We start from the raw sequence: 144,179 nt of genomic DNA, 5'->3' as shown, positions 1-144,179 counted from the left end.
GATATTCTAGCAGTCAAGTAAGGAACAACATGGAAAGAGCTGTTATGCTTTTCGACACTGACCGACACTGATTGGCTACCGGACTCGGCGAACCACGACATGTTATCTCCGGTCCATTCACGACCATCTGGTGCTGTAGAATTGCCTGAAGTTGAAGAACCACAATCTAGAGCAATATTATCAGCAGGGATATAAATTTGTGCACAAGTGAGAATTTGCTGAAGCAAAAACAAGAGCACCGCCAGAAACAGCATCAGTACTCAATTAGGCTCAAAGACTAAAAATACATCCTTTACAGTAATATAAATCTGGGGTTTTATAAATTAGTATGAAAGAAGAAGTAGGAACAAATTGTAAGTATATATTCTGTTATTACATTAATATTGATAATGATTGAGGTCAGGCAACTCTGTCCCACCATTTAAAGTTTTCTACTTTACTAACTTTCCATTATGCTAAATCTGTAATTCAACCCTTCAATTATTTTAAATAAATGTTTGTTTTTTTCCAGGCAACTTCATGTGCTAAAGAATATTAGGAAAACGTTTTTCTCATTGGTTCTCCCATAAAAATTCTCTCTTTTTTTTCAGATTTAAATGATTCCTTTATGTTTATATTTAAAGTTTGTTTTATTATTTGATAAAATATAAAGTATTTTAAACAACAAATGCACGCGATCATTTTTTTTATTAAGACGACCAGCCCCTCTTTGTTGAGCCAAAAATACAAAGCGAAAATAATTTTTAAAGACCAGCCCCTCTTTTGTGTGTATATATATATATGGGGTTTAATATAGGTTTTGATTAACTATTTACAAATATGGATAGACTTGGGCAGACATAAAGTGTGTTAATATCTTACCTAGATCCGAACCCAGCCCAGCATATGAACGCCTCTACTCTTCACTAACTCTAGAGAAATATTCAAGGGAGATAAGTGTAGACGAACTTACCTCGACAAATACAATTGTAAAAACGAAATCGAGAATTAATCTAATATCTTAGCTTATCCTCGATCTAACTCTAATTGTCTCGTTTCTCGATCTATATATAATAAGTTTATTCAATTAAGTAAATTTCAACACTTATATAATCAGATTTACACAATTTAACGTTTTCATAAAATTTATAAAATTACCCCTAATATTTTACCTTTTTTTTAATTTAGCCCCTAAACCCGAAATTCCAAAATTAACAAAATTTTACAATTTTCCATTCTAGCCGAATTTATTCACAAATTTATTCACAAACTAGGACAGTCCATATTCATTGAAATTTCACAAAAAGTTCATGTATATTTTTAACATTTTATCAAATTAGTCCTTTAACTAAAAACTATAAAAAATCACTTTACAAAACAGTCCTAATCAACACTTCAAATTCATCACTTAACATCAAGAATAACAAAAATTCATTAACGGAAAAATCTAAAATCTTTAACAGTTTTGAATACAGAAGTACAAGTTAACTGGACCTAGTTGTAACGATCTCAAAAACGTAAAAATTACAAGAAATAATTGAGAAAGCCACTTACATGCAATGGTTTATTAAGGCCGAATGTTTAGCTTGAGAATGGTGTTTTTACTCTTCCATTTTCGGTGGTTCTAGCATTTTGGGAAGATGATAGTATTTTGTTTTATTTTATTTTATTTTACTTAAGTTTTATTTTACTTTTAACATATATTTTAATATTATAATTAAAATATTTTACTTAAAAATTCTTACACCAACCGCCACTATCTTTTAAAAGTGGAAATTTTCCATATTAACACTTGCAATAATAACATTTAATCCATTTAGCACAAATAATCTAATAATAGCTTACTTTTGCAACCTTTACAATTTAGTCGTTTTTACTCAATTAATTATCAAATCACGAAAATTTCCGGAACAAACTTCGATACACCTAAATAATTACTTCGTAAATATTTATATTAAATATTTACGGGTTTGATTTACAAAAACGATATCCCAACACCTCATTTTCAAAAATCACTCGACTTTTGAAACAAACCACTTGTCTTTATCTATTTGTTCATAAACTAGAATTTGTCAAATTCAAATTTTAATATAAAACTATAATTGACTCATATAAGTTAATTAATAATTATTACGGACTTACTTGTAGGATTTGTGATCCTGAAACCACTATTTCTGATACTACTGAAAAGCGGGTTGTTACATTATATATTTATTTTATTTTACATGTTCGTGGACAAATAGGAGATTAATCTTTTTTATAATTTCTTAAGGTTAAATCATGCTATTAGTTCCTTACTTTATGAAAGTTGTGGATTTAGTCTCTGTACTTTAATTTGGTCATTTTTAGTCCCTATAATTTTTGAATTTTAAAATTTTGATCCTCATTAAATGATAATTGTTAAATTCATTAAGTTATGTTATTTTTAAAATTTGATACAACAAACAAATTATCATATGTGTATGCTACGTCAGCTTGTTATTTCCACATATTACTCACTAAAAATTCAGTTAATAGATTAGCGACTATTATTTGGGTCAAGATTGAAGTTTCAAAATATGAAAAGCATAAGGACTTAGAATGATCTAGTCGGAGAATATGGACTAGTCTACAGTTGTATACATAGTACAAGATTAATAATTGAAATCAAACAAACGACTTTAACTGCTATTGTTTGGATCAAGACTAAAATTTCAAAATTCAAAAAGTACAAGGACTACAATTGATCAAATTAAAATACATAGACTAAATCTACAACTTTCATAAAGTACAGTGACTAACAAATAAATTTAGCCAATTCTTAATTTGATTTGATTATGATAATTTCATGTATTTCTTTTATAAAGTAAATCTCTCTAAATTATTTCAATACGATATATCGTTAATTATCTTAGTAATTTATAAAAATTGAATTAAATTATAAAAATTTAATACAAAATTGTACAAAATCAAATTTCAAATATAATACTACATATTGAACCAAAATTCATGTACAATTTTAAAATTTATCCCATTTATTTAAGTTCACTTTGAAATAAATGATTAATAATTTATTTTATGTTATATGGATATGAGCAAATAAGAGACTTTTTGGTAAATACTTGATTTGATTTTATTAAAACCAATTAATTCTATTTATTTTTAATTGAGTTAATATCTATATGAAATTAATTTAGAAACCTCAAATTTTAATTTTTTATATAATTTTAAATTCAAAAATAATTCTAAAAAGTATATATAATATTAACATATTTTATCTCTAAATTATATTGTTCTAACTTTGGAGGGAAACACTTACAATAACATTTTGCTAGATAAGTCGAATGAGTTTTAGTTCAATTGCCAACGACATTATTGTCAGTTTAAGAAGACGTGAGTTCAAATGCGCTCAAGTACGTTTATTCTCCTATTTAAGGGGTTAGGAAGAATTATGAGTAGTTTTAAATATTGTAAAAAAAAAAAACTTCTTGCAAAAAAAATTAAATGAAAACTTGAAAGTTATAGGTAAGAAATAAGATTGTTAAAATTTGCTCCCAAGTCTTTGTACTCGTTATATATTTGAAATTTAATTCTTCTATTTTTATTTTAGGAATTTAGTCTCTCTACTTTTCAAATTTAAAATTGCAAGTTCACTTGTTAATACTGTCAATTTCTTTTCTGTTAAATTCATGTCTACTATAATATCATTCTTTTTAGGGTAAACTACTAAAATAGTCACTTTTATTTGTCTCGGGTTACATTTTAGTTACTTAAGTTTGAAATGTTATGTTTTAGTCACTTACTTTATCGTGTTGTAACATTTTAGTCACTAAGCCGTTAATTGTTGTTAACCATGTAATGGTAAGCTGACGTAGCATGTTAAATCATCATTTTAAACGAATATTTTAGGTTAAATTCTACAATTTATCACTATATTTATCCATTTTGAGAAATATATTTTTGTTCTTTTATGTTCTTTAAACTTTCTTTTTTTTTCCATTCTCTTTTGCTTCTCCCTCTGTTTTCTTCCCTTCTTCATTTCTTTTAACATAGTTTTTCTATGTTTTGCACTTTTTAAAACTAGTTCACAAGCTCACCTCACTCAAAAAAATTAAATTGTTCAAAAAAATAAAAGTATAGGGACTAGTTTTAATAAATGAAAATCATAGAAAAACTACGTTAAAAGAAAGGAAGAAAGGAAGAAAACTGAGTAAGAAGAAGAAGAGAATGGAAAATAAAATAAAAAAAGAAAGTTAAAAGGACATAAAAGGAAATTTTTAATTTTCTCAATACGAAAAACTATGGGGATCGGTTGTATAAATTAACCTAAATTTTTTGTTTGAAATGATGATTTAACGTGCCATATCAGCTTACCATTGCACCGTTAACGACAATTAACTGCTCAGTGCCTAAAATGTTACAACGCGATAACGTAAGTGACTAAAATGTAATATTTCAAATATAAGTGACTAAAATAAAACCTGAGGTAAATAAAAGTGATTATTTTGATAGTTTACCCTTTTTTTATTACATGGCTATTAAGTAAATTTTAGGGTAAACTACACCCATGGTCACTTTTGTTTACCTCAGGTTACATTTTAGTCACTTATGTTTGAAATATTATGCTTTAGTCACTTACGTTATCGTGTTGTAACATTTTAGTCACGGAGTCGTTAATTGTCGTTAACGGTATAACAGTAAGCTGACGTGGCACATTAAATCATCATTTCAAACAAAAATTTTACAATTGGTCCCCATATTTTTTTGCTTTGAACAATTTAAATTTTTTTCTTTTATGTTCTTTTAACTTTTCCTTTTTCTTTTTAATTCTCTTATGTTTCTCCCTCTATTTTCCTACATTCTCCATTTCTTTTAACATATCAAGAAGTCGAATTGGCAGTGAAGAAAGAAGCATGGTATGGGTTTATGAGTTTTGGTTTTAGGCAATGATGACTTGTGACTTTTTACTTCATTTTTCACTGCCAATTCGACTTCCTGATATGTTGAAAAAAATGGAGAAGGTAGGAAAATAGAGGGAGAAACAAAAGAGAATGGAAAATAAATAAATAAATAAAGAGAGGAAAGTTTAAAGAACATAAAAATAAATAAATTGCTCAAAACGAAAAAAATATGGGGATCGATTATATAATTTAACTTATATTTTTTGTTTGAAATGATTATTTAACGTGCCACGTCAGCTTACTGTTACACCGTTTAACGGCAATTAACTACTCAGTGACTAAAATGTTACAACACGATAACGTAAGTGGCTAAAACGTAACATTTCAAACATGAATGACTAAAACGTAACCTAAGGTAAACAAAAGTGACCATGGGTGTAGTTTACCCTTAAATTTAAATTAACTATTTTTTATTTTATATCTAATTATTGTCATAATTATATAATAAATAACATTTTTTTGTATTATTACATGTGTAACCAAACGAGTTATTAATTGCAAAAATGTAATTCAAATATACCCAAAAAAAAAAGTGCAGTTCAAACTATAGTTAGATGTAAAACATATGATTATGAATGGAGAAGTTTTGACTAAGTTCGCCCATACTTTAAAGGTGCGCCCAGCTCGGCCTAACGGTTCGCCCGAAATATGAGAGAATTCGGGTAAAAATATAGGTTCGAAATATGGTTTTGGGCAAAAAAATGAGGTCGGTTTAGAAAACGGGCCGGGCCTCGGGCACCACTTTTTTTGCCTGGGCCCAGCCCAGCCCTAATATATAATAAATATATATTTTTTAAATTTTAAAATACTTTTTTTATTTTTTATTTTTAAAATAAATTTTTAGTGTTTATTAAAAAAAGGGCCGGGCCGGGCTGGGCTCGGGCTTAGGGTTTTTTCTCGGGCAAGGCCTGGACAAAATTTCAGGCCCATATTTCAGGCTGGGCCCGGGCCTAGGATGCGGGCCGAAATTTTTTCTAGGCCTGGCCCAGCCCGACCCATGAGCACCTCTAAATATAACTCAAGTTCGTTTAAGGTAACTTTTATTTTTATTTTTTAAATATAATTATTTTTAGGGTAAATTATCAAAATAGTCACTTTTGTTTATTTCATGTTACACATTTTAGTCACCTATGTTTGAAATGTTACATTTTAGTCACTTACGTTATCATGTTGTAACATTTTAGTCATTGAGCCTTTAATTATTATTAACGGTGCAATGGTAAGTTGACGTGACACATTAAATCATCATTTTAAGTGAAAATTTTAGGTTAAATTCTACAATTGATCTCTATATTTTTTCTTTTTGAGCAATTTAATTTTTTTTCTTTTATGTTCTTTTAGCTTTCCTTTTTTTTTTCATTCTCTTCTACTTCCCTTCTCCCTCTATTTTCTCCCTTCTTCATTTCTTTTAACATAGTTTTTCTATGTTTTTCATTTGTTAAAACTAGTCCACAAGCTGGCCCCACTCGAAAAAATTAAATTGTTCAAAAAAATAAAAGTATAGAGACTAGTTTTAACAAATGGAAAATATATAAAAACTACGTTAAAAGAAAATGGAGAAGGGAGGAAAACAAAGGGAGAAGCAGAAGAGAATGGAAAATAAAGAAAAGAAAGTTAAGAAAACAGAAAAGAAAAAAAATTAAATTGCTCAAAACGAAAAAAATATAAGAATCGATTGTATAATTTAACCTAAAATTTTCATTTAAAATGATGATTTAACATGCCACGTCAGCTTATCGTTACACCGTTAATGACAATTAACAGCTCAGTGACTAAAATGTTACAACGCGATAACATAAGTGACAAAACGTAACATTTCAAACATACGTGACTAATATATAACCTGAAGTAAATAAAAATGACTATTTTGATAGTTTACCCTTATTTTTATTTAATATTTAGTAATTATATATGTAATAGCCTGTTTCTGAGTCTGATCGGAACAGTGGTTTCGGGACCACTTAACCGAGTCAAAATATTTATTTTATTATTTTAATAAGTTTTATAGCATCAAAGAATTACCGTGTGAAAATTTCGTAAAGAAATTTTACCGATTAAATGATTAATTCAGTAAAAAGGCCTAAATCGCGTAGCGCATAAAATATGAGTTCTATTAGTAAAATGACTTAAATGATTATGGAATTAATTATATGAGTCCTTGCATGGTAAATATACCATGAGTTATATGGATGGACGGTTATGGGTTATAAAATGTGAATTCCATGTTGACTTTATAAGGTTAATTTTGTAAAATGGTATTTAAGTTAAAATTAATTAAAACAAAAATGACATAATGGTTCATTCATCTTCTTCATGCCGATTTTAACAAGAGAAAGAAGTCATTTTAGGGCTTTTGCATTCAGTCAAGCATAGATTATCAATTAAGGTACAATTTTCGTCCCGTTTTTAATGATTTCTACGTTTTTTAGCTCATTGTAGCTCAATCTAGCTAGCTCGTGCCTTAATTTCTTAAATTATTGGTGATTTTGAAATATGTCATTGTTGAATACATGTGTAGTTTGAAGTTTCTTGCTAGATTATTGATGGTTGTTAATAGATATACAAGTTTTATAAAGAGAATTTTTACAAAAATGAGCATTAAGGATTAAATTGTAAAAGATAGAAAAGTGAATAAATGAAAGATATGGGTTTGTATGGAATACATGAATATTCGGCTAAGTATAAGTATAAAGAAATTTTGTATATTTTGTGATTTTGTGAATTAGGGACTAAAGTGTCAAAATGTGAAAATATGATGGCTATTTTGTAAAAAGGCCAAAATATATGTATATGGATTGAATTGAACAATTTGGTGAATAAATGGGTTAAATTTGAATTTTTATATATATCGGGATAAACAAATACCGGAACTTGATCGGGGGAAACAAAAGTTAGACGGGTAGACGAAAGTATCCGAGCAAATTCGAGGTAAGTTCATATATAATTAGTGTAGAAGCCCAATTTCACCGGGCCCATTACAAACAAATAAAATACATACACCCAAATCTCAACCCACCTAAACACTAACTCAACACCCATGACCCAAACATCAGCCCAAATAAATTAAAACCCTAATGGCCTAACAAGCCCAAAACCTAAACTATTTTCAGCCAAAAAAAGAAAGAAACAAAAAAAAACCTAGCCGCTCTCCCTAGCCTAGCGCCGCAACCACCCTTGGTCTTCTGCTCACCTGCTCTGCCATCAACCACCGCCAACTGCCCCTGTCATCTCCACCCACGTGCGCCCATGCCTGCAATGACAGAGAGGAAACATCAGCAAGCAAAAAAATAGACTAGAAATCTCATGTAAATCGGCTATAAAGCCAAGAATATGTATTGTAAAAAAAAGCTCTCTTTCATGTTTTAAAAGAAAAAAAAAAAGCAGATTCAAAACCCTTTTTCGGTATATCTATTTTCCTTTTCTGTTTTTTATTTCTTTTCTCTTTATTTTTTTTCGAAGCTATTTGTATTTGATTTTGGTTTCTTTTTTATTTTTTAAAAACTATATATATAACTTATAACATATAAAAAAAAGGCAAAAAAAAAACTTCTTTTGATTTTTCCGGGCACCGCACGGCAGCGGCTCTCCTGGCCAGATCTCTGGCCGGCGTCTGAAAATGGGGAGAGGGTTTGAGAGAATTTTAGGTTTTTTTTAAGGAAAAGGGAGAAAATGAAATTTTAAGAAAAAAATGGATTTATATAGGATATTAAAACAGCGCCGTTTTGGAGGAGTTCAGAAAGCCTCAAAACGACGTCGTTTTGACATGGATCAAACCGAATCGACCCGAACCGCCTAGGATCCGCGTGTTTCTGGATAAAAGGGGTTATTTAGGCTCCTGGTCCTTCCGCTTTTGAGGCTGTTTACGATTGGGTCCTATTTTGTTTCTATTTTTCAATTTGGCCACAAAATTTCATTTTTCTCTCGATTTGGTCCTCAATGAAGCTGCGCGTTTTAGAGGAGAAGGGAAAATTTCCCTTCCAGCCCCTCTAAGTTATTCGCGTGCTCAAAATAACCCCTCCCCCTTTGATTTTATTTACGATTCAGCCTCAAGTTTTTTTATTTATTCAATTTAGTCTAACTCTTTTTATTATCTATTACCATGTTATTTTATATTTGTAGTTTATGTACATACCTATACATATATTATTTGTTTCCTCTTGTTTTATTTTTTTTCATAAGCGTAAATATATGTTTGAATTTATGCAATTATAGATATATGTATATACATTTTTATGTTTCTTGTAACCATGCATATACATGTTCTTATATATGAATATATGCAATGTAGGTTTTACAATTTATTTTAGACACATGCACGTCTATATGCATATTACTACTTTATTTCTTTACACGTATCTATATACATATATATATATATCTAAATTTACGTACATGCATATGTATAAACGCATTTTTTTTATATATTACATTTTTTTATATACATATACATATATTTTATTTTCATGAATACATACATATACTTTTACATTTTCATATAATTTAATATTTTATATATCTTGTAATTTATATACACAAACTTATATCTATATACATATTTTTCTAAATTTTATAAGTATATATTTATATGTACATACTTATATATTTATATTTTTACATATTAATATATGTATATTTTTATATATTATTTTATTATAATTCACACACATATATCTTTTATATTTTTATAGTTATACATTTTCTTTGTCTATTTCTTTATTCATATTTTCATTATTATTTTGAATGAATGCTCCAATTTTATTTCCCTATGTGTATTGCTATTTTGTATGTTATTTGTTTACCCTCTTATCTAATTTATTTTCATTGCTATTACTCATATTATTTATGCTTCATCATTGTATTCATTTTTGTTCGCATTTTGACACCGTGTTTTATTTCGTGTTAGATTAATTTTATTTGATGTATAAATTATGATTTTATTTGAATAAGCAAAATCTCGTGTTTAGACTTGAGAAGATCGTACCTTAACTTACTGGGTTTCGATTTTCACAATATCTAAATACACGAATCTTTTCAAACTCAAGTTTTAAACGATCTCGAGAATTAAGAAAAGATCGTGTCCTAACTTACTGGGCGTGATATCTTTTTTAAATCCCGAGATAGCTAAAATATCTTTTAAATAAGCATTTTTCATTCGCGTATCGGGAATTCGAGACATTGTGTCCTAACTTACTGGATATGATTCTATTTCTCGATTAACGTGAAATATGTCTATTTTCTTGAAAATTTTCAACGTTTTAATACAAGGATCGTATTTTTAAAATTCTTCAAAGTTCTTAATTTTCGACATTAAGACATTAACTAATCAACTAGGTACCAATTTTGGGCGTTACGAGGGTGCTAATCCTTCCTCGTACGTAACCGACTCCCGAACCCATTTTTCTAAATTTCATGGACCAAATTTGTTGTTTTGATAAAATTAAATTGTTTATTAAAAACAACCACTTTTCAAGGTGATCCGATCACACCTTGTCAAAAAAGATCAGTGGCGACTCCCGTTTTTCATTTCCGTTTTCAAACCCAAGTCGATCCCGTTTTCAATCCAAAAAATGGTGTCAACAATTAGAATCGAACTTGTTATATATTTTAAATGGTTGGATTGAATTTTTGTATGAATGTGTATTGAAATATTAAATTGAATTTCCTATTGGCTAAGTACTCCGAATAAGTACCGAGTCCCGTTTGAACCGTAGAAAGTTGTAGGATACAAGTGACATATCACTAGGGTTACCATTTGGTCGAGCTCCGGCATCTGTTGCGGACTCACCACAGCTCGTATGAGCTTACCGTTTCAGCTCTTATGAGCTTACCGTTTCAGCTCTACGGAGCTTACCATTTTCCAGATTAGGAGGAGCATACTGATCATGGCTCGAAAGAGCGTAAATTATGATGAATTGATGGATTTTCGATTTATACAGTTAGTGTGTATCACCCGAGTATCCATCGATATTTCCGTAGGTTCAACGGGCATTATACCTATATGTGTTGTAAAGATTATTTAATATAAGAGCTATATGATTTACAAGGATTATAAATTACATGATTTACATGGTTTATAAACTACATGGAATACATGATTTTCATAGATTATTTGTTATATGAATATATATGAATTATATGGATGACACGATACATTTAGCTATTTGACTTGGATCGGTGCTATGATATATGATTTATATGAATTGAGGAATGAATTTGGAAGTCAAAAGAATGTTATATGTTTTATTTCATTCTTATGAATGGATGAATATATAGATGTGAAATGACTTATAGATGTGAAATGACTAATTTTTGAATGGTGATGTGAATAGGCTTTGTGGACAAATGAGTTAGTTTTAATTGCTTTAACGGTAAATGTTAATTTGGTAAGTTTAATTTTATATTATACGGGCTTATTAAGCTTAATGCTTATTCCGTGCATTTTTCTATGTCCTATAGATTTTGGAAGCTAGCTCGATTTTGGACATGGTCGGAGACTTGCTATCACACTATCCAGATGATTTTTGGTACTTTTGGAACTTGTAAATATTGTAAATATGGCATGTATAAGCTAGTTTATGGGTTGATTTATATGGTCATTTATGTTGGTGAATGCGGTATGAATTTTGGGGTTTTGATCAAGCTATGTGATATGGCTTGAGTTGGAAATGTTTGGTTTGGTATGGAAGCATTATGTGTTATGTTCATTTTGTGATGATTTTGATAAATGGTGTTTTAGTTATATGTCTTAGTTGAGTAATGATATGAATGTCTTATAAATTAGTTTAAGTTGATAAGCTTAATGCATAGCATATATGTTTGTGATGTTTGATCATATGTTTCGGCAATGAGAAATGCTTAATATGATTTTTATACCTTGATTTGGTTTGAAGTGAAATGATGAGTATGTATTGAATGCGAATTGAATTATTTAGGTATGGTTTCAATTGGTAAATGATGATATTTTACTAAGTAGGTTTTGTTTGCTAAATGGATGAAAACAAATTGGCTTTATAAGTGACGTTTTGGCATAATACAAAGCATATGAGATTGGTATGATTCTTGCGAAATTGGCATGTCTTTATTCGGTATTTGTATTTGTGAGATGATTATTTTGATCAAATGGGAAGCGATTATATTGGTTATTTATTTTTATTAATGAAATTTGGTCTTTTGGTAATACTTTGTGTTTAAATTTTTGTCTATTATGCTCTATGAAAATGGTATAAATTGAGCTAATTTCCGCAAATTGATAACATGCAAATTTGTCAATGAAGTTGGTTAGCCATTTGTTGGTAATGGTATTCATAAATGGTTTTGTTTTTACCGTGTCAAGAGCATGTATAAAGTTCATAAAATATTAGGTTCGATCATGTAGTATTATTATTAAGGTCGCGCATGTGCTTTCTTATTAATTAGTATAATATTTTCGAATGTTTTAATTAAGTATGAATGATTATATTCGGTCATGTTTTTCATATGTGCAAAAAAAATGTTGATAAATGACTGTGCAAAACTGTGTTATGTCCGGTAATGCCTTGTAACCCTAATCTGGCGACAGATACAGATTAGGTGTGTTACAATATTTATATATCTTTTACTACTATTATATATCTATATATCTTTTATTAAATTCCTGAACACAAAAAAAAAACTTTAACATATGTTAGATATTTACATCATATATAATATATTTAGTTTTCAGATAATACAAATTACATATATGTATATATATAAAAGAAAAATATTATATTATGAACTTGAAATTGGGTTGGGCTCACATCTTTAGTTTTAACAAAACTTGTTGAAATAATAGGTTTCTTGCCTTTATTAATATAACCAAGCCTTTTATGGGCTGGTTCAAATAACCGCGTAGCTTAAATTTCATCAAGCTTCTCACTTTGGCCTCCAAACTTCTTTAAGATAATTTTGGCATCGTTTAGCTCTTTCTTGGTTGCTTTGAAAGCATCATTCTTTTCTTGGACCAGGGTTTTGAGTTTTTTTTCTCTTTTGAGAACAATAATTTCTTCCTTCAAGAAAACATTAAATTGGCACAATATTTTCATTCTCTTTAATATATGGCTATAAGCATCCTCCTAAACAAAAGCATGTAAAAAGTTACAAAAGATCCACTTACATCGATGTAAAACTCAGATTGCTTCAAAATATAATCCTATAGAAAGTTACGAAGTGTATAAAATTACATTAATTTTATATTGATATAAGTGAATCTCTCCGAAACAAAAATTCCTAATTCATATTTATTCAAGAGATTACTCTACTTTCTCCCAAGCATACCAAATGCATACTCTTCCCATCATACTGAATTCTACCCATTTGGGCCAACAACATAAAATAGTAATGACTAAGCTCTTGTTGCCACTTGAGAGACCAGGGTTCAAACGTTGCTATTGTCATGCCTTCCCTCAATTTGTAATCTATAATTATTATAAAATTTTCGATTAAGTTGGTGACACAGGTTAATCGGGTATCAACTTAATTGGAAAAAGATTAATGCACTTTTTTGTTAAATGATGCTTGTATCTTCTCATACTTTTATCTAATATTTAAATAAAACAAATAAAAACTTAATATCTAAGTTTCAAATCACTTATAATTATTATTAAATAACTTTTTAATAGGAAAAATTTTCATGGGTATGACTTCATCTACTACGTACTAAAAAGAAACCTGCCCCTGGAAAATTTTGTAAATAATATAATATTTTCTTATGCACTTAAAAAGAATAAATCAATAAACAATGGCATTGGAAAGTTGACACTAACAGAACCAATGGTATGGTGAAGGGTCTACTCCTCCGAAATAAGTTTTTAAAGATGGTTCGGAAAACAGTCGATTAATTTCTCAACGAAGATATTATCCTCGATAGAATTTTATCTGTTATTTTTTGTTGAGAGCTTCGGCCAATTAACCTAGTTGATAGAGTCGAGAGTGACTCGATTGGTAAACCTACAAAACTCCAAAAAAAAAAAAAAGTGTTAATATAGAACATATAATAATATAAAACTTACTTACACGTGGAACATATAAACCCACTTACATGCAATCGTAACAATCATGATGTCACCTAAAAAGAAATTATAATTTCTTGAACACTCGATTATATAAAACATAAATTTATAATCAAAATTAAAAGTATTTAAAATAAAGTAACTTATGCTTGATAATTATGAAATCAACATATAATAGTAAATTATATAAATAGTCAATTAATTATAAAAAAAATTCATTTTAGGCACCTAAAATAAAAAGTTTATAATTTAAGCACACACGTTACATAGTTCAATCATTTTGATTACTCCTGTTAAAATCACAAATGAAAAGTTCCCTCAAATTTTATAAATATTCTCAATTTGATCCTAATTCCAAAAAGTTCAAAAAAAATATAAAAATATAATAATAAATTTAAATTTGATATTGATATTGATATTGATATTAAATAAATTTAAAAAATAAATAAATGTTTGAATCAGATTGGACTGGTTGGACTGGAAATAAACCAAGGTATCAGTCCAAAGAAAGGTATCGAACTGATTGAACCCCAACTAGTAAGAATTGGTCGAACCAATTAAAAGATTGACTGAACATAATTTTTTATTTTTTAATATGATTAACGAACCAGCAATTTGATCGGTTCAACCATCGATTCAATTAGAAAAATATTGTTTATCATAAATTAATAAACTTTCAAATTATTTGATAAAATAAATGTAATGAGCAAATTAATTACAAATGAATGCATAAATTTTTTTCAAAAATATAATTTTGTTAAAAGTAAAATTAATAAAATAACGTAAAACTTTGATTAATTTTGAGTTTTTTTTAAATTATTTTAAGGAAATTAATTTAAAAAATCAAAAAAAATTAATAAAATTAATAAAATAATATTTAATGTATTATTAAAACTTTTTAAAGATTTTTTTCTATTGAGGCTTAAAAAGTATAAAATATGTAAATTAAAAGAAATATAATTTTTTTTAATTTATTTATTTTCTAAAACTGTTTCTATTTTTAAAAATCTTTCATGAATAAAATGAAAAATGCAAAAAATGAAACAAAGACATGAAAAAAAAGCTGTAAAAAATCACACGTGGCATATTTTCCTATGCGGGGCACATATGTAGGGGTGTTTACAGTTCAGTAAAAATCGAATTAACCGATCGAATCGATCTAATTCGATTAATCAGTTGATGGTCAAATTTAGTTCAGATTAATTAATGATTTTTTGAAATTTCAATTATCAGTTAATTTAGTTTAAAATCAGTTAATTAATCGAATTAACCAATTAATTAAAATATTTGTTGTTTTCAAGACTCAGTGTTTGGTTGTTAACTTTTACGGCTTATGTAGAATTTCTAATGTCTTATTTGTTGTTTTCACTTCCCTTTAAAGTTTTTTGAACTATTAAATAAAATAAAATAAACATTAGCAATATATATTTTTATATGTTTTATACTTATTTTAACCAAAAGACAAAAATATATAAATTTCGGTTCGGTTAATGCATTTGAAAAAAACTTCGATTCTGTTAGCAGTTACAAATTTTTACATTTCGAGTAATTCTGTTAGAGTATTAACCGAATCGACCGTTTGAACACCCTTACGTATAGAAGTGGAAATCCAGAGCTGAAAATTTCCATTCAAAATAAGGGCGAATCCAAAAAAAATTTTTAGAGGAGTCAAAATTAAATTGTAATTTTTACGATAGTAAAACTATAGTTTCACCATTTAAATAATTTATATATTTATAATTTTAAAGAATTAAATCAAATTTTTATCATTTTTAGGAGGACAAAAATATAGTTTTACTTTTAATTTAAAATTTTAAAAATTTCAAAAGACTTAAATACAAAAATTTCTATTTTAAAGTAAGAATATAACACAAATGTATGCATTAATTTATACAACAATCATTATTAAATTTTATATAAAAGAATCGAGGTTACCTTGGATATGAATTTTAAAATTTTAAAATAAAAATTCTAAATGTATAAAAAAAAATATAGGGACTTGAAATATACTTTAACCAACATTATTTTATCTTAATCCATGTGCTTAAGTTGACTAATCTCTCGTAAACACATCATACTAAAGGTCTCAATTTAACATCAAAAGTAGAGTGGAATATTCAAGGAATCCAATTGCCATGGACATTTCCACCACATATATTTTAAAGCACAAAATAATAATATCCACAAATCCCACCCTACACAACCTAGGGAGGTAATATGTGGCCGGCCATTAAGTAAACCCCTTTTAAATTGGGTTAAAATATGCAATAAGTCTCTGAGTTCTTCTCAAATTTAAAATTTAGTTTATATATTTTTACTTTTAGAAGTCTAGTCCCTTTAATTTCTAGATTTTAAAATTTAAGTCCAATTGTTAACATTATTTTTTTGGTTAAATTTATTGGCGTGACATTTTGAAATAAAAAAAAATACTTACTTGGTAGTAATGTAATTAAAAGAATAGGGTTATAATGAGCATGAATTTAACAAAAATAATCTTAATAGTGTTAATAGTTAGACTTAAATTTTGAAATCTAAAAAATAGAGGGCTAAATTTCTTTAAAAAAATAAAAGGATTAAATTCCAAATTTGAGAATAATACAAGGACCTATGGCATATTTTGACCTTTTAAAAACATTAGGTCTAATTAATCGAGCCTTTGCAGTATTGCAGTATTGGGAAAAAGCATAATAATTTTTTTAGCCCTCCAACTTTACGAAAAAATTCATTTTGTCTCTTCATTTAATTTTCCGCCTCTTTTAACCTTTGAAATTGTATTTTTTTATTAAATCACCCAAAAATAGATAAAAAAAGTTAATGTTTGTTAATTTTGTTAACGTGGCATGCATGTGGATTGCCACCTATATGACACATCAACATTTGATGGAAAAGTTAATGTTTATTAATTTTGTTGGTTATGGGGAAAAGTTAATATTTTTAATAATTTTAATGATTTTTAGTTTTTAAAAATTGTTTTATATTTTTTTGAAATTTTAAATTAAAAAAATTAAATATTGACATGTCATCCATGTATTTGCAATGTCAATAAAGTTTAAAAAATGATAATTTTTCTATTAAAAAACGTAAATTTAAGATTTAAAAAAACAAAAAAAATTAAAATGAATTTTTTTATAAAATTAAAGGATCAAATAAATCATTATACCTTAGAAAAAAACAGAAGGCTTTTTTTTCATATTTGAATATCTTCTTACACAAAAGTTAAAGTTTTGGTTTTAAAAAAAGTTTGCCAAAATTTTTCCAAAATTTATTTAAGACAAAATTCCCTAAAAGTAAAGTTTTTGAAAAATAATTGAAGAAAATTAATATCAAACTTATGCCATTAATGTTTAATGTGAAGGAAAATTGATTTCAAATATTTTTTTTAGGAAATGGCTTTAGTATTTATTTTTAAGCGAAGAAAATGACTTTTTTATTTACGTAAATTTAGTATTTAATTTTTTAATTAATCAGATATTGTTGAGGTCTAATTATTTATTTTTAAATTTAATTTAATTTAATTTAATTTAATTTAATTTTTGTTTATTTAGCTTTTCACATAATCTTATATTATACATGTGAAATAGGTTATTTGGAAAAAAAATCCACATATCGAATTTTCATTAGTTGTCTTAGCATTCACTAACCGTATTAATTTTAAGTATCATAATAATAGATACTACTATAAAACAATAGAGGAAAAAGAGTAATATATCATTTTTTAATGGTAATTAATATTATTAGGATGATACTACTATATAATTTTTAAATAAAATAATTAAAATTAATATCCAAAAATTCAACATATAGTTGATTAGCTTAATGATAAAATTACTTGGGATTCAAGTTAATCGACATGAAATCTAGAATTCAATTCCCATATTTGGTAGTAAAAAAACCTGCCCTGGAAAATTTTGCAAATAATATAATATTTTTTTATGCACTGACAGGAATAAATCAATAAACAAAGACGTTGGAAAGTTGACACTAACAGAACGAATGCTGTGGACCAAATAAAAATCCCAAGTTCTTTTATAATTGCTCAAAATCTTATAAAAAGAAGTCCCATTTCCCATTTCCGGTGTTTTTGTTGTGGTGAGTGTTTTGATGGGGAAGGAACAGAGCTTAGATGAGACTTCAAACTCCATTTCTAATTCTGGAAGTGAAAGAACGCCTCTTTTGAACAAGGAGGTTGGTTTTCTTCTTTCTTTTTATAATTTAATTTGATTTAATTTTCTGGGATTCTTTTATTGGTGATTCTCCTTCACAATAAAAGAATGTTTGTTTCTGTTTTTATGGGAATCTGTAGCCTGCAACCTGCAAAGGGTAGTACTTGAATTTATATGATCGTTTTCGTGTCTTTTTGTTTTCTCCATCAAGTGGGTTTATTTGATTTTTGAGATATGTTAGCCCAATTTTTCTTTTCTTAATTATATAATATATATATTTAGATGTAGCTATGAAAATATTATGCTCCAAATATATGAAAAAAAAACTTAAAAGGAATCAAGCATATCATGTCGAGCCAGACTCTGATTAGTTTTATTTTTCTAATGGTCTATGACATCAAATTCTTTAGTTAGATTAGGCTTAAGTAAGTGATAATTTGGTTTTCTTCTTCACTCAGCTCTTTAGATTTTAGTTATCTTATGCAGATTTCAAAAGAATTTTTGATAGAATTTAGAAGACCAGCTTTTCTTATCTTAGTATTCATTTTAGTTAATGAAAGTGAAATATTGAGAGGAAAAAGAATGAATAGCATAAAAATGGAAAATGGAAATTGAGATTATTTCACTGAACCAAGAAAGATACCTAACATAAGTTACAGTCTGTTCGCTTTTTCTAATTTAATTTTTGAGGTGCTTAAAAGAAAAAGAAATGCTGAAACAACATTAGAAGAAGACTATTTAAAACATATTTTTATTTTGCAATTTAATATAAGAAATTCACACAAACACTGGTTTAGTGGAAACAATTCACTTTATTTTGTGCAGGCAAGTAAGCAAACAAATGGGCAACAAGCAGCTGAAAGTCCTCTGTCAGACCTTGAGCAAGGCAATGCAGAAGAGGTGATATTTGAAGCTATTTTCCTACATTTTTATTTCCCAATTAGCAAATTTTTTGGGGGGACTTAAGGATTTTTGGTCTTCCTTTTGAAATTTTCAGGCAGTCAATGTTGGATTTTGGAGAGTATTTGCACTGGTTAGTGATGGATTTGTTTCCCATCATTTCTAAGCATGGAGTTCTAACATCAATGTGCATTGAAATGCTTTTTTTCCCTTCAATTTTCAGGCAAAGCCAGATGCTTGGAAGATATTTGTTGCCACCTTTGCATTATTGATAGCATCCACTACAAATCTCTTGATTGTATGTTGTTTCTTATCAAACTTTAGTCTCATAATGCCCCGAATCTTCTTTGTTGTTCTTAAAATTCCTTTATTTACCTTTTATTTTGATCATGATCCACGATTATTTGAGATGAAAAATGAGTACAAACTCATTGCTGTTAACCACAAAGCACATTTTAGGAATAGGATTGGCTCATCATTGACTGTTTATGCTTAAAAAAAAGTCATTTGTCCAGTTCCCTTTGTTTCGAGTGTTGTGTTTCCATGGCCCTTCATTTGTATTTCCATCATCCAGAGTAGCTCTAATTCTACTGTAGAAATAAACCCTGATTAGAATTAAAACTACAAAATGCAAAAATTCATCATGATGTATGTATGTAAACTCTTAACAGTTTCCCCCTTAAAACAGCTCACCTTTGATGGTAACCCATTTTTTGGAGATTGTCACATCTTTATGTTCAGTGTCTTCTTTTACATGGCATAGTACACTGTGAAATATTGTTGCCTTCTAAAGAGTGAAAGAAATGTAACGTCGTGCAAGATTATGAATTGCTCCTTCAAACATACTGTATTTTTTTATTTTTCTCTGTTCGGCACAATAGTATGCAAGCAAAAATTGTAACATCAAAGGAATTCTTTCACTTCAAACTCTATTTCCCAGTAAGCTGGAAATGTTCATATGAAACCATTTAGAAATCAAGAGCAGAAGTTAACCGTGAAATAAGGTTTTATCCTGCCCTTACTCTTGTTTCCTCATATTTGCATTATGTCAAATTGCTTTTATTGCAGCCTAAATATGGTGGAATGATCATAGACATTGTTTCAAGAGATATAAGGACACCTGAACAGCAATCAGAGGCCCTGGAAGCTGTCAAGAATACTGTAACATACATTGTGCTGATCGTTGTATTAGGGTATTCCTTTTCCTTTTGTGATTTTCAGGTTCCAGTGTTCTACTAGTTATGGTTTTATTCATAGTTGTCTATTTTAACAATTGGGCATCCATTGATATATGAGATAGTTATGGTTTATCTGGTTTTCGACTTTTCTTAAGTTGGAAAGAAACAATCCTTTTTCTTGTAGCATTTCATATGCTCCTTCATTTTTGAGAGAGATAGATAATGAGTGTTCCCTTACCCTCACATCATTGTGAGATTTTGATGTTTCCATGAGACCAACTTATCCGTTGAAATGCTTCAAGAAAAAAATACAACTCAGGGTCTAGTCATAGATTATCTTAAAAACAGCATTATTGATCTTCATGTTTTTTGCTTACTATATTGTATATATTGATCTTATAGCAGAGTTTCTGCTAAAATGTCAATTAGTTTTTGCATTTCAAGAAGGTTTGAAGATTTGCAAAAACATACACTGAACCTGAAAATATTGTCTTAAGAATCAGATTCTATAATAAACTTCTATGATGATGTAATTTAGTTGAAGACTAGTTCCTTTTTAGGAATTTTTATATCTCTATTTCCTTAGTCTATTGCATCCATATTCATGCATCAACATTATAAACTACATTACTTGATCTTTTGGCTTCAAAAGTTTGACACTATAGTTATTTTTCTCTCATCCATTTAGGTCTGTGTCCGCAGCACTTCGGTCATGGCTCTTTTCTTCTGCCAGTGAAAGGGTTGTAGCTCGCCTTAGGCGAGATTTATTCAGTCATCTTATTCATCAGGTCAGGCCAATTAGATCAGCTACTAGTTATATGATATTGCCAGTTAATGATTACCCAGCTTTAAGAATTAAGATTGATGGTTCATGTAACCAATGATTTGATAGTTATTCTGCTCATAGCTTGAATCAGCCTTCTCTTGAAACTTGATTTTCAGCAAAACTGATCCTAAAATAGTTCCAACAGGAAATAGCCTTCTTTGATGTTACTCGAACAGGGGAACTCCTCAGCAGGCTATCTGAGGACACCCAGATTATAAAAAATGCAGCAACAACTAATCTTTCAGAGGCACTCCGGAATCTAGCAACCGCCTCTATTGGTGTTGCCTTCATGTTTTCTTCATCTTGGAAATTAACGTGTATGTGATTTTTTTTGTTCATTTTTTTGTATTGATTCCTCTATCAGATAAGCAGAGTGCTCATGGTAGTTTTTATTCCTGTTAGTGCTATCATTGGCTATAGTACCGGTTATTTCTGTTGCTATACGAAGACTTGGACGCTATCTCAAGGAACTTTCACACAAAACACAAGCAGCAGCTGCAGTAGCATCCTCAATTGCTGAGGTTTATATAAAATATTTCTGATTTCTACTATCACACTAACGTTATTATTGATTATTTGATAGTATATCCTTCATGAGATACTTTAATGTTTAGGAATCTTTTGGAGCCATTCGAACAGTTAGATCATTTGCTCAAGAAGGTTTTGCAATATCAAATTACACTGAAAAAGTTGACGAGACACTGCAGCTCGGACTAAAACAAGCTGTGAGTTTCAGGATGCTAAAGCTTGCTCTCTCTCTATCTTCCTGTCACGCGTATGTTTGGAAGCTAAACTTTGCATAACTTGTATTGTTTTCTTCAACAGAAACTAGTTGGTCTATTCTTTGGAGGAGTAAATGCTGCATTCACATTTTCTGTTATGGCCGTAGTTTTCTATGGTGCCTACTTGACAATAACAGGATTTATGACTGTGGGTTCTCTCACATCCTTCATCCTCTATAGCCTCACTGGTACTTCCTCAATGTTCAAGTTTTGCTTAGTTTCTGCTTATTTATGATGGTTAAATAATTTCATCTCTTGATTGCTGGTATGTGGTAAACAACATTCCAAGCTTAACCAATCCGGGAATTTACAAATCTACCGCCTTCATTGGCAGAATTTTGCCACCAAAATTTTTATATAGTATCTCTCTCCGCCTGCAGTTGGATCTGCAGTCTCCTCTTTGTCCGGGTTATATTCAACTGCCATGAAAGCTGCAGGCGCAAGTAGGAGGGTTTTCCAGCTCTTAGATCGTGTGTCAAGCATGCCGAAATCCGGGGACAAGTGTCCAGAAGGGTAAGTCATATTACAATATACTTTTAAAAGTCCAACAGTTTTAAGGCAGTAACTAGATAGTTTTCCTAACATTGAAAATCAAAAGCATAAACTTACCTCATAATACCATTTTTGTCAAGACATTGATTGCTTATAGTCCATGATGTTGTATTCTCAATGGCAGAAATCCTGATGGAGATGTAGAATTGAAAGATGTGTGGTTTGCTTATCCTTCTCGACCGAGTGATATGATACTAAAGGTAACGATTCCCTTGTTATGCCATGGTGATGGATTTGTTTTAGTCGGCCTGCCCTTTTAGGATTTGTAACATGATAAATTTGAAGAAGATCACAGTAAAACAAGGGTAAAATTGAAGTACATAGATTGGCATTGCTCTGGCCAACGAATTCTGATAGAGAAAGAACATTTGTTATTTAGGAGATCAATTTAAGTCATGGTTTTACGATTCTCGAACTGCATGATTTGAAACAGATTACTGTTTGAATTGCAGGGAATAACATTGAAACTAAAACCTGGTTCGAAAGTTGCCCTTGTCGGACCAAGTGGTGGTGGAAAAGTAACATCATCATCCCTTTCCCTATTACTGTTTTTCCATTTTTCTCTGTTGGAGTATTTTAATAGTTGATGTCCTAAATTTCTTAATCTGTTGCAGACCACGATTGCAAACTTAATTGAGAGATTCTACGATCCTTTGAAGGGAGAGATTTTGTTAAATGGAGTTCCTTTAGTGGAAATATCTCATGAATATCTTCACAAAAAGGTAGTCCTCGCTTTTCCGAAATCTCTTGATATCTGCATAGCTTTCATAAAACCTCTAGTCAAGTTCACAACAGGAAACAGATTACCATGGTTTCATTTCAATAGCAACATTATTCGAACCCACCAGTTTGCCACCTCTAATTTAGGCCACCCTTTTAATACAACAGCAGTGCATTTATTTATCTGCTTTGTTTACAGTTTCTCACTTGGCACGCAGCTTTTGTCATTTCATACTAGAATGGAATGAATATATGGTTTAAGCTTTATATCGGCCATTGAATGGAAATGTGTAAACAGTTATTTAAATTGTATAATTTCACCCTTCTGTATTCATGTTCTAGATACAATAATCGCATTAAATTATCTATGGCTTTCACAAATACTTGATCATTTTGATGCCCCGAGATTTCTTTAACACCCTTATTCTTCTTGCCTTTCTGGAATGCAGGTAAGTATAGTCAGCCAGGAACCTGTTCTTTTCAATTGTTCTATAGAGGAGAACATCGCTTACGGGTTCAGTGGAAAATCAAGCAGTTCAGAAATAGAATCTGTAGCTGTGAGTTCTGATCATGTTCTAACTTCTTCCTCTTTGACCAATATCTATAAGCCATCTTCTTGGATTTTGGTTTGTGTATGCATGTATGCTGATAAACTACAATGCTGCAGAAAATGGCTAATGCTCATGAATTCATAGACAAATTTCCGGAAAAGTATAAAACAGTCGTTGGAGAACGTGGTTTGAGGCTCTCAGGAGGTCAGAAGCAAAGAATAGCAATTGCGAGAGCACTATTGATGAATCCAAAAGTATTGCTGTTGGATGAAGCCACAAGTGCACTGGATGCCGAAAGCGAATACCTTGTCCAGGTGAGACTGAAGTTGCTCCATTTATCTGTTTATCTAATCATGCCCTCTATCCAAATAAAATCCTTACTTTTTTCTTGCACCATATAGGACGCCATGGATTCATTGATGAGGGGTAGGACTGTTCTGGTCATAGCACACAGGCTATCAACAGTCCAAAGTGCTGACACTGTAGCCGTCATATCCAACGGAGAGATAGCCGAAAGTGGCACACATGAAGATCTTCTCTGTAAGGATGGTATCTACACAGCACTCGTTAGGAGGCAACTACAAGGACCAACCACCAAAATATAGTTCCAAAATGGTAAACAAGGTCCATATACTTGTTCTGCTCACCATGTATTATATCCTTGGCATTGTCAGAAAATATAAATATATATTTACATATATTATAGTTCCCTTGCTGACATTATAAGACTACTCGTAGGATACTTCTGAAATAAAATATCCCATTTATGATATATGGTATGTTGAAAGAAAGAGTCATTGTTAGATTTAGGGGACATGAATGTCAGAATTCTGCAGAATACATGCTAAACAAAGTAGGTTCATATATCACAGTGCTGAATTCCCTGAAACAAATTATTGCAAAGTAGTGGAATCTTCTCAACCGGAAAACTTACATCACCTTAACTGAGACTTAAGTGGCTTAAACTGCACGGTGGTGAGCAGCATATTAACCATGTGGTTAAAGAGAAATTGTTGAATTGCACCCAACACTTAATAAAAAAGTAAAATTGTATTCCAATAATTGGAACTGTTTACAATTGGGACTAATCTTAATTATTGTCAAGTGAAATATTCAAATGTTTTAATTGTGAAAATTTGTCAGATTTCGTTTGGGATATTTGAATGCAAAATTGTTAACCATTATTTATTGGTTATAGTTATAAATGGGTTTATATTAAGCTATTAAACGTTTATGATATGAAATTTCTTGTAAATTCTGTGTTACTAGCTTTTGCTATTTTAGTATGTGAATAATGAAAAGGATATTTACTATTTTTTGCTTTGGATTTTTATTTCTTTGTGGACAACTTCCCTGAAATGCACCCCATTAGTTCTTGTATCTTGTGATTGAAGCAAAGCAAAGCAATTAGAGTTGTGTTTTCTATACAAATAAAGACTTGTAATATTTGAAGGTCAATCTTTAAAAATTTCCAAACCATGAGCGATGCGGCTAGCAAGGATCCATCACTCCACGTAATATCTTGACGAACCCTACATACTTGTAAACTAAGGCCAGTGTATTATTGTTACTGTAGGTCCTCTTCCATCTCCTTTAGTTGCAGCAATCACGAGGACTGTTTCCACTTTTAGTTTTAAATGAAATATCTAATGTTTCGAAACAATCGTATCCCACGTTTATATTTGAATATGGATCATGACTTTTAGAGACCCTCTATCGCATATGCACCCTAATAATAACTTGACCTGGGTACAGTCGGGGAGTGTATGTACCGAACCACATTCATGATACCAGACGTGCTGAATCCAAAAGGAGTATAATGTGAAGGAATAAGAACAAAAAAAAGGTTATATCAGAGCCGTTGACATGTTCTCCAATGGAAGCAAGATGTTGATTTTATGGTCAAAATTGGCTCGCCGTCAAGTAATTAAACAAAGCTTCAGTCCACTTCAGATCTTAAAACCATTGCTGGAACACACCATCTTACCTCTCCTCTCAACTTTTGACATGATAACACATTGGCTGCTTTTATCCACAAATTGATCGTTGTATTGCTTGAAGCTTTGCTGTAATTGTTTTATGCCTCCATATTTATATTGTATGTATATAAAAGTTGATACATGTCTTAAACTCTAAAACCATCCCGAATCAAAGCAAAAAAAAGTAGAAATCCATCTTTAGATAAAATTTTGCATAGCTAGACTTGTGAACAAGATAGAATCAAGAAATGCACCGTCAAAATTTCCAATTCATTAGGATTTCAAAACCACAGGAACACTAAAAACAGTAGAAATTTAAATCTGATCTATATTCTTGGATAAACAACGCCTTCCAAACATAAATAGTTATAAATAATAGCTCTACCGAATTGCCATCCCTTGCATAGCTTGTGAGCCTTCTTCCACAACCTTGTTAGCTTGGATGGTGCTGATGAGGCTAGCAACATTACCCTGGTAAAGTAATTACACACAATCTTAAATCAAATGAAAGACCAAACTCTTTTCTCACAGGGAATACATTAACAACGTTAAAATCATTGGGCCTCAATTGGGTTAACTCCCTTACCCTCCATGTTGCTAGTTTCAACCGAAGAGAATGCCACTGATGCTGTCCAAAAATGCGCTCAGTACAGCGGCTGCATGTTAAACAAAGGGAGTTTTTAATTTACTTCTGAAGGGAATCTTCTAGATTAATTTATTGGGAAAAAAAACAATGAAAGAGAGAGAACTAACAGCTTACCTTACAATCACAACCTGGTTCATCTGATCCATTTTACAGTCGATTAACTTAGCAGTTATAGCCTTAACAATCCACAATTCCACCTCATCATCATTGATCTGCAAAGAGAAATACATCAATGAACAACCTAAATCGTGCAGCAGATGTGGTAAACAGGCAGAGCTAAGCAAGTTCACCCTAAGAGCATCCTTGATGAGGGCATATGGAATTTGTCCAGATTCATTAGAGCCAAGATCAACCAATGACATCAACCTCATCTTTGTTATACAATCTTCGTGAACAAGACCTGAGCCATGGAGAGCAATAATATTGAAATATAATACTTTGGCTCATGTAATAGCCCACATCATAAATAAATGAAAACAAAGCATTACCATAGCTTTTCATTAAGGTAGAATTTGCAGCCTGAAATTCCAGGTAGGCATCTAATCGCTGAGTCAAAAAGATCTTCAGAAGCTGATAAACCAGTGCATATTTAGCATCCTTCTCCAATTGCCCTACAGCAGGCATATCTAATAGATCACACTGCCAAAAGCAAGGAACAAATTAACCCATGGGTAACAAGTAACAAACACTTAAAATACCTGAAATGCAGGGATGCCGAAAAAAGTTTAAAAGCTAGAATGAAGGGAAAAAGTGGCAGTGTTTGAAGGAGCAAGAAAATGGCACGAATAAAATAAGCTTAAAATGCCAAAAAGAAATGTATATATAGATCAGCTAGGATGTGCAACATTAGTAAGATTAAGATACCCAAAACGTGTCAGGTGCCTTCACAAATTCTATGACAGCACGAATAGCTTCCTCCTTGGCTTCACCAATTACACATGAGTCCTCACCAGAGAAAGTTGCCAAATACTTGGTCAAGAATTTGAAAGAATCCTTTCCCGAGCTGGATTTGAAATATGTAAGAGTGCAACCAATATAAAAAAAAAGACTTATAATCAGATATACGCAAGGGCATCTAGATTAATGCTTTGGGGTTCGTATATACCTTTTGTTTTCTTTCAGTACATTTGCAATGGTAAGAAAGAGGTTCCTTTGATCCTTGACCCCAATATTCCACTCCTTCAAGAAACTATCTATCTTCTTGAAAGATGGTACAATATGATCAATAACTTTCCCATTCAGTGCTAAATCTAAGGCTTGCATGTACACAAAGAACCGGCTATCTGGGCCTTCCAACAAATTGTAGAGATTGAACAAGCTGGAAAGAGAAAAATAAGAAACATGAGAGAGAAACATATTGAAAATTCTATAAGCTAGATGCATGGACCATCATTGAACATTACATCTTTAAACGCATTGCAGGCTTATCATTTGGTTGTTGACTGATTTTTGTAGATATGAGCTTTGCCATCTCAAGTTCATCATCTGGATTTTCGAGCTTTGAGGCTAGATTGCAGATAACAGTGAAGATACACTCGAGATCTGAAGAAATATAATAAAAGAAATTAATTATTTGTTAAACTAGAGCTTTAATGCAATTTTAGGAATTATCAATTCAGCATTGCAGAAATCATACAACTAAGTCCACAGTATCCTCACAGAATGTTAGTAGTATCAGCTCAATTCATTTTCAATTTTCCATTGCAACTCAAATGGAAAAATTCTAAAAGGTAAAACAAGGAAATCCTAAACAACATTCAATCTGTCTTTTCTAAACTAATTACACAAAATTTATTCATAGGGACTAAAAGGCACCTTGAAGAACAAAATCTCAACTAAAAGATAAAACAAGGGAATTTTAAACAACATCACAATGTAAGCTAAAATGTAAACAACCTACCCCCCCCCTTCCCCAAGGGGCAGAAAAAAAAGTAATATCCTAATTGATTAAATATGAACAAATGACTCAAACTGTACATCCCAATCACACATATGTTTCCATTGTAAACTAAAATCAAGCATTCCGCTTTCCGAAAAGTTCAATCTTTGATTGTAAATTCTTCAAAATATTGGTTGTTTCTATATCCAAACACGTTTTTAGCAAAAGCGACAACAAAGCAGTACCTACCTAAGTCCTTTGCCAATTAATTAGTTCCCACTTAAATTAAGATTCAAAAACTCCATGGCGTGGAAAGAATAAGAAAAGTAAAACTATCTCAATTCATAAATCTCCCAAAACTATACAAATAATACCTTTATCAGAGACCTTGGGAAAGACCAACTCAGCAGAAGTAAGCATTAAAGAAGCCAAATCCAACCATCTTCCCATCACCATACACTCTTGCGCTTCCATACAAAGCCTCGTCACTAGCGGTTCCGCAACCTTTTTCACCATAATTAAACAAAAAAATAATGAAAAACAGAAATTTCCGATTGCATATTAGAGTTTCAGAAAGATAAATTGAGCTCACCTCAGGACCGGCATCAGCCCAAGAGAGGTCGGCCGTGAATCGGACGACGGGGAGGACGGGATCTTCTTCGGAGGTGGGAACGACGGTCGTCATTGTCGTTTTAAAGCTCCCTGCAAAACCCTAGCTTCGATTTGGTTGAAGCAGCCGAGCAGAGAGAGGAGGAGAAAAATAGTGGAAACCCTAGCTGTTTTAATAGATTTGTAGTTTTTTAACTTTGTATTATAGATGGGTATTACCGTCTATTAGCTCCTTTTTTACGTTAACGTGAATGCAATTGAATTAAATTTGATTTTTTATCCGACAATAAATCTATAATTTCATAATTTTTATGAAACACTACTATTTATTTTAATTTTAGCTTTCTAATGTCACATCAAATATTAATTAGTTTTGTCGGGTTATTTATTGTATTTTTCGACTTTTCTTCTTCCAATTAAATTCTGTTCTTATTTTTTTAATCTTTGTTTTTAATATTATTTGATCTACAAATTTAACCTATAACTACACTCTTTTTCCACTTAAAAAGATAACTCATTACACATTTAGATATTAACTGTTACAAATTTCAGATTTTTATTTCGGATTTCGGAGTTTAGTTTTATCTCTATTTTTTTGTACCATTCATTTTTGTCTTTTTGAATTAGATGAAAATACATTAATCAATTTATAAAGTATTGGGTTAAAAGCCTAGAAAGTACTTGTAATTGGACTCGATATGGGAAAGGCTCAAAAGCCTCATGTTAAAAGGGGTGGACAGCAAACCCTAGAATACTTAACTAGAGTTGCCACCACCTATACTCCTTGTTAGACTAGGAGCTCGTTTTTTTAATTGAAATAAAATTCTACAATTCAAAAAGGGTTCAACCTTCTCTCTCTATAAATAGATGGCACAGTAAGGCTATTTACACAACTTTAATATTTTGTTACTCTATTCGAAAATAAAGATAATTTATTCTCAACTATTGAATCTATTTTCCTGGAATAAAAAATTCTATCAATTTCTATTTGAAAAGAGATTTTTCATTTTCACACTAAAGAAAAAACTATTTCTAATTATGTGTTTTGATTCAAACTATTTGAGCCCACACTCGAATCAGTTCATGGTACGAGAATAGCGGAGAAGATCATTTGGTTAAAAGCTGGGAATAACAAAGATTTGCCTATTTGAAAACACAGGTGTAAATTCGGTCTAAGGTTTATTGCTATAAATATCACAAATCGGGTTAGTTTTCAAATTTTTTTATTTTTCGTTATGCAAGAAAATCGTTTTTGAACCAATTTTTTTCCAACACTCCCTACTTAGGAATACTTGTACTTTGTGAAATTGACAAGCATACCTTGATCACATAACTAGGTAATACTGGTGAGATTAGCCTTCAAGCCATCAATAAGAAAAACACTTTTCAATTTAGGTAAATTAGAAACATTCAAAACTCATTTGCCAAGAAATCTACCTTTCTTGCCATTACCAAATGTTACACAACCAATCTAGTTTTCACCAAAATTAGACAAGTAATTGACATTACCAGTCATGTAGCAAGAGCATCCACTATCAAAGTACCAAACATGATCTACAATAATCTCCAAGGAATGGTAAGCAACAAGTAAACACTTTTGATCCTTCTTTCTCTAGGAAAGATTGTACTTCTTCCTCACTGTGTTGGAACCAGTGGGCACTAATGTTGGCACTACTTACTTCTATCTTAAGTCATAAAGCATCTGAGTTTGATGTGACCTAATGCTTTACAATAACGACTTGTAATTTTATGTTTGGTATACACCTTCTTAAAAACCTTGATCATAATTGAGTGGTTTAAGCTTTCTCCATGATGATCATTTGTTGTTTTGACAAAAATAGTAAGACCTTTAGCAACAACTTTTCCTTTCCAATCAACATAACCTAATCCACCTTTTCTAGGGCTCCATCTTCTTGCAACTAGTATTTCGTTAAGTTTTCCACAACTTGCATTATATTTCTCGAGCATTTGCTTAGTAAAATCAAGTTCATTTTGGGTTTTCCCCATATTTTCTATTTCAATAGCCAATTAAGACTCTTTTTACTTCCACTTACCTAATTAGCATCTGATTTTATTCATTTAATTCACTTTCTCAACCGCTGATCTAGAATAAGCATTACAAACCATTTCCCACTTGTTAAATGGTGTTGTAAGTATTTAAATACTCCGCATCAGATACTCTTGCAAAATCAACCATGTTCACCATGAATGTAAAAGCAACGTAGTTACTTAGGTGTTCCTCATCAGTTTTTAAACAACTAGTGGAGTCCTCATCACTCCAAGTGACACACAAGGAATTCTACTTCAGGGTGTTTGCATACGCTTCCTAAATATGCCCATAGCTATGACATTTATGACATTAAATCCATTTCTTCTTCTCAGTGGCAGCTTCCTTATTGACAACAACTTTTTTTATCTTCCTTGTCTAACGGTCTTGAACTTTTCAAACATTTGACTTATTTTAGATTGATTTTTTGAATGTTTCTATAGTAGTGTTGTGATTAGTGGGCATTGCTCCAATCGCTTATAAAGTCATGCTCTTTTGCTCTTTGCTCATATTTCTCTTTGTTTCATCCATATTGATTTTGAAGGTTTGTAGAGGCCCAATCAACTCATCAATACGCATGGTATCAAAGTCTTTATCTTCCTTGATGACTGTGACATTGATGTTAAATTGCTCAGGTAAAGATCGAAGAACCTTCTTGACCAAATTTAAATTTGAATGCTCACTTTCAAGGGCAAATAACTGATTGGATAAATCATAGAGTTTGGCATAGAACTTGCCACTTAACTCATTATTTTGCATCCTTAAGGTTTTAAATTTTGTTGTAAGCATCTGCAGCTTAGATTGCTTCTTAGTATTCGTACATTTATATATTGTTTTAAAATTGCATAGAGAGCTTTAGAGTTAGTATTGGCAAGCTTCTCATCCTCAATGGTCTAAATTAATTTTGACTTTAGGGAGTTAATCAACTTTAGTGAAGGATTGGTCCCATCTAGTAAGGACTGATCTCCAAGCTTTCTTACCATATGACATGATAAAAGTCATCATTCTTGCCTTTTAGTAGGCATAATTAACACCATCGAGCGTAGGCGCTCGTGTTACTAATGAACCTTCCATGGCAAGCAAATATCAAAACGAAAAAAAATCACTAGATGTGTTTAGTAGGAGGCTCTGATACCAATTATTTTAGGCATTGAGTATGAACAAGGCTGAAAAATAATGAACACGCAATATATTTACGTAGTTCGGTTTCCCTACATCTACAGGGCCTTACCTAGTGAGATAATCCACTATCTTAACACACCTATAACAATATATTACAACCTCTAACACTCACCATATTAAACTCCTCACGTTGTGCCTAAGATCTAAAAAACTCTTCTTTAAGTTTCCCCTTTGAAAACTTAAGATATTAACCAAGTAACACACTTGTTTTTTTTTCACTCAATGCAGTTAAAGGAAACATTCCTTAATGAACAAGAATAAGTGCTCTTAGTTCAGTATATTACCTATACTTGATAAGAAACCGAGACTTGCTAACATACTACATAAATTAAAATCAATCTTCCCATGAAACAAGCAAGATAATAAGCATAAAGAATATCTTTAATCAACTCAGGATAAGTATTGAATCTCTAGGATATACTTCCAAGTTTCACTCGTTTCGATCTACCAAACTTGGAAAGTTGATTACTTCGCTCCAAATTCAAATCAGTCTCCAATATATGTTGCTAAGCATAGTTTGGATATTAAAGATGAACTGACTGTCGTCCAAATTATTAGTTAGAAACCTAATAATTTTGTTGCAAAAATTTGTAAAATGACAAATTTTTTTGAGTAGACAATGCTAAACACATGTTGAAAGAACTATTTTTCTCCTAAAAAATTACCTCAGCATATTTTTCTCCTCTCAAATGTCTAAAAAACTTAGTTAATAAAAATAAATTGTTGAAAGAACTATTTTTCAAAAAGAAAAAGCAAATGCAAAAGTTATGTGTTAGAAATGATTTTCAGTTAAAATAAAAATAAAAATGGGCTTAGGCCCAAAGGAGAGTCCAAAACCCGATTTGAGAACTATAAAAGAAGCTAGCGTTTCTTCAACGTCCAAATAACAAAGTTGTCTGTCTCAGAAAATCAGGAGGTAAAAAGTTTCAAGAAAAATTGCTTTCCAATCTTGTTTCTTCCTTGGAAGAAATCATTAACAACATCCGACTAAAGAAATTATGCTTTATATAATGGTTTTCCTTACTGTTTTGCAGTAACTGAAGAAGATGCAGATATTCGTCAAAACCCTAACAGGGAAGACTATCACTCTCGAGGTTGAAAGCAGCGATACCATCGACAATGTCAAGGCCAAGATTCAGGTTTTTCTTTTCTTATCCATCGTGTTAAACATAACTAGTCTTAAATTTTGATTGTTTCCATGTATTTTTTTAGTTCATTTTCCTCTTGCGAAACTGCAAACTTAATTTTACAGGAGTTTAATATGAACTTCGTGAATGATTCCTTTATTGTGTGATTTTTTTTTTGTTTATTATTTTCCTCATACGGAACTGCAAACTTAGTACTAGAGAAGATTGACGTTTAATCCTGCTTCTTTTATGTGTACTTAGCAATTTCTGCGAAAGTTGCTTACAAATAATTTAGGGATGACAATGTATAGTAAAAAAACACTGGATCTGACACTATGCGATCCATTTTTTGTGGAATCAGATATTGGATCTACTATTTGCAGTGGATTTGAAGCAAAATTCGGATATGAACCATTGGATATCTGTTACCTGAATTTTCTTTGATTTTGGCTCAATTAGTGCCCTGATATCCTACTTCTTTAGCATAATCTACTATATTTATGCGGATAATGTATTCGAAAATTTTAACCTGGTATTTATTTACTTATTTAGCTATATTTAGCAACTTAGGAATTACGACCGATATTTTTTCTGAATTTAGGTGCAGATGCATATGTCAGCAAAAAAAAAAAAAAAAAAACAAACCAGAATTGGGTTTTGAATGAATTTAGTGGATATGAAATCAGATACTTAAAAATTACAAAATATTTGATCGGTTGCCATTTGTAGAAGTTATTATTTAAGAAGTATTCAATTGATGATAAAGCAAATTCCATATTGCTTTTGCTCCCGAGTTGATTAATTTTAGATTTACTTAATCGCGACTTCATTAATGGTTGGATCAAATTTGTTTATTCAACTAAAATAGTTCAAGTAGACATGCAATTTTGCAATTCCGTTAGAAGGTGTGAATGCTGAAATAAACTTAAACCATACTCAACTTTTTTGTACTCTGCTAGCACTATTGGTTATGCATACTTGTAAAGCTTCCTATTCCATTCATTAAGAAAAAAGACTACTTCCATTATCACCTTTCTTTTATTTCTGCTATTTTAATTTCAATCTATTTGTATCCAAGAGGACATTGTTTGAACATAATGCTTTCTTCATGGTTACTGTGCTGACAATGAATTATATTTTCCAGGATAAAGAAGGCATCCCTCCTGATCAGCAGAGGTTGATTTTTGCTGGTAAGCAACTGGAAGATGGCCGAACCCTCGCTGATTATAACATCCAAAAGGAGTCCACTCTTCACCTAGTTTTAAGGCTTAGGGGAGGAACCATGATCAAGGTGAAGACTCTCACCGGGAAAGAAATTGAAATTGACATTGAACCAACTGATACCATTGATCGTATCAAGGAACGGGTCGAAGAGAAAGAAGGAATTCCTCCAGTTCAGCAAAGGTACCAATTTTGTTATTCTGCATTGTATTGAATGCATCTCTCAGGTTTATTTGATCATTGACAATCTTCTGCTTAATATTGTGATTTGAAATCCTTGTTTTCATTGGCTAATGTAATTTCTTGGGGCTGCTACTTGACCATATTTCTCCAAAGGTGTAGAAAAGACTCAGTTCACCATTTTTTTTTTTTTGCATACAGGATACAAAATTTGATGATTTTACACTTCCATGTAACACTGAATCTTAAGAATGTTATGTTATCAGATGCCCTTAGGTATATTCTTTAATTATTTTGTGCTAAATCTATCAGGAAAGGTATTTCCAAGTTTGTACTCCGTAGAGGTAATATATGATCGGGTCGCAGTGAATGACTTGTTTGACTGTAACCATAGTGCTCTCGTTCTTGACTTGTCAATTTAATGCATATTTTGACTGCTTGCTACAGGCTTATATACGCCGGGAAGCAACTTGCAGATGACAAGACAGCGCGGGACTACAATATTGAGGGTGGCTCTGTGCTGCATCTTGTGCTTGCACTGCGGGGTGGCCGTCTCTAGATGGTGCAATATAAAAAAAAAGAAAAAAAGAAGAAGAAAATCCTGGACAGAAACTGTTGCAATTTTAATTATTGCATAAATCTAATGAGTTCGCATTTGATTTGTTGAGAAATGCATGGAACATTTATGAATTGATGATTTCCTCAAGGGACAGATGTTGTGTTGTATTACTTGATTGTATAAATCAGCCTTCTTTGGATGGCCTCGCAAACTCGTGAGGGTATGTCAAAAAGTCGGAAAAAAGGGTCTAATGGGCTTTAATCAGCAAGGTACCGTATGATTTCGCACAATCTGATACGATAGTATAGCGACTAATTGGCATCTTATTGAGGAGGTCTAAGTCCATTTCGCCAAATGGATAATTACTAAATTATCTCTTGTTGGGAGGGTTGTTTTGACTAAGCCGGATGCGGCTCCTAGTCCCCTTTATATTATGCGGATGGCTCAGCTTCCCTTTGATGTTTGTGATCACACTGACAAGATTTGTAGAGCTTGTATTTGGGGTTCTTACGACGAGAGGGGAATTCACTTGGTCAGCTGGGAGACATTGCATTTACCTAAATAAGCTGAGTTCAGGCCTAAGTATTATGGGTTCTACAGGCTAAACATCTTCGAAGAGATTCTTTCTTTGATGTGCCTAAAGGCCTGGATAGGTCACATGTTTGGAAAATAATTCTTGCAGGGCGCCAAGTTCTTTCTAATGGGCTTTGATAGAGTGTGGGTAAAGGAGACGAGGTATAAGTTGGCTCGATAATCGGATCTCTGAAGGTCCATTAATCAATAAGTGTATTCAACCTCGCATCATGATTCTATAAATAGCTTCGTTCAGGATTCATAAACGAGTCAGAATTTTTCAAGCTCTTGCTGGATAGTTGCTGAATGAGGTCATTGTACAAATTGGACTGAGTCCGAGTCTGCTCAGCGCCAATGTTCAAAGACACATTGATTTGGGGTGAATCTACCAACGACATCTTTTCAACTCGATCTACCTACGCTATGCTAATCAGGAATAATTGGGTTGTAAATCCCATTGTTTGTGCTATACGGAATATTCCTTGTTAATAAAAGTGCAATTGTTCTTGTGGTTAGCTTGGAAAGAGAATCTTGGGTGATGTTAACAGGCGTGCAAGAAATTTAGCCAAAAAACGAGAGTTGTTTAGTTCGTGGTCATATGTGAGAGGTACTTCATATTTTAAGAGATATCCCTGTTCGTGCCTTTTCTGCCTTTGCCGAAGAATCCAAGCTGATTGGGGAGTGGCATTGGCTATTCATTTTCGCAGTCATATGCTGGAGAATCTGCAAATGGAAAAACAAGATTTGTTTTGCCAATATTTACCCGCCTGGTAATTGTAAAACTGAGATTATTTGCAATTACTGGAAGAATATGGTCATTGTGCTGATGCATCAAGCTTTACGAGATTCAAGCAAGAACTTCTTTTTTGAGATTAGCCGGTTGATGGGTGGTGCAAATTAAAATACAGATGAAAGTTGGTTTCGAGACAAGAACTTTGTGACTGTAGGGGGTAATTAGAGATATGCATGGAAGATGCATTTCTGGTTTTTCAATCAGCATTGGTAATTGTAGTATCGACTTAGAAGAACTTTATTACCTTTTATGTCCATACCTTTTTTATATAATAACATTTATGATCAACTTTATCAAATATTTTCTAAAACTTAGCAATATACTTTTAAGTTAATACGAAAGTATTTTTGTTTATCTACATCTATATTTCAATTTTTAAACTAAAATTAAACACTAATTATTTATGATATGATTTATAGCAATGTAAAACAAAATATTTCGATTTTATAAGCATACAACTACTATTTTCAAATATTTGGTTTACCTCACCTTAATTTGTTTCTATTTTATTTAAAATAAAATTCAAATTTAACATTTTATTATAAACATATAATCCCCACCATCAACCAAATCTATGAATAATTATTTAAGATAATAAATGACGTGCATCAATATTGTTGTCAGAGGATGTGGGTTTGAATGCGCTGAAATGTATTATTCTCCTATGTAAGAGTTGAGGGAGAGGCTATGCCTAATTTTAGGCATTATTTAAAAAAGAGCATATATGATAAAAAACTATAATAAGATTAATGTTCAAATAAATAAATGACATTTTTAAAACATAATCCTAGATAGTATATTGATAAAAATTTTGAAAAATCTAATATAGTGAATAATGAAAAATTAAATAATATATAAAAATATAGTAGATGTGCCACTTGTCGCAAGTGTAATGTACGTATTTCTTTATATTAAAATATGATTTATTTTTAATTTAATACTAAAAAAAATAAAAGAATAGATGCCACATACAAAAAAAAAATTGAAAGTAAGAATATAGAATAAGATATGTTAAAAATAAAGAAATTAAAATACTATTCTTTAAAATAAATTTATATTATTGTGGACATTTATATATATTTAGAATTTTAAGAATTATATATTTATGTATCTTAAATTTAAAATTTAAAAAATATATTTTATGATAATTTTTTAAATTTAATGAAATAATTAAAAATAAAATATTGAATAAAATTAAATTTAAATTGAGTTATAATGATAATGATAATTTTTTAAAATCTAATGATACAAGATAATATTTTTTTATCTTTATAATAAATTATATGCTTTTATTTTCTTACGTAAAATTTTTTCTCAGAGTTTAATTTTTATTTATTTAAAATTTTTAAAAAATAATAATTATTCATGTGCCAATTAAGTAAACTATTTAATTAATTTTGAGTTTTAAACCTTATAATATAATATATCTAATATATATTATAAATGATAGATTATAGATAAATAATATATTCTTTCAATCATTAATTTACCTTTTCATATCAAAATCATAATATGCTTTAAATTAAAATGTGAAATAATAGTAATTTAAATTTAATATTTTTTTTTATTAATTCAGATATTGTTAAAAAATAAAATTGGGCCTAAGTCCAAAGGAGAGTCCAAAACCCAATTTGAGAAGTATAAAACAAGCTGGCGTTTCTTCAACGTCCAAATAACAGAGTTTTGTCTCTGAAAATCAAAGAGGTAAAAAATTTCAGCCGAAGAAAGATTGCTTTTCAATCATGAAAATAATCTTTAACAACATTTGCCTTACTGTTTTGCAGTAACTGAAGAAGATGCAAATATTCGTCAAAACCCTAACAGGGAAAACTATCACTCTCGAGGTTGAAAGCAGTGATACCATAGACAATGTCAAGGCCAAGATTCAGGTTTTGTTTTTCTTATCCATCATGTTAAACATAATCTAATCTTCAATATCTATTGTTTCCGTGCACTATTGTTTTTATTTTAGTTTATTTTCCTCTTGCGAAACTGCAAACTTAATTTTAGAGGAGTTTAATTTGTTCTTCGTGAATGATTCCTTTATTGTATGATTTTTCCTTTTTTTATGTTTATCGTTTTCCTCTTACGGAACTGAAAACTTAGTATTAGAGAAGATTGACTCCTAATCCTGCTTCTTTTATGCTGTACTTAGCAATTTCTGTGAAAGTTGCTTGGAAATTAATTTAGGGATGACAATGTGTAGTTTAAAAAACACTGGATCTGACACTATGTGATCCAGCTTTTCTGCGGATTCAGATATTGGGTCTACTATTTGCAGCGGATTTGAAGCAAAATTCGGATATGAACCATTGGATATATGTTACCTGAATTTGCTTTGATTTTGGCTCAATTAGTGCCCTAATATCCTACTTCTTTAGCATGATCTACTATATTTATGCGGATAATGTATTCGAATATTCTGACCTGATATTTATTTACTTATTTAGCTATATTTTAATTTTATTATTTAAATATCATATAATAAATTGAGATATTTAGCAACTTAGGAATTACGACCAATATTGTTTTTGAATTCAGGTGCAGATATAGATGGTGAGCAAAAAATAAACAAACTTGGGTTTTGAGTTTAGCCGAAATGAAATCGGATACTTGAAAATTACAAAAATTTGATCGGTTGCCATTTGTAGAAATTATTGTGGAAGTGAATTTATGATAAAGCAAGTTCCATATTGGTTGAATTGGCTATAAGTAGACTGGCCGATTTATTTTATGTGCTCCGCTTTCTCCCCTGAGTTGATTAATTTTAGATTTACTTAATCATCACTTCATTAATGATTGGATAAAATTGGTTTATTGACTACATGCAATTTTGCAATTCCTTTAGAAGATGTGAGTGCTAAAATAAACTTAAACCATACTCAACTCTTTTGTACTCTGCTAGCACTGTCGGTTATGCATACTTGTAAAGCTTCCTATTCCATTGATTAAGAAAAAAGACTACTTCCATTATTACCTTTCTTTTATATCTGCTATTTTATTTTCAATCTATTTGTATCCTCCCAAGAGGACATTGTTTGAACATAATGCTCTCTTCATGGTTACTGTGCTGACAATGAACTACATTTTCCAGGATAAAGAGGGCATCCCTCCTGATCAGCAGAGGTTGATTTTTGCTGGTAAGCAACTAGAAGATGGCCGAACCCTAGCTGATTATAACATCCAAAAGGAGTCCACTCTTCACCTAGTTTTAAGGCTTAGAGGAGGAACCATGATCAAGGTGAAGACTCTCACCGGGAAAGAAATTGAAATTGACATTGAACCTACTGATACCATTGATCGTATCAAGGAACGGGTTGAAGAGAAAGAAGGAATTCCTCCAGTTCAGCAAAGGTACCAATTTTGTTCTTCTGCATTGTACTGAATGCATCTCTCGGATTTACTTGATCATTGACATGCTTCTTCGTTAGTATTGTGATTTGATATCCTTGTTTATTTTCCATTGGCTAATATAACTTATTGGGGGTGCTTATTGACCATATTTCTCCAAAGGTGTAGAGAGACTATTCACAACTTCTTTTACATACAGGATTCAAAATTTGATGATTTTACACTTCCATGTAACACTGAATCTTAAGAATGTTATGTTATCAGATGCCCTTAGGTATATTGTTTAATTATTGCCAAATTTATCAGAAAGGTATTTCAAAGTTTATACTCCATAAAGGTAAGACATGATTGGGTCTCAGGGTTTATATCTGGTCCAAATGACCTGTTTGACTGTAACCTTAGTGCTCTGGTTCTTGACTTGTCAATTTAATGCATATCTTGACTCTTGTTACAGGCTTATATATGCCGGGAAGCAACTTGCAGATGACAAGACAGCGCGGGACTACAATATTGAGGGTGGCTCTGTGCTGCATCTTGTGCTTGCACTGAGGGGTGGCTGTCTCTAGATGGTGCCATGAAAAAAAAACCTGGACAGAAACTGTTGCAATTTTAATTATTGCATAAATCTAATGACTTTGCATTTGATTCGTTGAGAAATGCATGAATTGATGATGATTTCCTCAAGACACAGATGTTGTGTTGTATTACTTGTTTTGTATAAATCAGCCTTCTTCGGATGGCCTCGCAAACTCTTGAGGATATGTCAAAAAGGTCCAAATGGGCTTTAGTTAATAAGGTACCGTATGATTACACACTCTGATACGATAAGTATACCCACCATTGTCATCTTGTTGAGAAGGTCTAACTCCATTTCGCCTATTCCAAAATTAATAAATTATTTCTTGCTGGGATTTTTTTTTTACTCTAATTGTTGTAATTTCGAAATTTCAAATTTGATTCAAAATGCGACCATTAAATTCTATTATATTTTAAAGGCTATGCAGCAAATTTGGTTTTTTTTTTTAAACATAATACTCACAAAGGAGTCATATTATTTTAATTTATTTATAATGATTTATGATTAACTTAAAATATAAAGCTTAAATTCAAGTAAAATGATTAGCGACAAAATTTGACTTATATTCTTATATAACTTTTATTACATATAATATATTTGCTTATATGCAAATATAAAATTTAAAAATTTTAACCATAAAAATATATTTAAAATTATAGTCCATTTTTATTAATTGATTTAACTATAAGATCATCTAATTAAAACTGATGAGTACAAAAAATAAACATTAGAAATAGGTATAAAAATGATAATTAAATAATCACTCAACTGGAATTATCTTAATAGCAAGGTTAAGATTTGAAAAACTTTCAGCTTTATCTAGATTTATTTTGATTTACGTTACTATATATTATAGTTACTAGTTTTTTTTTTATTCGTGCAATACATGAGTCAATTGTATGTATTAATTTGCATATGCAATATGAATTTCTAAATTTTGAATATATATTATTAAGTGTTGGGTGCACTAGAAATGTACATTGCACTCCAAATGAAAGAATGCATATTTGAATCTTAAAAGACGATATTATTGAGTAGCCACACACCTTAAACATGAATTATAAAACAAACATAGAAAATACAAAAAAAAATCATATATTAAGTTATATATTAGATTTATTCATCAACATATTTTTAATTAAATTTTCATTTTTTTCCTTTCTAGCTTGGAATTGAAATTGGGGCAAATGACCAAAAAAAGCCCTTTTTTTTAAATTTACCGAAATGGGCCGATTTTTTGATTATTTACTGGAATGGGCCATTTTCCGTGAAATCGCGTCCATGTCAGCGCGATGTCAGGGTACGTGTCAGGACATCGCATCCACGTCAGAGCGATTTGCTTACATGGACACAAATCGCGCCTACGAGGACGCGATTTGCTGACGTGGCATGAACAGTTTGTGTTTTTAAGCTTGGAAAACTTTGAAAGGCCATAACTTTTCGTTCGGTTGTCCGATTGAGACGATTTTTTTTATTTCGAATAACTTTTCGAGATCTACGCGCTGACAAACAGCCGAAGGTGGTTTGCCACAGTTTTGTCAAAAAAGATCCTTTTTTGCCCCTAAATTTTGATTTTTTCAGTTTAAAATTGAATTTTAAACATTCAAATCATTATTTTCCTTACTTATTTGAAGTAAACACCGGATCTTTTTTTACAGAATTGTCTTATATCATCCTGTTATAGGTATAAGTCAGCTCATTCCACTTTTGAGAAGTTCCCTAAAATTTTCCATTTTATTCAATTTAGTCCCTAAAACCTAAATAGTCATATTTTCAAATCCAAGCTTCGTTTTTCAATTCAAATTCAATTTCATCCTTCCATAACATTCAAATATTCTTAAATACAAAAATTTCATGCTAATTTTGAAATAATTACACTTTAGTCCCTATACTCGTAACTAACAAATTATACTTTACAAATTAGTCCCTATTCATCTCTAAGCAGTTTGTTAGCGCGTATATCTCGAAAATTTATTCGAAATAAAAAAAATCGTCTCAATCGGACAACCGAGTGAAAAGTTATGGCCTTTCAAAGTTTTCCAAGCTAAAAAATATAAACTGTTCATGCCACGTCAGCAAATCGCGTCCTAGTGTCACGGACTGCAGTTCAAAGCCCATGACAAGCACACCAAATGCATCCAATGGAGGTCTGTTGCTCAGATGGGGATCATTTGGCCTACGAGAACTGGCCCGATTCAAAGAGCTGTTGGACAGACCTGTCACATTGAAGCCTGATGGGCCCGATAATGAAGATAGGACTAAGTAGTCTTAGAAGTTCTAATTGTACACAGCTTCTAATTTTGTAAAGTTAGAGTCCTAATTGAATACAGCTTTTAATTGTAGCCATCAGTTTTGGGGGAGCTCAACTATAAATAGAGAGCCTCCCCCTCATTTGTACTCACTCTTGAATTGTTTCATTATTCTTTGTGAATAAGAATTGAGAGCATTTACTCAAACTTTTCTCTCAAGCGTTCTTGCTTTTGTTCATCTTTCAAAGATCGTTCTTAATTCGTTCTTCCGCTGTTCTTCATGGAAACTTTAAGGGAATTCTGTTGAATCCTTTATTGTTGCGAGTTGAGCTGACTTAGGCATTTTTACGGTTGAATCCATTATTGGTGGAAGTTAGGCTGACTTAGGCGTTTTTAAGCCAAGAAACTGCCTAAGGCCGCACGGATGTGTGGGAAAACTCCAAGTCCGTGACAAGTGGTATCCGAGCCAAGGTTTGAACCAAGTAATATTCGAGTTGTTGGTTCAAAGGCACCGTTGGGATGTCGAAAGAAGAGTTTGAACAAAGGTGGGCGAGGAAGTCTTTGAGGGAGACAATATCGGCAGTAGAACGTGTGGGTAAACTCGAGGGATCCATGGCGGATGTAAAGGAGGCACTCGATGGGGTCGAGGATCGCATAACAAACTGGGAGGAGCAGTCTAGAGACTGTGTAAAGATGTCTCTTGATTCCACCATGGACAAGGTAAACGAGTTGTTTAATTCACACAGGGATAAGCTGTCGAAAAGGAATGATGCTCTCGAGGCCATAATGATGGCTTTGAAGGAGGAAACAATGGCCACGACGAAGGCTTTGAGCACAAGAATAGAGGAGCTCGAGGGAGAGCTGTCCTTGTGTCAAGCAGCCGTGGGGAAAGGAGTGGCAAATGCAGCACTCAGTAATGAGGATGTCTCAAAGCCGAAAGAGTTTGTGGGGATAAGGTCTGCATGTGATGTGGACAATTTCTTGTGGAGGATGGAAAACTACTTCCGTGCCAAAGGCATCATGGAAGATGCGGTTAAGGTAAACACTGCTTCAATGTTTCTTACTGACATTGCGCTTTTATGGTGGCGAGGTAGGACCACAGATAAAAGGCAAGGTGAGATTGGGACGTGGCAAGAGTTCCAATGCGAGTTGAAGGGACAGTTTTACCCAGAATTTGCCGAGGAAGAAGCTCGGGCAAAGTTGCAAGAGATAATGCAACGGGGCACAGTGAGGGAGTATGTTCAAGAGTTCAAGGAACTCATGCTCCAAATTTCAGATGTGACCGATGAAGAAGCATTGCTTGCTTTTCAAAAGGGATTGAAGCCGTGGGTCAGACAGGAGGTGGAACAAAGAGGTGTCCAAAAACTGTCGGAAGCCATGACGGTAGTTGAGTCCGTGGTGAAGCTTGGTCTAGGGAAAAACAAGCTTGGGTCTTCCAAGTCCGATGGAAGGGGCGTATGTGAAATGGATCACAAGGAAGATAGAGTTAATGGCAATGACAACGGCGACAATGGTGGTAATGGGAAACCACGAGTTGGGAAGAAGAAACCCAAGAGGAAAAGGGACAAGCTAAAATGCTTTCTCTGCGACGGTCCACACATGTTGAAGAAATGTTTGAAGAAATCCGCGCTTAAGGAGAAGCCGGTGGGTAAGGCCTTGGTACTTGGTTCGAGCGTAAGGGGTGTCGAAGCCAAGGAGGCCGAAAGCGAGAAGAAGCCAGTGGAGTGCTTCTTGTGTCATGGTCCGCATAGGTTGCGGAAGTGTCCGAAGAAGTCTGTCATCGAGGGGAACGATGGAGCAGACAATGAGCCCAAGAAGCTTGGTTCGAGCAAGGGAAAAGCCGAAGCCAAGAGGGCAAAGAGGAGCAAAAAGAAGCAAGTTAAGTGCTTCTTGTGCCGTGGTCCGCATGAGTTGCGGAACTGTCCAAAGCAAGCCGGAGTCGAAAGAAACGCAACGTCTGAGCTTGGTGAGTCGTCGAAGGGGCTTCCACCCAAGGAAGAGGTGAGTTTGTCATCTAACTTAGCGGATAAAGTTGCGATGAAAACAGTGAAGCTGGGACCAATGAGGCTCAAGTTGAGTGAAGTATCAGAGTTAGCCGAGTCATCGACAAGGCTTCCACCTATGGGAAAGGTAGGTGGTGCATCAGACTTTAAAGGAAAAGAAGCGATGCATGTGGGACAGTTGACCAGAGTAAATGCGACGAGCAGGACGGCTCGAGTTAAGAAGCAACAGAAGCCGAGGCAAGAATCCCAAAGAAAGGGAAAGGCTAAGGCGACGAGACGAGACGAGACCGAGGCGAGTCAAGTCAGTGCCATTCAGAAGTCGCAATGAGGGCGTTGCGAGAATGGGTGGGGAAGAATGTCACGGACCGCAGTTCAAAGCCCGTGACAAGCACACCAAATGCATCCAATGGAGGTCTGTTGCTCAGATGGGGACCATTTGGCCTACGAGAACTGGCCCGATTCAAAGAGCTGTTGGACAGGCCTGTCACATTGAAGCCTGAGAGGCCCGATAATGAAGATAGGACTAAGTAGTCTTAGAAGTTCTAATTGTACACAGCTTCTAATTCTGTAAAGTTAGAGTCCTAATTGAATACAGCTTTTAATTGTAGCCATCGGTTTTGAGGGAGCTCAACTATAAATAGAGAGCCTCCCCTCATTTGTACTCACTCCTGAATTGTTTCATTATTCTTTGTGAATAAGAATTGAGAGCATTTACTCAAACTTTTCTCTCAAGCGTTCTTGCTTTTGTTCATCTTTCAAAGATCGTTCTTAATTCGTTCTTCCGCTGTTCTTCATGGAAACTTTAAGGGAATTCTGTTGAATCCTTTATTGTTGCGAGTTGAGCTGACTTAGGCGTTTTTACGGTTGAATCCATTATTGGTGGAAGTTAGGCTAACTTAGGCGTTTTTAAGCCAAGAAACTGCCTAAGGCCGCACGGATGTGTGGGAAAACTCCAAGTCCGTGACACTAGAGGGCGCTATTTGTGTCCATGTCAGCAAATCGCGCTGACGTGGAAGCGATTTCCTGGCGCGTACCCTGACATCGCGCTGACGTGGCAGCGATTTCGCGGAAATGGCCCATTCCGATAAATAATTAAAAATGTGGCCCATTTCGGTAAATTTTGAAAAAAAAAGGCTTTTTTTAGTAAAATGGCCTTGCAGAAAGAACTTGAGAGTTACAAAAGCACGAGGAGATTCATTCTGGTGATAGAAACACATCCTATTTCTACACTTTAGCACTTGTAAAATGTAGTACAGGTAAAATACGGGCTCTCAAGAATGAGAATAGGGTATGGGTTCATGATGAGGAGGAGATTAAGATGGTAGCTGTTAATTATGTTCGCAGCTTGTATACCAAATATTAATGTTTCCTTTCCGGTGTTGACTAGGCAAGAGTTTGAATGTTTACACAATGATGAGACAAAAGATGTAGTTTTAGTATGGGTGCTTTTCAAGCACCGGGCCCAGATGGGTTTCAAGCTTGTTTCTCCCGATAGAACTGGGAGGGTGTTGGAGATGATGTGAGTTTTATGATAGAAGAAGCATTTCACATTTATTCCTCAAGTTAAAGAATAGGAAAGCATGAACCAACTTGGGCCAATTAGTGTGGTGTATAAGATAATCTCAAAGATAAGAGTGAACAAATCGAAATCTATATTGGCATCAAATTTCTCTATGAAGAAGAATAAGGGGAGATTAGGGGAAGGTCGACCTTGAGAAGGATGAATTGGGATTTTATCCAATCTACTCTTACACTTATCATGAGTTGTGTTGGCTCTACCTTGTTTCAGGTTTTATGGAATGGTGAAATTACAGAATCTTTTAGGCCCTCGAGAGGTCTTCAACCTGTTACAGCTTGCAGAGACGGTCCCTCAATTTCCCATGTTTTCTTTGCTTGCCTTTCTCCTCAAAGTTTGGATGGCCAACTACGACAAATCCAAAGGAGCCTTGATGAATGGTGAATCTCTTAAAGTCTAAGCTTTTCTTTTCCAATAACTTGGTGATAGTGTGCGATCTATTAGTCGATTGGTGAGGATTCCGGTGACAAGTGACTTGGGCAAGTACTTGGGAGTACCATTAATTCATAGTAGAGTTACAAGGAAAACTTATTGGCATCCTGTTGAGAGGGTCCAAGCTGGTTTCTCCAATTGGAAAATTAATAAATTATCTTTTGCTGGGAGGACAGGACATGCGGCTCATATTCCCTGTATACCGTGTAAATGGGTCAGCTTTCCTTGGGTGTTTGAGATCACATTGACAAGATTTTCAGAGCTTTTAATCGTGGTTCTTCAGACGAGAGGAGGAAAATTCACTTGGTCAATTGGGAGAAATTATGTTTACCTAAAAAAGCTGGGGGTTTAGACCTAAGGACTATGCCTGTTTGGAATGATTGTTGAAGGTGATAAATTTTGTGTACGGGTTCTACAAGTTAAATATCTAGGAAGAGGTTCTTTCTTTGATATGCTTACCTAGATAGCTCACATGTTTGGAAGAGTATTCTTGCAGGGCGTCAAAGTTCTTCCTAAAGGGCTTCCATGGAAAGTGGGTAAAGGAGACAAGGTACAATTTGGCTCGATAATTGGATCTCCAAAGCTCCATTAATCAATTGATTCAGCCTACGTATCATGATTCTCTGAATAGCTCAGTTCAAGATGCTCATAATGGGCCATATAGAAATTTTTAGTCTCTTGCAGGACTGTTGCCGAATGAGGTCATTGATCAATTTAGAGCGAGTCCGAGTTTGCTCAGCGCTAATATGGAACACATTGATTTGGGGGTGAATCTGCATCTTTTCGACTCAATCTACATACTCTATGCTAATCAAAGAATAATTGGGTTGTAAATCCCATTGCTTGTGCTATATGGACGATTCCTTGCCAACCAAAAGTGCAATTATTCTTGGAAAGATAGAATCTTGAGTGATGTTAATAAGCCTGCAATAAATTTAGCCGAAAGTGAGAGTTGTTCAGTTTGTAGTCATATTCCAGAAGATGTACAAATTACCCTGCTGCTAAGGACATTTGGATCTTATTGATAGTAAATCCAAGTTGACTGGGGAGTAGTTTTGGCCATTCATCTTTGCAATCATGTGCTGGAGAAACCATGTATGTTTTTCCACCAGTTAGTCGTAAAATTGAGATTATTTGCAAATCTTTGAAAGAATATGGTCATGGTGCAGATGCATTAATCTCTATGCAATTGAAGTCAGAGCTTCTTTATTGGGATAAGTTGGCTGATCGGTGGTGCAAATTAAATACCGAAGGAAGTTGGTTTCGAGACAGGCAGCGGATAATTAGAGATATGCATGGGAGATGGGTTTCTGGTTTTTCGATCAGCAATTGCAGCAACGATTTAGCAGAACTTTGGGGTCTTTTATATGATATTAATTTAGCATGGAACACAAAGTTTAACATTTAATCTGAAGCTTTACCAAATAAGTGTTGGGTGTCGATAATATTATTGAGAGGGACAACTCTTATATATATATAAGAAGGAGAATATTTAGGGTTTTTTTTTTCTTTTTGGTGAATTACAATAATAGGGTAAAACCTGAACAACCAACACAATTAGTGCAACTCGAACTCAAGCCACACCTAGGGCGGTAAACACCCTAACTATTAGGCCATCACATAGGGAAATACTAATAATTTTATTTAAATATTAATAAATAATTACTAAAACCCTATAACCTAAACTTAATGAACTTAGACCTTAAACTTAAACTCAAAATCCTAAATTCGAGAGTTACTAATATTTATTTATAATAGTTATGGTTAATGTTTAATTATGTTTAAATAAAATTATTAGTATTTACTTACAAATTCTTTACATATTTTGTTTAATGTTTTAATGATAATGTGTCATGTTATTAATCATTGATGGTGTATGAGACTTGTGTATCGACGGTGCATCAAATATTATTTTGACATGAATATGATTCTAATCGATTTAAAGTTATATCTTAAAATTTTTTGAGTTTAAGTAAATTTTGGGTAATTTAATTAAGGTAATTTTAGATAATTTGAAATAAAAAAATTCTGATAAAAATGACATGTGGCACCTTACAATTGGTCTTTAGTGATTTAACTCCGTTACTCAAATTTAGCGCATTGAGTTGTTAAAGTTTAAGTACCAAAATAAATATTTTAAAAGTTTAAATATCAAATTAAAAGTTTTGTTGAAATTCAAATATCAAATTTGATAATATGCATATCATCTATAATTTTAACCGACTACCGAAAATTAATTCGTTTTACTTAAACATGATACTACATATAATATATAATACTTTTATTACATTTAGTTGAAAAAAAATTTTAAAAAATACTCAAGTTTGACTTTCATCACACATTTTAGTTCAAATTTTAACTTCGTTAAAATTAGATAATATGGAATCAATTAGATTTAAACACCTGACACACATACTGCATCATCACCCGATATACTTGCCATGACAGCATCTGATTAATCCACTTCATCTAATTTTAAGGAAGTTACCAAAATGGATTAAAATGTGTGAAGAAAGTTAAATTCTGAGTATTAATCGGAAAAAAACATCGGTATTTATTTGAATAATAAATACAAATTTAAGTACCAAAAAGCATATTTACCCAAAAAGAAAATACACAAATAAATATAAAGGAGAAAATCCAACATAAAATTGGTAAATGGATTAAGTTGAGCTTGCGAGGTGAAAGTTGAAGTTGAGACATGTAGGTTTCAGATTTGAGGTTTGGAACTCTGGATGAACACTTGGCAATGAACTCCTTGATTTGCACAACCAAGTGGGAAGTCGGGCAAAAGTGGGAAAGTATAAAACGCATGGATCATGTTATGATACTCGATCAACCTCGCCTCTTTGCCAGATTTCAATAGCCATTCATAATACCTTCTTTGCCAATCTTTCAAAGGATCAAATCCCCCCACCACCACCATCGTCGCCGGAAAATCTAACCCTGATATGTCATCTGCGTTGGGACCGCTCACATTCGCCGCTTCATGGTCTCGGTTCGACCCCAATGGCAAATATGCGTTCCAACACCAATCCGTTAAAGGGACAGACACCAATAGGCCGGACCCTACTAGCTGCATCTCCGACTGGCTTCTCTCTTCTCCGCCAAAAAATGGTTGTATTGAAATCAGTCCAATCATCTTCATTGTATGAAGCTTGGTTCGGCATGCCTGGACTGCCTCGTGGTGAGCCAGGTTGGCACCTGCGCTATCGCCGGCGAAGAAGCAGCGGGCTGGGTCGGCGTTTTTGGGTAAGACTGTGGCCCAGTTCTCGTCAATGAAGTTGAGAGCGTCGAACCCGTCATGGCATTGTGAAGGGTAACGGTGTTCAGGAGCTAGACGATAGTTGACAGAGATGCCGATAGCGGGGAGGTTGGTGGCGAAGTTACGGCAAACCATGTCGAAGGCGAGGGAGGCGGGGCTTAGGAAGCTGAATCCGCCTCCATGGAAGAAAATAAGAACAGGGAGGAGTTGGTTGTTGGAGGGAGAGTAAAGGCGAATCCAGAGGTTACGTGTGGCGTCGATGGAGATGTCGGTGGAGGAGACGGAGGTGGTAGAAATGGGAGGGGTCTGGTAGTCGAGGAAGTGGATGAGACGACGGTTGACAGTGCCATTAGGACGGCAGGCATTGTCGACGACGGTGGAGACCATTGAGACGACCAGCCTTACTGCCCAAGGGAGTGCCGGCCTTTCATGTTTGCCGTGATGACGAGGCTTTTCAAGGATCATACTTTATTTATTTATTCTTTTGAGAGAATTTTAACTAGTTTTGATGATATAATGGGAATGCATTTTGGATTGGACAAACCTTGTGTTTATATATAATTTAAAATGATAAAAACTATATATTATATTATTAATGGTAGATTAAAATAATATCAGATAAGAGGAATGATTATGTGAAATTGTGATAAGCACATGTTATTTTTATTTCTTTTTAACGAGAGAATGATAAATCTGATTTTTTTTTTATTTTCAGCTTCTTCTTCTCAAATACATTCAAATTTAACTAAAAATGTTAAAAAATTAACACTATTTTAATCACAAACAGCAATATTTTCTATTTTCAAAACAAGAATAGAAAAAAATACAAGGCACAGGTATGGGGTTTGTGAGGCTGCTTCCTTTAGTGCTGCCTGTTAAGTAGACACTTTCGATGCTCCTTGTTAGGTAGGCACCATAAATTTTTGGGTTGTGTTGGGTTATATGGGTTATTTTGGCGCCACTTATTAGTTATCTTCCATCAATATAATATTTTTTTTGGTTAATTGATTTTTGTCATTGTCAAAAAAAAGGGTAGTGCCGCCTCTGCACTACTCTCTATCCCGTAAGCAACCCATTCCCGTAATTAACCGAGATGGGCTACCATTTTCAAATTTTTTATTTTATTTTATAATATTTAAATAGAAAAGTCATTTTTTGTCATTAAAAAAATAATAAAAATGATGTGTCTTCACTAGTGCCTTTCACCATCAACTTAAGGTGGGTTTGGATGGGCGATTGGGTGCGGTGCGTTTACCTTACTTTTTGTCTACGCTACAGTATCTAATCTCACCGCCACTACTGTTTTTACACTAATCGCAGGTAAACACATCGCCCATCCAAACTCACCCTTAAATTCACTATCCCATGGATATACAGTGGGCTGAGGATAATATTAATATATTCTAGATTTAATAAATAAAATATTAAAGAATTAAAAGAATGACACAGATTTATCGTACAAAAATGGTAAGTGACATTAAATAATGAATTATTAGATTATATCACAAATGAGAGTGAAAGATTTTATAATAATTTTATGCAAATTTGATATAAAAGTTTTACTTGATATGATAAAGTTGAAGTAAGGAAGATATTGATGTTTTAAGTTCAAATTTGTATTTTTTGAGAGTTTATATAAAAATTTAAAAGATATAGTGACTTATTTAGCTTTCCAACTCTATAAAAATTATTTAGTTTTCTGTTTATTTTTTCGTATTTTTAGCCCTCAAACTATAATATTTGTCAAACCATCTCAAAATGAATGGAAAAATTAAAAAGACTATTAACGTTGATGACGTGGATTTCCATGTCAACAATTAATTAATTTTTTAAAATTTAAAAAAATTAAAAATTATTAAAATTATTAAAAATAAAAATTTCTAAAATATATATTTTAATATTTTAATTTTTAAAAATTAATTAATTGTTAATATTACACACACATTCATTGTCATGTTCAGAGATAAAAGAAAAACAAAAAATTAAATGAAATATTAAAATAATTTTTTTTGAAAAAATTAAATAGTGAAATAAAACGTTATATCAATATAAAAAGATAAAAAATATTTTTTACTTTATAAAAAATAATAATTTCATAATTAAATTAATAAATATCACCAAACGTATATTCATTCACAAAAAGACAGAGTGATGCGTTAAAACGAAGTTGTTTTAGGATGAAATGGGCCAACTTGGAGTCGGAATCTAAAAACAACTAAATTTATTGGTTACACAAAGACGGAACTGAAATTAATGCATTCGTCCTTGATGGTTGAAATTAATTATGGGCATGTTGTTGCGGCTGCTATGCATGCACGTCTCCGGCCTCTTTTCTATTCTACAAAATACCATTTGACTCCCTTGTGTCAAATAAGGGAATTCAATTAATATCTCTTCTATCATATCAAACTTCATTTTAATTCATTTTTATTTAAATGGATTTGGTTTTAAGTACGGATTCAGCACGCCCGTTTTTGACATTTTTGAGGCCCTAAGTAAAATAATGAAAAGGGGTTTTAAATTTGTTAAAAGTTAAAAAAATAATTTTATTAAATTCCTTAAAAGTTGGTAAAAAAAATTATGGCCCTTAAAAAATGGAAAATAATATTTTGGACCATTTTCAGCCTTGGGCCCTGGCGGTTGCACCTCCAGATGACCCCCAGGGCCAGGACTGCAATTGAGTCTTAGTCTGATTGGCACGGATATTGTTGCCAATATAGGAGGACGTAAGTTCAATTGCGCTGAAGCACATTATCCTCTTATTTATGAGTTAGGGAGGGGTTATGGATGATTCTAGGTATCGTGTAAAAAAGAACATATATGATCAGAATCTATAATTAAATTATTCAAAAAAACTCCTTTAGTTAATTCTTTTTGACCTGATAGTGCAAAGATAGTAATTTTAATAACTCTTCTTTTAGTTTTATGGTATTTTAATATATTATACTACATATAAAGATTTTAATTGAGTTGGTATTATTCATAATTGACTCCTAATTTAATTATTAAATTATCAAAAAAATATTTTAACAATATAATAAATATTAATTTAAGGGTATTTTTATCCTTTTATATGAAATCTAGAAAAATTGATACGGGTTTGAACCTAAAACACAAAAAACATACACTTTCTCAACTTTATTATTTCAACTAAAGTAACATTTGATTTTTATATCAATTCTAAATAAATATATTATATAATTATTTTCAACCATATCGTGAGTTCGCCATAATCTTATTGATAATGTCGTCGATTGAGTTGGTGTCACAAGTCAACTTGATACTAAATTAAGAAAAAAAACAATACTATGATAAACAATTAGAGTGCATTTAATATTTAATATGCTGTATTTACTTATTTTTTTTAAAAACTACTCACAATTTAAACTATTATTTTAATTTCATATATATTGCATATGTATTCATTTTATTATTTATTATATATTATTTATAAATACACATGCATTTTGAATACGTAGTATCCACATGCATGTGATATAATATTTAAACTTAAAACATTAATAAAAATAGCTAAAATTATCAGTTGCCATATTTAATATAAATAGTATATTAAACAAATAAAAAAACTATCTAAATTTTTTTTATAAAAATTTGATAAAAATTGGAGTATTTAAATAATGAAATAAGGTTTGTACTTGGAGGAAAATTTATATATTAAATATAATGATTATAATAATACCATGTTAAATGTAAGTTTACTTTTCTCTAAAAAAATTAGAGTGGTATCAATATTTTCTAATTAATGTTAAAGGAACTAAACTCTATTACAACAATAATTTAATGAAGTGTGTTTTTAGATAATATTACATTTCATTTACCTAACAAGAAATTTTATCTTCGAACTAAATGAGCTAAACATGATAGTGTAATATGCCCTCATAATTTGTTAAATTATTTTACATTCTAATGATTTGTTTTGAAATTAAGGGTACCGTTCGTGTCCGTTTTACTGTTCATGGAGATTAATTCTTTTGAGGTTCATAATTGTCCATTCTAATAATAGTCTAAAAAATTCGATCATAAATTTCCCATTAAAAGTGCAAAGTACCTTATAATTACCCCTAATATTTTTTTGGTGCAAAAAGAAGGATTAAATCATAACTTAAACTATATGTGACCAAGCCACTCCGGAATAATCATAATGTAGTGATTGAATGACTTCATTCGACGGTTGCATGAAAATGTACCTACTCACCGGTTTTGAGAACGCCATTGATGGTAACCCATCAGCTACCTTGTTACCCTCTCTGAAGGTATAAGTAACTTTAACCATCCAAGGAAGTTGCAGCATGTTCTTAATAGTACGTGTTACAGCTAAGTAATGCTGATCTACTACATTTTCTTGAATCACCTGAATAACTTTAGTATTGTCCAACTCGAGAATTATTCATTTTATCCCAATGTTCTAGGCTAGTTGGAGACCTTCCAGAGCTCTCCAAAGTTCAACATCGATAACTGAGTAGCGACCAATATTCCTTGAGAAACCAGAAATCAAATACTATTTTATCTATTTTAGGTTTAGATTCACGCTATTAAGCAAAAATATTAAGTTTTATATTACGATTGGTTGATATTTCTTGTCACTTTTTTTTAACGTTTTCTTTAACTTAATTTAAATATGGAGATATTCGCAATCTCCATTATTATTTTTCACACATACAAGTGTTTTAGTTATTAAAAAATAATGGTAAAATTTAGTTTCAATCCTTATATTTTGCTTACATTCAACTTTATATTATTTGATATAATTTAGTCTTCTACTTTATGAATGACATTAGTCACTTCAATAGATAACACTTTTAATTATTCCGGTTAAGATGTTGTTATACCTTGTATCCGTAGAAAGCTAAACACATGCGAACCTAGGCTAGTTCGCAAAGTAGTTAGCGAACCCCAACTTGGCGAACCTCTAAGGCTATGTGGAGACCTGGAGTACTTGATTGCTAGTCGTCCTAACATGTCTTATTTTAGGACACCACATCACCGTTACTGCCAAGGGTATTGACTGCGCCACGGCATACAAATGTCAAGCAAAGAATCAACACAAAATATCATGAATTAAGTTTGGTCCCTTAGTTTTGTCAATTAGATAGTTAATTAAGGTGCAAAGACTAAATTGTAAAAGTGGTAAAAGTTAATCGCTATGGATTTTTAATTAACTGAATGACCAATTAAGCAATTTGACCATATTTATAAAGCCAATTGGTGGTGAGGATTAGTTTTAACCCACCAAAATTGATAATTAAGCTTAGGTTTATTAAATATAGGTTAATTAAGTTAATTATAATTAATAAACTAATTAAAATATATAAGAAAAAATAAAAAGAAATGAAAGTCATTTTCCTTGTCATCTTTATCTTCTCACGAATCAAAGAAATAAAATAAGGGTTTAAAGCTCTCAATCTTTGGTTCTTCAATTGGTAAGAAATTTGAAGTTCATTACTTGTAATTTTTATATTTTTGAGGTTTATGGAACTTGATTTAGCTATCTCGTGTACCAATTTGTAAAAATATTAAAGTTTTCAAAAGTTTCCTTTGATGAATGTTTGATGAAAGTAGTACTAAATTGTTAGATTTTAGGCTTAGAAGTGAAAAAAGGACTAGTTTGTAAAGTATAATTGCTAGTTTTTGAACATAGGGACTAATGTGTGTAAATTTTGAAATGATGTTAAAATTTTGTAACTATAGATGATAGAGGGTTTTGAAATCAAAGCTTAAATTTGAAAGATACTATGATTTCAGTTTTAGGGACTAAATTGAATAAAATGTAAAAAATTAGGGGACATTTGCAAAATGAAATTGAACTGATACATGCATATAATAGGATGATATAAGATATTTTGAATTGATAAATTTAATTGAATTATTATATAGATCAAGAATTGAACCAAATCGAAGATAATTGGGGAAAATGTAAAATTGTTGATTAGTCCTTAGAGAGTTGTTCATTTGTTGTTTTGCCAGGTAAGTTCATATGAAACTTATTATGTTAATTCATATTATGTTTGTATTGTATAATTTTTCTTATTAGTTTGAATTGATGTGAATGTAATGACTTTTGGCATCAAATGGACTAAATCATAAAGTATAAAATTATGGCAATTACGAATAGGTACGAGATATTTAGTGGATATGAAATGTTTATATGATTGAATGATATGTATATCATGATGTTAAAGAGATTGAAATGATATGTATATCCTGATTTGAAGCTTGTGTGAGTAACCCAGATTTTAAGGCTTGTGCGAACCATTTCATTATTTAAGGCTTGTGAGAGCCATTCCAAAAATGTTAGCTTTTGTGAGAAAATTTATATGGTCAACTTGTGGAAGCACTATAGTCTCCTGTATTCAACTTCAGTTTATTAAGGTTCTCTCGGGCGAGGAAATGGTAATTTAATGGAAAAATGAAATGGTTGAAATGATTGTACATGAATGGAAATATATATGCTTGCATATGGTTTATGATTTGGTTGATACACATTTAAAATGAATTGTGATATATGTATATGATTATGTTTTAAGTTCATGTCATGTAAATGAACTAACTTTTGAATGTATTTTTTGATATGCATATGAAAGTATAAGGATGCCAAAGGATTGTAATGCTTTATTCCAATATGTTTTAATGCTTAATTGTTGAATTATCAAGGTACGTTAAGTAAATTTTCATATGGACTTACTAACCATTCATTATACTTACCCCGTTGCTTCTCTTTTTTCTTGCAGATTGCTGACTTGCGGAACGTGTCGATTAGATCTACGATATACTCATACTATCCCGTGTTTGATTCTATAGTTCTTCAAACGTTTTAAAGTTTTATTATGTGACATGTACATAGGTGTTAATATATGTGTTAACTTTGGGATTGATAGTTTAGCTTGAACTTAGCTAATGTTTGAATTATGGAATGCTAATGTTCATATATATGTGTGTGTGTGTGTAAGTATGGTAATGTAATAAGCTATAAATGTGGCACTTGAATGACAAATTTGCTTGAGGAATTGGAATGGTAAATGATGGTATTGAATAGCTTAAAGGCATGGTTGATTAGGTTGAAATTTGGTTATGTTGAAATGGATGTTTGGAGTTGATTAGATGCTTAAATGTGCCACTTTCTTTGGCATTCTAGACACATGCATAAGCTTAACAACCTTAAAATTGGAAAGCATAGCTTTTATATCTGAAATAATAGCGCTAATCTATGAGTTGCTTTTCACCTTCTTAATCAATGTGACAACATCTCTTTTGAGGGTTACTGACTGGAATCCTAGATCCATACCAAATTGAGTAGCTTGGAGACGGGATGAAAATTTCATTTTATATATGAAATAACTAACTTCTTTATTTTTATAGAATAAAGGGTGAAAATTACAAAGAAAAACTTGATCTTAACCTTTTTAAGGTTTATATTTTGTAAAAAAATTTAAGTATATATTTTATAATATCAACATATTTTTAAGAGTATTGAATAAATTCTTAGAATTATATTGGGTTTTTTACCTAATTAGGATAGAAAAAAAATTACTGAAATACTATGTCAGAAAAAAATTTACCAAAATAGGTTACTTTTTCATTGGAGCCTATTAGATAGGCGCCAATGAATAAAATAATAATAAAAATTTTTTATATTAAAATATAATTTTATATTTTTTAATATTTTTTTAAAAAAAATACAGGTCAAAATACGGTCGGGTCGGGTCGGGTGGCGCCTATCAAGTAGGCGCCAATGAAGGAGCCTGGTAGCCAGGCGCCAACCCCCCCATGGTCTGCTGCTGCTGCCATGCCATTGAAATGTCCCTTCAAAACAATTTTATTTTTGCTATAAGTAATAGCAAATGAACCAAGCTCCAGACGGTAGAGAAAAAAAAAAGAGAGAAAGGAGAAGAGGAGAAGGAGAAGAAGAAGAAGAGAAGAAGAAGAAGAAGAAGAAGAAGAAGAAGAAGAAAGTTTATAAAAAAGGTAATGTATTTTTTTAATAAATAATTTTGTTTATAATTTAATAAGTTTATAGTTTGTGAATTTTTTAATATATATTTTAGAAAATATTGTGAATTTTATGTTATTAATTATTAATTATAAATTATCTATATTTAGTGTTTATAGTTTAGATTAGAATTTTGTATGAATATTTTAATTTTTTTGTATGAATATTATAATTTTTTATGAATATTGTAATGTTGTATGAATATTGTAATTATTTTATAATTAAATTTGTATTTATAGTTTTGGATTAGTAATTTTTGTATGAATATTGTAATTTTGTATGAATATTATAAATTTTTTGTATGAATATTGTAATAATATTATAGTTTTGTATGAATATTGTAATTTTTTTGTATGAATATTGTAATTTTGTAATTTTGTATGAATATTATATTTTTTGTATGAATGTTGTAATATTATAATTTTGTATGAATATTGCAATTTTTTGTATGAATATTGTAATATTGTAATTTTGCAATTTTTATGTATTTTGTTTACATTTTGAAACAGTTTTAAGAAATTTGAAATTCTTTTTTTACAGATCTAGTATTGAAAATGGAGAATCAGTTTTTTGTATGCGTTTATTTCGATGGAGAAATTTTAACAACAACTGTGGGATGTATATTTGAATGTCGCAAACAAGTAGCAATGAGATTTGATAGAAATATCTTGTTTGATGATATGAAGGAAAAAATTAGTGAAAAAATTTATAGACGTTGTGGGAGAAGGATATCAAAAGTTTTCTACAAGTTTCCAATATCAACAGATCCAATAAAATTTACCGAAATGGAACTTGTAGACGATGAAGACGTGGAAACAATGGTCGCTCTTTATTGTGGGACTTCGAGTAACAAAAATGCACCGATTCAGTTATTTGCTGAGTTAGCCAGTGTGGAGGCAACTGAAGATCCCACTCCATTAGGTGAAGAAGATGGAGTTGAAGCGCCGTGTATGGTGGTTCCGGTATCGTATGTTGATAGTCAATCACCTATACATGGGATAAATATTGATCTTAATGCTGCAGCCGAGACTGATGTGGTTGGTGATGATGTATACTATAGTAGTGATCCTGTTGATTACGAAGTGGATAGTGAGAGTGATCTCGACGCAGACGAGGTCCCGGATGATATTGACGACGAAGGGGTGAATGAGGATGGAAATGTTAATGCGTCTTCAATCGGAAACCAGATTCATCGTATTGTGATACACAATAATCCTGGGGCACACATGTCTCGGATAGACCCCGATGCGGCACGGGCAGCTGAGTTTCCGGAGTACCCTGAAATACCACATGGTTACCGAATGAGCGTATATTATGATCCAGATGAGTTACGCGTGGGCCAGAGATTTGAAAGTAAGGAAGAATGTATGTTTGCGATTAAGCGGTATAGCATGAATATATCAGTAGATTACAAAGTCATCGAGTCTAAACCAACATTATATATTGGAGAGTGTTGGAGGTCGGCAGAAGGCTGCAATTGGTGGGTACGAGCTGCATTTATGCAGAAGTCGCAGATGTGGGAAATACGAAAATTTGTGGAGCCCCACACATGCACTTCAACACGTCTAACAGAAGATCATCGAAAACTTGACTCCAAAACTATCTGTACATGCATCATGCCAATGGTGAAAGACATGCCGACCATTAAAGTTTCGGTACTGATTGCTGAAATACAAGCACGATTCCAGTATCGAGTATCATACCGGAAGGCATGGATAGCTAAACAGATGGCAATGGAGCAATTGTACGGAGATTTCGATGCATCGTACAATGAATTACAGGGATGGATAGCCGCCATGAGGGAACACGTACCGGGGACTGTAATTGAGTTGCAGACACGATCTTATGACGGTCCAAATGACCAACTACAATCGAGAAAAAGAATTTTCCATCGGATGTTCTGGACTTTTGATCAATGTGTGCACGTATTTCCCCACTGCAAACCATTTGTGCAAGTAGATGGAACCTGGCTATATGGAAAATACACATAGATCTTACTTCTTGCGGTTGCTCAAGACGGCAACAGGAACGTACTCCCGATAGCATTTGCCATCGTCGATAAGGAGAACATGGAATCGTGGGAGTTCTTTCTTACCAACCTGCGGAGGTATGTGATTAGCAATGATAATATTTGCATCATTTCCGATAGAGGAAAAGGATTAATTGCAGCCATTAGGCGTTCTGGTGTACCATGGCGATCTGTTTACTGCATCCGGCACATCGTGGCTAACTTCCAGCGAGATTATAAGAATGCAGACTAGAAGAGACAAGTTGTGAGAATGGGTAAAGAATTACCTTATCTTTTAAATATAAGTTTTAATGTTTTAGAGTAATACTGTAACTTAAAATTTTTTCAATATATATGCAGCGTACGAGTTAGAACCACACATTTTTCGCCAAAGAATGGCCCGGCTTGAGAGTGACATGGAGGGTCAAACCAATACATCTTTCCGGCAGTGGCTGGGTACCATGGAGCCGTGGTAATGGGCTCAAAGTTTTGACGAGGGCTTTCGTTATGGTTAAATGACTACAAACTTAGTGGAGGGGATCAACGCTGTGTTATTAAAAACACGGCATCTTCCAATTTCATCTGTCTTCTCGGCAACGTTCTTCAGGTTGGCTACCTTGATGCCAAGAATGGGTCAGCAACAAGTGAACCAGATGGAGGCGGGCCATGTCTTTGTCGAAGGCATTAGGGATGCAATGGTTGTAAACCGTCGAATGGCGAGGTCGATGACAGTAGAAGTATATTCACGACATAATGAAACGTTTCGAGTTACAGAGACCATCGGTCGTCGACCCAGTATACCACCTAGGTTCTACGGAGTTGATCTCTGAAATAGACGGTGCGATTGTAGAAGGTTTCAAACACTTCATTTTCCATGTGCACACGTCGTGGCAGCTTGTGCTAAAGTTGGGCTCAATGTAGAACAATTTATAGATGAAGTGTACACCATCGAACGCACGTTGCGTGTATGGGAAAACGAGTTCCCCGTGCTTCCTGACCTATCTACTTGGGAGGTACCTCCGGCGACCTTCGAGCTAGTCCCAGACATAAGGTTGCGTAGAAACCTAAAAGGTCGTCCGCAATCATCTAGAATCCATAACGAAATGGACATTAAGGAGAAATCTGACGGGAATTTGTGTGGCGTATGCAGATTACCCGGTCATAATCGAAGTAAATGCCCTCTCCGAAACTACCATGTTGGACAATCGTCTCAATCGAGTAGAAATTGATATGTACTTCATTACATAGATATGGTTTGAATCACAAAATTGTCTACAATTTGTTGCAGTTATGGAGACATTTTTAAACCATTATAATTTTATTTAGATAAGAACTATCATTACATAAATATACGGGTGTTTATTAAAAACCCCCTAAAATTGATGGTTTGATGGTGTGGTTCTAGGGGTATATTTTTGTGGAGCTCGAGGCTGACGTTGTGGGCGATTACGGTTATTAACATTCTCCTCAACAGTATGTTGGGGTGTGTGAAACATAGACGAATAATCATATGTCTCAAATGCCATCGATGAACTTGATCCGGGAGGAGAGGAGTACGACGGCGGATATTGGCCAGAAGGAGCAGAGTACTGAGGTGGATACGAGGCCACAAAATAGTCATCGCCCCCTAATTCTGGATGATAAGAACTATCCCTAGAATGTAGTTCTGCCTCTCGCTCTGGCTCTGGCTCTGGCTCTAGCCCTGGCTCTGGCTCTGGTGCATGATGCAGATCTCCAAGGGGTTGCGTAATTCGTGTCGTATACGGAGGGGCTACAATCGACCGCCCATCAAACAGAAATGGTTTCCCTGTCTCACAGTACCACTGTATATACTCTAACAAGGGCTGCAAATCCGGAGCACGATCCATCTGAGGTACCATCCCGAATCGGTTGTTCCATATCGTGATATACTCTTCGTGCACTTCTTCCCAATTATCTCCATACCTCCCCTTCTTGCTCATCCCATGGATCTCCCCCAATTGTACTGGCAGTGTCGGGATATACTGTATGCAACCGAACTGTCGGAGTACTCGATTGCCATGATACCACTCCACTACGTTAAAATTGATAATGGGTGCGCTAATACACCATAGGTTTCAGTGGACGCGGGCCGATGATGGCATAACTGCCATAATTTCTGGAGCAGAATACGGCATCCAAATGAACTGCACAATTAATAACGTTGTTATATTAACGCGGGTCGAGTGAGATAAAATAATAAAATTAAGTTTATATTCGAAAAACGTACCCCCTCTCCAGCATGATTCTCAATCATTAAACGATATATCGGAACAGACGGTGACCTCCCGATCCCCGGATTACTTCTCCACCTTCGAAAACAAATTGTTAGAATAATATATTATAAAAAAGTCAACTAATTATTATAATGAGTAAAAATTCATCACCTATTAACGAGTGGAAATACATATGATTGATGACTAATGGATGCCAAGAATGGCATCCGGTAAAGTGCCCACGACTGCAGCAGTATGAGGCATCCGCCAATGTCAGCCGCAGAAGGATTTGTTGTCCGACAAAGTTCACGATACAAAATGGCTAAAACTGCGGACCCCCAACTGTATGAACGAGTGTTATGCAAATTGGATAATAAGGGTAAGTACATCAAGTGGACCTTACTGCCGTTTGCATCCGGCATGAGTACACCCCCTATAAGGTGCATAATATAAGCTCGAACAGCCTGCATCACCTCCCGTTCATTAGTAGTACTTGGCAAATGCTCAAAATTGGCATGTAGCCATGAAAATCTCAAACTGGTAAATTTCCCCTGACTTGGCGAGCGTCCAAGTAATTCATTGCAAAGGGTAGCCGGCCTAGAGATTGAACTTATGCCCGTGATCGCATTCCCGTCTATGGGAAGCCCGAGCTGTACTGCAACGTCCTCTAGAGTGACGGTACACTCTCCGCACGGCAGATGAAATGTGTGGGTCTCTGGACGCCATTGCTCGACTAAAGCGGAAATCAAGTCGTATTGCAGATCAAAAGTCCGAATCAATGCCGCTGATCCGAACCTGGCTAACTCTAAGTATGGTATTAGGCGTTCATCTGGCTGAAACCCTACACTATTAACACGGCCCCTCAATGCGCGGTACGGACCCTGAAATTATTAAATTAGCAAAATAGTTAATACAATATAATTTAATTTAACAAATAACATGATTATCAAAAATAAATTTTATTACCATCTCATTAATAGTACTTGATATGTGATTATTATTATTAATTAGAGAACCCATTTCCTGCAAATCTGCAATAAAAAAAATGAATTCAGTTAATTTGTTTCAAAAAATCAATAATTACTGTTAAATAAATACAAAATCAAATCAAATTTAATTATATAAAAGTTACATTATATAAAAATTAAATAAGTTAACAACAACTATATGATTAAAAAAGTCAGTTATTTTTTGGTAAATTTTTTTTCTGACATCCTATTTCAGTATTTTTTTCTATATTATTGGTGTAAAAAACCCAAACTTTTAATAAAATGATTTTTAATTTTTTTATAATTAAACTTTTAATGAAATGATTTTTAATTTTTTTTATAAACTTTATATGTTAAACTCACCAAATACTAAACTAAACACAACAACTTATAGCTTAATCCTAAATTACTAATAAATTAAATTTTAAATAATTACAAACACAAAATATTGTGAATTTTTCCCAAATTACTAACAAATTTTTTATAAACTAATTACAATATTCATACAAAAAATTGCAATATTACAATATATCCTCACATTACAATATTCATGCAAAATTACAATATTACAATATTCATACAAAAAAATTGCAATATTCATACAAAATTATAATATTACAACATTCATACAAAAAAATATAATATTCATACAAAATTACAAAATTACAATATTCATACAAAAAAATTGCAATATTCATACAAAACTATAATATTATTACAATATTCATACAAAAAATTTATAATATTCATACAAAATTACAATATTCATACAAAAAATTACTAATCCAAAACTATAAATACAAATTTAATTATAAAATAATTACAATATTCATGCAACATTACAATATTCATAAAAAAATTATAATATTCATACAAAAAATTTAAAATATTCATACAAAATTCTAATCTAAACTATAAACACTAAATATAGATAATTTATAATTTATAATTAATAACATAAAATTCACAATATTTTCTAAAATATATACTAAAAAATTCACAAACTATAAACTTATTAAATTATAAACAAAATTATTTATTAAAAAAATACTTTACCTTTTTTATAAACTTTCTTCTTCTTCTTCTTCTTCTTCTCTTCTTCTTCTTCTCCTTCTCCTCTTCTCCTTTCTCTCTTTTTTTTTCTCTACCGTCTGGAGCTTGGTTCATTTGCTATTACTTATAGCAAAAATAAAATTGTTTTGAAGGGACATTTCAATGGCATGGCAGCAGCAGCAGACCATGGGGGGGGGGGGGCAGAGCCATTGGAGCCTGGCTACCAGGCTCCTTCATTGGCGCCTACTCGATAGGCGCCACCCGACCCGACCCGACCCGACCGTATTTTGACATGTATTTTTTTAAAAAAATATTAAAAAATATAAAATTATATTTTAATAAAATTTTTTTATTATTATTTTATTCATTGGCGCCTATCTAATAGGCTCCAATGAAAATGTAACCTATTTTGATAAATTTTTTTTCTGACATACTATTTCAGTAAATTTTTTTTTCTATCCTAATTAGGTAAAAAACCCAATTATATTAATAATAATTACAGAGTTAATCAAGTTAGCAATGTAATGACAAGTTTTGATTCACTTAAGCTCCATAATTGAACAATCTAAGTCCTTTCTTTCTTATAAAAGAGTAATAAATGATACAAATTATAATAAAAAATAATTTATGATAGTACTTTAATATATTTTATATTTACTTAAAATTAATTTAGTTTAAAATATTTATTTAAAAAATTTTCAATTTATTTATATTTATAAATAGTTAATTTAAATTTAATTTAAATTCATTTACATCATTTTTAATAAAAATTATATTATTTTAATTTAATACTTAATAATTTTTTACACTTTCATTTATTAAATTTTATATAGTTAACCTATCATTTTTTAATATTTACATTATAGTATTATATATTACTAAAGATTTAATTTTTATGTTTTATAAATTACATAATATATAATAACATAATATAATATGTTACAAACTTAAAAAACAGGCTGGGTCGGGTCCAACTTAAGTCTTGAATGTTTAAGCTTGTACGAGAGCTATATTTTAAATAGGTCTATTTTTTTTTCAAACCTATTTTTCAACCATAATATTTTTATTTAAATCCTCTCAAATTTTGGGTAGACCTTTAGGCTTGGTAAGTAGCTTGTTTCGTGAATATGTTAGATTAAAGATGTTCATGAGTTAGGTCGGGTTTGGTTGGGCCCATGTGTGATATTAATACATTTTCTGTTTGCCTAAGTCAACTTAGCTTGAAATATGAGCATGGAGTTTTATCCCATCTCTCTTATATTTGTAGATTTTATCCAAGCTCTCCTATATTTGTAAATGACTAATTAAACTTGTTTTAGGCTTGCCCATATTAATTTTAATTTAATATTAAATATTTTAGATTATATTTATTTTATTAAAATTCTAAATTCATACAACTTAACATAAATTTTAGGTTAAAATATCCTATTAGTCCCTGTACTTTTCCAAAATTTGAGATTTAGTCCATATATTTTAAAAGTTACAAAATTCAATCCTCTTACTTTTTTTAATTTGAAAATCTTAGTCCAATCATTATCTTTGTTGCTAGTTTTCATCAGAATTTGTCAACTTAATATATTTATTTTCTGTCAATAATATGTCACGTTATATGAGGGCTAGGACTAATATGCCAAATTGATAAATTAACAAAAAATACTAACAATGTTAATGATTGGATTGAGATTTTAAAATTATAAAAGTAGAATGACTTAATTTTTAACCTTTTAAGTACAAGGACTAAGTTTTCAATTTTATCAAAATATAAAGATTAATAGCATATTTTAATTTATTTAAAATTAAAATATAGAGACACGTGTAAATAAAACACAAGGGGGGAGAGATGAGAAAGAAGAAAGGAGAAGGCGGAAACGTGGATAAATTTGGAATGAACAATTTCGCTGCAAAAATGAAACATAAAATATTTAAAGACGACAATACCAACTACCGTTGTTCCATATCGCAATTTTTCTACCTTGTTTATAAATGTAAAGAAAGGAAAATAAATTCAAATCAGCTAGATTTCGAGCACCAAGGCCAATATCATCATGTTCTCGCGTATGTGTTTGCGTTTCCCATGGCTTTCTCCTCCCTTTATCTCTGTAAGCTTCCTTATTTCTTCCTGTACTTGCTCATACTTCGAAATCTTATGCTGCACTTTCTTGCAACTTCGATTCTCTATTTTTATTTTCCTAAGCGAAGAATTTAACCTTTTTTTCCCATCTACTGTAACTTTTTTGTTGAATCAGGATTTATACATTTTCAATTCTCTTACTTTAATCAAACTTGTAAACTCAATTGAAAGCTAATTACTAGCCACATTTCATGTAAATTTATATTATAGATTTTCAACTTCAGTCAATTTATCTGTCCTGTGTTATAGAAGCAATTTACGTCAGAAGATTAGCGTATGGGCATAATTTATTGTTGATTCAAAATTCTGTATAGCTGGAGCTTAGCTAGTAGCCTTATGATTACGGCAATAACCATCCAATAAGCTAGGATGGGAATGAGAAAGTAACAAAAAGGTAAATTGAGTGTGAACAGTGGTGAGATCGAGGCATCCTTAATAACGGTGATAGGAGACGAGCTTGATGTCAAAACACCATGCTTTTTTACTTCTCCCCCCCCCCCACCACCAAGAACATTTTCTATGTCGTTAGATTACTAAAGCTAGGTGTTGAATTCATATTAACTTTTACTCTTCATTTTTCACCAAGTGACCATTTTCAGCATACAAACCTGCACTTTTGAACTTGATTTGAAGCGGTCCTCTGCTATTGTGGTTGTTTTCTATTTCTGATAGGAGCTTTTAAGCTTAAAGTGTCTATGTTCATTATGCAGCCTTCTACAAGTAGACCAGAGGTGCTTCGAAGTCTTTTGACAGGCAGGTTTTCTTTTAGCCTTATACATCACATAACATGTTGCTTTGATCATTCTGCAAGTGTGGCCTGCGTAGTTGTTACCATGTTCTTGCAACTGCATCGTTTCAGGTCACAAGTTTAGGCAATTGTTTAGCTCAAGAAGAAGGATAAAATTCTCTCAAGGCTCTATCAAATTTTTACAGACATTGTGTCGGATATCAGTCCCAGGGGTGCCAGTTAGAGAGACACAACCACCTTCAAAATTTTTGAAAGACAAGAAGGTGGTTCCCCAAGCAGATCCTCCGAGTGCGGAAGATGTAAACCATTTGTATCAACTCATTGACCAAAGGTTATTCTTGTCCTTGGTTTTGCATACTGTTCCTTTTGTAGTCACACAATAAACGATGTAAATTTATTTGAATGGGTTAAATATTTGACTGCTATTTGTATTTTGCAGCACCAAGCTTGTGGTATTGACTGGAGCGGGAATTAGCACTGAATGTGGAATTCCTGATTATAGAAGGTTCTATCTCTTATTTGCTTTGTTTTCAATCGGACTGATAATGTTATTGAACCTTTTTCTTCTTGCAATAGCAGTATTTGAAGAAATCTAGCATCAGGCAACTTTGCCTTAGGTTCCAGCCTTCCATAATTTATATAATTAAATATATTTTATATTTATAACAGACTAAATTAGTATTTTAAAAAAAAAAAATTAAGTGTAGGCACAAAAAGCAAGTAAGAGTTGTAGATCATTAAGTATTTATTCTTAAGCTGTTCTTCGTTTGTGCAAATCCTCTTCCTCAAGGTGACATTCCTGTTGACTGGTCATTGTCTCTTAACTTTTTTTCTCAGGATCTTGATATTTGGTAATTGTTAAGAATTTTAAATGCTGATATAGCAAGAGAAATTTTAAAAAAAAGAGGATAAGATGATTCTTTTGCTGAACTAATTGAGGAAAGAAGAAACTCTAGCAAACAGTGAGGCAACTTCTTTGCCAGCTTTTGAACCATAGCATTTTCTAAATGTGGGTTTGCGATGTTAAGGTTTTCAATCAACTGTTCTTTGCTACTATGACTTCTTTCTGGTTTCTTCTCATAAACATAATAAATGTAACCAAGTCAAGCCAGGGTTTAATAGAGTAACAGAAAGACAAGCTCTCTAAAATACCCATGCTTAAAAATGTTTGACAAACTAAAAATCCCCTTTCAAAATAATAGCTAGTAACTCTTGTGAATACCTCCTCATTTAGTTGTTTGCATTGGTATCCTTGGTAATTTTTTGTACATACCTTTACATTTTGTTACCCATTTGGTTGTGTCACCAGCCTGCCAGCCTCTAAATTGTACATGGTTCAGGTCATTCACACCAAAAATTCCCTGTAGTTCTGACTTCCCTATTTTCTTCTTTTTCAAATGTCAAGGTTTCATATGTTCCCATTTCTTCTCAATAACAAGTTTGTTTTCTTTGGCAGCCCAAATGGAGCTTATAGTTCTGGTTTCAAGCCAATAACCCATCAGGTGATGTGTGCTGGCATGCCCTGTGAGTACTGAACAAATACACATTAGCGGTCAGTTAATATGCTAATCGGCTAATGTGTTGAAGAAGTTTGGTACATTGTTTGTTTACAAGTAACCTGTTGTCTTTCTGCTTATAAATGATTTCATTACTTTACAATGTCACTTACTATTTCCTTCACAATTGAGTATTTTACCGAAGGACAAAAGAGGTATTAAAGAAAGATAAACAAGAGTGGCTGTCTAGAGCATGAGTACATGATGAGAAAAATAGCATAGCTTGATATAATTCCTTGACTTCTTTCTTCTGGGAAGGTTCTCTTTTGTTGGTGTCAGTACCTTTTGCGCTTCTCTATTTTAATGTCAAAGAGACAATTGGAAAGAGAGGAAAGCTGGTACAAAGCTAGTCATTGTAAAGCAGATTTCTGTTCTAGAACATTTTTGTATGTTTCTGTGGAGTGATAAACAAAAGAAGTGTTTCCAGAAGTTTCAGATCATTCACTTTTGAAGGTTAGGAAAGTTGCTTCTCTAGAGTTGTAGTGAAACACAGTTGTGAATTTGCATTATCTTGTTAGCTGCTGACCTCATCATTTCCTTAGTGAAAAACTTTTGCAGTCAATAGCGTCATAGGTGCCTTGAGACTCTTGGCCAGTCCCCTTCTGGTACTTTTGTCTTAGGATGTAATCGTCATTCCTTATCATCAAAATTACTTGTCTTCTGTACTGGATAGTAAACTTCGCCTACCTTCCCAACTTTTCTTTGAATGATTGAATTTCATTTATTCAAAGTAGTAGGAATACAAGATCAATTTCTTGAAACATCAAATGTCTTATTTTGTTTTGAAAACCTCCCTAGTTTCCTGACATTTTTCTCTGGTCATGTCAAATACCGAAGTGCTATTAACCAAATTTCTGGCATGACTCACTATTAATTGGTTTTCCATAAGTGGTTTTCTATAATCAATGTCTGTATTTTCAACTTCTAACTATTTGTAATTTTCTTTCACCAGGAGTTTGTACGTTCAAGTCGTGCCCGCAGGCGGTATTGGGCCAGGAGCTATGCTGGATGGAGGCGGTTTACTGCAGCACAACCTGGTGCTGCACATGTTGCTTTAGCATCTCTAGAGCAAGCTGGCCGAATAAATTTTATGATAACACAGAATGTTGACAGGTAACAAACTGTTTTTCTTTCATCTCATTTTCATAAGTGATGTTGATGGCACTAATTTATCAAGATTATGTTTCAGGCTGCATCATCGTGCTGGGAGCAACCCACTTGAATTGCATGGGACTGTTTATAGTGTGATTTGCTTAGATTGTGGTTTTTCCTTTTGTCGAAATTTATTTCAAGATGAAGTGAAGGCCCTTAATCCAAAGGTTAGTGATCTGCAAGTTACTCTTTCACTTCTTGTCCCTAACCTTTCAATTGTTTCATTTATACAATAGATCTCTTTAAATTGTTCCCATTGTGTGTTATCTGCCAATGGCACTGTTAAAAAAACAGAAATAACAGTTCCAGTGAGGTGGTTGTCTATGTCAGCACCTTTGATCCATTTTTAACCAAATAATCTAAAGGACTAAATTATAGTGATTTAAAGAGGTTTGGAATTAAAATAAACCAATTTAAAGTTTATGGATCAAATGAAACTTTGTGGTAAAATTCAGGACCACTGTCCATTTTATGTTTTAATTATTTTTTACTGATAAATAGAATATTACTTCCCATAAAATTCTTCACCCCTTTTATTGTACCTCTGTGCGCAAAGACATTTGCTTTCATTACTGGAATAGGCAATGAATCCTTCCTATTGCAGTGGGCAGCAGCAATAGAAAGCTTGGACTATGGTAATGCTGGATCAGATAAGAGCTTTGGCATGAAGCAAAGACCTGATGGTGACATTGAGATCGATGAGAAATTTTGGGAGGAGGATTTCCACATTCCCACTTGCCATAAATGCAATGGGGTCCTGAAACCTGATGTAAGATACTTTGCTTTTATGAAACCTGATATATACTTCATTGTTTTATGAATAATCAGAATCTAGAGTGTTTTAGATGTTATATTTCCTATTCCCTGAACATCTTTTTTTTCAATAGCTTATGGTAGTGGTGATGGAGAACATAATGAATATTAAGAATTTGATTTTAAGCATATAGAGGTTGAACATATGCTCTCAACTCAAATGATAGTCTGAGGTATTCACAATAATGATGCTCTGAGGCATGTCTGTGGCACAAATATCAAGGAATCTGGTAGGCATAAATTTCTTTTAACAGGTTTTATTTTTAACAAAGTAGTTATTTTTTATGAGAAATATGCAGTTTTTTAATATAAAAATATATAAATTTTGTAAATTTTTAAAAAATATTTTTTTAGATAAACATTGAGAGACATTAATTTCCATATTCTATAATCATTATAATTTCTTAGTGTTATTTTTAGTAATTTTCTCGACTATGTTGGTGTTAGTTTTCACTTAACTTTTGATATCTTATCAGTTGTAGGTTTTATTATTAGTATGTGCGTGTGCGCTTTAAAACTATTAAGATGAACAACTATGTTACTTGGACTAGTGTCTAAGTGTGCAGATATGTTTTAAATATTTGAAGTTTTTCCATGTATTTGGAGGGCTTTTTGAGGGTTATATCCCCACATCCATGTTTGAATATGTGTTGTAATTGTTGGAGGAGGCGTTCTTATTAATTTCCCATTTCTTATTTTGTTCATATTGATAGTTTGCCCCAGTGATCTTGCTGTTAGTTTGACATTTTGTAATTGTACATTTGAAAGAAAATGACAATTGATTTTGTTGTGCAATGGGCCCATTTAGTTTGAGACTGATTTGGGTCAAGTAGTTGTACAATTAAAATTTAAGTGAAATACAAACACTTTTTTTAATGTTTTTGTTGTGTATTTAAACATCAAGGTTGTCTTCTTTGGTGACAATGTGCCCAAGGAAAGAGCTGATAAAGCCAAGGAAGTTGCAAGAGAATGTGATGCTTTCCTTGTATTAGGATCATCTGTGATGACCATGTCTGCTTTCCAACTAGTCAGGTATATAATTTGGTTGATCAGTGGTGTTCGCCAGAAATATTTGGTTCACTATTCTATTTATCTGAACATGATTTATTTAATAATAAGTTGTGGATGTCATGTATTCAAAGTTTGCTTGCAACAAGCAGTCCTAAAGTTCGTTACTTTTAGTTTCAGGATTCTGATGTAGTAACTTTCCCCTATTTTAAGTATTTCAAGTTCCAAGGACATTACATATATCTATTACTTGTTTCTAGAAGAGGATTTGGTCTGCAGCTAATGGTATTTGAGTTTGACAGGGCTGCTCATGAGGCAGGTGCCTCCACTGCAATTGTGAATATCGGTAAGACCCGAGCTGATGAGTTTGTATCCTTGAAAGTAAATGCTCGATTAGGAGAGGTACTGTTTTTGAAGATTTTAACTTTTGCGTAGTTTTTTGCTTTGATATTTGCACATGTACTTTATCATGTTCATATCTTTTAAATTCTTGCATGTTGCAGATTTTGCCAAGAGTGCTCAACACAGGCTCTCTTAGCATCCCTGCTCTTCACTAAATTGATCTAGAGGTAAAATACCAAAAATTTATTTTGAACAATATTTAAATATAAAAAAAATCTTTTTATTAATTATGATATACATAGGTAGATCAATTTGGGAACAAAAAGATCATGTTGCTTATTATAGTGCACATATATCAAGAAATATCCTGTATATGTAATTTGATGATTACTTGAAAGAGTTTCATGGAGGGAGTGAGTGATTTGACTGAGAGTGAATGCATTCGTTAAAGTGTTTGACTATAAATTATGTGGATTTTTGGCCCACTAATAACAGTGATCTTAGCAAGTGGTATTAGGGCAGTCATTTATGAAATCCTTTTACATGTTTGAGATAATTTGGCTTGTTATTTTCCAAGCTGTTAGGTGCTGAGATGCCTTTGTAAACTGAATCTTTCTTGCAACCCAAATTTGTCTTTAAATTTTTATTCATGTCTAGATAAATTTCAATTAATTGGAGTCATTAGTGAACCAGCCAGGCAGCCACTAGTGTCACGGGCCGTGCAGTCTAGCCCCGTGATACTAGTTGGTGGACAACAAATTTCTCTTACAAGTCAAATATTTAAAAAACAAAACAATAGGAGGTTCTTTTTTTAAAGAAAAGTTTGATGTGAAATCTAAGATCTAGTAACTAAACAAAGAAGAAATTAGACATGAGAATTAAATGTAAAGGATAAAAAAGAAGATTGGGTTTATGATGTTGAATTCGATCTTGGTCGGAAGGGCGTGTGGATTGGAATTCTTTATTTTGAAGGATGTTTTGCTTTCAAATATGAAAATTAAGAAATAAAGTAAATAGAGAAGGATAGATTGTGCCTATGAAACTCTATGATAACTTGTATCTAAACGTCAACAATCAAACTCAAACCCCTATGAAAGGAGAATCTCACTCATCACGTAAAGTTAAAAGACAATTTCTTATTCCATGATTAAGGTGGGTGACTTAGGTTTTTTTGGGCCAAAGTACAAGAATATGAATAAAATAGCTCTTAACGAATGAAAACTCTTTAAACATTCGGGTGATTTATTCTAGCCAATTAAAAAAGAGTATAAATGTAAATATTACTTGAAAATCAAATGCTTAAAACCAATAAATCCTTTATTATTATTATTATTATTATTATTATTATTATTATTATGGCTGGTCATACAGACTCTTCTTGCAACCATCCTTATGCTAAAATAATCCTACTTGATGGATCAAAGGAGGTAGAATTACTCTTATTTTGCTGGCTCCTAAGTTGTCCAGTACTTCCTGGACTGGCCTTCTCTAAAAAATCATCAATGACCTACAAAATCCAATAAGAAAAATAAATTTATCAATCCAAATAAACCATCGCCGGCGGTGGGATTTTTCATTCATACCAAGTTTTTGGTGGCCTTTTAGCTAGCAAAGTTAGGGCCAACTAAACGATATTTTATGGACGGTCGCTTGATGTGCCATTTGATAGACTTGGCATTGTAACGATGGTCGATTGTGAATACATTAGATAAGTAGTTGTAGTAGTTGCCGAATGTCTGTTAACATAGGCTCAAGCTTCCAACTTACTGTCACTCTGTTTTATAAGATAGCCTTCCATTTCTTATCCATGCTTTAGCAAATGCAGCCACACCGAGCCAAGCTTGACAATCGTAAAAGGATTGCATGAACAAGGGGAGAAGTTGAAAATGTAGCTTTGTATCGCCAGCTAATGTATGCCAGATTATTATATGATTCCCATCGTGTTATAGTCCTGATTGATGGATCTTGTCACTAGACGATTCACAAGCAACCTGTATGTCTTCTTAGGGCTCTTTCCTTGACTCTTACCTCTTCATCTCAAAATACTTATGTTGAACAAGTGAAACTGGTTAAAGGGAATTTCAGATCTTAAGACTTGTTAGAGAGAATCTTAAATCTCGTTAAAATTGGTTTAATCTCATTTGTATTATTCAAATCCCCAAATCTCTCTTAAATAGAGCTTACAAAGTTCAATTGAGATTAAAAGACCTCATAAGAAATAATTATACTAAGGAAGGACTTTTAAGAAAATAAGAAATACTTATAATTAAAATTTTGGGTAAACTACACTCATGGTCACTTTAAAATAGGGTCTATCCTATTTTGGCCACTTCAAATTTTTTCTCAATTTAGTCACTCGAAATAAGATAATTGTTGAATTGGTCACTGTTGTTAAAATTTTCGTTTTCTTTCAATGGATTGCAGATGTGGCACATTAGCCCATCGAGTGATTGACATGTGACATTTTTTGTTGACTTTTGACTAAAGTTTAGGGACCTCTCTATAAAGTTTAGATGGAAAAAGTTTTGGACTAATTATAGTGAGGTCCCTAATTTTAGTCAAAAGTCAACAAAAAGTGCCACATGCCAGTCACTCAATGTGCTAATGTGCCACATCAACGATCCGTTAAAAGAACATCGAAATTTTAATAGTAGTGACTAATTCGCAAAATTATCTTATTTAAAGTGACTAAATTGAGAAAAAAATTAGAGTGACCAAAATAGGACACACCTTATTTTAGAGTGACCATGAGTGTAGTTTACCTTAAAATGTTTAATACTATAAAATAATAATAAAATTGATTCCTACTAGCAGAAAAATACTTCCCTTAACATCATTTGTTGTCGTTCCACTTTTGTACACCCTATGACGCACATAGGTTTGCTCGACAAATATATCCATAACATTACCCCTTCCGTGAAAAAAAAAGAGTTTTTCTTCAAGCTCGATAGTTGGATAAGAGTTGTAGAATTCTTGCACATCCTCCCAAGTTGCACCAGTGTCTGCTAGACCAGTCCATTGCACTAATACCTCCCATTTGCCACGATTGAGTCGAGCACGAAGAATTGTGGCAAGAGTTGGAAGAACTTCTCCATCCAATGCAGAAGGTAAGTTAGCCATGGTTGTTGGTGATTCTCCATGAAAAGGTTTGAGTAAGGAGACATGAAATACATCATGAATTTTAGAATAGGTTGGCAAATCCAAGTGATAAGCAACTATCTTGATCTTGCTTAGTACTCGAAATGGCCCATAAAACTTAGAAGCAAGCTTGTGTCGATGTTTACCTGGAATTGATTTTTTCGATGTGGGTGCAAATGTAACCCTACCTAAGAACCAGGAACATAATCAACATCACGATGTCATTTATCATAGTAAGTCTTCATATGATGTTGTGATTGTTGAAGGCGCGATAGAATTACCTACAAGGCCTTATCACAGTCAAATAAAGCTTGGTTAACGACATTAACTTTCGAGGTACCAATTTCATAAGACAATAAGCGAGGCGACTCATGACCATAAACTACCTTGAAATATGAAATACCTAATGACATATGAAATGGAGTGTTATAACAGTACTTGGCCCATGAAATCCAATCCACCATCGCTTTGGTTAATCCCTCGCCAAACACTTCAAATACATCTCAATGGTTTGATTAATAACCTTAGTTTGACCATTAGTTTGAGGAAGATAAGCTGAAAAAAAGGCTAAGTTGGTCCCTTGCATTTGGAAAAGCTATTTCCATAACTTACTGGTAAACACCACATTTCAATTGCATACAATTGATTCTGATATCCTATGTAATCACTCAATTTGCGAAAAATATAAGTTTGTCACACTCATTGTTGTGTATGGATGTGTCATGGGTAAGAAATGTGCATATTTTGAGAATCAATCCACTACTACCAATAAAATTGTCTTACCTCATGATATGGGCAACCCCTTGATAAATTTTATGGAGACATTAGCCCATATTTTAGTCGGCACTTGTAATGGTTGTAACAAACCTACTGGGCTCAAATGCTCGACCTTATTATATTGACACACCAAACAAGCTATCACATAACCAATAATTGCTAGTTTCATCGTTTTCTAATAGAAGTCCTTGCACACCTGTTATAAAGTTTTCTATATGCCTTCGTGTGTCGCATCATGAAAACCCGATAATATCGAAAAAACCAATGGAGAAGTTAGTAACAAATAGACTTGGTCTTTATAGAGAACCAACCCATCATGCATTGAGCATGAGTCACACACTTTTCCACATTCAATGCGCTCACGTAACTTTCGTAAGGTGGAGTTGTATTGGATTTCTTGTATGATTGTATCTAAGAGTGCTACTCGTGGTTGGCTGACTGCGTACAATATTCCCTAACCTTTTCGTAATGGGATAATGCGTCGACTTCTTTGTTAAGGCTTCTTATTTTATATTCTACTCGAAAATCTAAATCAAGTAACTTATTTGTAACACCCCTTGCCTGACTTGATCGCCGGGTTTGAGTCACCAGATGCTGCAATCGTTGTCGAAGCAACTACGGGCAACCATATGCTTTCTGACTATTTAAACATGAATTCAACATTAAAAAGTATGCACAACATGATGCATAATAATTTCTAGGTCTTACACGAGCTTACAAAAGTTCTTTTGCTAACCTGAGTATGAAGTAGGACCAAAGTGTAAAGTTTTTAAAACTTTTGAGTTGACGTCATGACCTCAAGCTTCCTCATCGTAGCGACATCATCATAGTGAGTCACGTCACAATGATATGCATACCCACGTTGCGACATCACTTACCGTTAATCGATATCGCGATGCCAAAGACCTTTCGTCGCGTGTTGGTCTTGTTTTTGCCAAAATGCACATCTAGTACCTACTAGAAGTAATTCAAAATCATACCAAACATGTTTTCATCAAATCTTCAGCAAAATAAGGTCCATTGACTAAATCAATTTACAACTAACTCATGTATAAACTAATAAATCATCGATTCTATACCTTATTAACTAATTATTCACATTTAGCTATATACATTACCATTTCATCTATTCCTATCAATATGCCTCCAATTTCCAATTCAACACAATCATCTTACCAATTGAAACTCACCAATTCAAGAGATTGACATGAAAAGTCAAAACATATAATAAATTACACAACATACTTATAATAAACCTTACCATTCCTACAACATTATTTAGCTATTCAATTCAAATAGCCTAAATGATAGTTTAACATACCAAACCATTTAAAGGTAAATTCATCATTCATACATTAACTACTTAACCAAAATGTGTACTATCAATTTATATACCAAAGGATACATCCAACATTAAACCTCACAACAAACACATAATGCCACCATTTCAAAATAACCACAAGCATACTAGGACTCATATGTACATGCTACATAGTTTAGACTTAAAATGAACATATAACTATCGTCTTTAGATAGTGTGTGTGCTTCTTAGCTAATCTGGCTTGACAGTTCCACAAGGTGGAAAATCTTCAGGGAAGGAAAACAACCAGAATAAGCATTCGGAATGCTTAGTAAGCTCAAAAATGAAATTTAAACATACCTTGAACATTTGAGGCATAATTCAGTAATCAAATTGGCATTAAACTTAGCTATCATTTGGCACATTATGAATTAATTAAGCATATAACAACATCTCCAAATAAACGTGTTAGTCACATTTTCGAATCATAAGTAATATCGAGACTTTAACAGAATCATGTAACCATCCACATATCAAACATCAATAATTACCATTTCATTTTCAATTTATCATTAAGTTTCCATTTCCAATCCATTGAATATCCCCGATGGAACTAGAGTAAAATGGACTCAGATACATGGGAATATAATGCTCACACAAGTTAACAGTATATTCGGGTTACTCATACAAGCTGACATTTTAGTAGAGTTGCTCACACAAGCTAACATAATATTGAGGTTACTCGTCTGGGCTAAACTTTCGATACAATTAGCTTGAGAATATAAAAATCATGCTAGATCTCGTAATAACATGTATAATCCTTGATTAATCGTGCGTATAACCCTAATGACATGCCATACATATCCTAATATTTTACCAAGTTCACTCGGGCATCATTTCCGTATAATTGTCAATACCAATTCCTGTATATAATTTCATTTCTCATTTTCGAGTCATATAATCAATCATAATCACATTTACGTCCTGTATTAATTCCATGTAGTCGATATTTACATGAACTTACAATTCAGTCTATTTCGAGATGTATGTCAAATTCACTAATTCTACTCAACTCTAACATATAAGTTTAAATTCAAGTATAATTCATACATAAAATAGAATAGAGTGGTAGGTTTCATATGAACTTACTTGTTCAAAATACGTAAAGTGGATATTTTAGGGACTAATTCATAATTTGAACTTTTCCCTGATTGACACCACTCAGATCTGATTCTTGATCTAAAACATTAATCAATACCAAATATCTCCATTTTATGCTATGATATGCATGAACCCATATAACTTGATTTTTTAATATCCCTAAAATTTTACACGTTATTCAATTTAGTCTCTAAACTTGGAATAGTTATAACTTTCAATTCCTAGCCTCGGATTAAAATCCAATTTCAAATATTCTCACTAGGAAGCTTAAAATTTCTATTTCTAACATAAACTCATAACAATTTTACATTTATTCAATTTGGTCCCTAATGTAATAAAGTTAACAATAAGATAAATTAACTTTACAATCTAGTCATTTTCATATTCTAAGCTTAAATCTATCAATTTTAAGCCCAATTCTTCAAGAAATCAACAATGAAAACTTTCAAAAACTTTAAAAGTTTTACAAATTGGTACGTGGGCTAGCTAAATCAATCTCCCATGACCTCAAATTTATAAAAATTACAAGAAAGGGACTTGATTACAATACCTAAATAATGGCAGAAAGTTGGAAACCCTTAGAAGCTTTATTCTTTCATTCACTTATGGTGGATGGCCATCTGATGAAGAAGAAGAGAAAAAATTTTCTTTTTCATTCCACCATCCAAATATTTATACTTGTATTAAGGTTTAGTTTAACTAATTAATTACCTAAGTTTAATGTTAAACAAGCTTAGAATTTTTTAACCTTACCATCCACTACCACTTTTTAAAAATGGTTTATTTATCATTTAGACCTTTGGTTAATTTCCATTTAAGTCCTTAAACCTTTGAACAATTAAAACTCTATAGCAATTAGAATTTTATAATTTAGTCCCTGGACCTTAATTAACTACTAATCCGGTAAAATTACCGAACCAAAATTTAATTTACTATTATAACATCCTCATAAATATTAATATTTAATAATTACAAGTTTGATTTACAAAAATAGGGTTCCGAAATCCTATTTTTTGATGCCACTGAAAATCGAGTCATTACATTACAAATCCAATATTGTTGCAGTGATGTTGTTAGCCTTTGTTCCAACAAGTAATGAATGTTATAATGGTCAGTTCTAATCAAGAAGTGTCGCCCCCATACGTATAGCTGCCAATGTTGCACCATATTAGTCAAATCATCAACCCCCTCTCTGTAATTTTATATTATTATTGGCTATCTTACGAGAAGGCAATGGAATGTCCTTTTTGTTGTAAGACAGCCCCAACATTAACCACAGCCTTTTAGGTTGTTGAAAGCAATCAAAGCTTCACCGGCCCATTGAAAGGAATTTCGTTTGAAAATCTGAGTGAGAGGTGTCGCAATTGTGCCATATTCCTAAATGAATTTGCGGTAATACCGTGCTAGCTCGAGAAAACCTTGTAAAGTAGTCATGGATTGCTGTTGAGGCCAGTTAACAATTGTTTGAACTTCGCTTGTGTCAACTGAAACACCTTCCATAGAAACATGTCCTAGATATGCCACTTGGAATTCCCCAGAAGAGCATTGAGATTTCTTTAAACAAAGATGAGCTCTTTGTAATTCAAAAACAAGTTGGATATAATATAAATGTTCAGGCCATGTTTGAATATAAATCAAAATATCATCAAAGAAGACAAGAACAAAGTGACGTAAGTGCTTACGAAATACCTCATTCATAAGGGCTTGAAATGTCAATGGAGGCATTAGTTAATTTGAATAGCATTAATAAGAACTTAAAGTGACCATGAGGGGTGCAAAATGTTGTTTTCTCAAAGCCATTGGGTTCCATGTGAATTTGATGATAACCTGATCAACGATCTAATTTGGTGAAGTATTTTGCCCCATGTAACTCATCTACCACTAGTGGCGAAAATTTATCTTTTATTGTTTTGGGATTGAGCTCATGATAATCAACATAAAACCTTCATGTTTTGCCATGCTTTCGAACTGATAAATCCAGGGAAAAGAAAGGAGAGTTGCTAGGTCAAATTATGCCTTGTTTCAACATCTGTTCACATTGTCATTCTATCTTGTCTTTTTGCAGGTATGGATACCTATAGGGTTGACTCATCATGGGTTGGGCTCTAACCGGTAAAGAAATTTAATACTCATAATTACAGATAAATGGTAGTCCTGTTGGCTTTTAGAACAAGTCATCGAATTCTTTCAAAAATTTATCCAACTATTGATTTGAATTTTTGGTCTTCTCTACGAAATGGATCTGAACTTCATGTGTTTTTTTATCATCTTGTAGTGTAACACCCCATACCCGATCCATTCACCGGATCCGAATGAGTGATGTCACATTACGTTGCAAAAACAACTCAAGTTAACTAATTACATAACACTCAATGTATAATTACAAGTCATATCAATTTATTTTTCCATCATAATCACACATATGCATTCATAATGTCTATCAGTTTAATTTTAACCAAGTTATGGAGTTATATTATTAAATCAATTTGAGAGTTAGAACACAAATCCAAACGCAATTGTCTAGTTTTAACTATATATCTTTAAACATGATCTCCATGTCTCGAGATGGGACACTTTATATGTTTGGAAATTTTTCTTCGACGATAGTATGTCTCGAGACATTAGAATCCATGTCTCAAGACAAGGTTCCTCATGTCTCAAGAATTGGTCTTGAGATCGATCTCCCCTATTTTTTATTTTACTTTCGATGTTTGAGTCTCGAGACATGAAACAGGGTAAAACTAACTTAGCTTCAATTTATCTTTGCCTCAAGACAAAGGCCAATTGTATCGAGACTTAAAAGGAATTGTCTCGAGACTAAGTGTGACAAGTCTCAAGACACTAAGCATTTAGTTAAACATTAAGGTAAATTTTGTTCTAATAGTCTTGAGACTCAATGGTAAAATGACCATAAATGCACATTTTCAAGTATCCAAACCATACCAATTTGTACCTTACACATACCTAAACTTTACATCAATGTAAGACCATCAATTCAACACATGTAAACAGAATCAAACATCATCATGATCAATGCATCAATATTCAACCAACTAATTCACATAATCAAACTTGTATAAACTAGCATAGCTATCTACTAATCAAAAGATACATTTCAATTTTATAACTTTATAGGTCAAGTACTAAATATACCAAAATATTAACTTAAGCAACAATCCCGAAACAACCTATGTACATGTCATATAACCAAAACACATATATACATACAAAATAGGTGACAGTTTGATTTTCAAGCAAAGCTGTTTAGTTGGATGCTTGACTACTTTTAATCTATGTCAACTCTCATTTGAGACTTGCGCACAGAAACAAACATAACTGTACACTGAGTATTGTTAATAAAATTCAAATTCAATACAATAAGATTAAATTGAATCAAATACACAATTATAATATTAACTTCATTACTTTACTCTTTTTTCACTCATCACAAAATCATTAATCACATAATCCCCAAATTTTCTCATTTAATACTTATTTCAATATTTCATAAGATCATATCATATTATATTCAATATTTCAACATGTCATTCACTGCCATTTTCAATACTTACTATTTTCGGCCTCTATTACTCGACGACATATATTAGAATGGATACTCGAATCTATATAATAATGAGTAAGTCCACGATCCTTTGGGAATTGGGACTACTCAATCTGAATGATGATATATGTCCATGACCCTCTGGGAATTGGGGTTGCTCATGACCCTCTAGGAATTGGAGCTAATACATGATTGATATCAGTGACCTTATAGCATGCCTACTATACCCGAACTATGTCTAATATCGTTTAACGAGGCACGATCATCATTATTATCAATATAGCACATACTAACATGGTATGAAATTCCATTATTTATATATATATTTATAAAGCACAATTCAACCATTCATAAATTGATTGGTCAATCACAGTATCAATAAATCATCTCATAGTTTTTGGGGAAAGATCTGGTTACCTCGACATTTATTTCATGTTCGTCTATAACAACTAGTTGATCTACAAATGGATTATTGAAAATGAATTTTAGAAGCACAAACCACAATATCTATTCAACACTCACATTTTCCTTTCCTTTCACTTTTGACGTCCAACGTCGTCTTTGGTTTATTCTCTTAATTGAAGGACGGCAATGGAAGAAACTCAAAGCTATTTTCTTTCGTTCTCATGCATGTACTGTGATGGAGAAGACGATAGAATGTTCCTTTAACACTCTCTCCTGCTAATTATATATAAGTAATCAACACTTCATTAACTTAATTAACCCATTAGATAAATAATTAAGCATGTTTAGTTGTTACTTTAGTGGAAAATGATGACATGATAAATAATTAACATTAACATAAATTTAAAATGGTTTTAAGTACTCCCCAATCCTTATTATAATTACGTATTAAAGCCCTTTAATGTCTTGTAATCAAGTTCTCCCATTAACCTTGTTTTTTAATCAAGTCCCTGTACTATTGATAAAACAACTTAATTTATTTAATTATTATTTGGTTCTATTTATTAATCTCACATTTGACTTGCTAGTTTTTCAGTTTGAAATATTTAACAGCTTGATTTAAGGAATTCAACCTTGAATCGGGTTTTTTCGTTACCAACAAAAATCAGGTCGTTACATGTAGTGTGACTATTTCTCCCCCAATGAGAATTTCATAGTGAAAGCCACAAAATCCCACACTACTGGCCCCAAAGTCTGCAACCACTTTATTCCTAGTACAACATCGAAACCATCCAAAGGAATAAAAAAAACATTAGTCTCAAAAGAATTATTGTCAACTATAAATGTTACCTCTAGGAAAATTCTTGAACTGATGACCTTTTCTCCATTGGCCATTGCTACTCAACCCTGATTGAGCTTGGATTGGCAGCCCCAAGCATTTGGCCACAATGACACTAGTAAAGTTATAAGTACTTCCGGAATCAACTAATCCCAAAATGAGATGATATTTTAATATGGCTTGTAATTGCATAGTCTGAGGATCTTGTGTTTCAGTGATCGCATGCAGCGAGATTTTTGGTTTCTTGTCTTATTCTGAATTCAGATTGGGGTCGCCTTCATCTTCTACTTCTAACCAAATAGCCTTTTACAACGATGTCCCATCCCATATGGTTCATCACAATTATAACAATGACCTTTTGACATTTCAACCATCTCTGTGCGATTCAATCTTTTGGAAATTGGTGGGTTTGCTTTACTGTCACCGGGCCCCTTTGCTAGTGCGACGCTGCCCTTCAGAGTTAACCTTTCTAGTGGTTGTAGTTGATACTATTCTCGAATTGGGTCCCTAATTTTGCCAAGAAGTCCTTCGTAGGCATGTTGCTCGAGTTAGTTGATATTTATTTCAAAGGTTCATGCCAAATTCGTCGCTTGAACTAAGTTTTCAGGTTTTTGCATCTCTACATCTATTTGGTTTGAATCTAACAACCTTATAATAAACAAATTAATTTGTTAGTCTGGTCTAATGAAATCTACTTAGGCACACAGTTCTTGAAATTAGCAAAGATAATATTCTATCGAATCCTATTTGACTCAACTTTGCTAATTTCCAAAAGATTTTCGTGCAGCGGTGGTCCAAACCGTAGAGTACAATATAATTTGAATGCCTTCCGTGAAAGATTAGTTTATTCTTGCTCTATTTGATAATACCACGACTGTGCCCTTCCTATCAAGTGAAAAGAAGCTAGACTTTGTCTATTTCAACTGTCCTCTAGTTCGCAAAGAAGTTCTCGCATTGGTACAACCAAATTAGAGGGTCTTCTGTCCCATCGAAAGTTGGAAAATCTAACTTTGTGTATTGGGGAATCACATCGTATCCATTCGCTGTCTCTAATCGATTTTCCTATTTCTCTAGTCGACTTCCGTTTTTGTCAGCATTGTTGTTACTACTGTCAACCCCTTTTCCCTATCAAAGTTTGGATTGGAAACAATTAATTCCCTTATCTGCAACATGAACTGACCGATCTTCAACTCTATTCTTGCTTTAAATGATTCTAACTCCTCTCTTATAATAACTGCTATTGTTTCTAACTCTGAAATCAAGTTTTTACTGCCCTAACTGATGGATCTTGTCACCGAACAATTCACATGCAATCCGTCTATCTTGTTAGGGCTCTTTCACCTTTTCCTCGTGAATGACCTATGTTAAACAAGTGGAACTCGTCGAAGGAAATTCTAGACCTTAAAACTCGTTTGAGAGAATCTTAAATTTCATAAAAATTGTTTTAATCTCTTATGTATTATTCACTTCCCCAAATCTCTCTTAAATAGAGATTACAAAGTTTAATTGAAATTAAAAGGCTTGCTAAGAAAGTAATTATACTAAGGAAAGACTTCTAAGAAAATAAGAAATACTCATAATTAAAATATTTATACTTTCCTAATATTATAATAAAATTGATTCCTAATAACATAAAAATACCAATTTCCTTAAACATCATCTATTGTCGTTCCACTTTTGCGCACCCTACAACTCGCATAAGTTTGTCCGAAAAATGCATCTGTAACACAACCATCTTGTGCGTTGCTCCACATGTAATATGTGAATTTCTGTCAGTGAATGATAAAATAACTAAAGCCTAAGTATTGGACTCTGATGTCTTGTCTAACATCCGGGTCGTGGGATGTATATCCTATCAATTAGGTAAAGCCAATTGTTTCAATGGTTATGCTTTCAGAATGCATGGAATATAGTTTAGGCATAGTAGGTCGTAAGGGTAACCCATTGGGTGTGATTAGGGTCGATTTCAGAGAAAATTTTGGCATTTAGACTTTTTCAAATTGCCTAGAGATTGTTGTTGCATTAGTATAAATTCTTAGGTCATAATCTTGTAATGCATCCAAATTGGCAAACCAATTTGATAAGCTAGTATGGATATCATAGCCTTCCAGGTTTTCAATCCTCATTGTTAAGAAACTGCTAAATTGGTTTGCTAATTTATTCCAATAATTCGGATGCAAATTTCATTTGTTCCAATAAAAACTAGACTTAATAAGATTTCAAACCACATATATGGCTCAACTTCTAATTCAATTTCTACAATTTTTTGGTGAATTTTCAAAGTCAAACTACTATTACTGTCTAAAATTATTTTATTACAAAATGTTGATAACCAAGTTATTCAACTGACATATTAAATACATTCGCACAATAATAACACATTTCATATATATATATTCATATAATAAATCTCATGGTTATTGCACTGTTTTCATATTAATAACTTAAATAACATAAAAAAAAGTAAGAGGATCCATGGATACTTACCTTAACGGAAGCTCTACAACATTTATCCGAGCCTTCATAAGCTCTAATTCATCGTCAATCAAGCTTGGAAACCCTATTTTCATCATTAACATTTTTCCATACATCAAAAAAATACATATAAAAATTATCAACAACAAATTTCCAAGTTTTCTCATCACCATTAAATTTAAATATCATGTTAGGAGAGTTAGGAAAACACTATTTTTACCTTGGTGAAGCTTCCTCTCTCTAGCTTCATTTTCTCACACCAAAACCTATGGAATCCTAAATTGAAATTTGAAGAAATTGAGGGAGGAATTGGGCTTAGGAGGTTGTTTCCATGACGATTTTAACAAAGTCTTAAGGTGAGGTGTGGAAATTTGGAGAGAAAATGGAGAAATGAGTGAGGAAATGAAGGAGAGAAAAATGGTAGCAATGGTTGTTGGTGGTGGCTAGAAAAGAAGGGAAAATAAGACTGATGGGGGGTTCTCATCCCCTTCAAAAATATCAACAAATGAGGGGTTTTTTTACCCAAATAGGATAGAAAAAAAAATACTGAAATGGGATGTCAGCAAAAAATTTACCAAAATAGGTTACTTTTTCATTGGAGCCTATTTGGTAGGCGCCAATGAATAAAATAATAATAATAATAAAATTTTAATAAAATATAATTTATATTTTTTTAATATTTTTTTGAAAAAAATACGGGTCAAAATAAGGGTCGGGTCGGGTGGCGCCTCTCAAGTAGGCGCCAATGAAGGAGCCTAATGGAGAGGCGCCAATGGTGTGTCAGCCCCCCCCCCCCCCCCCCCCCCGCGCGCATGCTGCAGCTGCTGCTAGTGAATTGTCCCTTCATAAGCTTTTATTTTTGTTATAAGTAATAGCAAATGGTCCCAAAATCAGTCCACACGGTAGAGAAAAAAAAAGAGAGAAAGGAGAAGAAGAGAAGGAGAAGAAGAAGAAAGAAAGAAAAAAGGTAATGTATTTTTTTAATAAATAATTTTGTTTATAATTTAAAAGGTTTATAGTTTGTGAAATTTTTAGGATATATTTTAGAAAATATTGTGAATTTTTTTATTAATTATTAATTATAAATTATCTATATTTAGTGTTTATAGTTTAGATTAGAATTTTGTATGAATATTTTAAATTTTTTGTATGAATATTATAATTTTTTTATGAATATTGTAATGTTGTATGTAATTATTTTATAATTAAATTTGTATTTATAGTTTTGGATTAGTAATTTTTTGTATGAATATTGTAATTTTGTATGAATATTATAAATTTTTTGTATGAATATTGAAATAATATTATAGTTTTGTATGAATATTGCAATTTTTTTGTATGAATATTGTAATTTTGTAATTTTGTATGAATATTATATTTTTTTGTATGAATGTTGTAATATTATAATTTTGTATGAATATTGCAATTTTTTTGTATGAATATTGTAATATTGTAATTTTGCAATTTTTATGTATTTTGTTTACATTTTGAAACAGTTTTAATAAATTTGAAATTCTTTTTTATAGATCTAGTATTGAAAATGGAGAATCAGTTTTTTGTATGCGTTTATTTCGATGGAGAAATTTTAACAACAACTGTGGGATGTATATTTGAATGTCGCAAACAAGTAGCAATGAGATTTGATAGAAATATCTTGTTTGATGATATGAAGGAAAAAATTAGTGAAAAAATTTATAAACGTTGTGGGAGAAGGATATCAAAAGTTTTCTACAAGTTTCCAATATCAACAGATCCAATAAAATTTACCGAAATGGAACTTGTAGAAAACTTTTGATATCCTTCATTGGCGCCTACTCGGTAAATTTTATTGGATCTGTTGATACTGGAAACTTGTAGAAAACTTTTGATATCCTTCTCCCACAACGTCTATAAATTTTTTCACTAATTTTTTCCTTCATATCATCAAACAAGATATTTCTATCAAATCTCATTGCTACTTGTTTGCGACATTCAAATATACATCCCACAGTTGTTGTTAAAATTTCTCCATTGAAATAAACGCATACAAAAAACTGATTCTCCATTTTCAATACTAGATCTGTAAAAAAAGAATTTTAAATTTCTTAAAACAGTTTCAAAATGTAAACAAAATACATAAAAATTTTAATGCAAAATTTTTCATTCAAAAATTAACAAAATTAATAACATGGCAAAATAACTTTCAAATAATAAAATTACTAACAAAACTCTACATTCTATTTTTAAAAAAAAACCAAAATACCTAATTTTTTTCTTCTTTTCCTTCCTTCTTTTCTTCTGCTTCCTTCCTTCTTCTTTCTTCCGTTTTTGTAGTCAAATTTATGTCTGTGTTGGGGGTATTTATAGAGAAAAATCACAGCATTGGCGCCTTCTAATATGGCACCACCATTGGCGCCTCCTAGATAGGCACCACCATTGGCGCCTCCCAAATAGGCACCACCATTGGCGCCTTCCAGATAAGCGCCAATACTATGTATTATACGGGTTATATACTAACCTGGAAAAGTATAAATTATATTTTAATCAAAAAAAATTATTATTATTTTATTCATTGGCGCCTACCAAATAGGCTCCAATGAAAAAGTAACCCATTTTGGTAAATTTTTTTTCTGACATACTATTTCAGTAATTTTTTTTTTCTATCCTAATTAGGTAAAAAACTCACAAATGAGCCTTAGACCATGTTTAACAACTTAAGTCTAAACTTTTCCATTTGAAGCTCATTTTCTCAATACGAGGCCCCAATGGTCCGAAATAATTTTGGATATCAAATACTATAATTAAATATAATTTTTATCATGAAAATCTTGAGAAATGGCCAAAATATCCTTTTATAGCAAAATTACTATTTTGCACTTTTTTTTCTCTTTCCATGATTTCTTCTCAATAATGGAAATTGTAAATCCCAAACCTCATAATTCTCTAGTGAACTTTAATATGAATCTATGGATGATAATTGCATCTTTGTTCTTTTCTTAGTAAAATTGGAAAAATTATAATTGAGTCCTTGAATTTTCTGATATTTTCAATTTGGTCTTAAAAGTGATTTTCACCATCCTAATTCATATACCAATTTATCCTTATGTCAAATAGGCAATAAAAACTCTTATTTTTCCTTTTAGCTAACTTTGCATTTTAGTCCTTAAACTTTTCAAAATTTGTGATTTAGTTCTTTTATCACATTTACTCTTCTAAATTTCTTTTCATTAAATCTCATCTCAATTATCAACTTTGATTCCATAAGATTCCTTTATCCAACTCATTTTCCAAATTTTCTCACCATGTCCAACTTTGATTTCATAAGATTCATTTATTCGTTATCAGAATAGTGCCATGTGTCCAGCCGAAAATTTTGAGATGTTACACTCACCGCTATTCCAGAGTGTTCTCCTTGGTAAGCACTTTTAACAGAGAACTATCTTCGGAAATCAAATTTCCACACAAATTTATCTTAGCCTGGAAAAACCAAGAAGCCGTGCGATCATAGCTCCTGAAGCCATCCTTCTCCAAGTTGTTCCTGTATTAGTCAAGTGTGCCAAGATTTCAGGTATGGATCCATGAACAGATGGAAATGTAATTCATGATGAACGTGATGCAGATCATTATATAGAACAAAGGCAGCAGGATAAAACATAAAGAAGCATTGATGAGCGGACAAATTTGAGAAATTTGTATCTACCAGACTCTTTGAGTTCCAAGCCACTAGTTTAGATTGCATCTTTTCAATCATTGATTGTTGGACAAACATCCAATTTGAATACTTAACATCCATCTTTTCTTATTGCTTTGTCCTAACTCGAGCATTAAAGATTTAAAGCTCATATTTGTTATTTTTAGAGGACATTTTGGCCATTCATTTTTTGTTTTGAGTGAATCAGATACAAAAGCCTGTCTTGGTTGTCTAAATTTTATTTTATTTTTTTGGAATATAAAAATTTATTTCTGATAGATGCCCAAATAAGAGCACCATTGTAATTCTTTTTTGAAATAAAGAATAAGAGTAAAGGTTGTTGGAGGATTAAATCTAAATATGATGTTAATCAAAGACATCACCATAACTCTTTGCGACTCTTTCGTATCTATCATGTTTTGATCCATCATCTTTATCTTCATAATCAACATCTTATATTGAATTGAAATGAAAATCAGATTCATGAAACCAAAATTCATTAACCAAAGCTACACATCAAACCGTCATCCTACATATATATATATTACAAATTAAACCTAAGGAACCACCTTAGGAATAACAGCATATTAATGATGATCTTTGGTGCTATATAAATAAGAACTAGGAAAGCAGACTAAGGAACCACCTTCCCATCCACAAAACCTGGAAACAAAGGAGTGATTTGCTGAACCTGCGATTTCATTTCTTTCCATTCTTCCATCCATCGACTAAAGCTTGAGTTTTTCGCCAACACGTCTTTGGACACCTCTTTATTGTAGATCAACTGTCTCGCATATGCTTCAAAGTTGTCGATCTTGTGCCACAACTGCTGTTGTTTCATTGCATCCCTCTCACTTCTCACATTATCTAGCCATTCCTTTGCTTCTTCTACCTTGGCCCAAAAGCATGAATCTTGTGTCAAGCTGGCAAATTTGCTCCTCTTGTTTTCTTCCTCTGGAACACTTTTCTCCCTCCACCACTTGTCGAAAACTTCGTACCTCCTTTGCCTTCCGTGCTCGATGTAGTGCCCAAGCTCGCGGTGCATACCGGTTCGGTAATAATCCGCGATGTCCAATGGTTCGACAAGGAGCTTATAGAAGTGAGAAGCATTCACCCATTTTCCCCTTCTGTCAAAGTCATGAGGTAGCTTGTTGCTTTCCAGCATGTGGATAACACTGTTCCAGAACTGAGCAAGTCTATGGCGGTTAATGTTGACTCTACCCTCTCTTCTTGAGGCCCCCGTAAGCTTGAACGAGTCGTAGTAACCCATTTGATCATCGGCCTCATCGCAGCACGCTTTGTACCACTCTATTTCAGCTCGATATGGCACTATCTTGGACAATTTTATTGCCAGGTTTGCAGCATTCAGGTTTGGCTTATCACTGTGTTGAGCCATTTGCAGGCACTCCTTTGCCATAACCGCAACTGGTTCCTGTGAGTTGATTTAGTTAAAGACAGAAAGAAAATCCGTAAATCAACATTGTTATAGAAAAAAGAGTACCTTGTCGGTTAGGTCTGATGATTGCAATGCCAAGGCGACACCAGCTTCATAGCTAGAATCAGGTATCCCCTCTTCAAAGTTTCTAGCCTGCAAAAACTGTCTAGAAACTTTGGCAACATAATCTCCATACTTGAGATGATCCTCAATGCTTTGGTTCGGTGAGCCAGTGGCCATCATCAAATGCATCATCTTCATAATTGATGCAACATTCTCTACACAAATGGCACCCTCTTGGCAGCAGAAAACATAGCTCCCGAAAGGCCAAAACAAGCTCTCTGATGGATCGTCAACTTGGGTTAACAATTCCAAGTCCTTTAAAACACTATGAAAAAGTATATGTTTTAGATCATTGGATACTTGAGAAGAAAGGCCTGCAACAGGGAGGTGAGGAGAAGCCATGCAGCAGTGCCAGAATTGCAGCAGGGCTTGTATATGAGGAATGTGGTTTACAATCTCAGCTAAAAGTAGCCTTGGCATGATATCATGCTTGGAAACAACATGGCAAAAGTTTTCACCCCATCTTTGGCGTCGAATCGACCGATGGAGGGCTTCATTGCCGACCAATGGAGAACCGAATGTGATGCATAGGACCGACATTGGAGGATATACCGACAATGAGAGCAGATGACAGAGGAGAAACAGAGCAGAAAGAGAGGCTGTCGTTCCCCCTATGCACTGACCTGTTATCACTATTGACTTCACTTTTCCAATTAAATCCGCTATCTGCATCAACATATCTATTTAATTAGTTTTCTTGCTTAGGACATCTTCCAATGCGCACCTAACTTAATTAATTTGTTTCCAGGTTAGAACAAAAATAAATTCATTTCTTATTTTTACAAGTAACTTCATCTCATGAGTTCAATCCAAACTTCTTGAGATAATCTGAATTATTCAAACTTTAATTAAGTATAATTTTATGGTTTCTCAAAATAAGTATTAATTCGATTTAAAACAATACATGTCAAGCAAGTACAAAGATTGATGGCAGAATTGCATTAATAGGAACTAGGGACGGTAATACTCGAATCACCGGAAGGAAGAGACCATTTTTTTTTTGTTTGAAAGGAGGGTACGAAACAGTTATGATATTTTGAAATTAATATAATATATCACCCTTATATATATATATTTAACTTTTAAAATGATAAAGGCAAATAATTATACATTATACAATAAACCTTAAAAATATTTAGATTGAGATATAGATAAATGTACATTAAAATAATTAGAAATAACTAATAAATATCAAAATATAAAATAGTGAAGAATCTGACAACATTTGTGGCATCCATCTCTCCTAAATATGTTGAAGTTAAAAGGTGGTATGGAAGGGTACTTTTGTATAAAGTTAAACCCCATTGACGGGGTACTTATCGTCTTACAGCCAACCCCCATAAAAAGGAGGAAAAGATGCAAAAACAAGAGTAGACCCCAATGAAAGCATGCTTGGTTGGTTTAAGATTGGAGTTGACCCCGACAAACATTTAGCCGACATCAAGTGGGAATGGAATCTTGTTTTTAAGATAATGTAATGTAAGTGAAGTTCGGGGTGACTGACTCCCTGCCTACCTCATTTGTCATGATTGACTTGGTCTACAAATTGATTTAACGTGGACTTGAATAGTTGGTCTTTTTAAGTACCACAAAAAGCATGTGGCCATTTTAAGGTCCAATTATTGACAGTTATATCTTACAAAGGGAATTATTGAGGGCTGAAATTATGTGCTTGAGTTACGTACTTTGATTTTTTTCTTTCTTTTGGGATGAATTACTGGCAATATCCCTATGCCTCCTACTCTCTATCCCACTTAGGGTGCTTTGCCTCAGCTCAGGCCTGAGGCGATACTCAGCAGGCATCAAATTTTTTGAAATTTTTAATTAAGTTGCACAAAATTTTTAAGAATTATTATTAAAATTTTTAAAAATTTTAATTAGACTCTTCAATTTTATTTTTTATGTTTTGTAAATTCTCATAAAACTTAAAATTTTTGAAACAAAATTTTTAAAAATTCTCATTAAAACCCTCAAAGTGTTTAAAATATTTAATTAGACCTCTCTACCATTATATAAATGAAAAAAATGAAAACCACAAAGAAAACCGGAATACATATATTTATAAATAAAAGGATTATAATCCATCCTCTTTAGAATAATTTTATTTGTATGTTAATCTATAAAAATTTCTATTTGTTAAAATTTTGGATGTTATAAAGATGTAACATGTGAATTTTAGATTATATTATATTTTTTAATTTTCAAATTAACAAATTATGATATACTAATAATATTATTAATTAGTGATATTTAGTTCATATCTTTAATAAAATTTATAAATGCAATTGCATTTATTAAAGATTATTTTCATGTAATAAATATGATTAATATATTTTTATATAAAATTTAATCATTTTATTAAAATAATCTTTATTTATTTTATTTTACAACTAATTGTACTAAAATTTGAGGAAAAATTTGTTATAGTGAATTAATTTAGTAAAAAAAAACACTTCTTACTTTATGATTGTCGTCATAGATGAAAAGTTAGTATAAAATGTAAGAGTAAAACATAAAAAAATTAAATGTTACAGAGAGAGCTGACTACATTAGTAATTTTCTTTAAAAGATTCGAAAAAATAAATAAATTTGAACTACTAATCAAACCCACAAGATATAGAAAAAGGTGGATGCAAATTTTTCCGTAAGTTTTGCCCAATTATGATGACTAATGCCTATAAGATACGGCACCATTTGTTTGTACATGTTGTACTTTTCTCATAATCTTCTTGATTGGTTTTTCTCTACATAGCAGCCTTTTGGAAATTGATATATTTCTCTTTCACAGTTTAGAGTTGTAATATAAAAATCAATATGATATTTAGATATTGGTACAGTTATTAAATTTGAAAAAGTATGATTAAATTAAATTGTAGTTAAAGATTATGGTGTTGGATAAATGGCAAGTTTTAACAATTGTTTTGGAGGGAGACAACCAGGAGTGCATCATGTTGATAATGATAATAAAAGTTGTATCACATTCCATTAACTTCAATTCTAAAGAAATGCAACAATTATACTTCCATTGATTCTTTAATTGAGTGTCCAATTATGAAGTTTCCCACTATAGGCAGTACCTACTTTTTCCCACTACCCAAAAATGCCCTATTATCTGAACCAGGTCACTCATTCTATCTTTCATTTCAGCTTTAGATTAAGGCTTGGGATTTTAGTAAATTTAACATCACAAACCAAGTCTATATAAGCTTCTTAATTTTCATATAAATCAATTACAATTAGTCAGTAGTACTTTAGGCAAATTCTAATTCATCATTTGTTCTTATCTGGGGATGGGTTTGAACTTTCAATTTACCATTACACCAACAATCTAGGGATTTTGTTAGGCTAAAGTTTCCATCATAAATGAACCCCATAATAAATCATTTCACATAAAGAGAGTCAAATTTCCATCATAAATGAAACCCATAATAAATCATTTCCATCACTTAATTATTCACAACACTCATTTTCCTTAAGTCCCAAGTTGTTTACCCTATGAAACTCTGCTATTTTCCTGTGCATTTGTAATTTAGTTCCTCTATTTTTATTTTTAAAATTTTAATTTTTCTATTTTTTTAAATAATCTCATTATAAGTTCTGATCATATTTGTTCTTTTTATACAATATCTAGAACTACCCATAAATAGAAGGATAATGTACTTCAGCGCACTTGAGCTCATGTCCTACATTGGCAACAATGTCTATGCCAATTGAGCTAAGACTCAATCGGCTAGTCCTTCCATTTTTTTAAATTTCAAAAATTGAGTTTAATTGCTAACGTTGTTGATTTTTTTTTTTGTTAAACTGAAAATAAGTTGTAGTAAATCAAAATTTAATAATATTAACAATTGGATTTATATTTTTAATCTTAAGAGTAGAGGGACTATATCCCTTGAAATGGAAGTAGGATTAAATTCCTTGAAATAAAAATAAAAAAACTAAATTTTAAATGTATGAAAAAGTACAAGGAGCTGAAGCATATTTTATCCTCCTTGTGTAACTTCTTTCTCTCATTCTTCAATCAATTTATGGAGTTTCCCGGTGCTTAAGTAATGCTTATAAGCCCATTACTTAGCGCCCAATAACCCAATTTTATCTGTAATTCATACTTGCCCAAACAATATCTAAATTAATCCCAAAATCTCATATCGATTTTCTAAGTGGGTTTTCTTCAATTAGATGTTAATTTATTAATTATCGATTTGGTTTTGATTTCTTCAATATATTTCATGAAACTAAAACATGATCAACACTATAATCGATGAGGTTTATAAGTCTAAAATTCTATAATTTTTTTCAAATTTAGATCACTCTGAGTAAAATGAATTAGATCTTCAAGCATAAACAAAGGAAACAGAAATGAATTAAATCTATAAACCGTAACTGTAGCAAAAGGAAAGCTAACCTGGATTTGCAAGCTTGGGAACATTGAGAAGAAAAGCTTTAACATCCCGTGATGCACCATGGGCTCCTCTGCTTCGCTATGTCGATAAAGCGGAGCAAAAACGCCACCGTCTTCCTTACTCAAAGCCACCAGATTTCTACATTTCTCGTCAGACCCAGAAGTCATTTGCCGGCCGGAAAACGCAATATAAGCCACGCTTCCAATCTTTTCCACCAGGTAAGCCCCTGGGAAGGTTATGTTTGCTATATTGCACACCCTCCATGCTTCCTCCAACAATGGCGTCGACGCAAGAAATGTCGCCAGCGTCTCGCTCATTTCGAAATTGTTTTGGCCCCTTTGATCCCAATTAATTTCCACAAGAAACCCATGTTAGGATTTTGGAATAAAGAATTTTCAAGTCAATTTTTGGAATTTGGAGTTGAATTTTTTTTTTTTAAAAAGGTGGGCTGAGTTAACTTACCATGAAGCTTCGGTTTCCATATTATGGAAAGTTGTTGCCCTTTCTTCGATTTCTTTTTGGTTCTTTTCTTGCTGCTTGGTGGTAGCGTGATGCTGGTGACGGACTCCTTTATTAGTGAGAAAAGAGCAAGGTCTAATTTCAAATTTCATCTCTCAACTTTACAAAAATTAAAAATTTAGTCCTTTTCCTTTACTTTTATCATAAATTAGTCCCAATTATCAACAAACATTGCTAATTTGCTATATAAAAATTGGTTTGAACCATTGGTTTTTGTTAATTCCATGTACATTAACACTATAATCTAGTTAACTTAATTTCTCAAATTTCATAAATTACAAGTATCGAATTCTGACAAATTAAAATATAAAGGATGGAATTCATAATTAGACAGATATATAAATATTGAGAATATAGTCTGAACGATCAAAGTAAGTGGGTGATTTTAATTACTACTTTATTAATAAAAAAGGAAAAAAAGAAATGATGATGGGTGGGGTTTGAAGATTGAAAAATGAAAAGAGTTTACTTTGGTAAATGGGTGGTGGGTCAAAATTCAAACTAATTGGGGGACCAATGCATACACCGAATTTTATATGGATTATGGTAATAAATAGGGTTTGCATATTTATTACAGAAAGAAGAGGAGAACAAGTCGAACTTGTAATGCCGCGTTGGCGAAAGAGATGGAATGGATATATTTTTGTGTGGTGAGGAGCACCCCATTTGAGATAGATGTGTGGGTCAACTCTTCTTTTCTAATTTATTAACTTATCTATTACGAGTCCAATAATTAATTTTCCGTATTTTGTAGGCCCATTAAGAGATAGATGTTGGTCACGAATTTTAAAGCTATTAACATACCCAAAATGAAGATCAAACCTTCAACTACTGGTTAAGGTAGGAGACACCCTTAATATTTCACCTAACTCTCTTAATTGGTTAACTCCTGATTTTTGTTTTACTTTCCATATTACTATTATTATTTATTATAGTTTAATCAACACTAATGATGTTGTATTTTCTTTACTAACCCCGAGATAAATATTTTTTAAATTTTTTTATAAAATTTATAATAAAAAATTAATTTAAACCCCAAATTGACATATAGATTATAGAACTTCAACTTAATAAATCAAAACTGCCAAGACCTTATCTTCAGGTGCACTATAATTAAGTAATAAAGGGTTTTATGAAATTGTTATTTTTACTTTTAAACTATACCAGATCTTTACTTACAAAGCAAAAAAGGAAACAAAATCTAAAATTTAAGTTGCAATATATTTTTTATAAAATGATAAATTTAATTTTTAATATTTATATTTTCTGTCAATTGATCCTTATTCTCTCTCTCTTTTTTAATTAAATTTGTTCCTCAATTTTTTTTAAAAGAATCAAATTTGACCATCAACTTTCAAAAAGAGTTAAATTTGACCATCAGTCTTTTAAAAATAGTTACTTTTTTTAAAAATGAAAATATTGAATAAAACATTAACTTTTTAAATATAGTAGTCCGTATAGCAATCGACAAGAACTTTATGCTACTTTTTTGAATTTCGATGAACTTTTAATAATTTTTAATTATTTATTGTTGTGATATTTAAGACAAATAGTATCATATCAAGATGAATTATATGTAAACTGTCACATGAGTGTCATGTCAACATTGTTAAAAAATTATTTTTTAGTTGGCATTTTCATAAAAAAATGATTTGACTTTTTTTAATGATTAATGGCCAAATTTAACTTAAAAATAATAATGGCTAAATTGACAAAAAGATATAAATGTTGAGGAATAATTTTTTATGTAATTTTTTAGGATAAACTATAGAATTAGTTACCCAACTATTAGTGTGTTTCTGTTTTGGTCACTCAATTATGAAAATTTTTATCTAGTCACCAAGGCATTTCCCAAACTGGTATAATAACACATTTAGTTCTCAATACTTACACATTTTATAACTTGATTCTAATTCTAAATAATTCAATAAATTTAACCTTTCATATTTACAAAATCTAGCAATTTGACCCTCAAACACATATAATTAAATATAAATTATTTATTATGAAAATTTACAAAATATATTATTATTTATATATTTTTATATGAATAATATTATATGTGTTTATATTTAATTATAATTATAAAGCTCAAATATGCCTTTAGCTCCCCAGAACTTGACACCTTCTCCCAAGTTGATACTTATGATTTTTTTTGTCCCAAGTTGGTATCCGAATTTTCAACCTGTCAAGAGTTTTGATATATTTTTTTGTAATGGTGTTAAATACAATATACATATGGTGATGTGATAATCTATTTTTATAAAAATATTTAAAATTCAAAAGAAAATATTTAAAAATTATATATTTTATAAAAAATAAAAGAAATTATAAAAATATATGCATCTAAAAAATATTAAAAAAAATTCAAGTTAGAAAAATTGAAAACCCAGAAAATTTACATATTCTTAAATAAATTGCAAATAAATTAGATGAAAATAAATTTTACAATAAGCTTTATGCTTAGAGATAGGTGTAGATTATTACATGATTCTTCAAGTTGACAAGAATGCAAAATATGATGATTTGAAAAAAGCTTATAGAAAGCTTTTTCATTTTTTTTATTTTATTTGCTAATTATTTGTTAGGTTTCATAGGAAAAATTGAGTTCCTCTATTGAGAATGCTATTAGCACAATCATGAATGAAGTTTATAAAAAGCACAAATTTACTGAGTTTTTGGATTTATCAAAATCACAAATTTACATATAAGTTTAGCAAGATTTAAATATATGTATTTAAATATAATTATGTTTATATTTAATTATACGTGCTTGAGGATCAAATTGATAGAATTAGTAAATGTGGAGGGTTAAATTTATTGAATTATTTAGAATTAAGATCAAATTGATAGAATGTGTAAGTATCGATGACTAAATGTGTTATTATACCAGTTCGAACAAGACTACATTATCACTTCAGTTAACCATTTAGCGGAGAGTGACCAAAATAGAAACGATCTAAAATGTGAGTGACCAAAGTAAAACTGATCTAAAATGTTAGTGGTTAAATTGAAAATTTTCGTAATTGAGTGACTAAGTCCAGAATTTACCCTTTTTTATAATAATGTTGATGAGTTTAATGCTGAAGTTGAAGTAATGGAAATTTTTAGTTTTTATGTTGTGTCCTATCGTATTTAAATAATAGATTGACTTTGAGTCTAGAATTTTATTTTAGTTGAACTCCTTTTATACGTGAGTCCAGTTATATTCTAATTATATTTTATAATTGTTAATTTTGATGATAGTTATTTATATTTGTATTTTTATACTTACAATTATAATTATAACTATTTTTTATAACTTAAAAAAATTATACAAAAATAAATAAAGTTAAATATCAAGAAAAAATAATAATTTTGAAACAATGAAAGAATTTAAGAAAATAAATAGATTCAACTAGAATAACAAAATTTATGTTTGAATCTTTAGTTTATCTTGAAATTTGGACAACTGTTATCATTACCTTTATAAAAAGAAAATATTAATTAATTAACTCCACTTAAAAAAATGAAGAAGCTAATAATTGATATAATGGCAATGTATTTTTTAACTTCGCAACAAAGTTAAAAAATTATCACGTGTCATTGATTGAGTTTTAGTTCGATTGGTATGGACATTATTGCTAATACAGAAGAATGTGGGCTCGAATATGCTGAAGCACATTATCCTCCTATTTATAGGTTGAAGATGAGTTATGAGTAGTTTTAATTATTGTGTCAAAAAGAACATATATGATTAGAACTTATAATAAGTTTCAAAAAAATACCATGTGCCTAATATTTTTATATATTTATTTTTTTAATATTTTACTATGCAACATTTATCACCCCTTACCTTATTTTTAAAAACTCCATTAAAAATGAACAAAAAATTTCTCTTTAAAAGGTATAGGGTAAGCTACACCATTAGTGAGTAAACTATGGTAAGTTTTCGTTTTGATCGCTTAACTAAAAAAAGTTATAATTTGATCTTGAACTATTCAAAAGTTTTCATTTAACTCATTGGATTGTTAAAATCGATGCTATATGACTTTTTTTGTTTGCATTGTCTGCACCAATTAAAAGTTCTATTTCCATTTCTCTTCTACAATTTTTTTTCATGAAACATCTTTAGACTTCGTAAATCTGCGAACCAAAATTCAAATAGTTTTTTTGTTCTATCTCCAACACTGGCCATCAGATCAACTTGGATCGAATGAATGTTTTCCTACTCATCAATGGGTATTAATCCACCGTACTGATCGTCAAGTCGTCGCTTGGAGCTCACTGGTGGAACTTAAAAAAAAAAACCTTAATGGCTTAGTGACTTAAATAAAGACTTTTGAATAGTTCAGTGACTAAATTGTAACTTTTTTAATTAAGTGATTAAAACAAAAACTTATTCCTAATTTGGTGACTAATGATATAATTTACCCATATGTATATATATTGTTGGATACACCATGAAAAAGTAAAGATTACGCCACTGCTTTTAATGGACAGCATCAAGGTTCAAAGACGCGGTGGCGGTCTGAATGGGATGACTTATAACTTTTTGTCCTCAACTGCTTACATAAACACGCTTTATTTAATAAATTTAAATGGATTTGATTGCTCTTTTTGTTAACTAATCTGTCATTTGCACCATTATTTTTTTATTTTTAAATTATTTAATTAAATTCATTTTTATTTCCTTCTTTTAATTTTTTTAAAAGAATTCTTCGTGATAATTTAGAACAACATGCTTAAACTCATATTAAGAATTTTGTTAATAAATAAATCAAGTAAATGAAATAAAAAATTCCACAAATAAATTTAAATATTATTATATGTCATTATAAAGTATTTTGCATTTAATTATATTAGTTAAGATCTTTTTCTCTCTCTTATCTTTACACTCTAAATCTTTGTTCTGATATAATTTTACTACTACTTAAAGCTTTTCAAACTTATAAATTGGAAGATGATATGAGTTTAAAGGTGTGCTCAGTTGGGTGAAAAAATAAGAATAAAACAAATTTTGAGTGTGCTTGGTTGAGAAGAAAGAAAATATGAGAGATGATCATTTTCCATTATAATGCATAAAAATCAATCCTTCCAAATTTGAATGATGACATAAGAGAAAATGAAAGAGATGTGTATGATAGTTCAAAATTATGCATTTTTCAAATTTTTTATTTTATTTCCTTCCATTTTCAACTCTACCAAGCAATGGATGGAAAGAAAATATTTTTCCATCTTTTTTACCAAGCACACCTATAGAAAGAAAAATTATGTTTTCCATCATTCTAGTTTTCTACCCCTTCAATTTGTGATCCTTTCAATTTTCTTTCCACTCAACCAAGCAAAGCCTAAGTGCACTCAAACTCACGTCTTCTTTGATGTCGATATAGTAATGGTGTCAACTGAGGTAAGACTCAATCGACTAAACTCTAAGGCTTTGCTTGATAGAGTGGAAAGAAAATTGGAAGGGATAGAAAACTAGAAGGATGGAAAACATAATTTTTCTTTCCATAGGTGTGCTTGGTAGGAGAGAGAAAAATAAAAAAATAGAAGTGAAGGGAAAAGGCACAGTAGCAATAGAGAGCTGTGTTGGAAATAAGTTGATTTCAGATGCTCTGTTTGCACTCGAGATTGATCAAAACTTGTTGAGTGTGGGGCAATTGGTAGAGAAGGGATTCAATGTCATGTTTAAAGAATGAATGTGTCTAATCCTTGACTCTTGTGGTGATGTATTATTTAGGATTAAGATGCAAAAGAAGTGTTTCTCATTGAATCCACTTGAGGAGGAGCAAGTGACATTTAAGTGTCAAGTCAGTGGCTCTGATTTGTGGCACAAGAGGTTAGGACACTTTCATCACAAAAGTCTGCAATTCATGTAAAAAAATAAGATAGCAATTAGGCTACCAATTCTGAAGGAGTTGAATTCGAGATGCAAAGCTTGCTTGACTGGCAAACAAACAAGGTTACCTTTCAAAAACTCAACTTGGAGAGCCAAAGAGAAGTTGCAGTTGATTTACACTAATCTGTGTGGTCCACAAGCAACTCCTTCATTGAATGGTAGTAGGTATTTCATTATCTTTATTGATGATTTTACTAGAATGTGCTGGATTTACTTTATGAAGCAAAAGTCTGATGTTGCTTATGTGTTTTTAAAGTATAGAAGATGGGTTGAGAATCAAAATGGTTGTAAGATTCAGGTTGTCAAATCTGATAATGGGACAAAATATACCTTACAAAGGTTCAATAGTTTCTGTGAAGAGGCAGGATAAAGCATCAACTCATTGCTCCTTACTCTTTACAATAGAATGGAGTTAATGAGAGGAAAAGTAGGACCATTATGGAAATAACTAAGTGCATGCTACATGAGAAGTCCCTACTTAAGGATTTTTGGGCTGAGGCAGCTAACACAACTGTATTTTTCCTAAATAGATTGCCTACAAGGGTATTGGAGAAAAAAAAACACCCTATGAAGCTTGGCTTGAAATGAAGCCAACTTTGAAGAATTTGAAGGTATTTGGTTATTTTTGTTTCTATCATGTTCCATAGGTTAAGAGGGACAAGTTGGGAGAAAAATCTGAGTATGAAATATTTTTTTGTTATAGTTAGGTGCCAAAAGCCTATAGAATCTATCAACCTTTGGCAGGGAAAATGATTGTGGGTAGAGATGTTTAGTTCCTATTAAGCAGTGGGATTGGACAAGTGACGCAGAAGAAAAACAAGAGTTCTCTATTAATTTTAATGAACTGGTGGGTGATACACCAATTAGAGGTACAAGATCATTGAGTGAAGTTTATCAAATGTGCATTGTAGCTAATCTTAAACCTGCAGGGAATAAGGAAGCAAAGATGATCAGGAGTGCATAGAGGCAATGAAGGAAGAGTTGGATATGATAGAGAAAACCAAACATGGGAACTAGTTGATACGCCTGCAAATACAAAGGTGATTGGAGTAAAGTGGGTTTTCAGGACCAAACTTAATCCTGATGGCTCAGTGAATAAGTGCAAGGCCAGGTTGGTGGTGAAGGGATATGCATATGTTTGGGGAGTTGATTTTTTTAAAAATTTTGCTCTTATGGAAATAATTGACACAATTAGAATGCTTCTGGCTATGTCAGCTCAACAAGGTTGGAGGGTGTTTCAGTTGGATGCGAAGTTGACATTCCTGAATGGAGTATTAGAGGAAGAAATATATGTTGAGCAACCAGAGGGCTTCATCACACCAAGTTAAGAAGGAAAGGTTTTTTAGTTAAGGAAGACTCTCTATGGGTTGAAACAAGTTCCCAAATTATGGTACAACAAGATAGATGAGTATTTACTGAACTTAGGCTTTATGAAGAGCCTGAGTGAATCCACTCTCTATATGAAGAAGTCAAGTACAGATCTAATCATTGTATCTCTCTACGTAGATGATATATTGGTGATAGGAAGTGATGCAACTCAAATTGAAGCATTCAAAAAGGATATGATGGAGGTGTTTGAGATGACTGATCTTGGTGAGATGTGTTACTTTCTGGGAATAGAGATCAAGCAAGTCAAAATAAGGTGTTTCTTTTCCAAAAGAAGTATATAAAGGAGATTCTAAAGAGGTTCCGTATGAAGGAGTGCCAAAGTGTGAACACTCCAATGAATCAGAAAGAAAAACTTCAGAAGATGGATGGGGGCAGATCCTGTAGATGAGAAGGTGAGTAGGAGTTTTGTTGGGTGTCTTATATACCTCACATCCACTAGGCCAGACATCATGTACACTGTTAGTGTTTTGTCCAGATTTCTCCATTGTGCAAGTGAAATTCATATGATTGCTGCAAATAGGGTATTAAGATATTAGAAGGGGACAGTTGCATATGGAATCAATTTTAGCAAAGTTGATAAGTTCAAGCTACAGGGTTATTCTGATAGTGATTGGGCCGGATCACCAGATGATATGAGAAGCACTTTAGGCTATTGCTTTACGTTTGGGTCAGGTTATTTCTCTTAGTGTTCAAGAAAGCAAGAGATAGTGGCTCAATCAACTGTGGAAGCTGAATTCATTGTAACTACAACTTCTATGAATCAAGCCTTATGGCTGAAGAAGCTAATAGATGATCTACATTTGAAGCAAGAGAGAAGTATAGAAGTGTTTATAGATAATCTAGCTATTTCACTTAATCCTGTATTTCATGAAAGAACAAAGCATTTTAAAGTCAAGTATTATATGTTGAGGGAAGTATAGAAGACAGGTGAAGTAAAGCTGGTTTATTGCAGATCAGAGGACCAGGTGGCATATATTTTTACTAAGTCGTTCCATGATTTGAGTTTCTTAGGAACAAACTTGGTGTCTGCAGCACTTAAGTCAGGAGGAGAATGTTAGTGTCTCAAGGGCTGCAATTGTTTTTTTAAGAATATGACTAAGTCCTAGGGAGATTTGACTAAGTCTTTTTTGTTAGCTTATTAGTAGGAGTAGGAAGCAAAAAGGTGTTAGCTTATTAGTAGGAGAAGGAATTTAAATTTTGGTTGAGGTGGTTACTTGAGACATGTATATAAGGTTGCTTGGTTAATGAATTTAATCATCATTGTCATTCATATTTTTCTATGCTTTTGTTAGTTCTCTACTAAAGCAACAAAATTAGAATATGGCTTCATAGAATTGTTAAAGATGCAACAAACAATACCTTATAGAAATTAAACAATTTTTCTAGAAATTCATAGGGAAAGGTGCAAAAATCCCATAAATGCCCACAAAAGGTAATTAACCATGAAGATTATATCAATAAAAAGATCATTAAAAGAACTTAATTGTTTTAGAGCATAATAAAATTAAAATCAAAATAGACCATAAACAAAAAATAGAAAATGCATTAATTTCATCATGATATATATTCACCAAGGTTTGTTTAATGTTTATGCTTGAGATATATATTCACCAGCCATGAACATGTCTAGATAACAATATACACTTTAATAATGAAAAGTTTTCTTCAAATACCAAGAAGCAAAGCCCAACAAACTAGATGTTACCATATAAATGGGTAATACAATATGATCATCAAGCATCCCTAATAGTAGAACATAACACTCTTGACCTTTTCCTTAAGGCCAGGTAGAGGTCTGACGGCAGCAATAACACCAAGTCCTTTTGTGCTACGCCCAACTACAGTTGTGCCACTTGTCATTGGTTCACTATCTGATGTTTCTAGTTCCACATAAAATCGAGCTTGGGATGCAACAAGATGAGCATAGTACGCACGAGAATTGCACACATTTGTTAGTTTCAAGGTTGTTAATCACTAAAAAACAGACGGAAGAGTTGAAAACTGGTCATAGAACTCAAACACACATTTTTATTCGAATGACTAGAACTCAAACAAATATTTCTAGTTTGATAGCTTAAACTGGGTTAAAGAGTCATAAAAATTCTAAAATATAGAAAATAAAAATTTTCGATTGTATTTCATTTAATATTATTGTTGACCAAATTATGTTTCATTTATTTAAACATCATATTAAATTAATTTCAAAAACTTTTTGTTGAATTTATATATATTATAAAATGATAGAATTACCATACTTCTTTAGTTACTTTGGAGGTTACCGCACAATCGAAATGTCTTGGAATTGAAACTGGAAATCAAAATTGAAATTGAAACCTCAAACCATAACTGAATCTAAAACCCCAAACTAAAATTCTAAATTAAAACCTAAGTCGAAACTCCAAACTTACAGCTTTTAATAGATTTGGATAACTAAGTTTAAGACCTTTTAAAACCATATATATTGTTGCTCATTCCAATCGAACTTTAGGTGATTCATATTGTACAAAATGTGATCTTTTCATTGATATGTTTTTCTAGCCAAATTGAGTTCTGTGTTAAAAGAATTAAGTACCCAAAGTTGCCTACTTGAAACAGAAAACTTATAAATTATTGGCAAGTTGTAACGAATTTCAATGGTTTGAGCCCCAAATCTTAGGCTTTGATTACTCTTGAAACAAGATTTCGTTTTTCAAAGTTTCATTTGGACTTTAAACCCCCAAACCCCGACCTTAACCCTAAGTCTTGGATCTTGAATATTGAATTTTAAACCTTAAACCCCATAAAAATAGATAAGAAAGTATACATCTGCAATAGAAGGGCTTCAATCCTCCCAAGGTGAGGATGGGTAACATTAGTACCGAAAATTATAGTCGGACGGTCATTGACAAAAGGTATTCTTCTGATATTACATCAACAAGAACAATATTTCTGTCCCCAACCTTGACATTAATTTTCAATACCACATTGACCAAATATCGTGTGTCCATTTTAAGTACATGTTTAGTCAACCAACACTGGGAAACAATACCAAGATCAGTCTCACAAATCCTTCTCATCTGCAAGGGGAATAGAATGATTCAGAGATCGGCATGAATCTTTTTTAAAGAAACAAATTCCAGACTAGAAAATTTATACCATAAAGAGAGTTTTTTTTATTTGGAAGAATAACAATAAGCAGGTCAAGCTATTTCTTCTAAGGCTGGAGTTCAATCATGGTATCTTGATACATTATTTTTAATAGGAAACAAAGAATTAATTAAAATGAAACAAAAACTGATTCATTCATGTATTGTGCAGAGTACAACCATAGTATTTATAATACAACGTATTAACAGTTAACTAACTATAACTACCATAACTGCTAACTATTAACTACTAACTGCTAACTGTTACAACAATTTTCATTCCTTAATATGCCTCAATCTTCTTAATAATAGTCGGTTGTTCAAGCCTCGCAACCATTTTAAGGCACGATCTGAATTTTGTAAACAATGAGGCTGACAAAGGTTTTGTAAAAACATTTGCAACTTGCTCTTATGCTGGAATATGCGCCACACTAAGATTCCCAACTGTAATCTTTTCTCTAACAAATAACAGATCCAACTCAACATGCTTGAACTTCGAGTGCAACACCGAATTTGCAGACATAGCAATAATACCTGAGTTATCACACCATACTGTGGCCTTTCTTGAGGTAAAAATATGCAGCTCAGACAAAAGAGGCTCAAGCCAAACCACTTCTGTAACAATGTGAGCTAAACCTCTATACTCGACTTCTACTGTTGACCTGGAGACAATCTATTGCTTCTTTGACCCCCAGGCTACAGGATTACTTCCAAGGAACATACAAAACCCTGTAGTAGATCTCCTATCATCAACATTAGTTCCCCAATTTGTATCGGAATAACCAACCAAGTCCAAGTTGGCAGCTACAATAAAATGAAGACCATAGTCCACAGTACCTTTAAGATACCTGAGAATGTATTTTGCAGCCTTGAAGTGCTGGTCAAGAGGCCTATGCATGAACTGACACACCTTGTCAACAACAAAGGTAATGTCTGGTCTAGTGATGACGATATACTACAGAGCTCCTACAATGCTTCTATACTCAAATTCATTCTCAATCGCACAACCAACATGCTAAGACAGGTTTGATGAAGTGACCATGGGTGTAGGAGATCTATTGGCCTGATCCATTTGAGCTTTGTATAGAAGATCAAGAACATATTTGCGCTAGTTTAAAAATAATCCATCAGTGGTGGAAGTTACTTCAATACCAATGAAGTAACTTAGAGGCCCTAAATCTTTTAAGGAAAATTGAGTATCCAAGGTTGAAACAAAGCTATCTATACTACCTTGATGATTTCCAGTGACAATTATGCCATCTACATGCACTAGAACATATAAAAGCACCTCTTCAGTCTTTCTAACAAAGAGAGAACCATCTGACTTAGCCAAAACAAACTGTGAAGAGAGCAAGTTGTCTTGTAGCTTAGAGACCCAAGCTCTAAGAGCCTGTTTAAAACCATACAATGCTTTCTTTAATCTGCAGACCAGCACTTAATCACCATGCTTTTGCTCAAAGCCAGGAGGTTGAACCATGTAAATTTCCTTAGACAAGTCACCATTGAGGAATGCATTGTTGATATCCACTTGCCTTAGCTGCCAGCCAAACTTTACAGCCAATGTAAAAATAACTCGAATTGTTGTTGGTTTCACAACTGGACTAAAAGCCTTTTGAAAATCAACACCTGCTTCCTGAAGATAACCCTTAACTACCAAATGACCCTTGTATCGGCAATAGTGCCATCTGAGTGGCGTTTGAATTTGAACACCCACTTACAGCCAATAGCTCTTCTGTTTGCAGGTAAATGAACTAAATCCCAAGTGTTATTCCTTAGCAGAGCATCATACTCTTGCTGAGCTGCTAGTGTCCATTATTTGCTAGCAAAAGCATCCTTAATTGTAAGAGGCTCTGTCTCACTTAACTCAGCAGAGAACACATTGGGCTTAAAAATACCATTTTTTGATCGAGTTTGCATAGGATAAGAGTTGACAGGTAAACTAGATAAAGGATCCTGAAGTTCTCCAATAACCATACTACCACCATAAGCCAGCCTCGAAGGTATTAGAAGAAGAACATCAGGATTGGATGAGGTTGGAGTACAAGCAGAATGACTACTGTAAGCTGCATTCCCAAGTGAGATGCTACCATGTTGCCTCAAACTGAACTTAGTAGATGCCAAGGGAAGAGAACTAGAAGGCGAAGTAGTAGACCCTGACACAACTCTTGAAGTTCTTTGGGCTGAAGTAACAAATTTCAAGCACCAAAGCCAATTGGCCTAAAAAATACACCACAACTGGAACTTGAGATTTTTGATGCTGGAACCTAGGTTGAGTGCAAGCAGGAGTAAAATCACCACCTGAATCACTAGAACTAGCAAAAGGAAAACAATCTTCATTAAACACCACATGTCTAGAGACAAAGATCCTATTGGTATTATCAAGACACTTGTATCCTTTGTAAACAGGACTGTAGCCAAGGAACACACAAGGCTTGGAATGAAATTGTAACTTATGAGTATTAAAATGTCTGAGATATGGATAGCATCTACAGCCAAACACTTTTAAATACAGGTAGTTAGGTACAGTTTTATGTAATACTTCATAGGGTGACCTGCCAGTGAGAACATGTGTGGAAAGTTTGTTGATAAGATGAATAGCATTGATGAAAGCATGAGCCCAAAACATATGGGCATACTAGCCTGAGCCAGCAATGTTAAGCCAATATCAACTATGTGCCTGTGTTTCCTCTCCAACAATCTATTTTGTTCAGAGGTATGAGAACAAGAGAGCCGATGATAAATCCCCAACTGAGAGAGTACCTTTTGAAAATAACGATATTCGCCACCCCAATCTGTTTGAAGAACTTTTATTTGGCAACCAAACTGAACTTCAACAAATTTCTAGAGATGAAGAAACTTGTCCAATGCCTCAGACTTGCATTTGATAAGATACATCCAAGTGTACCGAGAATATGCATAAACAAATGAGACATAATAAAGATTGCCTTCAGATGTCATAGGAACAGGACCCTATAGGTCAGAAACAATAAGTTCAAAATGAGCTGAATAAACAATAGTAGATGGAGAAAATGGAAGCTTATGAAATTGCCTGACATGCTGAACAAACCGAATTCAACTTACAATTTTTTGACACAACATTGCACTTTTGAAGAACTGTAGTGTTAGTTTTATTACAAGGGTGACTAAGACGTCTATGCCACAAATAAAAAATCGAACTACTAGAAATAGGAGACCCTGACTGAGCTGTATGAGTAGTAGCTGAAAAAGAAAAAGTGTTAAAACTTTGAGTGTCTAATAGATCAAACTGGTACAAGCCATCATGAATGCGACCCACTAACAAGATGGTCCCTGTCTTGATATCATTCACAAAACAATGGAGAGGATGGAATTCAAAATAAACCTGATTATCATTAGCAAACTGTGCAACAAACATTAAGTTTTTGAAGATTCGTGGAACATGCAACTCATTTTTCAAATGAAAAACTCTGTTTGAACTGTCAAAGGAGGAGCCAATATGATCTATTAGTACAGACACACCATTTCCCATGAAAAGCCTGTTGTTACCTGTATACTGTGCTGCCTCCCGCAAGTTATCCAAGTTGTTGGTAACATGGTTGGAAGCTCCCGAATTCGGATACAAAACTTTTGTGCTCAGAGAGCCTGTGGGAAACTGTCCTTTGGTGGAGACAGCATTAGCTTGAAAACCAAGACTTTGCACGGTATTCCTTGGGGAACAACAATAAGAACTTCCACAATGAGAATCTCCACAAGATGAGTTTGAAGAATCTTGAAACTGATGACAGTGCACCTGCAATATCTGATTAGAAACACCTTCAAAAGACTCATCAAATCGATTATAACACTTCTGTATCGTGTGACCGATTCGACCATAAAGCTGGCATTGAGGTTTGTTATGTACAAACCTTTTCCCTCGGCCTCTGCCTCGAAATGTCCTAGAACCACCACCCTTGAAGGGTAGTCTAGAACCTCTGTCGAATTGCCTAGCACCTCTATCATTAGTTTCACTGTACTGAGCAACATTAGCCTGCAAAGGCACATTCGAAACAAATTTTTGTTGTCAAGCTTCACAATTAGTAAGCATCACAGTAAGAAGATCTAGGAGAACACTCATTACGGAAGCCACAACTCGGATTGACTTATATTCTACTGACAAACCAGCAAGAATGATGTTAATCTGTTCCTGCTCAGAAATAGTATTACCTACAGCCATTAAGGTATCACACAAACCCTTAATTTTGGACAAGTACTCTTTAATGGTTAACTACCCTTTCTTTTGTGAATACAAAGAATGCCTTAGAGTAGAAACTGTCACAGAGGATTTGGTAGCAAATCGCCAAACAATTGTACTTCACACATCAAAACTCAATCGAGCACCAGTGAGATGCACCAAGATATCATCAAAAATAGTGGACAATAACCAAGAAGCTAACAACTTATCTTGTTGCTTATGAAATAAGAAATCAGGATTAGCAACAAGATTACCGTTTCTGTCAAGAATAAACTGTGGAGGAACATTAATAGTTCCAAGAACAAAATCATGCAGCCTATACCCCTCAAGAATTAACAGAACCTATTGTTTCCATAAAAGAAAATCATGTTCACCGAGTTTCACAGTATCATGTTTAGGAAATTGATGAAGCTTTCTCAAGGAATCACACTCAGGATCGGGAGAATAACCAGCTACAAGTGTAGTCGTGTTAATTGAATGATGATTGTCATCATCATTGCCAAAAACTACTTCTGTCGCCATGGCAGAAACACAAACAAGAAAACATAAACAAGAAAACACAAAGAAGACTAAAAAGAAAACTTATGGCTCAGATACCATAATAGGAAATAAAGAATCAACTAAAATGAAACAAAAGCTGATTCATTCATGTATTGTGTAGAATACAAAACCATAGTATTTATAATACAACGTATTAACAGTTAACTAACTATAACTACCATAACTGCTAACTACTAACTACTAACTGCTAACTGTCACAATAGTTTTTATTCCTTAATAGTTTTTAACTAATTCTTAACAAGATTAACCCTAATTAAAGAAAGCCGACAAATGACACAAGAACTAATGTTAAAAGGAATTCTTTTCAAAAAAAAAAAACAGTACCAAATGGAGATCACAAAGACAGACTAATGTCAAAGTGTATTACAACTCCTTTACCATGCCAGAGATATTGCACACATGCAAGTTCCTCACAAAACTTTTGTGCCACCTCATCATCGACTTCTTAAGAAAATATAATGCCGATCCAGTTGTTTACAGTCACACAATTAACCATTTTATGTAACAAAATAATTAGAAAGAAGAAATAGCACAAGACTTCATATTCAACCATTTAAGATTGAACAAATAAACTTCATGCAGTTAAGATACCTATAACTCCTTTTCTTTTCAAGTAGATAACCAAGTTATTTATCTATTCTACCTATACATTAGGTGTGTGTAAGACTAGTTTAATTAAAACCAAATACGCAGTGAGAACGAAAATTCAACAACTAAAATGTATGACCTAACTTTGAAACAGTAAGAGACACCTTATTCTTCATATCCCATTGCCTAAACTTAGGTTGCCAATATTTATGTAAGCTGCATAGAGAACAAAAATTACCCACGGTGGAGGCAGAATACACGCCTCAACTGAAGTAAGATTCTTACTAATTTTAATTCCAAATTTCGTAGCATACATACTAATAGAAGCATTACATCCCATCGTTTATAAAGGAATATAAGAAATTAGTCCGCCAGCAAAAAACCTTCAACTTAATTGACAATTGTCTAAGAAAAAGTTCAAGCAAAAGATGATAGTAAGAGACAAATATGTTGTAGATTTTTAGATACAAAGGTAATCACAAGATGGATATTATATTAGTTCTCACTTGTTATTTAGCCCTAGAGTCAAAGATAATTTGGCATGTACAATAATTATTATTTTTAAAAGGTAATTTTTCACATGAAAACCACAGACAAAAGAATAAAAAGGAGAAACTATTTAAGTAGTTTTGATGCAAATTATTGCAGACTAATATGTCACATTCACCCATCATACGAAAAAGGGAAAGAAAATAGTGAGGCGAGATAAAGCAAAAGTGTTTAGAAACACAAAAAAAGGCAAGAATGTCAATATCATCCTCTTTCTCCTTAGGACATTGCTAGCAGGTGACCTTCAGCAAAGCAGTAATCTGTTCTTCATTCAATCTCTTCGAGTACCTCTGACCTTTAACAATCTTGCATACCTACGAGAATCGCAAGTCATTAGTATGCATATCCATATACCAATTAACTCCTCAATCTAAAGGAATTTACCTCCATTGGCAAATAATTTGCTGGTTTCTAACTTGTAGACAAGGTGTTGGATTTTTTCAGCAAGAGAAACAAGAGAAATCGAATGAAGCAAAAAGAAAAACCAGAAGGAACAAAAACTTAGCAAAAATGTAACTGAAAACTTATGTATTTTCATTCAAATTTTGAATATATGAGAGTTACATAGCAATTTGACAGTTACCTACTAATTAACTACTCCCACTTAATCACTAACACAAAATTAGCTTAACTTGTTTACAAAAGAAAGCTGGCATACCAGCTATTACATCAATACAAATCAGATAAAACATTTTACTAACTTTGCTGTCACATTACAAAACAACTAGATAAAAGTTACATAGGAACAAAATACAAAAACAAGTTGCTTCAATCGGACCAGCTCCAATTCTTCACTTCAGAACAGTATAGCAGCTCAACTTTGCTAAATTTCCTGCTGCTGGTCTTTCGTTGCACTGCAGACCAAAGTTCAACACTCCTCCTTGGGCTATATGCAACAAACACCAATCTTTTCTTTCAAGACTTCAAACCTGCTTGCTCCTAATGGCTTGGTTAAAATGTCAGCCAATTGAGTTTCTAAACTGCAATGCACTAGACTAATCTCCTTCGATTGCTCAGCTTCTCTAACAAAATGAAATTTGATTTTGAAATGTTTAGTCTTGCCATAGAAGACTGGATTTTTGGCTATTGCTACAGCTCATTGATTATCAACTTTGATTTCAGTAGCTTGAGCTTGCTCTTCATTCAAATCACATAAGATCTTTCTAAGCCAAATGGCTTGATTAACTGCTACTTCAGCTGAGATGTATTCTGCCTCTGCTGTGGATTGAGCAACAGTTTGTTGCTTCTTTGAACTCCAGCTAAAAACACTTGAGCCTAAGGTAAAGAAGTATCCTGAAGTGCTCCTCATGTCATCAACTGACTCTGCCAAATCACTATCAGAGTAACCAGCAAGTTTTAGCTCCTTTGTCCTCCAAAACTTCACACCAGAATTCAAACTTCCTTTGACATATCTTAACACCCTTTTTGCTGCTTTTAAATGTGCTTCATTACAACAATGCATGAACCTTGAAAGGAGACTGACAGCATAAACAATATCTGGTTTAGTTGCTGTCAAATAGAGTAAGCAACCAACCAGACTTTTATAAGCCTTTTCATCCACTCGAACATGCTCACTGGTGCTTGACAACTTTTCTCCCAATGCAACAGGTGTTGTTACAGATTTGCACTTTGACATGCAAAATTTCTCCAACACTTTAGATGCAAATGTTTGCTGACTTATAAAAATGCCATCACTTCCTTGTTGTACTTTCATACCAAGAAAGTAGGTCATTAGGCCAAGGTCAGTCATTTTAAAGACTTCTTGCATCTGTTTTTTGAAGTCTTTAATAAGTTTATTTTTGCAGCCAATAACAAGGAGATCATCAACATATAAGGAAACAATCAACAAGGTTTCCTTCTGATCCTTTTTAACATAAAGTGTAGGCTCACTAACACTTTTTGTGAACCCGAGCCTATCTAAGTAGCCACCAATCCTTTCATACCAGGCCCTTGGAGCCTGTTTCAGGCCATACAAGGGCTTTTTCAACTTGTAGACTTTGTGTTCTTCACCAGAGACCTTGAAACCATCAGGTTGCTCTATAAAAATTTCTTCATTAAGAAAGCCATTTAAGAAGGCTGACTTAACATCTAGATGATGCACCATCCAGTGCTTTTGAGCTGCTAAAGCAAGCAGCAATCTAATAGTGTCCAACCTTGCAACAGGTGCAAAGGTTTCAAAAAAAAATCAACCCCTTGCTGCTGACTATACCCTTTCACAACCAATCTGGCGTTGTGTCTGTTTAAAGTACCATCAATATTGTTTTTAGTCCTAAAAACCCATTTGACACCAATGATTCTTCTGTTTTCAAGTCTATCAACAAGCTCCCAAGTATCATTCTTCTGAATCATTCTCAGTTCAGCTTCCATAGCCTCTTGCCAGCAACTTTGTCTTGCAGCTTCGTCATAGCATGATGGTTCCATCAAGGTTACAGCACATCTTTCATAGATGTTTGCCAAGGTCCTGGTGCCTCAAATAGGTTCACCATCATAGCCATCTTCAATCATTTCTTCATTTTCAGCCTGCTGCATGTCAAGGTCATTTTGATATTCTTCAAGTAATCTTACCTTAGTTTCATCCCAATTCCAGCTATTTGCTTCACTAAATTTGACATCTTTGCTCACGGTTATTTTCTTGGTCAGTGGATCAAAGACTCTGTATCCCTTTTTTACACTACTGTAGCCAACAAATACCCCTAGCATGGACCTTCTATCCAATTTAGTTCTTTTCTCTGTTGGTACTAAAACATAACATAAGCAACCAAACACTTTCACATGAGAGACAGATGGTTTCTGTCCAAACCAGGCTTCAAAGGGTGTTTTACCCTTGACTACATTTGTTGGTAGCCTATTCAACAGATAAACAGTTGTGTTCACAGCTTCAGCCCAAAAGATGTTAGGCATTTTAGCCTCAAACAAAGACACCTAGCCATGTCAAGGACTGTTCTGTTTTTCCTCTCACAGACACCATTTTGCTGTGGTGTATATACAGTAGTCAATTGATGTTGAATTCCAGCACTATTACACAACTTTTGAAACTTCTGATATACATACTCAGATCCATTGTCAGACCTCAAACACTTTATCTTGTAGCTAGCTTGGTTTTCAACTAAGGCTTTAAATTTGAAGAAAAAAATCATAAACATCTGACTTATGCTTCAAAAAATTTACCCAGCAGAACCTAGAATAATCATAAAAAAAAAGTACAAAGTACCTGCTGCCATTTAAGGAGGTGGTCTTCATTAGTCCACAAATGTCTGTATGAACCAGCTGAAGCTTCCCTTGAGCTCTCCATGCTTTGTTGACAGGAAAGGGTAACCTGGTCTGCTTGCCTAGCTGACAAACCTCACATACATCATCCCTTGGCTCAATTTTTGACATGTCAATAACCAACCAAATTCATGTTCTGCAGCATATTCAAGGAATTGTAGTTTACATGTCCCATTCTCCTATGCCACAAGTCTGCTTCATCAGACTGAGATGCATAAGCCTTTGCCTGCAGTTGATTCACATCCACAAGGATGGTTCTGTCTTGCATAGCCACTGTAGTCAATACTTCACCAGCAGCATTTTTAATCAGACAATTCTTTCCTTCAAAAAACAGAGAGTAGCCTTTCTCCAATAACTGACCAACACGCAACAAGTTTTGGTCAATGTCAGGTACATAAAGAACCTCAGAGATGGTTTTGTTACCTGACTTAGTACTTATCAAAGCTTTGCCTTTACCTTTTGCCTCCAGTAGCTCACCATTGCCAATTCTGACTTTAGACTTGAAGGTGGTGTCAAGCTCCTTGAACATGCTCCTTTCAGAAGCCATGTGGTGAGTACATCCACTATCAATCAACCAAATTTTGCTAACCTTGCTTGAGCTAGCAAAGCATGATGATGAAAAAACATGTTCTTCTTGTGTTTCAACATCTTCTGCAACCTGTGCTTGATTTTGATGCTGAGGTTGAGCTTTTGGCTTATTTTTGCAGACTTTTTCAATGTGGCCAAATTGCTTACAGCCTCTACACTGAATATCTGGCCTGTACCAACAGTATTTCTCCAGGTGAGTACTCTTCTTGCAATGGACACAAGGTGGAAACTTCTTCCTGGCAGAATCTTTCTTCTTCTTTTCAATCCAAGGCTTCTTGCCTTTTGCATTTGAATTTGAACTTGAGCTTTCTCTGCTTCTAGCTTGAAAAGCTCCCTCATAGTGGTCCTCCATTCTGTTTGCCCTCATTTGCTCTTGAGCATATAGAGCATTTATAAGCTCAGTCAAATGGATTGTTGACAAGTCCCTTGAATCTTCCAGAGAAGAGATTTTTGCTTCATACTTCTCTGGCAATGTTGCTATGACCTTTTCGACCACTCTTTGGTCACTGAATTCCTCCCCAAGCAGTCTTATATTGTTGACAGTAGCCATGATTCTGTCAACATACTGCTTGATAGTTTCTGAGCCCTTCATTTTCAAGTTCTCTAAGTCTCTTCTGAAGTTGATTAGCTGTTGTTGCCTGGTCTTATCAGACCTCTGAAACTCCTCCTTGAGTTTATCCCAAGCCTATTTTGGTGTGTCACATGTCATTATCCTAGTGAAAATAACATCAGAGACTCCACTTTGAAGGCATGACATAGCCTTGTATTTCTTGGCACAATCTTCACTATGTTGCCTAATTTAAGCTATGGTCGGGTTAGCTCTAAGTGGTGGTGGCTCAGTGTCATTGAGAATAGCATTCCATAGGTCATGTGCCTGCAGGTATGTTCTCATTTTCATTGCCCAGATGTTATAATTTTCTCCAGAAAAAATAGGTGGAGGAGGTGGTGTAAAACTCATTTTTACAGCAACCAAAAAAACAACTTTTGCTTCTTTTTGTTTTAGGCACAGCTTGCTTAACAGTATACAACCAAGGCCCTCAAAGACAGTAAGCTTTTGATACCATTTGTTGGATTTTTTCAGCAAGAGAAACAAGAGAAACCGAATGAAGCAAAAAGAAAAACCAGAAGGAACAAAAACTCAGCAAAAATGTAACTGAAAACTTATGTATTTTCATTCAAATTTTGAATATATGAGAGTTACATAACAATTTGACAGTTACCTACTAATTAACTACTCCCACTTAATCACTAACACAAAATTAGCTTAACTTGTTTACAAAAGAAAGCTGGCATACTAGCTATTACATCAATACAAATTAGATAAAGCATTTTACTAACTTTGCTGTCACATTACAAAACAACTAGATAAAAGTTACATAGGAACAAAATACAAAAACAAGTTGCTTCAATCAGACCAGCTCCAATTCTTCACTTCAGAACAGTATAGTAGCTCAACTTTGCTCAATTTGCTGCTGCTGGTCTTTTGTTGCACTGCAGACCAAAGTTCAACACAAGGCAATTGGGTATGTTGAAGGATGTAACGATAAGTTTCGTGAAAATATTCCACAACAGATTTCATTGTACCTTTATCATCTACAGGAAAACTATAAACAATAAAGTCTGTTAGAGAATTAGGATCGACACCATATCACAAGTCACAAGGAAATCTAACACGTAGGTCATTGCTCTAATATTGCCCTATGTTTGCAAAGCACAATATCAGAAAAAGGTTTATGTTCAATAATATTGTGTGACTTAACAAATGAAATATTTAATTAATGAACTTACAGGTTAAAAAATAATGCATACAATTCACATTGCAAAAATAGAGATCCTTTAAAAGACATTATTACATCAAAAAATTATAGTAATACTCTAGACCTGTCCATGGGCCGGGCGGCCCGGCCCGGCCTAACGGCCCGCCCGAAATATGGGAGGGTTTGGGTAAAAATATAGGCCTGAAATATGGGCTTGGGCAAAATTTTAGGCCAGTTTAAAAAATGGGCCGGGCCTCGGGCAAGATTTTTTTGGCCCGGGCCCGGCCCGGCCCGAAAAATATTAAATATATATTTTTTATTTTTAAAATATAATAGTTTTTTATTTTAAGTTTATTTACTTTCATTTCCTTGACTAGTGTTACAAAATAATAATAATAATAAAACATCAAGTTTGTTTTACTAATCAAATGTTAGATTTTGTTACAACAATTAATACAATTAATACAATTAATAATTTGATAAATTTACTAATCAAATGTTAGATTTTATTACAACAATTAATACAATTAATAATTTGATAAATTTACTAATCAAATGTTAGATTTTATTACAACAATTAATACAATTAACAATTAATAATTTGATAATTTTACTAACAATTAATTTTAATAACAATTAGTTTTAATTTTATTAAAAAATAATTTTAATTAAAAACGGGCCGGGCCGGGCTCGAGCCCTATATTTTTCTTCGGGCCGGGCCTGGGCAAAATCTCAAGCCCATATTTCGGGCTGGGCCCGGGGCCTAGTAAACGGGCTGAATTTTTTTATGGGCCCGGCCCGGCCCATGGACAGGTCTATAATACTCACGTCAGCTTTCTAGTTGCTTGTGCTGTTAAACCCGATGTTCAATATTATCTCCGCATGTTGCCACAGTGTGTAACTTCTACTTTGACTCCTCTAAGAGCCTTTTTAATCTATTCATACAAAAAAGAAAACCAAAATGAACATGGTAGGAGTAGGATGATAACTAAAGGGAGAACATACTATTCCCTAGCAGACTTTTTCACCCGCTGATGAAACAAATGCAATCATGCACAATGGTAATAGATGTCAGGAATTAGCTGGTTTACCAATAAGAAAGAGCAAATAACAAAGATGGAAAAGTAATTGGTACTTAGGGGTGAGCAAAACTTGATTCGATTCGAATAATTAGAATAATAGATTGGTGTAAATACCTTTTTAATCCCCGTCAACTTTGAAAATAAGTAATTTGGTTAGATTTAAGAAAGAAATTTAAGAAATTCAAACCTTCACGCGACCAGCATCAGATAGCTAGTGGTGTAGAAACATCACCATTTAGAAATTGTGTTACAAAATCTATAACGGGCAAAGGCTCAATGAAAACAGTAGAAGACATATCTGTCCGGCAGATATTGTCACTATAAGACCAGGTTAGATTAAGGCATGCAATACTGATATTCAGTGACAGTACCATCTATGTAGGATGAGTGCTTTGGTAAAAACCACACCAGCTTTCTAATCCCTCACCCAAAGGATGCTTCCCATTAGCTCAGGTGAGTAGAATGAACGGCCAACACGTCAGTAACTGTACCCTCACATGTATCAAAATTTGAAAGCCGGAAGCAGCATGGTAAACAGATGAAAAAATAATAATAACCAAAAAGCAGTACCTGGAAGTAGGTAATTGACGAAGAACAACGTTAAGAACCTGAAGAGCTTCCTGAGGTGCATCAGCTTGTTTCCCTTGCAAAAAGAGTCCAAGATGGTGCAGGTCAGCACGTGCAGCCAATTTGATCACAACTTTAAAATCCCTGTAACTTCTTGGATAAACTATTTTCTAGCTTTTCTTTCTACGTATCTGAAATTTAGTATTTCTACTTTTTATATTTCAAAATTTAAGTCAAATTGTTAATATTACTATTTTTTTTCAAAATGCTCACTTGATAGCCATGTAACTAAAGAAAAGACTTTATAATTAACTCAAATTTAACAAAATAATTTTAATAGTAGTAACAATTGAACTTAAAATTCTGAAAAGTAAAAAAAACTAAATTTCTAGAAATAAAAGTGTATGGACTAAATTTCAAATTTACAAAAAAAATTTAGGATCTATGACACATTTTAACCTTTGTAGACTACATCCTATACGAATGACACTAAAAATATCTTGGACATATATAGTACCTATGTTGACAAATAAATTAATCTATCATTATAGATACTCCTATATCGACACTAATAGGATGTGTTGGTATAGGCTCATCATATATTGATGAATAAGTAATTCGTTAGTATAGACCTATTTATACTTACAGAATTAGGGCGTCAATAAAAGTAAGCATTGGTACACGAAAAATTATTTGTAGTGTATTCATCTTTAATTACGCTTTCATTGTAATTTATTTTTATTATCTTTCGAAATAATAAATAGGGCTTAGGGTTATAATTTAGTGGTTAATTTGGGATTTAAGGATTACGGTTTTAGGTTTGGGGCAAGGGGTTTTAGGTTCAAGGTTCGGGTGTAGAGTTTAAGTTTAAGATTTAGGGTTTGAGTTTAGGGTGTAAGGTTCGAGTGTCGGGTTTTGATGTGTTTAGGTTTTTGAGGTTTCATTTTTTGGGTATCAATTTTCGAGATTTAAGGCCTTAGGATTTTAGGCTAGTGATTTACAGTTTGGGGATTGAGTTATGGGCTTTGGGTTTAGGAGCTAAAGATTAGGGTTCAAGGGTCATGGCACGCATATGAAGGGTTAGGGAAGAGGGGTCAAGATTTAAGATTTAGGGTTTAGGGCTAAGAGTTAGTGATAGGTATATTATTTAGAGTGATGTTTAGAGGTTTTGTATTACGAGCTTAAGGTTTTGAGTTTGAGGTTTTGGGTTTCGAGTACGAGGTTTCGAGTTTAGGATTTCGTTACATCTATAACGGAAAACGGTTGTAGGATTGATTTGTTATTTTTAAAAATTGAGTGACTGAATTGGCATACTTTCCCCTTAATATTAAAACCTTTCATTTTTTATTTCTCAGTTCCCCTTAACCTATTAGTTTACTTCTAGCAAAAAAAGAAAAAGAAAAAGAAAAAACTTTTCACCCTCTCATCCACCATAGTTGACAAGCTATCACCACCATTTCCATCACTACCATACAAATCGATATTTCTCATCTTAAAACTCTTTTTATTCAAACCCCAACATCTACTCTCTCTTCTTTTTTTTTTTTCTGAAAAGTAAAATATTTCTCATAAATCCTACCCATATCTGAACTGAAAATCTATGGATCAATTTGTGTTTATTTGCTTTGCTTTTTTTCATGGATGTGCTCATTAACTTCTTCGTGGTCTGATCTTTTTATCCATTTGTTATTTTTTATTTATAATTTTTTTGAAAAAATTTGTTTAACATTATTTTTGAAATTTCAAATAAATTTAAGTTTACTCGATATATGCATGTTAAAAAAAAGTTTTTTTTTCTTTTGAAAAACAAAACCCATAAAATACTTTTTTTTAATTTAAAATGTCACACAAATATTCACTTGATTTTTTAAAATTTTTTTAGCATTTTCTAAAGTGGAGTTTTTTTAAAATAAAAATTTAAATAATTTAAATAAATTTCTGCATGTTACATTTTAAAATAGAAATCCATAAAGTCCTTGATTTTTTTTTTTGTAACAAGAAGAACAATATCAATTACAATTATTAGTAGAAACCGAAGTGAGTAACCGAACACATCTATAATCAATTAAGCCGAATCTGGCCATCAACTGAGGGAGGAGCCACATGAAAACTTACTCGCCAAAAGGATAATCTTTCATCGAATTAGTTAAGGTATCAGCTGCAAATTCCTCTCTAAGTATTTGCTTTATGATCACTCGCCACTCTCGCTTAAATAGTTCTTGGATGCGCAGAATCAAATCCGTATTTGAATGTTCTTTATGATCTCTATGGATACCTTTGATAGCCAAGGAACAATCTCTTTCAATAATAATATTCACCCATTTAGCCTCCCAAGTTAACTGGAGGCCATCATATATAACCCAAAGTTCCGTTTGTAGTACACTGCAGCTTCCAATATTTCTTCCGAACCCCCACATCCATCTTCCTTGCTCATCCCGTGCTTCTATTGCCTTCCAATAATGATATAACTCCTTGATTTTTTTGTAGTAATAAGCAAAATGAAAATTTGAGACTTTTTTTTTAAAATTAGGAAACATTAAACCAAATAGTAACATGAAAGAACCTCTTAATTAGGGCAAATACACCCATGTCACTCAGCAGCAAAGTACCATACAATGTCATATACAGAAATAGAATCTTGAAACCCTGTATCTGATAACCATAGACTGAATCAAACATTCAATCTAGCAAATAAAATAGAAGCAAGAGTTCAAGATTTGCAACTCCATGAATCATAATGCAATTGCTACTGTAAGCAAATGGGAAAACTTTTGCCTGCATGACCAATGGAATATCTATATACTACAGGCCAGCAGATAATGAAAGGAAGAAACAGTAGAGAAAATAAGTCAAAAACAATGATAACCCAGAGAACTGATAGTACTGAATGTTCCATGAAATCCAAAGGGAAAAACAAACAAACAAGAAAGTGCTTGCAATTTGCAAAAGATTTGGGCTTTTGTGAGATGGCGAAAATACTAATAGTACATAATTAAATAAATAATATTTAAGTTAAATTAAAGGGGTAAATTAAATTTTTTTAAATTTCTATTTACCTAAATAAACATTTATTTAATTTTTTAAATTTATGTTTAAAAATTATCTTAAAAATTAATTATAGATAATATATAATTATCAAAATAAACATTAAACTAAATATATGTATATAATTATAGTAATATATAAAGATAAAGATATTTTAAAATTAAATACTTTGAAAGGAAAATTTAATTAGAAAAATATAAAATAATTTTTAAAATTTATAAAAATTAAATAAATTATTTAAAAAACTATAGAGAATAAGAATGAACATATGTGTTTTATTATATTGATTAATTTAATATTTGAATTATTAAAAAATTAGAAAAAAATGTAAATTACTTTAATTTTATATTTGTGAAACTTGAACCTCTAATGAGGATTTAATATTATAATAAATAATAAATGATTATATATAACAGATGCAGTTCAAAAGAAAAAGGATACGCATTTATTACCACAATTTAAAATCCAAGCACGGTAATTTACAAAAGTATTTGCTTTCTCTAACATCAAGTAACCACTGAAACTGCGAAACCAATACAAAGCTTTTATCTATGAATGAACCACAGTCTCCACCGCCGCCGCGCCGGCACTTTTTTCTTGATTTTGATTTTCCGACGACAAAGTGGAAACAAATGCTTAGTAGGTAGTCTTAAATGGCTTGTAAACCTTAAGGTCAAGAATGACACCAACAATCGAGCCAGCACCAGCCACAATCGAAATCATCAAGCAAGCCATGCTTAGCATCTTCAAACAAATCCACCGACTGCTCCACTTGCTTATCTTCTTCTGTTGAATATACATCTCCACCGGAAAATACACCGTCAAAGGCCAAAACCCAAGTGCCCCAAGGATCCCCACAACGTCATTGAAGAAAGGAAGCAACATGGATATAACAGTGGTTAACATCACAAACCCCGTTCTCCAAACCAGTCTAAACATGTTGAGCTTGTAAGGATGACGATAACCAGGGACTGGGATTTTGAACTCTTTGGTAATGAAGTAGCTTTCAGGCCATCTTTGGGTTGCCCATTTCTCGATGAATGCAAAAATGGGTTGGCAAAACACTTGGTATGCTCCCACCAAGTGGATTATTATAGCAGCATTGGCAATATCAAGAAGCCAAAAAGGGTTAAAGAAACCAAAACCTGTAAGGAGATTACCAGGTGCAAAGTCTCCAAAGGATGCGTAGCCCATGCTGCCACATAACATGTAGAAAACTGTTGTTACTGCAATGCTTAGTTTGGTTGCCTTCTTCATTGTCTTTGCTTCTTCTGGTGGGGATTTGACGGTGTCTTGAATTTCGATAAGAATGACGGAAAATGAATATGCGAAAGCAATGTCACCAATGGCTTGTAAGCTTCTCCATATCTTTTGTGCTTGTGTTACTGTTCCAATGCTTATTCCAGTAAGACTGCCTTTAAATGTGCCGGTGGCTGCAACTTTGGCGAGTCCAAGACCAAGACCGATGCCCGAATAGGTAAATGACATGACCGCAGCGACGATCGAGAGCCACCATATCTGATCGAAATCTGGGATTTGTGAAAGTAAAATCTCAGAGACACCGAACATGATCATGTACGGATTGCTGGACATATGACATGGGTTCTTCCCACCACTCTCGTGGAAACAATTAGACCTTTTTATTGCCCTGCCATTTTCAGAACAAGGAAAGTTCATATTTGAACCACAGTAATACGAAACTTTTTGCGGGTGAAATGAAAATCTTTACTCACATCATGCTTATCGATGCTGCGATTGTATATCCAATGGAAATGCCAAAAAGATTAAGATACTGAATCAAACCGCATGCCTTCACTTTGTATCCACCTGAGCCGAAGAAAATGAAATATTTCAGTCCCTTTGTTAGCGTTATTTCCAAAATTTGGCAAGGGAAAAAATAGGGTACCGAGAATGGAGCGAACGGCATCAGTGTAAGTATAGTTGCGTTTGCCGGAGACGGGGTCGCCGGTCCGATAACAGTCAGTGAGGAGAGAAGAAGTGTAGTAAGTGACAAAGGAAAACAACAACATTACAGCAGGACCAGCAATCCAGCCGAGTTGAGCAATAGCCCAAGCTAAAGAAAGAACTCCTGACCCAATCACTGCTGTTATTATGTGTGCAGTTGCGGTACATATAGTTCCTGCACATCCAATTCAAACATGTCCATTTACATATTGCTGCAATATTACTACTATTTATTATTAGTTCAATTATAGAAATTATTTGTTCGATGTATGTGTTTATTTTCATGATTTCCATTACATTACATTACATAATAAGGCATATTTTCTTTAAATTCTATTAAAAAATAAATATTTTTTCCTACTACTGAATAGTTATGTTTTAACTGGGTGAAGTGTGTAGTGTACCGGTTCGTTTGAGACGACCATCGTCATCGACACATTCGGAGACATTGTGAGAAGGGATAGCCATTGAAACATCGAAGACTTGGCGTTGGTTGTCTCCCATCTCTGCAACCCAAGGTAAGTGGTGCAAAAAAGTATGATCTGAATGTGCGAAGAGAAACGGGGAGGAAGCTGATGGTATATATAAATGGTTTTAGAATATATTATATAATATTATATAAAATAATAATAAATAAGTGTAAAAGAAAGGTAAGTATCGTAATGCTGTGCGGCGTGTGTAGTCTGTCCTCCATTGTTGGTTGAAAGGAGAGAATCAATGCTCTTTCCTCCTCCTCCGAAGCTTTTGAGACACTCCCATCTTTATGCCAATTTGCATTCATTAATCAATCTATTCCACAAATTTTGCTCAGCTTTTTTCCTAATGGAAAGGGAACTGAGACTCTTTCTCCTTTTTATTTCTATATTAATGGAATCCCACTTTGCTTTACACTCCATATATAAACTATTAGATATGGCTTTCACCAAAAAGATAACAATGCAGGCTCCAACTGAGTTCATGATTTTATTCTGAAAATAATTTTACCACACAAAACCTTGCCTCACTTGTATTAACTTAAGTAACTAATCATTAGTGTTTCCTAATGTGGGAGAATTAGGTGTTACTAAGTCTCTATGTACAACCCAAAATAGACACAACTAGCTTCACACACTCAAGGTATTTTTGATTCATTTACTTAGCACGTTATCCGTATTTTATAATTATTGTGCTTGATTTATTTGGTTGGAATGTAAAATTTTATGATTTGATTAACGGAATGTAAGATTACACATTTTACTAAATTGTCACTAGTAAGAAATAAGACTGAAAATAGTTATAGAAAAATGCTTGGAGTAAACCTTAACCATAAAAATATATAAAAATTAATATAATAATACAATCGATTTTGCATGTTATAAATATAGAGCAATACTTGTTATAAACCTACCATAAAATTCATATCATGAATTTTCATAAAAAAAAAGAAGAAGAAGAAAGGAAGTAGAAATCAAATCAACAAAACTAAAGGGTGTATAACAGGTGCATGCACTATTGTTTTTATGTGTCTTTTATTTTATTCTTTCACATGATTAATTATGAAGTTCACAATTCTAATAAGTTCAATTAAACAGTATGAATTATCAAATTAAATTAATTAATTTATCACGAGTTCTTAAATTCAAGTAATCATTTATAAGTTTATGATGTTCCAAAATCATAGTAGAACATTTAATTAGGGAACTTAATATTTTATTGAATTGATATATTTAATTTCACTTGTTGAAGATTTTTTTTATCAAAGAGAAAATAAAACAAATATTAAGTGGACATCATTCTTGGTGTTACCAAACTATGAGCATCAACATATAGTAAATAAAAAATCACATTAGGTGGAGAGTAAAAGTCGAAACATTGCAACGGTCGACCCCAAGCCATCAACAAGCTTATTGTCTTCCCTGTAGACGTGTTGTAGAATCAACTCTCATTTCTTCTTCATGTACATACAAGCTTCCCGACCCAAGTTATGCTCCCCAACCTTAGCACTGCTGGTCAACATATTAACAACATCAATATTATCCAATTCAAGAAGATTATTTTCATTTAATAAAAAATAGTTTATATATTTTTTATGTGAAATTTAAACATTTTATTGAAATAATATTTTAATTACGATCATTTTTATTTAATAAATTATAATTAATAGACTTGCTTTTACGAAATAGCTATGATTTTACTAAAGATTTTAGAGAATATGTTGTTTGATAAGTACTAAAAGTAACATATTTTAACCTCATTCTTAATGCGTTTTTTGGGTGATTATTCGATGTTAATTGTGAATTTTATGCTTCTATAATCCTTTAAATTCATGTTTTTATACTTAGGACAGCATTTGGGAGCAAAAAGAGTGAAAACTGGAAAATCAGAACAAGGTACAGGGGCCACACGGCTGTGTGAGCCACACGACCATGTGGCAGGCCATGTCGATTTCGCGAATTGGCACTTTGAACTGCGGAAAAATAGGTTTTTAGGTTTTTCAAGCATTCTATGACGTATATATGACAGAAATAAAAAGATAGGAGAGAGTCGTCATAGAATATTTAAGAAAACAACTCGAAAAACACCATTGAAGCAAATTCTGAAGCAGATTTCCGTGAAGATTGAAGATTCTTAGTTGATTTCTTAGGAGATTATCATGAGTTTCTTTATATCTTTCGATTATAATGTCTCTAGGATGATTTTATTGTCAAGCATGAACTAATTTTCTAAATACATAGGGGAGATGGACCTCATTATGGATTCTGTTGTTTGATTTTTATTTTACGCAATAAATACTTAGATCTTCTTCTCAATTATGTGTGCTTAATTCTTGGTTTGATATTTCTAGATTATTGATTCATGTTTGATGTGCTTAAATCAGAAGAGGAATAGACCCTATTTAAGAGTAGATATTGCGTAACTAAGTGAAGTTGCATGCACTCCTAGAAATAGGATGGCATAAATCTACCCTATTAGAGTCAAATCCAAAGGGGAATCCATAAATCGAGTTAATGCAATAAGAGGGATTTTAATTAGAAAGAAATTTCAATTAATCAACCTAGAGTTAGTTGCTCTTACTCTCGAAAGAGATATTGACGTAATTTAGGGATTTATATGGATCAAGATGATAAATCAAGATGCTAACTAAAAAAAATTGCATAATTTAGATTGATAATGACAGATAAATTCTTTCCTGGGTATTGTTTCACTTCTTGGTTATTAATCGTTTGTTTTCCTGTTTTGTTCTTTGTGGTGTTCATTAGTTAATTAATTTAGTTAATTTTAGTTTTTAATTAATCACTTGAATTTATTGGTTAAATAATAGAAAGATGATAATTACTAGTACTTTTAGTTTTCGTGGGGACGATATCTTTCTCACCGTAACTATATTATTAATTGATAGGTGCACTTATTTTAGTCAGATTTTTAGTTAGTTTATGACGCATCATTGTTATAGAGAACTAATTTAATGAAGAACATATTCCATAACTATATATGTTGTTACCATAAGCGAAAAGTTATTAGAGGGTTAAAATAAAACATAAAAAAATAGTTTCTACTAGAACTTAATAATTATAACGAAATGTTGTTATAATGAATTATTGTTATGGAAAAGGTGAATCGTACAATATATTATAATAATTGAAAAAAGTCGCTTATAAAATAATCCATTAATTAATTAAAATTTAAGGTAATCTAATTACAAAATATAATATAAAAGCTACTACTAAAAATAAAAAAATATCACTTATAATAAATATATAAAACTACAATGTAAAGAACTATAAAAATTAATTTATAGTATTTTTTTATTGAATTAGTGCCACGAATTAATTAAATATTATTCCAATTGAAAAAGATTTAAAAACCATTCTTTTCAAAGTTTATCAAGTATTACTACGAGGTATTTTCGCTTTATATATTATAAAATTTATAAAATATAATTTAAACTTAGACTAAAAAAATATTGTAAAATTTAAATCTAAGACACCAAAATTTCTAAAATATTAAATTTATCATTTAAAATAAAATCTCGTTCCCCTTATAAATATTATTTTTACGTAATTTTTTTTACCGCATAGTGAGTCATAATCTAATATATATCCTTGAGAGTTTTCCAAAATAAAAGCAAGATGTTAGATATGAATAATGAATAATGATTTCCATATGAAGAACAAATATTTTATGAGTAAAAGATATAAACACATATTTACCATTATTTTATTTATTAAAAGATTTTGTGTAGTTTAGTTGATTTAGGTTAAATTTTTTATTAATTTTATAAAACCAATATGTTTAATATATAAGCAAAGCACGAAAAAATATTAAAAGGTAATAAGAGTAGTGATTGTTAAAAATGGACAAAATTTATATTTATGTTGGTTTATTTTTTTAGTTGATGGAGATAAGAATATACTAATATTATGCCTCATTATGTTTGTCCTCTTTTAATTTTTAATAGTTATTTTTTAAAATTTATTGTTGATGTTGAAAACGGGTTAAAATTTTAGTTTGGCAAATTACGTGATATTAGGCGAGAATTTAGCTTCAAATTTATTTAAAATAACTTTATTTTCGAAAAATGAAAATTTATAAACGAAATTCTCTAAGACACCGAACTTAGCAGAAGCAAATTGAAAGACAAAGAAGCAACGAACGAACAGAAGAGCCACAAGAAAGCAATGCACATAAGATGTTTAAGTAAATGATCTCAAAAGTATTTAATTACTAAATAATGTGTTGTGTATGACTTATATTTCAGTCAAATTTAAGAGATAATCTCCCAGTCAAACTCTGTTTATTTGTTTCAGTCGAATTTTGATTAGTCTAGATTATTTTATCATTTAACCTATGAATTTAGCTTATAAATAGGCTATTTTACAACTTTAGAAAAAAACACTTTTGGAGAATTTTGTGTTTACATTTTGAGGGTTCTTTGTTTTTGGGTTTTGGGGTTTAGTTTTTATCTTCATATTTTGTACTCTTCGTTCTTTTGTCATTATACTAAAATTATCTTTGCCCATGGTTTTTTATCCTCTTTGGAGGGGTTTTTCCACGTTAAATTTGTGTGTTTAATTTCCTAATTTCTTCCACTAATTTTTACTTGTTCGTTGCTTAAATCGGGTCGATCCCCAACAAGTGGTATCAAGAGTTAGTTCAATTTTTATAGATCAGCCAATTTAGAGATGACAACAATAAGGTTTGACATTGAGAAGTTCGATGGTGTCACAAATTTCAATCTGTGGCAATTTCGGATGATGTCAATTCTAGTTTAGACCGGCCTGAAAAAGGTCGTTATCGGGAAAAAGGCTGAGAATCTAGATCAGACAAAATGTAAAGAGCTTGATGAAAAGGCCATGTCTGCAATCCAGTTATGCCTCACGAATAGGGTATTGCAGGAGGTATTGATGGAGAAAACATTATCCACATTGTGGAAAAGGTTAGAAAATTTTTATGTGACTAAGTCTCTGGCTAACCGTTTAGTGTTGAAACAACGTTTATTTACGTTTCGTATGAACGAATGTGAGCTTCTTAGAGATCACATTAGTCAATTTATTACTCTATTGAATGATTTAAAGAATGTTGAGGTTAAGATTGAAGATGAAGATCAGGCTATTCTATTACTATGCTATTTACCCTCTTTATACAAGTCTTTCAGGGAGACCCTGATTTATGGCAGAGACAAACTCTCATTCGAGGATGTGAAGGTCATTTCTTGAGTAAATAAAAACCCGATAATGAGTTTGGTTCGGATAGCAAGGCAGTTAGGCAAGCTTCCATTTTGCTAGCATCAAAGAAGCGAGACAAAATATGTCGCTATTTAAAGAAGTTAGGTCACGTCAAAGCATATTGTTATAAACTATGAAATAAAAGGGCTACTATGAGTAATGAGGAAGATGTAGTTGGTGCTAATTTGGCCGATGAAAGCGGTAATTATTTCTTGTTAGTGTCAACGAGCGATAGCTCCGACCTTACGTCCGAGTGGGTCCTAGATTCGAGATGTTCTTTCCACATGTGTCCCAATAGAGAATGATTATTCACATACAATTTGGTTGAAGGGGAGTTGTGCGCATGGGAAACGATTCATCCAGTAAGGTAATCAATATTAGTACAGTTAAAATTAGGATGCACGATGAGATGATTTGGACACTCTTAGATGTTAGGTATGCACCTGATTTACAAAAGAATCTCATCTCCTTAAGTATTTTAGACTTGAAAAGTTACAGAATCAACATCGAGTCGAGTGACATTAAGGTGTTTCATGGGGCTCTCATTTTGTTAAAAGGTAAAAGGACCGAAAGTCTTTATATTCTGGAAGGTTCTATAGTGACCAGTGAAATCAGCTATCTCTCATCCGTTACAGAGTCGAAGTCAACTCGTTTGGAGCGGAGGTAACTTGGTCATAGGAGGGAAAATGTATGACCATTTTGTTGAAGAACAGTTCTCTTTTGGATGCAAGTTTTGAAAAGTTAAGGCATTGTGTTCGTGAAAATCATACTCGGGTTAGTTTTGATTTGGCAGTGCACAAGTCAAAGGCTAGAAGTCTTTCAACTTCAAAAGCACATATTTGACTCAGTTAATTCTGTGTATAGTTTAAGATAGGCTCGTGACGGGCTTTAGCAAAGATGGTGTTGTGAAAATACGAGTCAAGGTGGAGATTTGTTGAGTATGACTCATATTTTAGTCAAATTTGAGAGATAATCTCATAGTTAAACTCTATTTATTTGTTTCGGTCGAACTCTGATTAGTCTAGATTATTTTATTTTTATTTGACCTACGAATTTAGCATATAAATAGGCTCTTTTACAATCTTACAAAAAACACCCATTAAAGATTAGAACTCATAACACTTTTGGAGAATTTTGTATTTACATTTTGAGGGTCTTTATTTTCGGGTTTTGGGGTTTAGTTTTTATCTCCATCTTTTGTACTCTTCGTTCTTTTTTCATTATAGTAAAATTATCTTTGCTCGTAGTTTTTTATCCTCTTTGGATGGATTTTTCCACGTTAAATTTGTGTGTTCAATTTCTCAATTTCCTTCGCTATTTTTTACTTGTTCGTTGCTTAAATCGAGTCGATCCCCAACATAATGGGATGATTACAAATGAGGGGGAATGTCTCTATTTATCGTTGAGTTCCCCTTGATCCAATAGTACAGTTTAAATTAAATAGATGATCGAGATCAAAACCTATCTACAAAATGAGAGTCTTAAAGGATTTAAGCACTATACAATCTTACCTCTTATGATTACAACATATTCACCATGATAACCCTAGTTTTACCGGAGTGTTTCACTAGGTCACCAAAGCTTCAAGTAATTGGGCTTCTCCATATGTTCCACGAATAAGGCTAGTTCAAGTGGGTCAAATAAACCTCATCTAATCAGTTGACCTCCATGGAATATTCTGTGTGCATCCGTCACAAGTTTCAATCCGTGGCCTGCAACACTAGAGTATGGATTGACCATTCTTATTCTTTCAATTGGAGAAGAAAAGAAAAGAATTTAAGTAATTAAAAAAACTCTATCCTTATCTCTTAAGAGAACTTTGAAATTGTTAGAAAAGAATTTAAGAAAGTGCTTCATTTGAATATTATTCAAAAAAAAATTCCCTTGATAAAATCAACATTTAATCATGATGAAAGACTCATTCTCATCTTTGGCAGCATCTTGATGAGAAAATGAGCATTTGGAAAGCCTTATCCTTATCTATAAGGATTTAGACCAGCTTTTTTTTACTTGAAGATGAAGGTCTATTAATAAAGTGATAATATGAAGATAAATAATCTAACTTGTATTTGAGAATGATCTTATCCTTTAGAGGCTTATTTATTGAGTCCTATAAATAGGCAAACATTAACACACAAAACACTGTGCTTAGTTTAGCGCTTTTAGTGGATTAAGTGCTTACCTCTATTCGTTGGAGATTGTAACAATTAAATTTTTGATTAGGGTGTTTTAAGTTTTTAAAATTTTAAATTAATAAAGTTAAAATTATATTTTAGTCTCTCTAATAATATAAAAAATCAATTTAATCCTTTAAATATTACAGAGATATAGCTATTAAAATAATGAAATTGCATTTTTTCTATCATAAAAACTACAATTTAATTTCGGCCCTCCCTAAAAAAAATTCTGGTTTCGCCTCTATAGACAAGTGTATTATAAGGGCATAGAAAAATATTTAAAAAATTAAAATTAAAATAAAGAGACAGACAATTTTTTAAGGTTGCTTGTGAAATAAGAAAAATATAATGCTATAGTGTACCAAATACTAACCCTAATTATTATGCATAACAATTTATATCTATCCTATTTTTTAAAAGGAGAAGGATCTACTTACATTGGTGTAAAATTTAAGTGGTTTTATACTCTTCTGCAACTTTTTACATGATTAATATTTTAATATAAATTAAAAGATTTTAACTATTTAAATTATGTAAAAAGATTTCAATTGTTAAATATATATTAATATACACAATATTTTAAATTGATATGATAGAGATATTAAATTGATTAAAAATTTTAAATACATGAAAAGTATAAATATATTGATAAATTTAATGGTTGAATTATTAAAATATTAATCGCATAAAATATTACAAAAAATAACTTTACAGCTATATAAGTAGATCTCTATTTTTTAAATGTAGGAGTGAATTTGTATCACCCATCCACTATGTTTCATTCTTTTTTTCAGCTCATAAGTGATATGTTTTGCCCTTTTGGTTAATTGTTTATCATGCCAAGTGAAAAGATGGCAATCAGCTACCTTATAGTTTGGCAACTGTAAAATCGTCTCCCGATATTAGATTTCAATGGACATTTTATTCCAAAATAACACATGACAATTTCTCCGAAGAAACACGAGTGTGAACCTCATAGAATCAGGACACGTTTTTGATATTTTTGGAGCCCTAGTTAATTTTTAAAAGTTAAAAAGAAATTAAACCCCTTAAGAATTAGAAAACAATATTTTAGATTACTTTCAGTCTTGGGCTTGAACGATCGCACCTCCAAACAATTCCAGGACCGGTCCTGCATAGGATGAGGATGATAAACTCATTACTAAACCCTAAATATAGATAGAATCAAATAATAAGATGATATTTTTCCTTTTTCTTAAATTAAATTAAAAAGAGAGAGAAAATCGATAAAAATCAACCACATCTTCAAAATATTTCCGACGTTTAAAACAACAACCTTGAAACAATTGATTGAAGAAGGCAATGAATTCTACTGATAAACAAATTAATATTCAAACTAAAATAGAAATACCCAAAACCCTAAATAAGGAAGATTTTCCAATATACACTAATCTTCAACGCAATTTGATGAATCCAGTGAAGAATGATAAACGAAATAAGAAGATAAATTCAAACTCTAATCTCCTTTTACTCTGTTTCGTTGAAGATATGACCATTTTTTTTCTTCTTATGGTTGTCCATTTAAACATATTATAAAAACATTTTTTAAGATAACCCTATGTGTTGGTTTGATAGTTAAGATGTTCATTGCTTTAAGTGTGGCCTAAGTTCAAGTTGCGCTAATTGTGTTGTTATTAGGGCTTTGTCCTCCTCTTGTAATTCACCCAAAAAAAATTCTTTTAAGAAATTTTACTTCAATAACTTTTACACGTAAGTGACATGTGGAGGCTTTTTAAAGCTCCCATTAGCAAAGGTGAATCTGGGGTTGGCAGGGGCCCCGACTCCCTAAAATGGAAAATTGTTATTTAAACCCTTTAAAATTTTTAAAAATTTTAAATTAGTAAAGGTAAAATTGTACTTTGGCCTTCTCTAAAATTATAAAAATTCGATTTAATCCTTTAAAAATTATAAAGATATAAACTATAAAAAATTAAAAATTCATTCAGCCCCTTAAAAAATTTTTCTGACTTCACCCCTGTCCATTAGCCACATCAAGAGATTTTAATGGTTAATCGAGTAAGAAACGAAAGTTATTAATGGAGAGGCTTAATTAATTATTTTAATTAACGTCAAAATTTAATTAAGTATAAATATAATTTAGGACTTAATTGATTTTTTTATAACTATAAGTAGAATTTATTTAAAATTTAACATTAATAAGTTTATCAAATAATATAATTTCATTTTCGATTTATGATTAATTTTATATGTGTGAATATATTATACAATTTAAATCTAATAATAATTTAATATATTTTAATTATAAAATACAATAAACATGTATCTCACGGAAATGAAACTAATTGTTACTAATATAATCATACTTATATTAATTTTTTATATTATTTATTCATTTTTGGTATTATTTATTTATATCGGTTAGTTTATGTATATATATGTTGAAAAAAATTCATTGAGAAACTATGTTGAAACATTCGTGAAAATGCGTCCTGTAGGACGCGCTTTTTGAGAGAGGACGCGTTTTAACTTAGGTAAACAAAAATTCTTGTAGTTGAAAATTAGAAGTTTGTAGATTTATTTTAATCCGTGTTTGATATAGACATGATTATAATTTGAAGGCGCGTTTGAATTTATAGTGGTGTTATGGAGTTGGGTGACCTACAAATTTCATCTATCATGTGAGTATGGAGCCATCTCCTAGGAAGTTGGATCGCATTGCATCTCAAGGTCCTAGTTGACGATGATTATATGGTATAGGGTTGAAGTGTAAATAGGGCTTTAAGTTTATAAAGGTTATGCTATCAATGGATCAATCATAAATGGGGTCGTAGTTGACAGTGGTTATGTGGGCATGACAACGAGTTTCTCATCAGAAGAGGATGTTTTATAAAACTTAAACATAAATACGAGGAAGAAAAACACAATGGTGTTTCAGTACAATTAAGTAATGCATCTTATCCACCACCACCGAAGGTGGTGACCCCGTTATTATAACTTGTGATAGCATTGGGGTGTAACAGGTTATACTAATAAGGTCACCGCCTTCAATGGAGATGGACAACACGAATAACTCGATTATACCAGAAGGTCCCTTACATTTTCCTTCCTCGCACCTATGTTTGAGTTTTATGAAACATGCTCTTCTGACGAGAAGATTCGTTGTCGTGCCCGCATTAGCACCGTCAACTATGGCCCAATTTATGCATAATCCCTTGACAACATAACATTTGTAAACTTGAAGCCTTAGTTACACTTCAAACCGAGACAGTATAATCACTGCCAACTTGGACCTCGAGTTGCAAAGCGATCTCGGCTTCTCAGGTGATGGCGCCATACTCACATGGTAGGTGAAATTTGTAGGTTACCAAGCTACATGACATTATCGTGAACCCAAATATAACTTAAAACAATGACTACGTATCCTTCAAAGCGAGAGAGAAATAAATCTTTAAACCCGAAAATTTCAATACACAAGAAGAAAAAAATAATTTAGAGGAGATTAAGATGTGGTGAATAGGGGGATGAAGAAAGGGCGTTTATATAAGGGATGGGGCAGGGTATAAAGGGAAAAAATTTATCCCGAGAATCCCTAGTTGTAAGGCTCAAAAGTAATCGAGTTGGGGTGGTTGAAATGGCCAGAGAGAAAACACTCTCTGCAATGGACGTTTTCATCTAATATGGCAGTGAAAACACTTCCTGCAGGGGGCGTTTTTCCTCTGACATGTCAAATATGTGGCTTGAAAACACGTAATGTAGGAAGCGTTTTCACTACCATGTTTGATGAAAACGCCCAATGCAGGGAGTGTTTTCTCTCTAGTTATTTCAATCACCCCAGCTTGATTGCTTCTGAGCCCTTGCAACCCAGGATTCCAAGGATAAACTTGATCAAGAAAAATGTAGAAATCTCATGTATCCTATTTTATCATCTTAACTCGACCGAATCGAGAGAAAAAATTGAGTTAATTGAGTTGATGAGTCCTATTTTATCATCCTAACTCTACTTGAATTTTTTTTCTGAATTGAGTCAAGTGAAATAAAATTCAAGTCGAGTTGTATCAAATCGAGTGAAAGTGTTCGAGTTAAATTCAAAAATTAAACATGTCAAATTAAAATCTTGTGTCAGTATAACTAATTCCATGTTAGAGCACATAAATCTTGTGCCAGTATAAGGTGGGAATTGAAGGCGATACCGGATGTGTCGGTGTTGTTGGCGGGATCAACATGTAATATGGCATGGTGGGTGATAGTCTTGTATAATAAATACCTGAAGAAGCTGTTGATGCAAGGAACAATGGCGCATGTTGTCGTGCTTATTTAAAATAAACTCATGTTGAATGTGTTGATGGATGGAATGATTGTATGTGTTGTGGTGGTTGTGTAAAAATAAATCAAAACTGAAGGTTTTGATGCGGGGAATGAGTGTGCGTGTTGTAATGGTTGTGACAAAAAATCTGGGTTAAAAGAAAAAATAAATGAACCACATTGACTAGGAGGTTGTACGACAACCGGGTCATTCGATGCAAATGGATTAGATGTTGATCTCGCCGCATCTCCATCTCTTGACCTAGGATTGATGGACCTTCATCTTAGCCTCTTATGTCGACGTTGCCTACTTCTCTCTGAATCCAATAATAGATACGACTTGCAATTATGCCTGGACCAATCTATGCAATCCGGAGACGTCGCCAACTCTGGTGTGAGAAATGGTTCATGCGTTAGCAAGAAATTGAACTTACGCTCCCACATATCGATATATTTCTTGTGGAATGTTGGCCAATCTTCCTTGAGTCTCCCCCACATGTCAATCTTGTGGAGGTCATTGAGCTCCAGGGGTGGTAGTAGAATATGTTGCATACACTCGAATTGTCACATGACTCAGTCAGATTTGTGAATCTCAACCGTTGCAAAAATGACCAATGGCATTTTGACATGTCATACAAATTGCATTACGAATTTATAATTTTTAGAACGTGCGTAATATTTAATTTCAAGTGCTAGAATACATATTATCTAACTTTGAAATTCATAAGCTAACTTCCTCATATAATATGCTATTTCAAAATTACAACAATGAAAAATAAAAACGGTAATGATATGGTGGAATGAATTTTACCATATGACGAGTGGGTATTCGTAAAGGAGTTTCACTTGGGGGCATAAAAATGGTAGTCGATACCATGCCTACGATTGGAGAAGGAGCATACAACCGCCAATTTTGGCTTTATCATGTATTGTGGCTCAACAAATTTCTCGATACAATGTCGCTAGCACTATTGATCCCTAACTAAGTCGTCCCGATTCTTTCAAGTCGGGTAGTAGCAGTAGGAGCCACCTCAAACTCACCAGATTACGAGATTTATCTAGCATTAGTAGACCTCCGATTAACCTCGAGATGAATGCGCGAGCGAATTGTTCCTTTTCAACGTCACTCACTGAAGACTCGATAGTTTGAGTTGTCCTCCAACCATCTTAGCTCAATCTGACTACCCCTAAACTTGTTCGACACCTTCCCTAGCAGTTGCTCGCATGTTGCACTCCAATCGACACTAACAACTACCCTGTAATGGCATCCCCATCGACCACTAGATCGAGTTGTAAACTGACGTCCTTGAGTGTAATTGTACACTCGTCGTAAGAGAGATGGAACATATGCGTCTCCAATCTTGATTTCTCGATCAAATCATTGATGAGTGGGGGATCCAATTTAGTCCCCCAAGCATGCGAGCCACGTATAAAAAGCCTACACTCGCAAGTGTCCATGAACGACCTCCAGTGCACATTCACTTAAGTTGTTTATGTACGTCTCCAAAATCTAATCTTCGGGCTCAATATATAAACATAAAAAATTAATAATCTAAACAACATAATAATTAACTATTTAAATTTAAATAATTTAATAAACTTACTTACCATTTGTAATTTAACGTCGAAGATATGCTTGTCATCCAAACAAATAAGTTGTTTTGCCATTTAAAATTTTATAAGAAAAGAATAAAATCGAAGAGAATAAAATTCAAAAAAATATTTAAGTATTGAGGATTGAAAATTGAAAATTGAAAATTGGAAATTGAGATTGAAGATTGAGAATTTAGGAAGAAAGAATGAGTATGGAGTATTTAGGTGAAAAGAATGAATATTTGAGGGGTTTATATATGAACTTTTATGGCTGTTGGACCCTTACTAGCCGTTGGAAAAGTTATTGTTGAAATAGTACCACTAAAGGAAAATGCGTCCAGGGCGCATTTTTATTCTCTTCCTAAAAACGCGTTCTACGTGGTGCGTTTTCACTTATGTGATAGTGAAACGCGTCATGTAGGGTACATTTTCCATTCTTTCTCCAAAATTAACGTAGATCGATAAATTTTAAGAAAATCAGCCTAATTTTTTAAATATATTTTTTAACATTTTCATATAAATTAACCTATTTCTATATGTTTTAAAAATCTCAAGTTTCAAAATAAAATGAAGGGTAAATTATCTATTTAGTTACTCAAGTTTATCTGTGTTTTTATTTATGTCATTCATTTTAAAAATTTGTTATTTTAGTCATTCTTATTAGATAAATTGTTAATTTTAGTCACTCCCGTTAGACAAGTTGTCCAATTTAGTTACTCTACCATTAAAATGGGTTTGATCACCAAACAGAATGTTGACATGGCTTGGTATAATAATAAAATTAGCCCTCAATGTTTACCCATTTTATTAATTTATTCCTGATTTTTAAAAAACAAACAAATTTAACCGTTAATATAAAAATAAAAAGTTATTAAAATTTATAAAAATATATAAAATACTAAAAAATATTTTTTTTTAAAAATACATATTTAAAATTTGTTAAAATTTAATATATTTTCACATATTCCTTCCTTCAAAGTCTAGACTTTTGCTTCTCATCTTTCTCAATCAACCACAATTTTTCTTCCTTGTTCTCTCAAATAATTTTTGCTTTTATAAGTTTTACTTTAATTTTTTATTGTAAAAATGAATTAAATTTACATTTAAGTTTTCATTGTTAATTTAGATTATTTATTTGAATCAAAGGAATAACAATGAGAATTTTTGAATTTTTAGAATTTGAAAGGCAATTAATTATATAAATCTACCAAAGAGGAAATCACATTCCATTGCAAATCACTTCAAACAAATTCACACCCCGAGTTTGTTAAAATGACACACAAAGATTTGATTTTTCCAGTCCGATTACTATAATTCTTTACCTTGCAATCTAAACAAATCTCCTTTTATTACCTTCTTTCTACTGTTATTCCTTGTTTTTACTTCCCACATTTTCATTTTGATGGTTCCCTTCTGTGGTCGTCTTGGTCGTCAACTTCTCTTGCAATACTTTTGCAGCTTTACTCGTCAGACACAATCTGTAAAATCACAAGTAAAAAATGAAGGCACACAATTCACACAATAAAAAAATAAAAAAGTATTAACACATATTTTGATTGAGAAAGATGAGAAGGAAAAGTCTAGACTTTGAAGGAAGGAATGTGTGAAAATATATTAAATTTTAACAAATTTTAAATATGTATTTTTTTAAAAAAATAATTTTTTAGTATTTTATATATTTTTATAAATTTTAATAACTTTTTATTTTTATATTAACCTTTAAATTTGTTTGTTTTTTAAAAATCAGAAATAAATTAATAAAATTGATAAACATTGAGGGCTAATTTTGTTATTATACTAAGTCATGTCAACATTTATTGGCGGAGCCTAGTAGAGGTCCAGGGCAGGGATTTAAATAACGGTCGCGGTCGCGTTTTCTGTCGCGTTACGTTTATCGCGGTTGCGGACATAACAGATGCTATTGCGGTCATCACAGGTGTCGCGGTCGTGAATTTTTTTAAAATTCGCACAATTTATTGTAAAACATTCCAAGCCCTTTCCACAACTTCACTACTTGTAACACCCCGAACCCGAGACCGACACCGGAGTCGGACACGAGATGTTAACAAACTTTGAATTTTTTTTTTCAGACACTGCCCAGTCTGAGTACTAGTCGCTTCAAAAATCATATCTTGAGTTTCACAACTCAAAAATCAGTTTTGTGATTTTTCCCTGAAACTAGACTCATGTCCCCACCTATGGATTTTTTTCTAGAATTTTTGGTCGGGCCAATTAGTACAGTTTATTAGTCAAAGTCTCCCATGTTACAGGGGTCGACTACACTGACCTTTTCCCATTACGACTGGGATATCTCTCTGCACAGAGCTTCAATACTGATGCCGTTTGTTTCTATGGAAACTAGACTCAGATAGGAATCCATACATATATGGTATGACCCCTAATTATCTCTGGTCAATTTATAGTGAATTTCCAAAGGCGGAACAGTGAATCTAGAAACTGTTCTGGCCCTGTTCCACAAGAACCCGAATATCTCTTTCTGTACTGTTCCTATAATTGTTTCGTTACTTCCATATGAAAGTAGATTCATCAAGGTTCGATTACATAATTTATTCACTATTTAATTCCACTCCTACGAATTATTGTGATTTTTCCAATCCACACCACTGCTGCTATCAGCTTCTGTTTTCAAAGTGAACCTTACCTAATTTGGGGTTTCATGGACCAACTAGGGCCTTGTCATACATAAGCCCACATATGATCATACTTAGCCATTCTAGTGGCTGATCATTTGCTCAACACTTCCATTCCAACATAGTTACATCATGAAACCATCTATACATTCATAAATACGAATGGTCTAATGCCATACTCCACTTCTACAAGCCATTTTCGCATGGCTGTACACTTATACATTTCATAAAGTACTCGAAAGACAACAATGGGTAGTCCTATACATGCCATAACAAAATTCAACCAAAATAGTACCCAAAAGAGCCTTTGATAGTGTGGGCGACTTCGACTTCAAGATCCCGAGTCCGATAGCTGGAGAACCAAAAATCTATAAAACAGAGGAGCAATGTAACGAGTAAGCAATTTATGCTTAGTAAGTTTGAGCAAGGAATTCCAGCATAAACAAAGAATATCACACATTTAGCTAAACGGAATATTTCATAATACGCAATTTATCGATATTAAACTTGCTTCACAACATTAACAACCCTTATGCACATACACAATAGACTAACTTAGCCGAAGGCCGATAGCTCGTTTATCAACTGAGCGAACATTTATTTGTAAGGGCTCGATTTAATTCAACACATACGTAACATATCCCCATATTGGGATGTTTTTCGAGTATTCGCTGGAATTTTACAGCAAGCTCATTCATTACCAAATCACGTACCTTCGGGATTTAACCGGATATAGCTCCTCGTTCAAATGCCTTCGGGACATAGCCCGGTTTTAGTAACTCACACCATGCCTTCGGGACGTAACCCGGATTTAACAACTCGCACGAATGCCTTCGGGACTTAACCCGGCTTTAATAACTCGCACGAATGCCCTCGGGACTTAACCCGGATTTAGTATCTCGCACAAAGGCCTTCGGATCTTAGTCCGGATATATTCGCTTAGCACAAAGCCTTCGGGACTTAGCCCGGACAGCATTCAATTAATCATGCACATCTAACAATAATTCATGGTACATTCATATTTCATTTTCGTTTACGAAACTCAAACATAAGGCACATATTGTCCTTGCACATTCGGCTTAATAGCCACACATAGAGCATGATTTAATCACATCGAAATTTAAGCTCTCTTACTCAAGAACTTACCTCGGGTGTTGTCGAACGATTCCGCTAGCTATTCAACCACTTTTTCCTTCCCTTTATCGGTTTTATTTCCCCTTTGCTCTTGAGCTTAATCAAACAAATAAATTGATTTCATCATTTAGGCATCAAAAGATGAACACAAGGCACTTAGCCCATATTTATACATTAGACATTAAAGTCTCATACATGCAAAAATCATGCATCAACACAACATATTAGCTAATTTCTTTGCCCTTGGCCGAATATGCATGTCCATTTTTGGGGTCGATTTCAACACTTAATACACACATATACACACTAGTAAGGCATCCTCCCCCTTTTCATCAATTTAACACATGCATTGCTCATTAACATGCAAAGTTACATTCGGCCTTAGCACACATCTTGCTAGCCGATTCTTCTCCATTTAGCAACCAATGCACATATGTGCTCACACAAAAAAAATGCTAAAAAGGAGGTTCAAGAATCATCAAGCCATCATCACATGCATCATTAACAAGCTTCATATTTTGCATGCAATGGCATTAACACAACCTCCACCTAGGCCGAATCTTAACTCATCCTCATGCCTCATCACCACAACATCAAACATCAACCAAGAATGATTCATCCATGGTCAAGTGCCATTTCCATCACATAGCAAGATTTAGACCATGGGTTAGGTAGAACTCAAGCTAACAACTAAAACATGCATGCCTCTCATGGAACATCATCAAACATACCTTAGCCTAGCTACATGCATGGCCGAATCTCTTCACCTTTCTTCTTCTTTCCTCCTTAAAATTTTTGGCCAAGGATGAACCAAAGGATGAGAAAATTTTTCTTTGTTTTTTTTTTCTAGTTTTTGGCAAGCATGAAGATGAGAAAAGGATGAACAAAATCCCCCCTTTTCTCTTCTTTAGCTCACGGCAATGGGGGGACAAACACTACACACACATTTTTTTTTCTTTTGTTTTCCATTTCTTTATTACCCATACTCCTTATTTTATTCTTCCACTAACAAAACATGTTTCATGACATGTTTTGCCCATCCTTCCTTGTCATGGCCGGCCACTACTCATTAGGGGGGGAATTTGACATGCAAGTCCCCCCTTTGTCCACATGCACTAATAGGTCCTCACACATTGACCTATCACATTTTTGAATTTTCTCACATAAGTCCTATTGACTAAATTCACATGAAATCAACCAAATTGAAGCTTGAAATTTTCACACATTCATAATTACATATTCTACACAATAAGTATCACATTCAAACATTTCGGTGACTCGGTTTAGCGGTCCCGAAACCACTTCCCGACTAGGGTCAACTTTGGGCTGTCACAACTCTCCCCCACTTAAGAAATTTTCGTCCCCGAAAATCTTACCGGTAAATAGGTTTGGGTATCGTTCTTTCATCGAGCTCTCGGTCTCCCAAGTTGCTTCCTTGATCCCGTGTTTGAGCCATAACACCTTTACTAGCGGAACTCTTTTGTTTCGCAACTCCTTCACTTCACGAGCTAGGATACGCATCGGTTCTTCTTCATAGCTCATGTCGACTTGAATTTCAACCTCTGATGGGCTAATTATATGCGATGGATCAGATCGATAGCGTCGAAGCATCGAAACATGAAAGACGTCATGAATCTTTTCAAGCTCCGGGGGCAAAATCAATCTATACGCAACCGGACCAACTCGTTTGGAGATTTTGTACGGCCCAATGAATCTTGGGCTCAACTTGCCCTTACGGCCGAACCTGAGTATCTTTTTCCAAGGTGAAACCTTAAGGAACACTTTGTCTCCCACCTGATACTCGATGTCTTTTCGTTTCAAATCTGCGTACGATTTCTGACGATCCGTGGCTACCTTCAGACTTTCACGGATTACCTTTACTTTCTGTTCAGCATCTCTAATCAAATCAACTCTGAAAATTTTGCTTTCACCGAGCTCGGTCCAAAACAATGGTGTACGGCATTTACGACCGTACAAAGCCTCGTAAGGTGCCATCTTAATACTTGATTGAAAACTATTGTTGTAAGCGAATTCAATCAAAGGTAAATACCGTTCCCATGAACTACTGAACTCGAGGATGCAACATCTCAACATATCCTCAAGTAACTGAATTATCCTCTCGGATTGACCATCGGTTTGGGGGTGAAAAGCAGTGCTAAAATGCAGCTTGGTACCCAGAGCTTCTTGCAATTTCTTCCAAAATCGTGAGGTGAATCTCGGATCTCTATCCGACACGATAGAAACAGGTACCCCGTGTAATCTCACAATTTGATAAACGTACAATTCAGCTAGTTTCTCCAATGAAAAATCCGTACGTACGGGGATGAAATGAGCCGACTTAGTCA

General features: G+C 32.7%; 8 protein-coding genes, 1 long non-coding RNA gene and 2 pseudogenes across 14 annotated transcripts in view; 4 read left to right on the top strand and 7 right to left on the bottom strand.

Moving 5' to 3' along the window:
- Positions 1–345, bottom strand: part of LOC107959746 (receptor-like protein kinase FERONIA) — a 2,745-nt gene extending 2,400 nt beyond the window's left edge. For 2 of the 3 annotated variants that reach the window (XM_041091772.1, XM_041091773.1), the window contains exon 1: positions 63–345. In XM_041091772.1, coding sequence (XP_040947706.1) covers positions 63–254 — 192 coding nt within the window. In that variant the 5' untranslated portion in view covers positions 255–345. The remainder of the gene's footprint in view (positions 1–62) is intronic. The other variant, XM_041091774.1, reaches the window with a different exon arrangement.
- Positions 346–17,904: 17,559 nt separating this feature from the next.
- On the top strand, positions 17,905–24,392 carry LOC107959747 (ABC transporter B family member 27). The gene is made up of 17 exons (XM_016895886.2): positions 17,905–18,133; positions 18,937–19,011; positions 19,109–19,144; positions 19,235–19,309; positions 20,080–20,204; positions 20,878–20,977; positions 21,161–21,332; positions 21,418–21,536; positions 21,630–21,740; positions 21,841–21,985; positions 22,178–22,310; positions 22,474–22,549; positions 22,802–22,867; positions 22,964–23,071; positions 23,519–23,626; positions 23,737–23,934; positions 24,022–24,392. The coding sequence occupies exons 1-17, from the start codon at positions 18,050–18,052 to the stop codon at positions 24,223–24,225; spliced, it is 1,935 nt and encodes a 644-aa protein (XP_016751375.1). The 5' UTR covers positions 17,905–18,049; the 3' UTR covers positions 24,226–24,392.
- A 1,456-nt stretch (positions 24,393–25,848) lies between these two features.
- On the bottom strand, positions 25,849–29,035 carry LOC107959748 (eukaryotic translation initiation factor 3 subunit M). The gene is made up of 10 exons (XM_016895887.2): positions 28,717–29,035; positions 28,499–28,628; positions 27,649–27,787; positions 27,351–27,563; positions 27,110–27,248; positions 26,734–26,884; positions 26,536–26,645; positions 26,360–26,457; positions 26,186–26,255; positions 25,849–26,070 (listed from the first exon to the last, which is right to left on the bottom strand). Exons 1-10 carry the CDS (start codon positions 28,807–28,809, stop codon positions 25,981–25,983), a joined length of 1,233 nt encoding a protein of 410 aa, XP_016751376.1. The 5' UTR covers positions 28,810–29,035; the 3' UTR covers positions 25,849–25,980.
- Positions 29,036–32,785: 3,750 nt separating this feature from the next.
- Positions 32,786–35,196, top strand: LOC107959749 (ubiquitin-NEDD8-like protein RUB2). Its single transcript, XM_016895888.2, has 4 exons — positions 32,786–32,878; positions 32,997–33,101; positions 34,234–34,493; positions 34,938–35,196. Exons 2-4 carry the CDS (start codon positions 33,009–33,011, stop codon positions 35,047–35,049), a joined length of 465 nt encoding a protein of 154 aa, XP_016751377.1. The 5' UTR covers positions 32,786–32,878; positions 32,997–33,008; the 3' UTR covers positions 35,050–35,196.
- Positions 35,197–38,054: 2,858 nt separating this feature from the next.
- Positions 38,055–40,688, top strand: LOC107959750 (ubiquitin-NEDD8-like protein RUB2). Its single transcript, XM_016895889.2, has 4 exons — positions 38,055–38,119; positions 38,200–38,304; positions 39,510–39,769; positions 40,221–40,688. Exons 2-4 carry the CDS (start codon positions 38,212–38,214, stop codon positions 40,330–40,332), a joined length of 465 nt encoding a protein of 154 aa, XP_016751378.1. The 5' UTR covers positions 38,055–38,119; positions 38,200–38,211; the 3' UTR covers positions 40,333–40,688.
- Positions 40,689–49,133: 8,445 nt separating this feature from the next.
- Positions 49,134–50,402, bottom strand: LOC107959752 (probable carboxylesterase 18; annotated as a pseudogene).
- A 15,606-nt stretch (positions 50,403–66,008) lies between these two features.
- Positions 66,009–80,586, top strand: LOC107959753 (NAD-dependent protein deacylase SRT2). Of its 3 annotated transcripts, none has more exons than XM_041091770.1 (12): positions 66,055–66,259; positions 67,002–67,044; positions 67,151–67,370; positions 67,479–67,544; positions 68,496–68,541; positions 69,548–69,708; positions 69,785–69,914; positions 70,352–70,516; positions 71,465–71,592; positions 71,871–71,970; positions 72,072–72,137; positions 80,352–80,586. In XM_041091770.1, the coding sequence occupies exons 1-11, from the start codon at positions 66,206–66,208 to the stop codon at positions 72,123–72,125; spliced, it is 1,167 nt and encodes a 388-aa protein (XP_040947704.1). In that variant the 5' UTR covers positions 66,055–66,205; the 3' UTR covers positions 72,126–72,137; positions 80,352–80,586. The 3 variants fall into 3 exon arrangements, with proteins under 3 accessions (XP_016751379.2, XP_040947704.1, XP_040947703.1); XM_041091769.1 differs by lacking the exon at positions 80,352–80,586 and adding an exon at positions 73,736–74,011; XM_016895890.2 differs by lacking the exon at positions 80,352–80,586 and having other exon boundaries at positions 66,009–66,259; positions 72,072–72,466.
- LOC107959754 (uncharacterized) lies at positions 74,719–86,079 on the bottom strand. 2 transcript variants are annotated; one of them, XR_005912371.1, is made up of 4 exons: positions 85,787–86,079; positions 85,579–85,651; positions 76,562–76,782; positions 74,719–76,465 (listed from the first exon to the last, which is right to left on the bottom strand). It is a non-coding gene; the product is annotated as an uncharacterized lncRNA (long non-coding RNA). The 2 variants fall into 2 exon arrangements; XR_005912372.1 differs by having other exon boundaries at positions 74,719–75,329; positions 76,562–76,779.
- A 3,637-nt stretch (positions 86,080–89,716) lies between these two features.
- Positions 89,717–95,823, bottom strand: LOC107959755 (lipase-like PAD4). The gene is made up of 4 exons (XM_016895892.2): positions 95,660–95,823; positions 95,200–95,533; positions 90,738–91,460; positions 89,717–90,668 (listed from the first exon to the last, which is right to left on the bottom strand). Exons 1-4 carry the CDS (start codon positions 95,806–95,808, stop codon positions 89,871–89,873), a joined length of 2,004 nt encoding a protein of 667 aa, XP_016751381.1. The 5' UTR covers positions 95,809–95,823; the 3' UTR covers positions 89,717–89,870.
- Positions 95,824–110,441: 14,618 nt separating this feature from the next.
- LOC107960950 (protein argonaute 1-like) lies at positions 110,442–121,697 on the bottom strand (annotated as a pseudogene).
- Positions 121,698–122,747: 1,050 nt separating this feature from the next.
- Positions 122,748–124,859, bottom strand: LOC107959756 (amino acid permease 4). The gene is made up of 4 exons (XM_016895893.2): positions 124,695–124,859; positions 124,232–124,465; positions 124,059–124,152; positions 122,748–123,973 (listed from the first exon to the last, which is right to left on the bottom strand). Exons 1-4 carry the CDS (start codon positions 124,792–124,794, stop codon positions 122,962–122,964), a joined length of 1,440 nt encoding a protein of 479 aa, XP_016751382.1. The 5' UTR covers positions 124,795–124,859; the 3' UTR covers positions 122,748–122,961.
- Positions 124,860–144,179: the final 19,320 nt, after the last annotated feature.

Source organism: Gossypium hirsutum, chromosome D04 (genome assembly GCF_007990345.1).
Source record: "Gossypium hirsutum isolate 1008001.06 chromosome D04, Gossypium_hirsutum_v2.1, whole genome shotgun sequence".
In the NCBI taxonomy this organism is placed as follows: Eukaryota; Viridiplantae; Streptophyta; class Magnoliopsida; order Malvales; family Malvaceae; genus Gossypium; species Gossypium hirsutum.
This window is presented reverse-complemented; position numbering and strand designations above follow the sequence as displayed.

Coding starts and splice junctions, on each gene's coding strand:
- LOC107959747 (XM_016895886.2), top strand. CDS start 18,050: ATGGGGAAGGAACAGAGCTTAGATGAGACTTCAAACTCCATTTCTAAT. Junction 19,012..19,108: donor AGCAAGGCAATGCAGAAGAG/GTGATATTTGAA, acceptor TGAAATTTTCAG/GCAGTCAATGTTGGATTTTG. Junction 23,627..23,736: donor CAGAAATAGAATCTGTAGCT/GTGAGTTCTGAT, acceptor ACAATGCTGCAG/AAAATGGCTAATGCTCATGA.
- LOC107959748 (XM_016895887.2), bottom strand. CDS start 28,809: ATGACGACCGTCGTTCCCACCTCCGAAGAAGATCCCGTCCTCCCCGTC. Junction 27,249..27,350: donor GTACTGAAAGAAAACAAAAG/GTATATACGAAC, acceptor TTTCAAATCCAG/CTCGGGAAAGGATTCTTTCA. Junction 26,458..26,535: donor TCATCAAGGATGCTCTTAGG/GTGAACTTGCTT, acceptor TTCTCTTTGCAG/ATCAATGATGATGAGGTGGA.
- LOC107959749 (XM_016895888.2), top strand. CDS start 33,009: ATGCAGATATTCGTCAAAACCCTAACAGGGAAGACTATCACTCTCGAG. Junction 33,102..34,233: donor ATGTCAAGGCCAAGATTCAG/GTTTTTCTTTTC, acceptor TATATTTTCCAG/GATAAAGAAGGCATCCCTCC. Junction 34,494..34,937: donor ATTCCTCCAGTTCAGCAAAG/GTACCAATTTTG, acceptor TGCTTGCTACAG/GCTTATATACGCCGGGAAGC.
- LOC107959750 (XM_016895889.2), top strand. CDS start 38,212: ATGCAAATATTCGTCAAAACCCTAACAGGGAAAACTATCACTCTCGAG. Junction 38,305..39,509: donor ATGTCAAGGCCAAGATTCAG/GTTTTGTTTTTC, acceptor TACATTTTCCAG/GATAAAGAGGGCATCCCTCC. Junction 39,770..40,220: donor ATTCCTCCAGTTCAGCAAAG/GTACCAATTTTG, acceptor CTCTTGTTACAG/GCTTATATATGCCGGGAAGC.
- LOC107959753 (XM_041091770.1), top strand. CDS start 66,206: ATGTTCTCGCGTATGTGTTTGCGTTTCCCATGGCTTTCTCCTCCCTTT. Junction 67,045..67,150: donor GCTTCGAAGTCTTTTGACAG/GCAGGTTTTCTT, acceptor GCATCGTTTCAG/GTCACAAGTTTAGGCAATTG. Junction 71,971..72,071: donor TAAATGCTCGATTAGGAGAG/GTACTGTTTTTG, acceptor TGCATGTTGCAG/ATTTTGCCAAGAGTGCTCAA.
- LOC107959755 (XM_016895892.2), bottom strand. CDS start 95,808: ATGAAATTTGAAATTAGACCTTGCTCTTTTCTCACTAATAAAGGAGTC. Junction 95,534..95,659: donor ATGGAAACCGAAGCTTCATG/GTAAGTTAACTC, acceptor TTGGGATCAAAG/GGGCCAAAACAATTTCGAAA. Junction 91,461..95,199: donor TCCCAAGCTTGCAAATCCAG/GTTAGCTTTCCT, acceptor ATGTTGATGCAG/ATAGCGGATTTAATTGGAAA.
- LOC107959756 (XM_016895893.2), bottom strand. CDS start 124,794: ATGGGAGACAACCAACGCCAAGTCTTCGATGTTTCAATGGCTATCCCT. Junction 124,153..124,231: donor TGCCGTTCGCTCCATTCTCG/GTACCCTATTTT, acceptor TCTTCGGCTCAG/GTGGATACAAAGTGAAGGCA. Junction 123,974..124,058: donor GCAGCATCGATAAGCATGAT/GTGAGTAAAGAT, acceptor TGAAAATGGCAG/GGCAATAAAAAGGTCTAATT.